The sequence below is a fragment of the Stenella coeruleoalba genome (assembly GCF_951394435.1).
Source record: "Stenella coeruleoalba genome assembly, chromosome: 3".
NCBI classification, from domain to species: domain Eukaryota; kingdom Metazoa; phylum Chordata; class Mammalia; order Artiodactyla; family Delphinidae; genus Stenella; species Stenella coeruleoalba.
In genome coordinates, this window is record NC_137148.1 from 167,215,646 (window position 1) to 167,352,869 (window position 137,224).

The window sequence follows — 137,224 nt, forward strand, 5'->3', positions numbered from 1 at the left end:
AAGGCACTCCCAAGAAGCATTCCAGAGATGTTTTCAGCGAGGAGCAGCCCAGTCGATGGGTCACTGCGGCCGCCTGGTTGGGCCTGCACACCAGATGGCAGTTCTGGCTTTTTTTTTGCATTCATACTGTTTTATTTTTTAAGATTTTTAAAATAAATTTTATTTTTGGCTGCGTTTAGTCTTTGTTGCTGCATGCGGGCTTTCTCTAGTTGCTGCAAGCGGGGGCTACTCTTCGTTGCGGTGCGTGGGCTTCTCGTTGCGGTGGCTTCTCTTGTTGCGGAGCATGGGCTCTAGGTGCATGGGCTTCAGTAGTTGTGGCATGTGGGCTCAGTAGTTGTGGCTCGTGGGCTCTAGAGCGCAGGCTCAGTAGCTGTGGTGCGTGGGCTTTGTTGCTCCGCGGCGTGTGGGATCTTCCCGGACCAGGGCTCAAACCTGTGTCCCCTGCATTGGCTGACAGATTCCTAACCGCTGCACCACCAAGGAAGCCCCGGGCTGAGTTTAAAGAAACTGACCTCGTTACTTTATAGTCTGTATTGTGACAATTAGCAACAACAACAACTTGTGGGGGGCAAATAACACCAGCAGACTCAAGGATCAGGATACCGGTTTGGTGTTTTTAAATGTTTATTCACTCATTTATTGACCACGTTGATACTGACTCTGTGCTTAGGGAAAATCAGTGATGAAAGCTCAGATCTTCACACTGCACCCACTTGGGGAATCAGGTCCACACTTGGACTGAAGGACCATAATAAATGGGACCACAAGCCCCGTCAGGGATGCAAGCGCTCGGTGAGAGTGCTTGGGATTGGGAGGCACCATGAGTGGGTTCCTAGCGATGGCTGGTTCTCTGCGTGCTCCGAGGCTGACTCACCCCAGAAAAGTTGATGGTGGGTCATTTCTATAAACAGTGCCTTGAGGCAGCCGGGTACCCAGCGGTGCCGTGCACCGGGGAAAGAGCCTAACTCGCCAAATGGAATTATTCACAAAACGGCAATGAGCTGTTGTTCTGTTTCTCCTCTTTGATTAAAAAGTAAAATTTCTTACACAAAAGAGACTCGGGGCAGGAGCTGCCCCAAGCTCCTGTCGGCGGCCCCTTCCCGGTAGTGATGCCTGCTTGGCTGCTCTGTGAGTGGCCTCAGCTTCCCACCGGGATGAGGGGTTCTGGCCGCCCTTGCAGGGTGAGCGGGAGGCTCCCAAGCCCACCGGGGGCTCGGCCGGGCTCGGAGCAGGCGCACCGCGTGGACAGCGAGCAGGAAGGAGGCTGGCCGATGGGCCCTGGGGGTGCCGCGTGGGGCTCAGGGGAAATCGCGGTAGGGCAGGCGGAAGGGGTAGAGGGGCGTGTGGCGCGAGTCGTGCCAGAGCAGCTTCTCCTCCAGCAAGGCGACGGTCGGCAGGGTCAGGACCAGGGTCTGGTGCTTGAGCATGCTGTGCACGTTCAGGCCTGGGGGGGCGGGGTGGAGGCACAGTCAGGGCGGGTCCCCCCGGCCCCCAACAGAAACACCAGGGTCTGGTGTAGCGTCCGGAGCCCCGTAGCCTGGGTTCAAACCCTGGCTCAGTCGCTCACCCCCAGCGAGACCCTGGGCAAGAGACTGCCCTTAGCTCGTCAACTTCCAACCGAGAGCATCCTAAGTACCCAACTCTGCCCTGCGCTTGGGCACGGTTCCCACCTCACACCCCAGTGCGGGAGGCTGACGGTAAACAGAGCAGATAAACAAACACAATGTACTGAGGGAGGCCCATGGGGCTGCAGCGAGTGATGAGGGGAAGGAAGGAGAGAGCAGGGCAGGGCATGCAGGGTCTGTGGTCCTCCGGGGAAGACTTGGGCTTTTACTCTGAGTGACGAGGGAGCCCTGGACGGTGGTGGGCAGAGGAGGGACAGGACCTGACTCAGGTGCTCAGGCGCCCTCTGGTGGCCGTAGTGGGAGCGGGGGGGACGGGAGCGCAGGACAGACTGTGGGGAGGAGTCGGTCAGCAGGAGCCTGGGACCAGGGCACAGGCCACTGTGCCCTAACTGTGCCAGTCCAGGAAGATGGTGGGAGCTGGCCCAGGGCGGTGAGAGGCGGTGGGATTCTGGATATGTTTGGAGACAGCGCTGACAGGGTGAGCTAACAGACCGGAGTGGAGGGGGACAGTGTGGTTTGGGGCCGGAGCTGCTGGGAGGAAGGTCTCGTGTGCCAGGATGACTAGCAGAGCCCACGTGCCGCTGTCCAGGAGGCAGCCGGGCACACAGTCAGGAGACCAGGAGAGAGCCCTGGGGATTAGTCACCGCAGCCACTGGTGTGACGTACTCAGGACAGCCCTGATCCTGCGTCTCCGAGTGAGGAGCCGGGTGGGGCCAGCCAGTGGGCCCTCAAACTCACTCCACGCCTGGCACCGTGGCCCAAGCTTGGACAGATGTGACCTCAGAGTGTTTTCTGTTTTTTGGCTGCACCGTGCAGCTTGTGGGATCTTAGTTCCCGGACCAGGGATTGAACCCGGGCCATGGCAGCGAAAGCATGGAGTCCTAACTACTGGACCACCAGGGAATTCCCCTCAGAAGTTTTCTTTAAGAAACACATCATTCTCCCAATATTCCGTCTGGGCAAACTGAGGGTTGGGTGGGGGAGGGTGGTCACTGCCCAAGGCCACTCTGTGACCAAGCTGCAGATACAGGATTTGAACTGGCCCATGCTGTACTCTCTGGGGGTCTGGGAGACAGAGCGGGGCCCTTTGCTCACCAATAGCAGGGACTAGGCTGAAGGTCTTCAACCCAGAGGCAGCTGCCACAATGTTCTGGGGCATGTCCTCGTGTTCTCTGAAACAGAGGCCAAGAGGTGAGCCCCTGCCGAGGACGGACCGCCCCCCCGTCCCCCTACCCCGGCCACCCCTGCTCTGCCCGGCACCCTCACAAGTCCACAAGGAGGACGGAGTCGCCCCAGCGGCGGTAGCGGGCCAGCTCCATCAGGTACTGGGGGTCTGCGGTCGGCAGCTCCAGGGAGTCCACGATGTGCAGGTCGTCCTGGTGGGAGGAAAGGACAGTCTGAGCCCACCCTGCACCCACAGCCCACACCCCAGGACCCCCGTGGCTCCCAGCAGGACTGCTGCTGTACCTGGGCCAGCTTGACCGTCAGCGCCACCTTGAGGCCCTGCACCCGCACTTTCATGGGCAACATGTAGTAGTAGCTTGTGGGGCCCCGGGGGCCATGGGCAACGCCTCCTGTGGGGGCAGAGGTACGTGAATAGGGGAAGGCCCCAGCCGGGCTTGGAGGTCAGAAATCTGCCCCAGGGGCTGGCACAGGGGAGGTAGGAGGGAGGCTGCCCTCGGCCAGGCAGAACCCCAGCAAAGAGGGCAGGGCCTCAGGTAGGGATGGAGAGGGGAGGTTGCATCAGGCATCACCTGGGACAGGTAACTTCACCTCACGGGGGCTTGGTGTCTTCAGCCGTCAAACCTGGGGTGAGGATGGTCTACCCGTGTGTCCTCCCTCTGCTGGGCGCTGGGAGTGCAGCAGGGAACATGCAGGACAGGATCCCTGCCCCCACGCCATTCATATTCAGCCAGACTTGATCCCAGAGGGAACCAGGCAGCACAGGGGGTTGCAGAGGGTGGGGAGACCCAAAGAGGGTCAGGGAGGGCTTCCTAGAGGAGGCATGGCCCAAACACATCGGAAGGATGAGAGGGATTGGCCAGACAAATGGGAGATGACTCTGAGTCAGCTCTGTTTGGTCTTGGAGGGTGTGCAAGGGACAAGGCGGTGCGGTCTGCAGCCACCAGGGCCTGGAAGGCCAAGATGAGGGGCTCAGACTTCACGCAAAGGCCGCAGGAGCTGGGAGGTTTAGGAAGAGCCCTCTGGGTGCTGCGTGAAGTGTGGGCCAGGAGAGGTGAGATGGGAAGTGGGGCAAAAGGGGCTGTGGCCATGGCCTGATGAGAGGCCAAGGCCAGAGCTGCAGGGAAATGGGGCGAAGTGGATGGACTCTCCAACCTCTGACCGCACGTGGGCAGACCTGCTCACCTCCTCGCCAGATTGGGGAGCGGATGCTGCCATGCCTGGCGCGCCCACTGCCTTTCTGTGGCCAGGGCTTCCGGCCACCGCCCCGCACCTCGGCCCTGGTCTTGGTCTTGGCATAGCTCTGTGGGCGCAGAGTGAGGAAAGAGTCAGGTTCCCAAGGGAGGTGCCATTGCAGACGAAAGGTGCCAGGCCCAGGAACACAGCAGTGAACTGGGCGGACTGGCCTGCTGCTGGGGAGCCGGACAGGAGACACAGAGACTGGGGCTCCATCGGGACAAGCACGGAGTGCTCTGGGAGGGAGAGAGGAAGGGAGAGATAAATCAAGAGTTCCCTCCTGCACTCCAGAACGTCAGCCTCAGAGAGGCAGGGGCTCTGCTGCCTGACACACAGTATGTACTTAGTATTTTTTGAATGATTTCCATGTAGCTGTAACTAAAAGGAAGCTGGGGGAATTCCCTGGCTGTCCAGTGGTTAGGACTCTGAGCTTCCACTGCACGGCACAGGGGTTCGATCCCTCGATCCCTGGTCAGCGAACTAAGATCCTGCAAGCCACGTGGCCATAAATAAATAAGTAAAATTAAATAAAAAAATAAAAGGAGGGCTTCCCTGGTGGCACAGTGGTTGAGAGTCTGCCTGCCGATGCGGGGGACACGGGTTCGTGCCCCGGTCCGGGAGGATCCCACGTGCCGCAGAGCGGCTGGGCCCGTGAGCCATGTCCACTGAGCCTGCACGTCCGGAGCCTGTGCTCCGCAACAGGAGAGGCCACAACAGTGAGAGGGAGGACTCGCCAGACTTGAGGTGGGCGGATGGAAGGCGGGGACTCTGATTGATAACAGCATCATCAGCGCTCTTGGCGTAAGATCCAAACACCTCACGTTGCCCCTGTTGACCTCCATGGCCACACTGGGCCCCTTCTGATCCCTGCCACAGAGGCTTTGCCTGTGTTGCTCCGACACCCTCCACCCCAGCCCCACTGCCCGCTTCACCTGGTTAGCGCCTGTCACACACCTGAGGTTAAACGCCCCTTTCTCTGAGACAACTTCCCTAATTATACACTTACAGGCATGACTACTTGATTCATGTTCTCCTCACCAGCTAAGACTGGGAGCTTCAAAAGGACAGGGACCTTGCCTGTCTTGTCCCCCAGCACAATGCCCAGGGTACAGTGGCAGTTCACAAAATGCCTGGCAAATGGCCCATCGGTGAATGGGTCAGGAGAGAGAAGATGGGGCCTGAGCCCCACAGTCCAGAGAAGACACAGCAGGGGCGTCCTCTGCCCCCCCCACCCCCGCCCCACTCAGGGCACTCACAATTCTCTTGAAGTTCTTCTGCCAGATGGCAACCTGGTGCAGGATATCCAGCCTGTGGAGGAAGGAGACACGACAGGCCCACTTCCACTTAAAACCCTCTCCGCCTGACTAGATGAAAACTCCGGGGCTTCCCTGGTGGCACAGTGGTTGGGAGTCCGCCTGCTGATGCAGGGGACACGGGTTCGTGCCCCGGTCCAGGAGGATCCCACATGCCGCGGAGCGGCTGGGCCCGTGAGCCATGGCCGCTGAGCCTGCACATCTGGAGCCTGTGCTCCGCAACGGGAGAGGCCACAACAGTGAGAGGCCCGCCCACATACCGCAAAACAAACAAACAAACAAACAACAAAAAAAAAACTCTGGCTCGTCCCCATCCACTTCCAGGGCCCTGTGTGACCTGCCCCGGTCCCTCTCTGAGCCCATCTTGCACCACCTCCAGCTCCACTCTGTGTCCGTTCTATGGAGTCCAGCCTCCAAGCCTCTGCACTTGCCGTTCCCTCTGCCTGAAATGCTCTTCCCCTGGCTGGTTCCTTTTCTGCCTACCAGTCTTAGCCCAAATGGTATCTCCAGGAGGAGTCCCCTTGCTAAAGAGGACTTTACCTTACTCCTTTCCTACCATTACGACTTCCTTACTGCCACTTCTTTACAGACTGGTTTGCCTCTCTACCCCTGTGCTGCTCCATACAGTACACACTGGCCACATGTGTCTGGCCACCCCTGAAAGGTGGCCAGTGCCACATGGTGAAACAACACGATTTTAGATTTATCAGGCTAAACGAAATATATTATTGAAATCAATCTCATTTGTTTCTCACTATTTGAAAGAAAACTTGGCTACTGGAAGAATTTCAGTTACATGCATGGCTCGCATTGGACAGTGCTGCCAGGCTGGTTTGCCAGGGGTTGGCAAACTATGGCTAGTAAGGCCAAATTTGGCCTGCTGCCTGTTCTTGTAAATATGTTTTACTGGAACACAGCCAGGCTCATTCACTTACACACTGCCTGTGGATGCTTTTGTACTACATCAACAAAGATGAGGAGTTGCCATGGAGACGTTACAGCCTGCAAAGCCCAAAACATTTCCTCTCTGGCTCTTTACAGAAAAAGTTTGCTGATCCCGGCTTAGACTGGGAGCAACATCAGCAACCTCGGTGCTCATTCACTGCTGTATCCCTGACCCCTAGGATGGAATCCAGCACATAGTAAGTGCTTCATAAGTATCTACAGAATAAACAAAATACGTCGTTTTTATCACCCTCTAGCAGACTGGGACTCTGTAAAGACAGAGAGCAAACCATATAAATAAGTAACAGTATAGATTAATAGCACTTATGTGCCAGACACGTACACGTAAGAGACATCACACACCTTGGCAAGCGAAAACTTGGTCCTGGGAGTTGGCCCATATAGGGTTGAGATCTGGCTCTAAAGTTTATAAGCTGTGTGACCTTGGGCAAATTTCTTAACTTGTCTGTGCTCAGTTTCCTTACCTACGAAATAAGAATAATAGAATCCATTCCTGGGGTTGCTATGAGGATCTAGTTAACTAAACTGCAAGTAGGGTGACTTCCCTGGTGGTCCAGTGGCTAAGACTCTCCGATCCCAATGCAGGGGGCCCAGGTTTGATCCCTGGTCAGGGAACTAGATCTCACATGCCACAACTAAAAAGGTTCCGCATGCCGCAACTAAGGATCCTGCATGCTGCAACGAAAATCCCCCACGCAGCAACCAAGATCCTGCGTGCGGCAACTAAGACCTGACGCAGCTAAATAAATATATATTTTTAAAACGTAAATACGCTCCCCCCCCCCAAAAAAAAGGGAATTCCCTGGCAGTCCAGTGGTTAGGACTCTGTGCTTTCACTGCTGAGGGCTGAGGTTCAATCCCTGGTTGGGGAACTAAGATCCTGCAAGCCACGTGGCCAAAAATAAAATAAAATAAAATACAAATAGACTGTCACAGGCACACAGTAAGGACTTAACCACTGTTAGTGCTCATTTTTGCAAAAACCAATAACAGCAACAATAACCAACATTTCTACAGACCATATTATGGGCTAGAATGATCTCATTTAATCGTTTGAGGTTTGACAGAATAGAGACACTGAAGCACAAGGGGGAAGGCAGGATTTGAATCCAGTCACTCGGGTTCCAGAGCTCTGCGTCCCTAACCCTCAGAGGATGTTACCTCTCAGCCCTCACCTTCACACAACTCTGCAGCAAGAAAAACCATCATTCTCTCTTTTTTTTTTTCATCACTCTCTTCTAACAGGTGGAGAAACTGAGGCTCGAGTCCAGGTCATCCTGATTCCTAAATCCCCGCTCCTCGTCCCTCTGCCACCCAGTTTACCATTTCGGCTCCCACTTACCTGGGCGTCGCGGAGAAAACGTCTGGGTGCAGCTCGGTCAGACCCAAGCGCTCCTGCTCGTAGCCCCGCAGGGACTCGACCCAGGCCTGCACGGGACGCCGGTGCGCGAGTACCGGGAGCTCGCACCTGCGCAGCACGGGCACCCGATGACCTGGAGCGATTGGGAGGTCAAGGGTCAGGAGCAAGGGTCAGAGTTTCCGGTTGCCTCCCCTCCTAGGGCAACCCCAGCAACCTCACCCGCGCTCGCCACCGGTTCTGGTTTCTCCGCCGGCTGCACTGCCTCTTCTGCCAGCGCCTTTAGGCCCTGTAAACGGTAAGCAAGACTGAGAGACGATCCCCGGACCCTCCAACCTTTGTCCTCCGACCCCGCCCTCAGTCCCCGGCCTCACCCGGCAGCCCTTGGGCCGAAGCCAGGCCCGCGCCCCTGCCCGGACTAGCTGCAGCATTGTAGGGCAGCTCCCCACGCTGAGGGAGGTCAAGGCTTCCTCTGCTGGACTCTCTCGACGCCTCGCGATGACGTCACGCCCGCGACGACGCCGGCCGGGCTTGTATTCGGCGTTAGAAAGCTGGGCGAGCAAGAGCAAAGACGGCGGGGTCCGCTAACGCCTGTCCCTACCTCCGCCCCAAGACTAACCCCAGACGCTAATTTTCACTGCTGGCCTAAAGAACCCTCTGCAACACCTGGGAGCGCGACCCGACAGCAAGAAACCCCGCCCCCTCTTCGGTCCCGCCCCCAAAGAGCCGGTGCGGTAATCCAGCCAATGAAACCTCCCTGCTCAAAGGGCACGCTCCTCGTTCAGCCAATGAGCTCGTTCAGTCTGGAAAAGTGGCTGGGCGGTGCTAGGGCGGGCACCTAAGGGAATATGGCCAATAACTGTTAGGCTTTTTTTTTTTTTTTTTTTGTCGGCCACGTCCCCAGGGCCCGCCCGCTTTGGGCCTCCAAGACCGTAGCGGTTGGTTTCTCCAGAAACGTGGTTTTGTTTGCTTGTTTAAATGCAGGGCGTTATCTCTCACAGAAAGCCCTCAGGGTCGGGCCTGGCGGATCGTGCTTCTCCTCTTAGATCCCCCCAGGGCACGTCCCCCTCAAATGCGTCAGGTTAGGAGATGTGTCTCCCCCCATCTCCTAGGCCAAGGTCCTGTCGCATCTCAGACTGCCAGGACTCTCCGAGAGCAAACTGGGGAGTCCACAGATCCTGCGTTGCCTCCCCCGTCCACTCTCACCAACGGAAATCCAAACGCTCATTTTGTAGGTTCTTTGCCACGTTCCCCGTCAGGCCTCCAGGCGGCGCCACGAGCCCATAGCAGCCTGCCCTGGCGGGCCAGACCTGAGCACTTGATTACCAGTGAGAAATGGACCGAGTTTAGCCGCCGAGAACGGTGGTCTGGGAGCCAACCTCAGTGTCCTCATCTGGAAAATGGGGAGGTGTGAGATTCGATGAAATGATGGAGGCAAAGCATGCGTAGCTTTATTATTATTATTATTACTATTATTTTGAAGGTGAGTTTTATCATCAAAGCAAGACAAGAGCCAAGGTAGGGGACTTCCCTGGTGGTCCAGTGGTTAGGAATCCACCTTCCAATGCAGGGGACGGGAGTTCGATCCCTGGTGGGGGGAACTAAGATCCCACATGCTGCGGTGCAAGTAAGCCCGGGCGCTGCAACTGGAAAGAAGACTGCATGCTGCAACGAAGAGCCTGCGTGCCACAACTAAGACCCAATGCAGCCAAATAAAAATAAATAATAAAAGGTCAAAAAGGAAAAAAAAAAAAGCCAAGGTAGGGATGGGGGTGGACCGTGGAAGACTTGAAGGCTTTTGTTTTGTGTTTTTGCATCTGATATATAACATATGGATATTTTTGTGAAGTATTAATGAAAACTTATGATGTGTTTCATTGTGCCTTCTATCCTTGCAAGAACTGTGGATATGTGTTTCAAACTCCACACCCTTTGCAATTTTAAAAGGTCTTTTAATTTTGTACAATTTTGTTTATTCATTTTATGTTTGCATAAGTAATTCACACACCTCGTAAAGAAAAGTCCAAAAACTACAAAAAGAAAGCTAGCGTGAAAAGTCTGTCTCCACCCTCTGTTCCCTGCCCTGCCCCCACCCACCTCTTTCCCTTCCCAGAAGCCACCACCACAACCAGCTGTGTGTCTTCTCCCAGAACCAGTTTATTATTTTACAGACAGATTTACATGTCTGTCCTGTGCAAGAGAATTTAGATTTTATGTGGTGAAGGACGGAACAGCACTTAGCTGCTTAATGATTTATTGGGCACCTACTGTGTACTGCTGGGGTAAATCCAGCTGACACCCTTGAGATACTCACAGCCCAGCGCAGAAGGTTGAAAGATCAGAATGGGGGAGGGGAGGTCTGCAGGGTCTGTGGGAGCACAGGGGAAGAACTGCTAATCTGTGGTGGCGGGGGTCTCAGAGGCAACTTTTCTGAAGCTGCAACCGGAGAGCTAAGGCTTGAGGGTCCATCAAGAGTTTGTCCAACGGAAAAAATGTGATCCGGGCTGAGGAAACAGCAGTCGCAAAAGCCAGAAGTGGGGACTGGGGGAAGGGGTGGCTGGACTTTCCTGATGGCCACAAGCTTAGTTCATTGACTCAGTCATTTATGTTGAACCCACCTCAGGGCCTTTAGTACTGTTGTTCCTTCTGCCTGGATCATACTTTTCCCAGAGCTACACATGGCTCGATCCCTCACCTCCAATTCTTTGCTCAAATGTCACCTCCTCCGAGAAGCCTGTCCTGACCACCCTATTTCAAATTGCAATCCCCACCCTTGGCCCTTCTGACTGCCTTATCCTGCCCTATTTTTTTCCCATCAGTACTTATCTTCTAACATCCTATATAATTTCCTGGGTTTTTTTTTAAGGATCTTTATCTTTTTAAAAATATTTGTTTATTTATTTATTTGGATGCATCAGGTCTTGGTTGTGGCGTGTGGGCTTCTCTAGTTGCGGCACTCGGGCTTCTCTCTAGTTGTGGCACGTGGGCTCTAGAGCGTGGGGTCTCAGTAGTTGCGGCATGCGGGCTTAGTTGCCCCGCGGCATTTGGGCTCTTAGTTCCCCGACCAGGGATCTAAGGCAGGCGTTGGAAGGCAGATTCTTAACCACTGGACCACCAGGGAAGTCCCTCCTGGGTTTTTTTTTTAATGCTTTTTGTCTGTCTCCCCTACTAGAGGAGAAATTTTGTCTCCCCCTCTTGGCAGAAATTTTGCTCTGTCTTGTTCCCTGCAGCCAGCATAGTGCCTGTAACACAGTGGGCGCTCAATACATGTTTCTTGAGTGAATTCCTTTGTTCATCATCCTAATGCAGGGGTATTACCAGAAACAGAGCCCCCCTCTCTGTCTCTTGGGTCTCAAGATCTGTAACCCCCTGAGGTCACAGGTACATAAGGTACCCAATGAATGATTATTTACCCAATGGCACTGGAGTCACATAGACAGGTTCAGATCCAGGGGCTGCTGCTAATTGGTTGGGTGTCCCTGGGCCAGTGGTTAGCACTTTCAGAGTTTGGCCCTAATTGGTAGGTGGGACACGCACAAACTCTCCCCTACTGAGCTGTGTGGAGGATGAGTTCTCTTTCCTTCCATCCTCAGTTCCCACAGTGTTTTCCCCCACCCCCACAAAGGGAGCCTGTAAGTACTTGAGTCAGATCCGTCCCTTCTCTGCTCAGAACCCTCCATGCCTCCTACAGCAAAAGCCAAAGTCCTTAGAAAAAAAGCCGAAGTCCTCATTGCAGCCCACAGTGCACTGCAGGACCTGTCCTCACTTCCTCTCACTGTCCCCCTCTATTTCCCTGTGGTTTCCGCCATACTGGTCTTCTCACCAGAACCTGTCAATCTCACACCAGCCTCAGGGCCTTTGCACTGGCTGTCCCTTGTACGTGGACCACTCTCCCCGAAATATCTGCATGGTTCACTCCCTCATCTCCTTCAGGTCTTTACTCAAATGTCACCTTCTCAGGTGACACTGGGTCTAAAAATCAGTCCCTTCCTACCCCACATATCTAATCTGCCTTCCCAGTATCATTGTTTCCAGAACTCACACCACATTCTAACAGATGACATCATGGTCTTATTTATCCTGCTTCTTGTCTGTCTCCTCCACTAGAACATCAGCTCCTGGAGGATAGAGGTCTTTGTTTCTTTCACTGCTGGGCCCCCATGCTAAGAAGGAGAAGGGTGCCAGGCACCCAGAAGGTTCTCAATACATAGTAATTGAACAAATGGAATGTAGAGAAAGCAGTTTGCACACTGTTCCCCCGCTGGCATTATTGATTGTGAGCCTTAATGAAAGGGAGGTAATGACCTGGAGACCTTCACACTGCGAGGCTCAAAGTTTGACCGTTTTGGCCCAAGCCTGGGTGGAGTCAAAGGTCGAGGTGTCCAGCCCATTCCTGTGGATCAAAGGCTCAGTTGTAGGTGACCTCTGTCCCCAATGGGCCAGCATCAGCCTTGCAGCCCGGAGAGGGTCTTTGCTGGCCACGGGCATGATAGCAATTTAGGGAGCATATATTGGAAGCTGGAGGGCCCCCCAACACCTGGCCATACCTAGCCCCCCATCACTGTGCCAGGGTTTTCACAAAGGCCAGAGTCAAGGCTGGAATGTTGGGGGGCAACCTTCAGATAGAAGATGCAGGGTATGAGTGCAGGATTGATAGGGGGGCGGTCTGACCTCTTTGGGGGAGCTGTTTAAAGTACATCGCCATCCGCTGCCAAAACATGTGCTGTTTGTTTGCAGCTCAGTTTGTGGGTGACTGCCAAACGTGTGAGGAGGAGGAGGGATCCCCATTGAGGCGTTCTCCGCCAACCCCTAGGGACGGGCCTGATTTGCGTAGATGTTTCCATTCCCTTCAGTTCAGCGTCAAAGCGGGTGCGTGGAGCAGAAAAAAAGGCGCAGAGACAGCCCCCTGGGTTTCGGCAGAGACTCAGACCCCCTCAGGGCTTGAACCCCTGGGTAGGGCACATGGGCTCTCTGGGCCTCAGTTTCCCCCTCTGTAAAATGGGGGTATAATCACCCCTTCCTCATGTTTTGTGTCAGCCTTGCACCTGTGTACACTCAGGTCACCCATTCCCTGCTCTGTCCCTGCCCCATGGCTAAGGGCTGACCCCTGCACAGGATAGCCCCCTTGTCCCCTGCCATCTGTGCCCAGATTTAGCCAAAGGCAGGCACTGAGGGTAGATTGGAGGGCGAGAAGATGGGAGAAGCCAGGGTAGTTCCCCTCATCTGCTTCTGACAGCATCTCCCACTGGACATGGCCTCCCTATTTGTTAATATGCAAGTTATCTCATCCCCACCATGCTTTGGTTTCCCATCTAGGTCACCAACCCCTGTATTAAAGCCCCTCTGTTTGAGATATGTCTGTTTTCCTAAGTGGACTTTTACTGATGTAAGGCAGTTGTGAGAGGTTTCTGTTTAAGATACAATTAAAAACAAATAAAGTCTCCCCTTTTCAGTGTACAGTTCCACAAGTTTCCACACACATATACAGTCATATAAACGCCACCACAATCAAGATATAGAGTTGTTCCATTACCAAAAAATTCCCCCACGCCTTTTTGTAGTCAACCCCTCCCTCCACCCTCAGGCCCTACGAGTCACTGGTTGCTCACTGTCCCTATAGTTTGCCTTTTCTAGAATGGCATAGAAATGGAATCCTATAGTATATAGTCTTCTGCGTCTGCCTTCTTTCCCTCATCGTGATGCATGTGAGATTCATCCATGTTGTTCTATATCGCTTGTTCCTTTCAGAACTCGAGGTTTCAAATATTATATGCCTGAGTGGTCTTCCACGTGAATATAAACTGCAGTGTGTCTATTCATCCCTCAGTTAAAGGAGCTGTTGTGAGCTTTTGATGCGCTGATATTTGCAAACAGCTTAGGACAGTAACTGGCACATGATATATGGGTCAGCTGTTATTATTATGCTGGTGGGGGGCTGAAGTGGGCCTTTGGGGTTCCCCTCTCCCCTAACTATGTACGTCTCCCTCATCTGGAAGAGACAGCCCACCCTTCCCAGGCTCAATGGGCTAAAACTGCATCTGGTGCAGATGTGGCAGGGACTGGCCTCCACCGGCAGCCTCCCCACCCCATTCCTGAAGCTGAAAGTGGACCTCAAGCCCATGGATGGACGAAACAAGGCCGCTGCAGCTCCGCTGCCTGCCAAGATCAGCATCTGGAAAGCTTCTCTGCAGCTGGGCCCCTCCCCCAGCCCTGGGGTGATGCTGAGAAAGTTGGGACCTGTCTCAGACACTTCTCCTTGTGCAGTTCCTTCTGCCAAAACCTGAGAGCTGGGGGTGGGGGGAGAGTGGAGGCCCAGAGCGGATGGAGGACAGTCCCAGACCTCATCAACTGGGGGGAGTTTACCAAGTTTGGGCTGGGGTGGGATCAGAGGTCAGAGGGTTTCCTTCACCTCTGGACTACAGAGAAGAACATTCTACATGTCACCAGTGACCGACGTGGTCCTCAGTAATAACCACCGCCCTTCTATTCCAAATCAATGGGGGAGGAATGGGGACGGGTGTCACTACGGCAGGACTGGGTCTGGGACTTGGGATGAAAAAGAGGACAGAGAGCTCTAGTTCAAATCCTACCACGGATGTGTGCCTCACTTTCCTCATCTTTAAAATGGGGTGAGGAAAAGGCAAAACTATGGGGACAGAAAAAGATCAATGACTGCCAATGATTAAGGACGGGTCGGGGGGGTAATGGATAGACAGAGCACAGAGGCTTTCTGGGCCAGCGAAACTATTCTGTATGATACTATTGATATAATGGTAGATATGTGTCATTATACATTTGTCCAAACCCACAGACTGTACAACACCAAGAGTGAACCCTCATGTAAACCATGGACTTGGGGTGATAACAATGTGTCCGTGTAGGTTCATCAGTAGTAACAAATGTGGGCTTCCCTGGTGGCGCAGTGGTTAAGAATCCGCCTGCCAATGAAGGGGACACCGGTTCGAGCCCTGGTCCGGGAAGATCCCACATGCCGCGGAGCAACTAAGCCCGTGCGCCACAACCACTGAAGCCTGCGCACCTAGAGCCCGTGCTCCGCAACAAGAGAAGCCACGACAATGAGAAGCCCGCGCACTGCAAAGAAGAGTGGACCCCGCTCACTGCAACTAGAGAAAGCCCGCGTGCAGCAACGAAGACCCAATGCAGCCAATAAATAAATAAATATATTAAAAAAAAAAGAAAGTAACAAATGTGCCACTCTGGTAGGGGCTGTTGACGGTGGGGAGGCTATGTGTGTGTGGGGCAAGGGATATATGCGACATCTCTGTACTTTCTGCTCAATTTTGTTTTTGGGGTTTTTTTGTTTGTTTGTTTGCTTTTCTTTTCTTTTTCATTTTTTTTTTTTGGCCATGCCACGCGGCATGCAGGATCTTAGTTCCCCGACCAGGGATTGAACCTGTGCCCCCTGCAGTGGAAGCATGGGATCCTAACCACTGGACCAGCAGGGAATTAGCTCTGCTCAGTTTTGCTGTGATCCTGAAACTGTTCTAAGAAATAAAGTCTATTTAAAAAAAATGGGATGATGATGATAATCATAATACCCACCTCCTAGGGTTGGAAGATTCATAGAGCCGCACCCAGCACAGTGTGTCCGTGTGAGTGTAAGCCACTATTGTCAGTGGCCCTGTAATTACTGGAGACTGCTCCAAGCCTCTTCCTTTTCTTCTTTTTCCCCTGGTTGGGAGCTCCCCAAGGCAAGGGCCCCGTTTCCTTCCTCTTCTGCTGTTCTCTCACTCAGGGATCCCCCCTAGGAATGGTTCACCTTTCCCCTTTGACACCCTGGACCATCAGGGCGTCTATGCCGGTGTTTCCCAATTCTCTAGCCCGTTCCCTCAGCTGACCCAGTGGAGACCTCATGTTACCCCAGAAGTGGGAGGTGAGGGGGGGGAGGCAGAAGTGGCTTGCTGGTGTATCTGTGTATCCCTGGGGACATCACCTTTGTCTAGGGGCCATGGTCCCCCTAACAGACGGCCGGATATGTCTGCAGCCTTGATAGTACCCCCCCACCCACAGGTCCCTGAGGGGATAGCAAACTGCTGAGCCAGCCAAGGCAAGCTGGGGGGGGGACTTCCTCCCCAGCTCTCAGATCCTCACAGAGGGCTTAGATTTCCGCTCTGATAGCTCTCTGGCGAGGAGAGGACCCAGTTTTTTTAGTACTTTGTCCTTTGTGGGTTGAACACCTGGTTTCTAGAGGTTGTACAGCTGCACTTCATTTGGGCAGAGGATTCGGTAAGGTTGTGCTGAGGTCTGAGTGGACCCCAAGATCTGGCCCGGAGCTAAGTGGACACTGAAATCTGGCTCAGGAAAAGGAGTGAATTCACTCTCTGGCTTTTCTTATCTTCGCATCAAAGCCCTGCTACCCTGTGTTAGAACGGTCTGGTTTCTTCGGTCTCCTCCAACGCACTGTCAGTTTTGGTTGGCAGAAACCAACGAGGTATCACCAGAGCTGGCACAGAGCATTCTATGTTGCATTATATAAATATATATGCTGTATACCTGTATGTAACATTAATATATTGATTAATATTCATTTCCTTATTCATAACTTAAATATGTTTATTCTTTTTTTTTTTTTTTTGCACCGACGGTACGTGGGCCTCTCACTGTTGTGGCCTCTACCGTTGCGGAGCACAGGCTCCGGACGCGCAGGCTCAGCGGCCATGGCTCACGGGCCCAGCCGCTCCGCGGCATGTGGGATCTGCCCGAACCGGGGCATGAACCCGTGTCCCCTGCATCGGCAGGCGGACTCTCAACCACTGCGCCACCAGGGAAGCCCCCAATATGTTTACTCTTAATATAAATTTATTTCATAGCAACACGTTGAATAATAGCGTAGATGTTTATTAGCAATGTTATTGTTTATTTATCTTATTGATACTATTTGTTATTATTATTATTACAGGAACAATTTTACATTAGAAGTCTGGTGATTTGTTACCTTCGATTTGATTTTTCATGTCTTTGTAAATTTTTTGAATTGGTAATATGAGCTAAAAATTTCAAACAGTCCCCCCCCACCCCCAGGGTACACCATGAAAAGTCTGGTCCCCTCTCACCTGTTCCCCTGCCACCCTCCCCGTCCCCCTCCCTGGGGGTAACCGCTGTGACGGTGTCTTGTGCCCTTCTCCTGGAGATGGCCTGTAGGTCCACAGGCAAATGTGTGTGTATTTATACAGCCCTTATAAATATATCCAGAAATGCAGGCAGGCAAACAAGCAACTGGTTTACATTGCGCTTTTTTCATCTTAACATGTTGAACACAGTTTCATATCAAGACTACTCCATTTTACTTTTTAATAGGCATAAACGGATCAACTTTAATTTCCTTCTTCAAAGTTTTGCTGTTCAACACTGCTTATGGAGTGCAGTATGCATACAGAAGAGTGTGCTGAACTTCTCCCTTTTTTTTTAATGGGTTGCATTGTCTGGGATTTAAGCATCCACAATTTTTTGGTAAATTTTCAGCTTTTCTGAGGTATCCCTGGCATGTAACATTGTAAGATATTTAAAGTGTACATCCAGGTGATTGGATATATGTATACATTGTGAAAGGAGTCCCCCCCATCTAGTTAATGAACACATCCTTCACCTCACATATTTATCTTTTTATTGTGGATGTGAGAGCATTTAAGTTCTACTCTCTCGGAAGTTCCAATTGTTTGATACAGTATTACCAACTGTAGTCACCATGCTGTAAATTAGATCCCCAGACCTTATTATAACTGAAAGTTTGCACCCTTTTACTAATCTCTCCCTATTTCCCCACCCACCACAGCCCCAGCAACCACTTTTCCTACTCTCTGTTTCTGTAAGTTTGACTTTTTCTTTTTTAATTCCACATAAAAGTGATACAATGTGGTATTTGTTTTTCTCTGTCTGGCTCTTTTCACTTAGCATAAGGCCCTCAAGTTTCATCCATGTTGTTGAAAATGACAGGACTTCCTTTCTCATGGCTGAATAATATTTCATTGTGTGTGTGTATGTATATATATATATATATATATATATATATATATATATATATATCTCACATCTTCATCCATTCATCTGTTGACAGACATTTAGGTTCCATACCTTGGCTATTGTGAATAATGCTGCAATGAACATGGCAGTGCAGATACACTTTTTTGTCATTTTGCTTTTCAACACTCTTCACTGAAGTATCATATACATATAGGGAATTCCCTGGTGGTCCAGTGGTTAGGACTCCACGCTTTCACTGCTGAGGGCCCAGGTTCAATCCCTGGTTGGGGAACTAAGATCCCACAAGCCACGTGGTGCCGCAAAAAAAAAAAAAATAGAGAGAAGACAGATAATACCCTCTCCCTCCTTTTTCTTGCACTGTCTGGGTATCAAGCAGTCTACCTTTCAATTTAATTTATTGTTGGAATAGGGCACATGTTACAAAAGTCAAAAGGTACAAAAGCATTCACAGAGTGAAAGCTACCTCCCTCCTGTCCCCTGTCCCCTATCTTTCAGTTCCTCGCCCAGGAAATTTATCAGTTTCTTCTTGCAATATTCTGGATATTCTGAGCACACACAATAGAACATCAACTCCATCGGAACAGGGAGTTTTATCTGTTTTGTTTCCTGATCTATCTCCAGCCTTTTAGTACGGTATCTGGCACATAGCAGGTGCTTACTGTATGTGGTAAGTAAACATATAAGTAAGTAAACATATAAGCAGATTACGTATTCATCTTCACAAATAGTACCCTCCTGAACATAAGTTCCACGAAGGCAAGGGCTTTTTTTCCTGTTCTGTTCACCGCTGTGCCCAGTAGGTACACCAAAAACATTTTGTTGAAGGAGTGAGGGGCGTGTTGTCTAGTCACTGATTTCACACACACGCGTCAGTAAATGAAGGTGTGCTTCATCTTTGCAGCCAGGCACCCAGATATGCCCAGGAAAAGCTGAATGAGGAAAAGAGGGAAACTAAAGAACTGGATAGGACTTCCCTGGTGGTCCAGTGGTTAAGACTCCACGCTTCCATTGCAGGGGGCACGGCTTCCATCCCAGTCGGGGAACTAAGATCCCTCGTGCCACGGCAAAAACAGAAGAAGTGGATAGAAGATTGGGCCTCAAAACTTGAAAGGCAGGACTCAGCCTGGGCCTGCTGGTCAACCATAGCGAGAGCAATCGACTGACAGAGGCAGTGGAAGCTTCTGGGTGCTCCCAGTCTTCTAGGGCAGAGGGGCCAGCGCCTTAATTCTGGGGCCTTATCAAGGCAAAAACCAATCCATTCTTTGAGGCAGGGCCTGGCACATAGTAGGAACTTGCTTATTTGTTGGATGAATACACAGTGGGCACTTAATGCCTATTTGTTGTGTTGACACTTAGTAGGTGCTTCGTGGCTCCTCGCTGAGTAAATAAAGGGGATTCCATGTGCTCCTCCAATTCCAGGCTCCCAGGGATGGGCCAAGAGTACATCTGCAATCCAAGACAGTCGTTTCAGGTTGAGGTCACCTGGCCAGGAGCGACTGGACAGCACGGGGCTGCGTGACGTCATGCGCCGACCGCTTCTCACGGGTGGGGGCTGGGAGGGGCAGGGCTGGAGGTGGGGGTGCGGACAAAGGGACCCCGCGCGCCTCCTCCCCGCCCGCCTCCTCCCCGCCCGCCCTCGCGCGCGCCCCGCTGGGCAGGCCACATCTGGAATTCATTGCTGCTGCCGCCGGAAAGGAGGCGGAGATAGGGCGGGGCAAGTGGGGGCCGAGGCGGCGCCTCTCCCGGTCCCCCTACGTCCCCGGTCCCCAGCCCCGGGACGCAGAGGAGCCCGGCGGGCAGTCCCAGCCCTAGCCGCGGCCGTCCCGGGGACGCAGACGCCAAAGCCCCTCCGGCCAGGGCAAGGACCCGGGTCGGCCTAGCCAGGTGAGCGTGCGTGGCGAGGGGGAAGCAGAAAGGGCGGGCCCTGGTCCCCGGAGGTCGCGGGATCGGAGCTAGGGGCGCCGGCCAGGGGTCGGGGGCGTCGCGGGCGCGCACGCGCCGCCCGTGCTCCTGCTGCACCGAGAGAGTGGTCATCGTGCGCCCTCTCCACGACCCCAAGAGGCCCCACTGCCTCAGCCGCGAACCCCCAGACTGAGCTCCCGCCTTCTCCAGCGGCAGGAAGTTGGCCCCGAGGAGAAGGCGGAATCCGAGCGCTTTCGGCCGGAGACTGGGAGGCTGGATGGCGTGCCCCCGGACCGGGGGTTTGGGGAGTGTGTATGGGGGAGGGGAGGACTCCCCTCTTTGCTGACTCCAGCTGGGCGAAGGCGAAAGGTGCCGCGCGCCGCAGTACCTCCAGGCCAAGGGGCGGGGCCCCAGAGGAAGGCAGTTGCCCACCTCCTCCACATCTGGTCCTCTGCCTCAGTTTCCCCGAGTTGTTCGGCTCTTCCAGTCCCCCCGCGGGGTCGTGGCTTTGTTCTGGAAGGAAACTGAACCTGACTGCGTGGCTCCGGCGTCTCTTCTTTCCCCTGGGACCCGGGGATGGGGCGTGGGTGAAGGCACCCGTGGCGCGGACCCCGCGTGGTTCCGGGCCCAGCCAAGCGTGGGAACCTCGCCCACTCCTCTGGCACGAGTTGACTCACCCGGGGATTTCCATCCCCTCTCCCGACTGTGCCCTAATCGGACGCTCCGGGCGCCACGCGCTGAGCCCACGGTCCCCCGCGTGGTGCGACACGCGTGCGGCATTCGCGGTGCAGCTGCTGCTGGGATCTGTCCCCACCTCTCCCCAGTCCTCTGGGAATATCGAGGCTGGGCCCCTGGCTGGACGCAGAGGAGCCCCCCACCCCCACTTGGAGATGTGTGGGTCACCCGCGTGTGGCTGTCGCGGGAGAGAGGAGGCGCGGCCCCAGAGGCAGCGAGTGTGGATACCGTGCATTCCACCGCCAGATAAGGAGGCCGAGACTGCAGCCCGAGGGCGGGGTCGGGTCGTGGCGCCGTCTCCACGGAGACGCCCAGCTGGGCTTCGCCTGGTGGGGGTGGCCTCCCAGCGGACCAGGGGCGTCTCCAGCCTCCCCTGCTGTTGTTTGGGCCTGGGCTGAGTTTAGGAGCCTCCGCCCTCGGGGGCCCACTGGGGCCTCGTTCGTTTGGTCATCCACCCACCCATCCATCCATCCATCCATCCATCCATCCATCCATCCTACATGTTTTCTGAGCGCTTTCTGTATGCCAGGCATCATTCCAGGGAGTGAAAACAGACTTAGTTGCTGTCCTCTGACACACATTCTACCCTGGAAACAGACAGAAAACAAGAAATACAATCATTATTGCTGAAATTGGCAAGTGCTGTGAATATAATAAAAAGATGCTGAGGTAGAAAGGGCCTAGGGAAGGCGGCTAGGATAGCCTGGTGGTTAGAGGAGGCCGCCAAACAGAAACCTGAAAGATGGGCTTTGTGGGAAGGCCATGTCAGGTGGAGAAACAGCAGAGGCAAAAACTCTGAGGTAAGAACGGGGCTGACACGTCAGAGGCCAGTGTGGTTGCAGTGGACTGACCCTGGGGGAGAGTGGGAGGAGGCGAGGTGGGCAGGGGCCAGGCCATTTTAGGTAGTGGGGAGCCATGGAAGAATCTGGAGCTGAGGAGTGACATATTGGAGCTATAAATTTAAAAGCTCCCCCTGCATGGAGACTGGCAGTGTAGAGGGCAACTGAGGGGAAACCAAGCCTAGGGGGCTGCCCTAGGGCATGGGGCATGGGACCACTGAGTGCCCAGGGGAACAGTAACCACAGGGTCTGCCTCCATGGAACTTGGGGGAGGGTCTCCTGGAAGCCACTGAGGCTTCCTCTTGCCTTCTACTCTCCTAATCTCCCCCTGAACAGTCTTGGTCTGTCTCGCTTCCCTTCCCTCCAAACCCTGTCACTTGTCCCCCTTGCTCCATTTCAGGCCTGGCCATTCCCCAGTGCTGAGCCCAGGGACGTCTTCTGGGAGGGAGTCAGGCCCTATGTTAGCCAGGCCTGGGAGCCTGACACAGGGAGGGGAAGCAGGAAAGGCCTGGGGGTGACTGTGCCAGCCCCAACCTCCAGACCCTGTTTCCTCTTTCTGGGAAGCATGAACCTGCCTTAAGCAAGGTCCTAGTGGAGAAGACGGAGGCATCGTGGGCCTCAGATTCCCCTTCTCTAATGAACCACCCCTCCTGAGGCTGCCCAAAGTGAGGATCTTCCCCTCAGGGAAGAAGACAGACATTTTGGTCAGTCCCTGGGGTACGAGGGCTGAAACCATTTCTTTCTTTCTTTTTTTTTAAATAAATTTATTTATTTATTTATTTTTTGGCTGCGTTGGGTCTTTGTTGCTGCGCGCGGGCTTTCTCTAGTTGCGGCGAGCGGGGCTACTCTTCGTTGCGGTGCGCAGGCTTCTCATTGCGGTGGCTTCTCTTGTTGGGGAGCACGGGCTCTAGGCACACGGGCTTCAGTAGTTGTGGCACACGGGCTCAGTAGTTGTGGCTCACGGGTTCTAGAGCGCAGGCTCAGTAGTTGTGGCGCACGGGCTTAGTCGCTCCACGGCGTGTGGGATCTTCCTGGACCAGGGCTCAAACCTGTATCCCCTGCATTGGCAGGCGGATTCTTAACCACTGCGCCACCAGGGAAGTCCTGAAACCATTTCTTATTTCCCTAGGAAGCGGCCATAAATCTTTCTCTTGGCTGCCAGACAAGAGAGGGGTCTGAGCGGCGGCGGAGGGGGCGGCCTTGGGACACACCCTGGGCTTCTAGCCCACCAGCAAGTGTGCTTCCCAGACCTGCGATGGGTCCTTGATTCTCAATTATGATCCCCAGGAGGGGCAGTAGGCCAGGGCCGCCTGGGGGCGTCTGGTCGGGGTGACCCAGCGGTCAGGCCGTGGTTCAAACTCTCCCCGGGGACATCCACACAGTCTTAATAATGTCCTGGAAAGAAGTGAGCTCCAACCGCCTGTAAAGGACCAGATCAGTAGTGCTAGCCATAGAGCGCCCCCAACTGGGCCAATCGAATGTCGAGGATGGAAAGCTCAGGCCAATAGGCGAATTGCTCAATGCCCTGGAATTGAAAATGAGCCAATCAGGGCGCGGGCTGTTTCTGGCCCGACGGCCGGTCTGGTAAGGCCCAGACCTGGGCCAAGCCGGCTGCAATGGGCAGAGGGCATCGGGGCGACCGGGGCTCGTCCGGCAGGGGAACAAGGAGCCTCTGTGTGGCGATCTGGGCGGGGCGACAGTCCCTGGGGATGTGCACAAGCCCTTCTCTGTTCCCAAACTAGGACGGATGTCCCTTCGCCCAGGGGGAGCAGCTGTCTCTATCGGGCCAGGAGCCAGGGCACCCCCTCTGAGGGGGTGTCCGGGACTGAGATGGCTGGACGACCCCGGAAGCCCCTCATCACTCCCAGGCTCACTGGGAACCGGCCTAACCAGCCTTTTCTGGAACGGTGCTCCTGGCACTCCTGGCGTGCACGTGGTCCTTGCTAGGCGTGTTTCCAGGGACCTGGGGAGGTCTCTTCCCACGGCCCCCCCGCATTGAACTAAAGGCTGGTCTGGAGCTTCCTCCTGGCTCCCCTGTGCCCCTCGTGAAAGGCAGTCACTGCACCAGCTCCTCTGAGACCCCGCCCCCCAACTACCAAGCTGGGGGGAGGCCATGAAGTCGGCCTCTCACCCTCTCTGCCCACGAGCATCTTCCCGCCCCTTCCCCCCACGGCTCAGTTTTCCTTGAGAGAGGGGTGACTCAGGCTTTCATGAAAGCGAATACCATTCCCCCCTCCCCCCAGGGCTTCATGCCCCCTCACCACTCACATGGCTTCGCACAGCTGCCCCATCCTCCCAGCCAGGACCTCCCAGACGGGTCTCCTGTGGCTCCCCCATCCCATCACCCCCTCCCAGCCTCCCTGCACCGGATGTGACTGAGGAGCCGGGACTCAACCCTGTTTGTTCCAAGGGCCTCACATCTGGATTTCATCTTGGCTGGGGAGGGGTGTGCCAGCGCCCTGCCCACCACGCTAGGACCCTCTGTCCCAGGGCAGGGCTAGATGGTGCTGATGAGATCAGGCTGTTGGGAATCTTGCCTGGTTGGCTCACTCAACATCCCTTACCAAAAGATTGGGAGGAGAGCACCTAGTCCCTAGCTGTGGGTGTGGCAGGAAGAGGGAAGCTAATAATATTAGCTAATAGTTATTGAGTGCCTGCTGTATGCTAAGGGTGCCTCGTGTATCGTTCAACGGGATTTTCCCATCACCCCTCTGAAGTGGGCTTTCTTCTCCCCACTGCACAGATGAGGCCATTGAGACTTAGAGGTCAAGTGTTGAGTGACTTGGCACAATATCCCACAGCGTGTCAGAGGTGGAGCGGGGTTGAACCTTGGATTGCCTGCAGGGTCTGAGTCCTTGAAAATGACGTGACCTCTGTGGTGCTCAAACCTCAGGTGTCTCCCCAAGACCTTATCTTGGGAACACGTATGGCCTCTAGGCTTAGACCCAGCCTGAAATCCAGGGCAGTGGGTGGATGGTGCTATCAGCGAGAGCATCTCACTGACCCAGGTTGGCAGGCGGCATGAGGCCTGAGGCTCCAGTGTTTTCAAGAAATGAGACAATCCCTCCAGGTCCTGGCGAAGACTCCCTCTCCGGGTAGGTGGGTAAGGCTTCCGGAAGTCCATTTTGTGTCTTTCATGCCCTTTGGGGGAGCTTCTGTTCCTCTGAAGGACACTGTAGCCTAGAGGTTATAGAGGCTTTGAAGTGGGTCTCTGAGGCTCTGGCCACTGACTAACTTTGAGGCTTTGGGAAAGTGAATTGAGCTCTCCGGTTTCCCATTTGTAAAGCAGAGATGATGATAATTCTGACTTCACGTGACAGAGTTGGGACTTGAACCACAGCCGTCCAGAGTCAGCCCAGGCAGCAGCCACGGCACTGACCCGTCTGTCTATCTTTTCTCTCTGCAGCTCTGACAGCCCCATGGCCCCAGCCGGCTACTAAGCCCCACCATGGGCAACGTGTACTCAGAGTACCTAAGCCCCAGCAAGGTCAAGGAACACTATAATTACACCAAGGAGAATCTGGACACGACGGAGACGCCCTCCCGCCAGGTGGCCTCAGCCCTCATCGTCATCCTCTGTTGCGCCATCGTGGTGGAAAACCTGCTGGTGCTTATCGCGGTCGCCCGCAACAGCAAGTTCCACTCGGCCATGTACCTGTTCCTGGGCAACCTGGCTGCCTCAGACCTGCTGGCGGGCGTGGCCTTCATAGCCAACACTTTGCTCTCGGGCTCTGTCACACTGGGGCTGACACCCGTGCAGTGGTTCGCCCGTGAGGGCTCCGCTTTCATCACGCTCTCCGCCTCTGTCTTCAGCCTCCTGGCCATCGCCATCGAGCGGCACGTGGCCATCGCCAAGGTCAAGCTCTACGGCAGCGACAAGAGCTGCCGCATGCTGCTGCTCATCGCGGCCTCGTGGCTCATCTCGCTGGTTCTCGGCGGCCTGCCCATCCTTGGCTGGAACTGCCTGGGCCACCTGGAGGCCTGCTCCACCGTCCTGCCACTCTACGCCAAGCCCTACGTCCTCTGCGTGGTGACCATCTTCTCGGTCATCTTGTCAGCCATCGTAGCCCTGTACATCCGCATCTACTGTGTGGTCCGCTCCAGCCAGGCCGATGTGGCTGGCCCGCAGACACTGGCCCTGCTCAAGACGGTCACCATCGTGCTGGGCGTCTTCATCTTCTGCTGGCTGCCCGCCTTTAGCATCCTCCTCCTGGACTATGCCTGTCCTGTCCGGGCCTGCCCTGTCCTCTACCAGGCCCATTACTTCTTTGCCTTTGCCACCCTCAACTCACTGCTCAACCCTGTCATCTACACATGGCGCAGCCGGGACCTGAGGCGGGAGGTATTACGGCCGCTGCAGTGCTGGCGGCGGGCAGCAGGGGTGCAAGGGGGGCGAGACGGGACCCCGGGCCACCGCCTCCTGCCTCTCCGCAGCTCCAGCTCCCTGGAGAGGGGCACACACATGCCCACATCACCCACGTATCTGGAGGGCAACACGATGGTCTGAGGGGCAAGTGGGCTGACAACCAGGCCACCACAGCAGAGGGCTCCATGGAGAGGCACCGGGTGCCCTGGGACAGAGACATGGGGCTGCCAAGCAAGATGCCCCCATTCCACAGACCTGGGTGATGCTGACGATATTTCACACCTGGGCTGGCTGACTGAGGCACTGACCAGGTGGATGGCACAACTGCAGCCGGGTCCTGGAGGCCAGCGAGGTGGCTGGAGTGACCTCTTCAGAACTGGATCGTGGGGAGGGCCGGGTGGGGGGCAGACCTGGAAAGAGCCCAGGTGACAGCAGGCAGGTGCTCGAGAGGAGCACAGCGCAGGGGCAGTCTGAGCCTCCGCCCTGTGCCTGACTTCCCTCTCTGAATTTAGCCCCCTTGCCACCTTCTCTTGTGGTTCCACTTCCCTAGAACCACTGTCCTGAGGGGCTGGAGACCTCCTCCCTGACCGTTCTGGGCGGCCCTGGCTAACAGTTCCCGGGCTCAAATCCACAGCTTCCCCAAATTTCACCAGCTGCCGCTTTGGCAACTTCTTCCCTTTCTTCTGACTCTCGTGAGTGAGATGCCAGGAAAGCACGTGGCGGTGGGGAACTAACCCCCATTCTCAGACCTCATTGGCCAATTGCACTATTCGGGGCACAGAGGAATCATCCAGGGCTAGAAAAACCGGTCTGGGGGCCTGAAGAGGGCTCTGGGCCTCCCAGTGGGGCAGGGTGGAATTGGAGAAAGTTCTAGGGGAGCTGTTGGTACAGGGCCCCAGACCCCCAAAAAACAACCACCCCCAAACTCTCTCACCTCCAGACCCAGCCGAGGTACCAGATCTCATAAGGCAGGGCAGCCTTGAGCCCGCCGTGCCTCCTTTCAGGTTGCATTGAACGGAGCATGGGGGTAGGGGTGCCGAGGACAACTGTGGGATGCCCTCCTGTTGCCCGCTTCAGAAGGACTTTGTTAAATTCTGTGGACAGATGGAAGGGACATTGCGGTACAAATGTATATTTATGTGTGTCTGTCAGTGTCTGTGTGTGTGTGTGTGTGATGTCTGTGATCCCTTCTGCTCACCCTGTTACCCCAGAATCGATGCTATTTTGTCTCCCCACGTCTGTGTTGAAGCTACCAAAGAGGGATCTGGTCCCCGCACAGACTCCTTTGTAATTCCTTGCTTATGTCCCCACTTGAGAGCTGGGGTGCAGCTCACCTGGGGGAAGGAAACTTCACGCCTCAAAGTGATTTCTCATGACTGCAAAGGCTGGGAGAGGGGAATCTCTGGGGGGGCAAGGAGCCAGTCGGGGGCTTGTCTCCCCTCATACAGCTCCCCGGATGCCCCTCGTGCCTGAGACCCAGGCCCAGGCCAATAAACGGTTCAATGTCTCTTCCTGGTGGTTGTTGTCTTTTTAGGCTTAAGGTGGCAGTTCCCCTATTAGCATCCTGTGGCTGGGGGTGGATGGGACAGGGGAGGGTGGCTACTGCTCAGACAATTCATCCTTTGCCAGCCTTTCCTCGGTGCCCCCAGTCCTGGCCCAGCCAGAGACAGGATTGCAGTGGCTTCTGAGAAAACAGGGTCAACACTGACTTTCTCCCTAGGGTAGTTATCTGGCCCCTCCCAGTGATTAATTAGGCCCAGGACCTCCATGCTATCCTTCAAAGAGAGAGCCTGGCGGGCGGTGGGGGCCCCCTCTTCTTCATCCCCAGTACACATCCCTCCTGGGGAGCTAGAGAGATGGTCTTGGGAGACAAAGGCCCAGATACCGCTCTAAAGCACAGTGTTCCTGAAAGGAATGGCCCACCCTCCTCAAGCACTTTCCAGGCAGGAAGACAGAATCCTCAGGAGGCTGGAGTTACTATAAACTGCTTTTATGGAGATGTGGGTTCAGAGAAGTTAAGTGAGCTGCTCAGGGTCACACAGCCGGTTGGGCCAGTGCCTGTCTGGATTTGAACTCAGGCGGGCTGACTCTAGATCCTGCCAGCTCCATCACTGGGTCAGAGAAAAGATCCTCAAACCCCTCTTTGCCATGGAAGGAGTGAGGAGTGTGGACTGCCAGCCTCCACCGGCAACAGCAGGATCCAGGATATGCCCAGCTGGGATGCAGCTGAAAGGTGGGTCCCTAGCTCGGCTCCAGAGTGACCCTCCCTCCTTTGCCCACAGGCACAGGGCCCAGCGGCTCCTTTGAAGATAGATCTGGAGCTTTGATGGGGAACCCAGGCCCTGAAGCTCCGCCCAGCAACACCAGCGCAAAGCTGGGGCAGCCAGCTGAAGCGAGGAGTGGGGCAGACGGTGGCCAGAAGCTGAGACCCACACCCCCCATCGGAATTCCCCTTCCTCCAGCAATTCAAAGACAACCTCTGGAAACCTGAGCCCTCGCTGGGATTGGGAGGAGGAAGAAGCACAGGCCAGGCCAGAGTCAATACATTTCCCGCAAACACCCACATGCTTCCTTCACCTGCTCCTTCAGGCATCCGCTCAAATGCCATCTCCTCAGAGAAGCCTGCCCTGACCACCTTCTTCCCTCTATCTAGCCCCTCACCTTCTTACCACCTGGCGGTGTAATACACATCGGTCTACTTCTCCCTAATTAAAATATTTACTTTTTTTTTTTGGCTGCACCACACAACACGTGGGATCTTAGTTCCCCGACCAGGGATCGAACCTGCGTCCCCTGCATTGGAAGCACAGAGTCTTAACCACTGGACCGCCAGGGAAGTCCCTTTTTTATTTAATTATTTTCCTAATTAAAATATGAACACCTTGCAGATAGGACTGCATCCTATTCACCACCATCTCTAGCATCTTTCTTAGTACTTGGCACGTTCCCACCAAAGGACCTTAGCACCTGCTGTTCCTTCTGTTGGGAATGATCTTCCTGCAGACATCTTTGTGACTCTTCTCTCCTCCTTCAAGTCTGTATTCAAATATCACACGCTGGGTGAGGTCTCTGGCCATGAACACAATTTTTTTTTTATCCTATATACCTCCCTTGCTACTCGCTCATACGCAACACATTTCGCTTCTTTATCTTGTTCATTTTATTATTATTATATTTTTGGCCATGCTGCGCGGCATGTGGGACCTTAGTTCCCCAACCAGGGATCAAACCCATGCCCCCCGCATTGGAAGCGCAGAGTCTTAACCACTGGACCGCCAGGGAAGTACCTGTCTTGTTCATTTTCTATTTCCCCTTTAGAATGCCAGTCCCATTCTAAATGCCAGACAGCAGGAGTTTTTGTCTGTCTTGCTCTCTGAATGGCCTCAGTGCTCAGAGCAGTAGCCAGCTCACAGTAGGTGCTCAATAAATGTTGAATGAATGAAAGCCAAAGCAAATGGGTGAATGTTAAGTGCTGTGAAGAAAATAAAATAGGAGAAGCAACAGTTTTAGGGTACTGTATTCTGAAGGGAAGGCATTATTATAGGCACTCTGACAGAGAAAGAAACTGAGGCACAGAGAGGTCAAGTAATGTGCCCAAGGTCACGGAGCATGTGAGTGGAGGGGTCTGGATTTGAACCCAGGCAGTCCTTTTATTGGGCTGCACCACTCAGCTTGTGGATCTTAGTTCCCCAACCAGGGATCGAACCTGGGCCCCCTGCAGTGGTAGCATGGAGTCCTAGCCACTGGACCGCCAGGGAATTCCCTTTTTTTTCTTTCCTTTTTCTTTTTTTCAGGCAGTCCTTGATTGAAGACCAAATCACATCTCATTCTCCTCAGTATGGCCGTCTGAAGAACTGATTTGCTAATATCTCTCAAATCTCAGAGCCTAGAATGGAATGGACCAACCTGTAGGGATGCAAGATGACTTTCACCTCCTTTTTCCCTACAGAGGCTGTTGGCTATTAGGGAGCATCAGAATCGCCTGGAAGAACCTGTTAACATGCAGATTCTTACGCTCCCCAGTCAGAGATTCTGATTAAATAGGTCTGGAGTGACCCTAGCGATGCATGTTTTTCATCAAGCCCTGCCAGTGATTAGAAAAAGCATCATCTTGGGACTTCCCTGGTGGTCCAGTGGGTAAGACTCCGAGCTCCCAATGCAGGGAGCCCAAGTTCGATCCCTGCTTGGGGAACTGGATCCCACATGCATGCCGCAACCAAAAGATCCTGCGTGCCACAGTGAAGATCCCATGTGCTGCAACTAAGACCCGGCACAGCAAAAATGAATAATAAATAAATATTTTTTTTAAAAAAAGAAAAAGCATCATCTTGGGACCATATTCTGAGAACCATTCTAGACTCCTTAATCTAGAGCAGTGCTGTCTAGTAGAACTTTCTGTGGCCATTTAGCATGTGAAATGTGGCCAGTGTGAAGCTGAATTTTAACTTTAATTAATTTCAGTGTAACTGGCCACATGTGGCCATTGGCTACAGTGCTGACTGCACAATTCTAGATTCCATATCTGTAGTTTCTGCAGCATCTGAGCAGCTGAACTCACTTGGCGTGATGTTGCCATTTCAACAAAAATTCCCGTCTTCCGCTATTATCATTGTGAATGACATTGTAGCTTCCGTACATCACTTCATGATTTTTGGACTATTTCTTTTAATAATGATATCAATGATATTCTGCTGTTAATGACAGAAAACACGAAATATTTGTACCTTAAATAAGAGAAATTAATTTCTCTCTCATATATAAGTGTTTCAGAGAAAATTGATCCTGGGTAAGAAGGACGATGCCCACTTACCCGCAGTCCAGGCTCCTGTCTTTCTGTCTGTTTATGTATCTATCTATTCACACATACATCTACCTAAATACTTCACTGTGTTTCCTAAGGACAAGACATTCTCTTATATAACCTCAGTAAAATTATCATAATCAGCAAATCTACAAACCTTAATCAGATTTCACCAATTGTCCCATTACCAACCTTTATAGCAGAAGAAACTCCCAGCTCACTTTTTGCATTCAGTTGTCTTTTTAGTTTCCTTCAATCAGAGCAGTTTCTGAACCTTTCTTTGTCTTTCATGACCTTGACATTTTGGAAAAATATAGGTCAGTAATTTGGTAGAATGTCCTTCAACATGGGTTTGTCTGATGTTTCCTCATGATTAAATTCAGGTTATGCAATTTTGGCAGAAATACCAAGGAAGTGATGCGTCTTTCTCAATTAGTTCCATCACTAGCAATGCTAACTGATCCCTTGGAAGTACCTGCCAAGTTTCTCCACTTTATTTTTTTTAATTAATTAATTTTTGGCTGCATTGGGTCTTCGTTGCTGTGCGCAGGCTTTACTCTAGTTGTGGTGAGCGGGGGCTCCTCTTCGTTGCGGTGCGCGGGCTTCTCATTGAGGTGGCTTCTCTTGTTGTGGAGCACAGGCTCTAGTCACACGGGCTTCAGTAATTGCGGCACACGGGCTTCAGTAGTTGTGGCTCGCGGGCTCTAGACCACAGGCTCAGTAGTTGTGGCTCATGGGCTTAGCTGCTCCTCAGCATGTGGGATCTTCCCGGACCAGGGCTCGAACCTGTGTCCCCTGCATTGGCAGGTGGATTCTTAACCCCTGCGCCACCAGGGCAGCCCACATTTGTTACTGCTGATGAACCTGCACGGACACACTGCGGTTTCCCATAATTTGGTACTGGCTGATGGCATCCCCTTATGTCATTTAACAGGTTCCTTTGTCCCCAAATTCAAGAATTGAAAGATATTCAATTCTTTCTAGGTGGTGCTGGAAACTCACCAGGAGGATATGATGTCTGGCTGTCTCTCTCTTTTACTGAGGACTAAGACTGATCAAGGGGTTCACGTGCCATCAGCCTGATCCTGTGTTTGTAAATTCCCCATCCGACTGTCCCCTAATGGTTTGATCACCCGTGGACTGTCGCTTGGACCTATCATTTCATTAGTCATCTTCAAAGGGATTCTAATCCATCTCCCCATCCTCGCATTCTGGCCATCTTTCTCATTTGTCTACAAAACAAATGTACTTCCCCAAAGTCAGACATCCGACATCCACCACCTTTCCCTAAATGTCTTGTCTGAGAATAGTTAAATCTGTCACGAAAGGGAAGTGAATTTGGGTAGGTGTGACTCATTGTCGGCGGCATTTGTGGGGTTAGTTTCAAGAGTGCATACTCTAAAGTTAAAACAAAAACCGAAAGGGCTTCCCTGGTGGCACAGTGGTTAAGAATCTGCCTGCCAATGCAGGGGACATGGGTTCGAGCTGTGGTCTGGGAAGATCCCAGATGCCGCGGAGCAACTAAGCCCACGAGCCACAACTACTGAAGCCCGCACACCTAGAGCTCATGCTCCGCAACAAGAGAAGCCATTGCAATGAGAAGCCTGCACACCGCAACGAAGAGTAGCCCCCGCTTGCTGCAGCTAGAGAAAGCCTGCGTGCAGCAACGAAGACCCAATGCAGCCGAAAATTAAAAAAAATAAGTAAATAAATTTATATTAAAAAAAAAAAACCCAAAACAAGAAACAGATTTGAATCTCAAATCCAACACTTGACAACCCAAGTAGACTTTTGGCAAATCATCTGACAAGTCTAATCTGGTTTCATCATCTGTAAAATGGTATGTTCATAATCCCAACCTCAAATGCAAAATGGTACTGCCACTTTGGAAAACAGTTTGGTAGTCTCTTAGAAAGCCAAACATAAACTTACCATGAAACTCAAAATAATTACGCTAAGTGAAAGAAGTCAGACACAAAATATCATAAATTGTATGGTCCATTATATGAAATATCCATAAGAAGCAAGTCTATAGAGACAGAAAGTAGATTGGTGGTTGCCTGGGGTTGAAGGTAGGAATGGGGATTAACTGGAAACAGGCATGAGGATTCTTATTGGAGTGACAGAAATATTCTATAACTGGATTGTGATGATAATTGCACAATTTGGCAAATTTACTAAGAAAACATTGATTTCTACTTTTTTTTTTCTTTTGCAGTACGCGGGCCTCTCACTGCTGTGGCCTCTCCCGTTGCGGAACACAGACTCCGGACGCGCAGACTCAGCGGCCATGGCTCACGGGCCCAGCCGCTCCGTGGCATGTGGGATCTTCCCGGACCGGGGCATGAACCTGTGTCCCCTGCATCGGCAGGCGGACTCTCAACCATTGCGCCACCAGGGAAGCCCTCTACATTTTAAAATGGGTCGAAATTTTGTGGTATATACATTTTACTTCAATAAGCTTATTAAAAAGTAATTCCAACCTCTCAAAATACTTATTGAACACTCTATTTTATTCCTACCCTCAGAGATCTTACATTCTAGTGGGGGAGACAGGCCATAAAAGTAAATATATAATACAATGTTAGGAAGTTTCCATTATGGAAAACAGTATGGAGGTTCCTCAAAGGAGTAAAAATAAAACTATCATATGATCCATCAATCCCACTTCTGGGTGTATATCCAAAGGAAATGAAATCAGTATCCTAAAGAATATCTGCACTCCCATGTTCATTGCATCATTACTCACGGTAGGCAAGATATGGAAACAACCTAAGTGTTTGTCAATGGATGAATGAATAAAGAAAACATCATACGCACATAAACATACACACACAGGGAATATTATTCGGCCATAAAAAAGGAAATCCTGCCACTTGCAACAATATGGATGAGCCTGGAGGACATCATGCTAATTGAAGTAAGCCAGAAACAGAAAGACAAATACTGTATGATTTCATTTACATGTAAAATCTAAAAAAATCAAACTCACAGAAGCACAGAGTAGGATGGTGGTTCCCTGGGGCTGGGGGATGAGGGAAAGGAGGATATGTTGCTCAAAAGATTCAAGCTTTCAATTATAAGATGTATAAGTTTTGAGAATCTAAAGTACAGCATAGTGATTATAGTTAATAAAATTGTATTGTATTTTTGAAATTTGCTAAGACAGTAATGTTCTCACTACACACAAGAAATGGTAACTAACTGAGGTGATAGATGTGTTAATTAGCTTGATTGTAGCAATCATTTCACAATGTATACATAAGTCAAATCATTGCATTGTACACCTTAAACATATGCAATTTTTATTTGTCAATTATACCTTACTAAAGCTGGGGGGAAATGCTTCTTAAACTTCCTAAGTGGGGAGGGTGTGAAAAAAAATACAGCTACCTGGGCCCTACCAGGGCCTGGAGAATCTGACTCCAGGGCCCAGGACTCTGCATTTTATACTGTACCCCTCCTGATGTGAACCATCCTTGACTTACAGTTTTCAAAATGCTGATTTGGGGCTGGTTTTAGGCTGTAAGATATTGCCCGGAGGAAATATGGCTGGAATGAGGCCACTGCTTTGTCACTTCTATGGGTCTAAATCAGTCCTTCTCATCCAGGGTGATTCCACGTACCCACGGGATCTTTGGCGATGTCTGGAGACATTTTTGATTGTCCCGCCTGGGGGTAGGGGCGCTACTGGCGTCTAGTGGGTAGAGGTCAGGGATGTCACTAATCACCCTGCAATGCACAAGACGGTCTCCCATGACAAAGGCTCATTGGCTCCAAGTATCCTAAAGTGGTGTCCAGGCAGTGGTGCCTGCCCTTCCGGGTCCTTCCGGCTGGTCAGCTGGTTCACCTGGGAGAGTGGAGATGCCCTGACTGGAGTCTCTCTTTGTCAGGTAGTTGTAATAACTTGGTGATTGCTTTGGAGAGGCAGTTTTGGCTAACTAGCGGTCATTTCTGGGAAGGAGGGGTTTCATGTGAAGTTCTTCGATTCAGTGGCTAGAGCGGGCCCCATTCTCACCCCTGCTCCGCGTGGTGAGGACGATTTTCTTTGCAGCTCAGGAGTGGACACGGTGTGTTTTGACTTCGTGTGCCAGGAGGTGAGTGATGCCTGGAGGGCTGACCACTGTTTTTCTCTAGGGACTGGTGGCTGCAAATGGGCGGTGGCCATGGGACCCAGGCCAGTTGAAGATGGCTGGGGTGGGCTGAGGGAGGCAAGGTGGGACCTATGTGTCTTAGAAGGAAGAAAGGAATGAGGCCCAAGCTTGAAGTGGGTGACAGAACTGAGGAGAAGTACCCTGGACCAAAGCACTCATTCCAGGGGTGGAATTACTGGGTCAGAGGGCAGGAGTACATTTAGCCTTAGTAGATATTGCCAAATCATTTTCCAAAATGGCTGTACCATTTGGGGCTCTTCCAGCAACACAGGAGAGTTCTGGTCTTACTAAAACTTGTGAGCATTTGTTTTTTCATTTTAGTCATCCTGGCATGGATGGGTGTATGTGGGAGCTGTTAACCACATTGAGGTTTCATTTTGCATTTCCCTGATGACTGATGAAACTGAGTAGCTTCCCATTTGAGTCTTGGCCATTTAGATATCCCCTTTTATGAAGTGCCTGTTCAACTCTTTTGTCTACTTAATGTAAAAGAGATTGCCTGTTTTTTTCTTATTGAACTCTCTGTGTATTGTAGATACAAGTCCTTGGTTGGCAGACATGTGTCTGTGGCTTGTCTTTTAGTGGTATCTTTTGAGGAACAAATTCATTTTAATACAGCCTGGCATATTTTCCTTTATGATTAAAGTGCTTTGTGTCCTGTTGAAGAAACACTCACCTACTCCAAAGTCACGAAGAAGCTCTATGTCTTATTTGAAAAGCTTTCTTGACTTTGCTTTCGCATTTAGATCTGCAAGATCTGGAATTGAGTTTTGTATGTGGTGTGAGGTAGGGATCAGAGTTCACTTCCTTCCATAGGGCCATCCGGTGGGGCCAGCACCATTTACCAAAAAGACCATCCATTCACCAATGCTTTGCCAGTTGTTGTTTTTTTTTTTTTTTTTTGTGGTACACAGGCCTCTCACTGTTGTGGCCTCTCCCGTTGCGGAGCACAGGCTCCGGACGCGCAGGCTCAGTGGCCATGGCTCACGGGCCCAGCCGCTCCGCGGCATGTGGGATCTTCCCGGACCGGGGCACGAACCCGTGTCCCCTGCATCGGAAGGCGGACTCTCAACCACTGCGCCACCGGGGAAGCCCTTGCCGCTTGTTTTTGTTTCACATAAATAATATAGCCACATGGTCCAGCATTCCAAAAGGGCAAAAAGATTCAGAAAAATTCCTTTGCCAATAGATTTAACCCTGCTAATTAACATTCCTTATCTCCAGGAATTTATCCATGTCTTGTCTCTTTCCCAAGATTTTATGTGTAAATAAGTAAGTATACATAATTCCTTCCATCCCCCCCTTTTTTACATAAACAGTAGCACACTGTGCATTCCGTCCTATGTCTTTTTTTACACCCACTTACAGATAGGAAACAACCTCTAGGATATTATATAGAAAAATATTCTTTTATTTTTTGTTGTTGTGGAGTCTGTCACCGTATGAATGGTAAACAATTCCTTTATCTAATCCCCACTGATGGGGAACTAGGTTCTTCCCAGTATTTTGCTACAGACAAGGCTCAATGAATGGCTGTGTCCACTTCTCTCTCTCTCTCTTTTTTTTTTTTTTTTTGGCCACACGGCCCGGCTTGTGGGATCTTAGTCCCCCGACCAGGGATTAAACCCCAGGCCTTGGCAGTGAAAGGGCCGAGTCCTAACCACTGGGCCACCATGTGCAGTCCTAACCACTGCACGTGTTTGTGAGTACATCTTAGGAGCAATTCCCAGAAGTAGAATAGCTGAATAAAAGGGTGTGCATTTGTTGTTTTGATGGATGTTTGCAGACTGAGCAGTTAATGTGGGGGAAGAGGCATCACACGCTCACTCATGCAGGGCTACCTGAGCCTTTGCTGTGTGCCAACTACATCGTAGGTACTTTGCTAGGTGCTGGCATAAAGTTATCACCCCAAAATGTGCGATCACCAGCTGAGGCAAAGGCTCTAAAAGAAAGATCTGTGGTTTTAAGAGCCTATCGAGACACCCTGATAGTGTTGGGGGAGGTCAGAAAAGGCTCCTTGAAGGAGGTGATGGGTGAGCTAAAATAGGAAGAACGACTAGCGATTCTCCAAGTAGGAGAAGTAGGCATATGGAGCAACAGGGCTTTCCAGTTTAAAGGAACAGCAAGTGCTAAAACCTTGCAATAATTATTTATGGCCGAATAACAAAAAGCCCCACAGTCTAGTGGCTTAGAACACTACCACCCATGTATTCTGCAAGATGCTATGGAAAAACCCAAATGAACTTTTTGGCCAACCCCACATTATCATTCAGCGGTTTCTATAGGTTGGGAAATGGGGAGCAGCAAAGTGAGCAGTTCCAGCTGGAGGGGTCTCATGAGGTTACAGTCAGATATAGGCTGGGGCTACAGTCGTCTGAAGGCTTGACTGGAGCTGGAGGAACCACTTCCAAAGCAGCTCACTCACATGGCTGACAAAATGGTTCCTCTTCCCATGGGCATCCCCGTGGGGCTCCTTGAGCATCCTCACAACATGGTGGCTGGCTTCCCCCATGAGAACAAGGTGGTGCTGTGATGGCTTTTATGGCCTAGCCTCAGAAGTCCTGCACCTTCACTTCCAGGGAGTGGCCCTGATTCACTGTTGGAGAGGACTCCACAAAGGCATGAATACTGAGGCAAGGAATGTTGGAGGCCCTCTAGTAGGCTGGCTTCCACAGCCCTGAGGCAGGAAGGGGTAGGGAGTGTCCAGGATGTAGCTCAGCTGGGGTGAGTCAAGGGATGAGTGGCAAAAGCTGATGTGGGCAGAGCTAGGGGTTGGCTGTAGGGGTAGGGCTGTAGGGCTTTACCCTAAGAGCACTGAGAAGCCATTCAGGTACCTTCAGTGGGGCAGGGAGGAGGTGATACGATCAGATCTAGATTCTAAGAAGATCCTTCCCAGTTCCTTGCAGAGAATAGGTGGTGAGAGGGCTTAGTGGCAGCCCAGGAAGGAGGCCGGGCAGGCATCCGGGACAGAGGGGAGGATGAACTGAGCTGGGGTGGTAGCCCTGGAGGGGCAGATCAGCTAATGGACTCAAGGGCTGTTTGAAGGAAAACCCCTCCAGGCTTGGCAGTAAGCCTCCTTTGGTCCCAAACAGAAAGCCCTTCGCCCGCTCAAGGGCCCTGCAAAGGAGCAGGCTGGTTTGCCCAGCATACCCCAGAGTTAGTTTCCCCAGATCCGATTTCCGGTCACTTGAGCCTGGAGAGAGAGCGTGCGAGGGCTGCCCTTGCGGTCTTCCTGCCTGGCCGCCTGCCTGGAGTGAGAGTGGCGAAGTGTTCCTGTTGAACCCTCGAGTGCCGCTGTCACCGCCCGGGGCCTCTGCTGGGCTGGCACCAAGTGAGAGCTCAGACTAATTCCCCAGCATGTGGCGTGACTCAGCTTCGGCCTTCTGCCTGACTGTGGCTCCGGACACGTGACCATCCCTCCACCAGCCCTGTGCTCTGGGCTGCCTGGACCTTGGTTGTGCTGACCCCTGGTCTCTCCTGGCCTCTTGAGTATGGCCCTCTAGCTAGAGGCAGGAACGTGGCCTGGGAAGCAGGGAGCTGGGGCAGATCTTCTGAGGGGTTTGTGAACGCTACCGAGAGGTGGGGTCAGAGTGAATGCCCACAGGAGCTGAATCTAACTTTCTGGAAGTTCCGGTTGCTTCTCTCAAGGGATGAGCCCATTTCTAGGTGGGGAAGGAGTCTCTGGTGGTCCAGCCAGTCACTCTGGAGCCTCCTGGAAGCTATCAATATCCCTTCCCCATGACCTTGACTGATATATTACTGGTCAGGTGAGTCGAGTGAGGCAGGTGATTCAGGGATTAAAGACAGAACCTCGGGCTTCCCTGGTGGCACAGTGGTTGAGAGTCCTGCAGGCGACACGGGTTCGTGCCCCGGTCCGGGAAGATCCCACATGCCGCGGAGCAGCTGGGCCCGTGAGCCATGGCTGCTGAGCCTGCGCGTCCGGAGCCTGTGCTCCGCAATGGGAGAGGCCACAACAGTGAGAGGCCCGCGTACCGCAAAAAAAAAAAAAAGACAGAAACTGGGTTTGCAAGTGATCTGATTCGGGCCTCAGTCTCCCTGTTTGTGAACTGGAAATCACTGTGTTGTGGGGCAGAAAACAGCTCTATACCTACCAACATTTGCATCAGGCACCTCCCAGGTGCGATCTCCCATGTCCTATATATTTATTTAACCGATATTTGGATTCCTACTGAGTGAGCCCTTGGAGGTCAGCTGTGAACGAGGCAGATCACCAAGTCCTTGCCCTCTGGAGCTCAGTCTTTGCAGGGGTCGGCACACTAAGGCCCATGGTCTAAATCTAGCCAGCCAAGTTTGTTTTTTTTTTTGTCTGTGCCACACCGTTTGCAGGATCTTAGTTCCCCCACCAGGGATTGAACCTGGGCCCACGGTAGTGAAAGCACCAAGTCCTAATCACTGGACAACCAGGGAATTCCTTGGCCTGTCAAGTTTTTATAAATAAAGTCTTATTGGAATACAGCCATACCTATTCATTTGTGTATTGTCCATGGCTGTTTTTACAAGGGCAGCACTGAGTAGTTAAAACCGAACATGTGGCCCACAAAACCTAAAATATTTACTATCTGATCCTGTATAGAAAAACTGCTGACCTCTGCTCTGCTCTAGTGGAACAGAAAGGCTACAACAGACGGAAATGAGTCTGTGACAGTGGTAAATGCTATGAAGCAACAGGATAATAGGAGAGAGAGACTGGGGGTGAGGGGTTGCTTCCAGGTGGGCAGGGGGAAGCCTCTGGGTAGTAGCAATCTTTGAGCTGTGAATCTCCCAGAAAAGTGGCCTGGGCAGAATTGACAGCAAAGGCAAAGCCCTGTGGCACTTAAGAGCTTGAAAGACTGAAAGTGGGTCAACGAAGCTGGAGCTCAATGAGGGGGAAATGAGCTGCATCCAGGCAGGACCCTGTAAATGGAGTTAAATGCTTACATTTTATTTCAAGGGCAATGAGAAGTTCTGGAAAGTTCTAGTGGGAAAGAAAAGGGCATTAACATTTTTTTAAATTAATTAAAATTTATTCTTGGCTGCATTGGGTTTTCGTTGCTGCGCGCGGGCTTTCTCTAGTTGCAGCGAGAGGGGGCTACTCTTCGTTGCAGTGCGCAGGCTTTTCATTGTGGTGGCTTCTCTTGTTGCAGAGCACGGGCTCTAGGCACGCGGGTTTCAGTAGTTGTGGCGCACGGGCTTGGTTGCTCCACGGCACGTGGGATCTTCCTGGACCAGGACTTGAACCAATGTCCCCTGCATTGGCAGGCAGATTCTTAACCACTGTGCCACCAGGGAAGTCCCACATTTTTTTTTTTTTTAATGCCCTCTGGATGCAGTGGTCTGGGAGACTGGGGAAGAAAGAGGCTGTTACAATAGCCCCGGTGAGAGATGATGGCAGTCTGGGTTGGAGCGGCAGCCCAGTCAAAAAGCAGAAAGACCTGGGTGTATTTCATCAGAGGAAGAACAAACAAAGATTGCTCATCTCCTGCATGTGAGGGAAGAAGAGGAATTAGAGGTGGTGCCTGGCTTTTTGTCTCTGAGCAACTTGAGAGCAGAGCAGCTGGGCTGGAAGCCCAGCTTTGGCACCAACTTGCTGGGGGCCCTTAGGCAAATCTTTGTCCCTGAGCCCTTGCCCCATCTGTAAAATGGGTCAAATCATCCCTTGGCAAAGGGATTAAAAAGAGAACCTACCTGAGAGGGAGGCTCCAATAAGTGCAGCTGCTCTCCTGTGAGCTGAGGCCCCTGAAGAGGGCAGGTCAGCTCATCTATCTCCTCTTCCTTCCCTGTCCTGTGAGCGCCCCCTTTCCTAAGGTGAGTTAGGAACCCACATGCTGGCTTCTGACAGGTCTACAGGGCTTGACAGCTGGGTCACTGTTTTACATTCAGGCTTTGGAACTAAAGACACCTGGATTCATTGTCCCTGCTGCTTACTGAGCCTGTGATCTTGGGTATAAGCAGCTTCCTTTGTGACAAATATCCTAGACCATGGGAAATGGGGGTCCTGATATCTCCCTTTATGGCGGCTAAGGATTAAATTAAATAACTCCTAAAGATTCTGGTACAGTAAGAACAGAAGTGCTGATTAAATATGAAATTAATAGCTATTAGTTCTATTCCTAATATTTCAGCCCTCCTGGATCCTGCCCTGTGTGGGTAATGCATGGCAACCAGAGGGTCTGAGGTCCACTTCTAGAAGCTCTCCACCAGCTGTCGGAGGAACCTAGTTTGTGTGTGTTTACCAACATGTTCACTTGTAAATCTTAATACAAAAATGTAAATATATGCCATAACTTCTAACTCCATTCTGATGCTTTTTTTGTTGTTGTGGCAGATAAGTACTTTTTTTTTTCAACTCAACCCTATCCTATGAATGGTTTATTTCTTCTTTATTGCGGTAAAAAACACATAGCATTTACATCTTAACCTTTAAGTGTATAGTACAGTAGTGTTAACTACATGCACATTATTTTGCAGCAGATCTCTGAAACTTTCATCTTGTAAAACTGAAACTCCATTCCCATTGAATGAATCCCCTCCCCCCCCACCCCCCCAGCCCCTGGTAACTACCATTGTTCTTTCCCTTTCTACAAGGCGACTAAATTAGATACCTCAAATAAGTGGAATCATGCAGTGTGTCTTTTGGTGACTGGCTTATTGCACTTAGCATAATGACCTCGAGGTTAATCCAGGTTGTTGCAAAAGGGCAGGATTTGCTGAATAATCCACTATATGTATATGCCACATTTTCTTTATCCATTCATCTATCCAAAGACATTTAGGTTGCTTCCACCTCTTGGCTATTGTGAATAGTGCTGCTATGAAGGTGGGTGTGCAAGTATCTCTTTGAGATCCTGTTTTCTATTCTTTTGAATATATATCCAGAAGTGGGATTGCTGTATCATATGATAATTCTATTTTTAATTTTTTGAGGAACCTCCACGCTTTTTTCTTTCTTTTTTTTAACTTTTGGCCGTGCTGAGTGGCATGCGGGGTCTTAGCTCCCTGACCAGGGATCACACTCGTGCCACCTGAAGTGGAAGCACGGAGTCTTAGCCACTGGACAGCCAGGGAAGTCCCCACACTTTTCTATAGCAGCTGCACTATTCTAAATCCCTACCAACAGTGTACATGGGTCCTAATCTCCGTGTTCTCCCCAATACTTTTTGTTCTGATGGTGGCCATCCTAATGCCTGTGAAGTGATCTCATTGTGCGTGTTTTTTATTTAATTAATTAATTGGCTGCGTTGGGTCTTTGTTGCTGCAAGTGGGCTCTCTCTAGTTGCAGCGAGCAGGGGCTACTCTACGTTGTGGTGCACGGGCTTCTCGTTGCGGTAGTTTTTCTTGTTGCGGAGCGCAAGCTCTAGAGTGCAGCCTCAGTAGTTGTGGTGCACGGGCTTAGTTGCTCCACGGCATGTGGGATCTTCCTGGACCAGGGATCGAACCCGTATCCCCTGCATTGGCAGGCGGATTCTCAACCACTGTGCTACCAGGGAAGTCCCCTCATTGTGGTTTTGATTTGCATTTCCCCGATTGGTCATGTTGAACTTCTTTTCATATGCTTGTTGTCCATCTGTACCTACTTTATGGAACCGTCTATTCAAATCCCCTGCCTGTTTTTTAATTGAGTTGTCTTTGCATTGTAGGAATTCCTTATACATTCTGGATATTAAGTCTTTATCAGATACACGATTTGCAAACATTTTTCTCCCATTCTATTGGTTGCCTTTTCACTTTGATTCCTTTGCTGTGCATGAGTTGGGGTTAGGATTATTTTAATGTAGTCCCATTTGTCTATTCTAGCTTCTGTGACCTGTGCTTTTGGTGTCATATTCAAGAAATCATTGCCAAGTCCAATGTCGCGAAGCTTCCCCCCCCGCCCCCCCCCCACATTTTCTTCTAGGAGTGCCATAGTTTTAGGTTTAGGTTTAGGTCTTTAATCCATTTTGAGTTAACTTGTATATACGGTGTAAGGTAAGGGTCCAGTTTCATTCTTTTGCATGTAGATAGCCGGTTTTCTCAGCACCATGTGTTGAAGAGATTATCCTTGCTCAAGTTCTGGTGTTTTTTAAAGCACACAGACTGTGGAAGTGGCCCAGGTCTCCCTACCAGTGAGATCTTTGGTGCTACTCGCGTATTTTGTGCATCCTCAACATTTTCTGGAGTAAGTGCTATTAGACCCTTTTCACAGATGAGGAAACTAAAGCTGGGTCCAAATGACCTGCCCAAGATCGTCATAGTAAGCAAATAGGTGTAGGTGGGATTGGAACTGAGGACATGAACTCTAGTGCCCACATCCTGGAACACCCTGAGGATGTTCCTCATTTTTTCCCTAGCAGGCGGGGAAAGAACGAATGAATGAAGGTCTCAGGCAAAGCTCCCAGCAAACGGAGGAGCTTGGACAAGCCCACTGCTCCACGCGGGGGTGCGCTCCCGTCCCGCGCATGCGCGGCCCCTACGCAGGGCCAGCCACACTGCATCTACCCACACATGGTACGGCCTCCCTCCATGTGGTACGGCCCGCTTTCCCCCACGCCCAGGCCGGGATGGTACGTGCTGCCTCCGCTCGCCGCCCCTCCCCATCGGTTTCCGCGCGAAAAGCCAGGGCTGCCTGTGCTGCCGCCGCCTCTGCTGCACCTTCCAAGATGCCTGCCCGTACCGCCCCAGCCCGGGTGCCCGCGCTGGCCTCCAGGGCCTTCTCACTGCCCGACGATGTCCGCAGGCGGTAGGTGCTGCGGGGGACTGCGAACCTGGGGTGGGTTGCACGGTGTTGGGGGTGGGGGTGGGGGCCGTTTCCCCTCCGGGTAGCCCGTGGCCGCCGCTGACAGGCGGGCGCGCATGCGTGGGATGGCGCGGCGCGCGGCGGCAGTTGGCGCGGGCAGGGTGGCACTTCCGGTCGCGCGCGCCCCTGGCCGTTTGGCGCCAAAATGGGCCGAGGCCCTCTCACAGCTCCCTGGTGACTGGAAACTTGGGGGTCTCTTCTGACCTCAAAGTAGAGCAAGCCTTGGGTTCGCCTTGGGGATCCCCTTCCTGGAGCAGCCTCAGGCCCAGCCCCTGCCGCCAGCCTGGTCGCGCAGGAAGTGGGCAGCCCGCGGCCTCAGAATACCCCTCGGCCCGGGCACTAAGGCCTCCACTTCCGGTGCCCGGTCCTCTCGAGGGGGTCGGGCCGGCCTGGTCCCCGGGGGTATTTTGGGGGTCCCCTCGGTGCCCCCACGCCACGCATCCCGATGGCAGCCTCCAGAGACAGATGTCGCCGGTCGGGGGACGGGCGCGGCCGGCTCAGGTTTGCGAGCCCCGTCTTCCTCTGGGGGCTCCCTCCATCACCTCATACGGCTAGGGTAGGCGCATTCTGCAAGGAACTCTTCACATACCGTGAGGGCTAGGGCTCGGACGCCGTGAAAGCTGAGTGGTTTCTTCTAGTAAATCGGTGCCTGTGAGCCGTGGGCATCAAGGAAGCCTTGCTAGGGAGAACTGGCTGCAGTTTCCTCCGTGTGTGTGTGTGTGTGTGTGTGTGTGTGTGTGTGTAGGGGGAGTGAGGGGCCAGCACCTAACATCGGGGACTTAGCCAGTCTTAGCTAATCTGTGCACAGGGGTCAGCGGCAAGACCGTCGGGCCCAGGTTTCTTGTTCCTGAAGGGCATCAGTTTCACTCCTGGAAGCTTGCACACCTCACTTGGAGCACTAGTCACGGGAGCCTCGACCAGCCCTGAACACTTCCAGCCAGATTTGTGAACCTGATCTTGCCATTTCTCTATTTCCCTGTGCTTGTTTCCTAAAGTTGTGCCAGTCCAGTCCTGATTTGGGCTTTTGGGCGTGGAGAGTAGGTGTTGCAGGCATTTGGGTCTCCCTCCCAGGCGTCAGACCACTTCTTAACCACAGTTAGAGGGTGCTCTGCCTTGCTGAAGAATCCCTATAACTTAAAAATGGAAACATAACTTAAAAATGGAAATGGCGTTAAGGAAGTATCTGGCTTCACTTTAGACCCAGGACAGAGATGTTTGGGCCCAGCCTTCCTTAACTTGATGGTGGGAATGCCACCTCCACTGGCTCATCTAACCTTGGGCAAGTTTCATAAACAAGTTACATCTGTGGACTAGGACAGTTAACATGGGCTTTAAACTGCTATTGGATTAAATGAGAATATGCCTGGCACATAAAGGCCCCCCCCTCCCCCGTGTTAGCATTATTGACTAATCTAGCTTGCTTTTTTTTCCATTCTGCTAATTGTATAAAACACTTTACATTGTCTCATTTAATCCTCAAGTGTTCTCAAGAGTGGTTGCCACAGGAGTTAACAGCAAGGAAGCAAAGATTCCTGCGGAAGTCTGCTTCTTGCCAAAACCTTTCCCTTCAGCTAGGGCTTTTATTGGGCCAGAGCAAGTGTTTTGTTTGGTTGAATTTGAATGTTCTTAGGTGAGTGTTACAATCCGCCATTCACCCTAGGTTCCATATTACTTTGAATGAGAATTGCTTACTGTGGCTTAGAGTCTTGGGTTTCTGCCTCAGACCATTGACATTGTCAGCTTATGTGACCCTCTCAACAGCTTTTCTTAAATTTTGAATTTCAGCCTATAAAATACACACATAAGCATGGCATTCAGTACTCCTTTTACAATACTCCCTTATACCTCCTTGGAAACGGAGGTAGAACTTTTTTGATTCATGGAAATTAGGGACCTCATATTATGGATTATACTGCTAAGTTCAGTAGAATGCTCTAGGAACAAAATGTAGGCCTAGACCTCACTCAGGCATTTCTGTCACTTGTGCTAACTTGTGTTTATATAGCAGCTTCTTTTAAAACTCATACAGTTACATTAACTATGTAACGATACTAGAAAGCATTCTTAACATTTGGGTTTTTAAGTTTAACTTTTTTTTGAAGTATTTTATGTCCTAAGTCTTCTAAAAATAACGCCTTTCAGGACAAGCCACATTTTTCCACTTGAATTTTCTTACTCTGTCCAAGCCACCATCTTTTGTATAGAAAAGCAATAGTCTTCCTACTCGTCTTTCTGTTGCCACTCAGGTCTGCTTTCTATAAGTGGAAACTGTGGTCCTCTTTCGATACAAGTTGGAGACAGAGGTTTTCCTGCCCCTTACACTGCCTAATGCACTTGGCTTCAAGTCCGGGATCCCCGTCCACTTGCCTGACTCATCTTGTGCTCTTTTCCTCACAAACCACACAGGTTACCTTTTAGGTTCTCAGGACCTGGGACCGTGCAGAGCAACCAGTGTGAGGCTGGGTTCCACCTACCCCTTCACCATGCTGGGTATTGTCTGTTCATCCGTAAGACTGCTCAGAAAGACACTCCCCTTTCCCTGCGATGAGGCGTTGAATTCTGTCAGCGCATCCCGCATGCTGCCTTTGCAGCTTGGGAGTTGATGATGACTTGTTGTCTGAGCATGTTTGCCCCATTCATTGTACTTGCAGCTCGGTGTCCACTAGACTCGAATGCTTACATGCCAGACGTTCCCCTTCACCGAGGCCTGGATTTACATATTGATTCTAACAACCTCATTGCACAACTCATTTAGCCTTTGTAATTATGACAGCTTTCTTATCTGCTAGCCACTCTGATTAGATTAGAGTGAAGTTCTTAACTAGTTCCATGGCTCCTGAGTAGGTATGGAGGGCAAAACTGAGTTACCTTTTCTAGTTCTCCCCTGCACTAGGATTCTAGAGGTGCAGACTACTGGAGTTCAGATCCCACCCCACCCCTTGCCAGCTGTATGACCGAGTCATCTAACCTCCTGATGCTTTATCTGTAAAATGGGATGGAGGTGCCTGCTCCACTGGGGCATTGTGAAGGCTGAGCTGATAGGTGTAAACGTGGTAGAACAGCACCTGCACAGAAACCTCCTTCACTGCTTATCACGTGGCAGCTGTATGTTTCACTCCTGTTATTGGGGTGGGGGGCGGTGCATAACTTAAAGTACCAACACGCAGACCTGATACTAAGGCAGATACTAATATAGCAGTGTATGTCTGCTTATCATTCCAACCTTCCTGTTTGCCTGGTTTCTTGTATTATCGTCTCAACTTGCTCTTTTTAATTTTATTTATTTTTGGCTGCGTTGGGTCTTCGTTGCTGCGTTAGGGTTTTTTCTAGTTGCGGTGAGCGGGGGCTACTCTTTGTGGCAGTGCGCAGACTTCTCATTGCGGTGGTATGGAGCACAGGCTCTAGGTGCGTGGGCTTCAGTAGTTGTGGCACGCGGGCTTCAGTAGTTGTGGCTCACAGGCCCTAGAGCGCAGGCTCAGTAGTTGTGGCGCATGGGCTTAGTTGCTCCGCGGCTTGTGGGATCTTCCCGGACCAGGGCTCAAACCCTGTCCCCTGCATTGGCAGGCGGATTCTTAACCACTGCACCACCAGGGAAGTCCCTGGTCTTGCTCTTTCTCCTGCCACCTTAGCTTAGCTTTTGTGCCGGGTGTCCAGTCTATTCTTCAGTTAAGGTGGTTTTCTACCCTTAATTCTTTGTATCCTTGGCTTTTGTGATGCTGTTTGCCACCAGGGGACCTCTTCCCTGATTTCTGCCATATTCCTTTTCAATTCCTGGACCCTTATTTTCTTCCAGTCTTAGATTTCTGCTTTCAGCAGTTGGGGGTACAGCTGGAGAGGCCTCTTTGGAGAGCCCGTTCTAATTTCTGGCTGCCGAATAGCCATCTAGATAGCTATTCACTGAAATGTCACTCCTAAAATTCATGGTCTGCTTACTTTCTCCCACCGAAAAGTTCAGAATTTCTGGTACTGTATTAATTTTTAATTGCTGCCGTAACAAACTACTTCAGTCTTAGTAGCTTAAATAAAACAAATTTGCTATCTTCTGATTCTGTAGGTCAGAAATGTGGTGTGGGTCTCACTGGATTAAAATTAAAGTGTCAGCAGGCTACATTCCTTTCTGGAGGCGCTAGGGGAGGACCTGTTTCTTACTCTTTCAGGTTGTTGGCAGAATTCGGTCCCTTGTGGTTATAAGACTGAGGTCCCTCTTCTCTTACTGGCTCTAAGGTGAGAGCCATTCCCAGCTACTAGAGGTGATGACATCTGTTGGCTTGTGGCCCCCTTCCTCCGTCTTTAAAGCCAGCAAAGCCAGTTCTCACATCACATCTTTTTGACCCTTCTGTAGTCACATCGCTTGAAATACTGTAGCTGGGAAGTTTCTCTGCTCCTAGGATTTAAGTGACTCGATTGGGCCTACCCGGATAAGCCAAGAAAACCTCCCCATCTCAAGGGCTGTAACCTTAATCACATCTGCAAAGCCCCTTTTGCCCTGTAAGGTAACATATTCACAGGTTCTGGGGAATTAGGGCATGGATATCTTTGCGGGGGGTGGTCCGTTTTCCTTCGTACCACAAATATTATCTCTGGTAGCCCTATACCAACCGCCATGCAGCCCATTACAAAAGGCAGAGTAGACGGAGCTTTGTAACTTCTCTAGCATGTTCTCAGCTCCTGCTGCTAAACCATATTACAGACCAGCATTTCTAGTTTAGGATGTTAGAGTGATTTAACATCTTATCTCTTCCTGTCTGATATATTGTTTATTTCTGCCAGATTGACTTTATTTTTTCCTACTAAAAGATGCCTGATACCTTGGGTTCTACCACCCCCATGACTCTTCCGATGGTTTGTTAACTATGGAGCAAAGTCAATGATTTTGAGCCTGACATTGCTGACCTCCCTCAGACTGGCACCCACCTCCTCTCTCTGGACTTGCCTTTCTTCCCCTGTGTCAGCCCGACTTGTGTGGGTTCCTTGGGTGAACTCTGAGCCAGCGCCCCTGCTGTGCTGCTCCTGTTTCGGACAGCTCCCTCTGCCCGGTTCCCGCTGAGCTCTCAATGTCTCTGGATCCCTCCTTCCTGATGCTGATTATACCCTTTTGCTTCAGAAGCCTCAGATTTGAACTCTGTTTGTCCACACAGTGGTTTATGTATATCTTTTTCTCCTTTAAAGAACTGCTCTGAGGGAAGCAACTAGGAATGAATTGTGGGATCTTAGACTGGAAGGGAGCTACGGTTTTCTTTTATAAGGTGGTTGCTGTTCTCTGTGACTCCTCTACCTGGTCCTTCATGTCTGCTTCTAATCCTCCTGGCTATGAATGTCAAGCAGATGTGAGGTAGTGTCACCAGTTTTACTGGGAAGGGGATGGGTGCTCCAGTGAAAGCCTGGGTGTCAGGAGCGGCGCACTGGCCAGCCTTCTTCCTGCCACACCTCTGGCTCCTCGGTGCCTGCCCTGGGCTCCAACCTTCCACTCTGGGGCCAAGCAGGTCAAATCCAATCTTCACAGGGCAAGACACTTCAGATAGTCTGAAGATTTGTTTCTCCCTGCCAGGCTAAATATCCCACTTCACAGGAAAGCTTCAAAGAATTCAGACCCACAGATCTGTCTCCTGGCCAGATGTAGGAGTTGTCAGCATTGTGGAAAGGGCCCTTTGATGGGCTTCAGTCTAAGTGTTATCCTTGACACCTGAGGTAACCTGGTCGAGGTAGGAGCTGTGTCCTGCCAGGGTTTTGTGAGGAGAATGACTGAAGACAGGTAGGTGTGATGCTCCTGCAGCAGCATGTGAGTACCGAGTTATGCAGTTGTCCTCATCCAAGGCTCTCCCAGGACCTGAGTTGCTTTGAGGGTAAAATGACTTTTGCCTGGAAGGGGCTTCACATGCTTCTGGAAAGCTTGACTCGGAATCTTGAGTCCAAGTTACACAACATATGTGAAATATAGTATATTACCGCTGTATCTGGAGGCTGCTAAGTCTTTCTTTTTTTTTTTTTTTTGGCCGTACCTTGTGGCATATGGGATCTTCGTTCCCCGACCAGGGATCGAACCGGCGCCCCCTGCCTTGGAAGCACGGAGTCTTAACCACTGGACTGCCAGGGAAGTCCCTGCTAAGTCTTTTCTATAGAAAGGCCTTTCCTGACCATCCAGCAAGTCATGAGGTCCCTGCCTGGTAGTGCCTACATCCCATCACTCAGCTTGTTGCCTGGAACAGGGCCTGGCGTAGAGTAGGCACCCACAGATGGCAGTGGTGGTTGAAGCTAGAAGCAGGATCCACGTGCACTCGGAGTAGCCACTGTATGTCATTAGTCCAGCAAAGCCTGTCACTCAATTCCTGGCTGTGCTGCTTACACTTGCCCTCTGGGAAGGCCAGCCTGGCAGAGCTCTGTTCCTGTCCTCTGGGCTGCTGGTAACTGAGTACCTAGCCTGGGTGCTGGAGGGGAGGAGCCATAGATGGTGGAGGCCCAGTTCCCGCCCAGGGTGCTGCCCCTCTGCTGACGGACGCTTGCCCAGCTGGTTAGACCTGTTCTCACCCAACTGCCCACAGTCAGCACCCAGGCTAGGAACAGCAGCCTCCCCATTTCCTCGGTGTCTTCTAGTTTTGTTCCTTTATTCTTTTTGCTCCCTTCCTCCCCAAAGAGGCAAGATACTAATCTTCAATAATCAAATCAGACCATGATTTTCCAGCTAAACTCATGACAGTTCTGTACTTGTGAATGACTAGGTACAAACATTTACAAGGATGAGCTCTTGGGTGAGGCGCCAGCCAACTTTTCTAGCTTCATCTGTCTTCCTTGTGTGTGGGCACCCCCTGCTGCCTCAGATGCCTTGACTCCTCCATTTTCCTATATTCCTCATCAGGAATATGCTGCCACCACCCCATCCTGGCCTTTGGGAATGTTAGCTGGCTGTTCCCCACAGCATCCTGTCACCCTGGTCCACTCTTTCTAACCTCTGTATGCCCTCCTATGAAATCTTGTCAGGTCCAACTGGAGGAAGACTACCTGTAGGTCAGTTAACTTGGGAAGGACCCCAACTGTGTGACCTGCTTCCCCTTTCCCAGTGTCTTTAAAAGAATGTTAAAAAAAAAAAGAAATAATGTTGTTCTAGAGCTCCTATATCATCTCTTACCACCATCAGAAAACCACCCCCCAAAAGGGGGGCCTCATTCATATTGAAAATAACTTTTTAAAAAATTAATTAATTAATTTTAGTTTTGGCTGTGTTGGGTCTTTGTTTCTGTGCGAGGGCTTTCTCTAGTTGCAGCGAGCGGGGACCACTTTTCATCGCGGTGCGCGGGCCTCTCACTGTCACGACCTCTCTTGTTGTGGAGCACAGGCTCCAGACACGCAGGCTCAGTAGTTGTGGCTCACGGGCCCAGCTGCTCCGTGGCATGTGGGATCTTCCCAGACCAGGGCTCGAAGCCGTGTCCCCTGCATTGGCAGGCAGATTCTCAACCGCTGCGCCACCAGGGAAGCCCGAAAATAACTTCTTAACGTGTAGGCATTACAGTAGGGCATTCTAGACACTGGGGGAGGGAAAAACCATTGTATTTTTTTCTAACATTCATGTTAAACTTATTTCCAAAGTTCTTTAAACTGTGGTATTCTTACAGGTAGACAATGTTGCTTAACAAGTGTTTGTTTCTTCCCTTTTTCTTCCCCCAGGCTCAAAGATTTGGAAAGAGATAGTTTAACAGAAAAGGTAAGGTAATCTCTACCTTAACAAAATTTATGATCAAATGTGACCAATTGACAGATACTGTGTAGTTCATAAAAACAAATTGAAGTGGAATTGGCTCTCTTTTCCCTAAAGTTGAGGATACGTTGGATGTTTTTGTCTAATGTGCTGTACTAATAGGATATTATTGGTTAGCTTTTGGTAGCTCATCGAGTTTCCCCGTCTGGGTTCTGTGGCCTCAAGTCTGGATTATAACGTGTCCCGGTCACACTGTTTTTCAAAATCAGTTTTGTTCTAGTACACTATTATGTATCTGTTTCACCTCTAATCTTTCCATTTTTCACCACTCTGGAGATGGTGTGATATGATCTTAGTGGAAACATCACGAACATGTCTTGTGAATATTTAGTTTTCTTTTTAGCTGACTCAGCATTGCCTGCCATTCAGTCATTGTTAGGTGACCAGGCAGCGTAACTATTTGTGTATTGGTCCATTAGTTCATAGCTTGGGAGTGCAGAGACTTCTAAACCTATATCCTTCCCTTAGGAATGCGTGAAGGAGAAATTGAATCTCTTGCATGAATTTCTGCAGACAGAAATAAAGAATCAATTATGTGACTTGGAAACCAAATTACATAAAGAAGAATTATCAGAGGTAAGTCCTCAGCATCCCAGTGGCTAGAAAATGTTTCCTCCCATGTAACTTGTCTGTGACCAGGGAGGCAGAATAATCCCACCTCTCCCTGTTACCTGATAGTTACACAGGAAGCGCATGTGTTTCCTTATTCTCTCATTGCCACTTGTTTACATTCACTGCTACTTAAATTATCCTTTCCTGCTGTAGGAGGGCTACCTGGCTAAAGTCAAATCCCTTTTAAATAAAGATTTGTCCTTGGAGAACGGAGCTCATGCTTTCAGTCGGGAAGTGAATGGATGTCTAGAAAACGGGAGCCAGACAAGTGGTGAGGAGCACAGAGTGGAAATAGCAGAGAAAAAGAAGTCCCCCAAACCTGTTTCCAAACTTTGCATGCCCAGGAGAAGCAAGTCCGATGCAGAAACAAAATGTAAGAGTGCTTGACTCGTTTGACCTCGTTGGAGTCTGGTACCACCTAAGGGGAGGACAGACTTGGCGCCATAGGGTCTGTCTGTTCCCCCCCCACACAACCCCTCCACCGGCAGTACTTGTTTTTTGTGTATCTTTTGGGGTTTTTTTGTTTTTTGGGGGCGGGGGTGGGGGGTGGCTGTGTGGCTCGGCTTGTACGATCTTAGTTCTCCAACCGGGGATCGAACTCGGGCCCTCAGCAGTGAGAGTGCCGAGTCTTAACCACTGGACCACCATGGAATTCCCTCTTGTGTATACTTCTAACTAGCTTAGATATATACCTGCAATTTTTGTCTTCAACCAAGTTATAGAGCATTAGATCCCCAAATGTGGTTGAATTTATGAGGTATAAGATAACAGGAGCTACTGATGTTTATTACGTCTAAGTTACATGCCTGCTTAAGCTGAACATTTATTCTTAGACTCCTTCCCCGCTTGTAGTCAGAGTAACTCTTCTGGAATTTTTAAAAATAAGAGCATGGGACTTGAGCTCAGGTCAGGTGCTTGGCCACTTCATCTTTTGACGAAATAAGCGGAGGTTCTGTTTCCTTTTCCGTCTCAGGGTTGGGCCCCTCATACAAGAGCTTGTGTTGAAATGGCCCAGCAAACTGGCAGGTGCTAATTTGATGACTTTATCAAGATGGTGGTTGCTTAGAATAAGAAGAGAAGGATACTTAATCCTCAGAACCTGGTCTCTGCACCAGCTTGGTAATGCTGAAGAACTGTACCTTCGCTGTGAACTCTTTATTCATAGTGGCTTTTTTGTTTCTTTTTCTTTAAGCAGCTGAAGTCTCATCTAGCCCCAGGATTACAAGGCAAACTACCAGGCAGACCACCATCACATCTCATTTCACAAGGGGGTCAGTATATAATGAATGGACAGCCCCCATTTTAGGGGCCAACTGTTTTTGGTAAAACACGTATAGAATTAGTAGGATGTAACTTAGTAATTCTGACTTCCACATTGTTAGGTTTTCCTTTTGATATTCTGTAATTAGACATCCATGAACAGCATTTCTGAAGACCTCATCCATTTTTACTCTTAACATAGGAAACTTCAAATGTACATACACAAAATTACCAAGGATAGTAAAATGAACCCCTGTGTACCTATCACCCAGTGTCAACAACAGTTAACAGCTCCTGTCTGTTGTTTCATCTATACCCCCATATGCTCCAAGTGAATTATTCCAAATGGATTACAACTCCATACACAGCCATGTCCCCCCAGTTGGATTACTTTGAAACAAATCGGACATGTCATCTTATCCACAAATATGATATTTCTAGATGACAAGGTCTCTTTCTTTGACAAGTTTTTTATTCATATTTTGCTATAATTGCTAACATCTAGCAAACCGTCTTTTGAAGAAGACAAAACATGCCTTATAAAGTGTAACAGTTCCTTACTAACAAATACATAGCAGTGTTCATTCTTCCCCTTGTGTAACAGAGTTTGGTTGATTTGCTCCTTAAGCCTTTCAAGTGATAGATTCCTTAGTTTCTTGCCATTTATTTAAAGAAAATAGGTCTTTTGTCTACTAGCTTCTAGGTCTGGCTGACTGCATCGTTTTGGTGGTTAATGTGTTCCCTTGTCTCCAGTTCTCTGTACACTGGTAGTTAGGTCTAGAGTCTTGATCAGATTCCAGCCTTATTTTGTGAGACTTCATTGACGGCATGGGGCTGTCCATCAGAGGCATGTAATGTCTGTTCGGTGATTCTAGCAGCCGTTGATCAAAGTCTAGATCCATTACTTCTTAAGGTTTGCAAAATGGTGGTATTCTAAACCTGTCATCCAAAGAAACATTAAGCTCGAAGCTTCTTTTAATGTCCTGGCAGAAAGGGCTTCTCCTTGGAGGGAAGAGGGTGTCCATGCCCTGAATCTTTCCAAACAGAGGGTACTCTTGGTAGGGAGGAATATAAGTTGTTTCGTGCCCACTGGAGGACTAGGGTCTGGCTGAGCTAACAGTTGGCTTTACTGTGTGTGACAGCCCTGCCAAACGGAAACCTGAGGAAGACGCTGAAAAAGCAAAATCAGATGATTCTGTCGATGAAGAAGAAAAAGACCAGGTAGGGCTCGTGTTTAAGTTTCTTAACTCTGCCTTATTTTGGTACACTTGCTGGTAGTTGTGAATGTATACTTGGTCTATCTATGGCCCAGAAGTGACTGAGAGGATGTTAGAACATATCCCTGGACCCTGGGCAGTACGAAGTGTGTTAGGGTTAGACCTGAGGGCTCAGAAGGCCCGTAACTTTGGTCTGTTCCCTCCTGTCTACTTTCCTACCTCTCCAGTTGTCAAGATTTGACAGTCAAACCAGCAGATGTGATGTGTTTAAAGCATTTCCTTCTGATGTCAGATAAGCCCCTTTCCCACATCTAATTTCTCTAGAAAAGCAGAATTGTCATGTTATGTGTATTGTAATAATGCCGCTTAGACTTTTTAGGTTAGAAAACTGGCGGCTTGCCAAAGGCCTCCAATATCGAAAATGTCAGTCTCTAGCACTGTCCCATGTGACTTGAGGGGCAAACCTAGATAATACCAGATGGTCACACACTATCTATTTCAGTCCTGCCACAGGATTAGCTGTGTAAGTCGGGAAGTCTGTAGGTTACAGGTGGGTAGTAAATGCCCCGTTACCTGCTAAAGATGAGTATCCGTGGTTTGCTCTAAGGCAGGGTTTCTCAACGAAGGCATTGACTTTTGGGGCCAGGTAAACCTTTGCTGTGGGGGTGAGTCCTGTGCATCATAGAATGTTTAGCAAGGTCCCGACCTCTACTCCCTAGATGCCCGTAACATTCCCTCTCTCCTCCCAGTTGTGACAACCAAAATCACCTTCAGACTTTCCCAGGTGTCCCCTGGGGGGCACAGTTGCACTGAGCGAGAAGCACTGGACTCAAGGCTACCAATATCACTGAGGTGGACTTGACGTCCTGTTGTAAAAGACATACTCATTCTCCTGTTTAGTCAGACTACCCACTCACAGGTGGGACACTGAGACAGAGGGAAACAGCTTGTCCAAGTCACGTGGCCACATCCCTTGCCTCCTAAGAAAACGTGTCACAGGTGAAAGCAAGCTGGCTCTTGTAATATTGGCAAGTCTTTTTTTTTTTAACAAGTGTGCCAGTTTTAGAGTTGTTCTTTGCCCTCTAACCTTTTGGAGGGCTTACGTAGCCTTTTAGCTTCTAAAGAAACGAACTGGGGCACTCTTTCCCAAGCAGGAAGCAGTTTCACTGGCAGTGTGTGTGAGACCTTGGGGACTTGGAGGATGAACACTTGTCGAAACAGGGTTTATCCCGATATGCTAGAGTAAGGCTCAGTGCACCACACCAGTGTTATCAGGTGGTGGTGGTCAAATAAGTAGTACTACAGAGAGAATCTTACTTTAGTCAATTTAAAGTTTTGAGATCTCACTGTGTTTTTTAAAACAGGTATTAAATACATGCATTTGGTAAAACAGTACAAAAGGCTGTTTGGTACATAGGGGTGGTACTCCCCCCTCTCCATCCTGTCCTTCCTTTGAGAGGCGAGCATTCATCAGTTTCTTCTGTATTGTTTCAGATGATATGTATGTATGTATAACTGTAGTATAAAATCTATCTTAGGGTTCTCCAGAGAAACAGACCCAGTGATGTCTGTATGTATGAGATTAATTTAAGCAACTGAGTCACACGATTTCAGGCTGGCAAGTCTGAAATGTGCAGGACAGGCCAACAGGCTGCAGACCCAGGGAAGAGTTGATGTTGTAGCTCGAGTCTAAAGGCAGTCTGGAGGCAGAATTTTATATATACACATACAGATTAATTCCGTATAATATAGTACAGGGGTTCTGTGTAGTTTACCCAACTTTCTCCAATGGTAACATCTCACGTAACTGTAATAGCAAAACCAGAACATGGACATCGGCGTAATCTACAGACTTTATTCACTGTGCATGTATGGTCACATGTACGCATGCATGCATTCTTGTAACCTCCACCTCAAACAAGACATAGATCGGTTTCATCACCACAATATATTTTTTTTTTCACCACAATATTTTTATCCCTCTTAAATACATAAATACAGATATCCTGGAGATGGCAAGCGTTGTGAACTTAGGGAAGTAGTGTACTAAGGTATTCATCAGAGAAGGGCTGGTGTCCAGTTTAGGTTGTCATCATCACTTCCTGATGTGAATCCCAAATTACTACTTTGGTTTTTTTCTAGTATTAACAAATTCCTGACATGAGGCGGATCTTTGACTTTACGTAGCGTCACTAGATGACCTCTAGTGCCCAGATGTGTGCCGGGCCAGCTCCTGGGCCTCTCTTTGTTTTGAGGGTGGTGGGACATCAACACCAGGCTGAAGGTTGCCCAGATCTCCCCCAAACCCAGATTACCCCTCAACCCCTGTTTTTAACCACATCAAATGTATTTATTTAATACTTTGACTCATGCTTTTGGTTTTGATCTTCTTTTGAAATATTGTTTTTCTCTTTTTCCCTTCTCTCCACATAGGAGGAAAAGAGACGTAGAGTTACATCCAGAGAACGGTAAGAATAATAATCTTTTCTGTGCAATATGTAATCTTGATGACTGAAATTACTTTTCTGAAATCTTCTAAAAAGAAGAACTTTATAGTGAGTTGCCGGGGTGACCATAGATAGCTTAAGGATGCCGAGTTTGCAGTCAGATTATTAACCTTGTGATTCAGGTAGAATTGTCTTGCAAAGAGTGAATTGGGGGCAACTGGCCGTTATCAGAACTAGATCTAAAGGTTGTATTAAATATTAAATGTTGAGGTAATATGTGCCTTTCAGGGCTTCTGAGATGAAGATTGATTTTTTGGGGCGGTGGGTAGGAAGGAAGACCTTTTGAAAATTGCTTCCACGGGAGGAGTCTGTGAAAGTCAACATTAGGGTGTGTGATTTTGCTTGACAGAGTTGCTGGACTGCTCCCTGCAGAAGAACCGGGAAGAGTAAGACCAGGAACACACGTGGAAGAAGAAGAAAGAGATGATAAAGTAAAGCCTGGTCACCTCCAGGTTTGTCACTTCCACCTTAATCTCAGAACCCATTTGGTTCTAGGAAGGGGGGTGAGGGTGTGGGGAGCGTGTAGGAACAGAGTGACTTTCACTAACGATCAAAGTGACCTTGAATTTAGCTAAAATGCTCTTCAAACTCATTTTTCTGCTGGTTCTCTATGTGGAGGGTGTGTTACGTGGCTGTGGTGATAGTAAATCAGCGGTAGGCCTGGAACTCAGCTGAACCTCTGCTACTTGATCAGTCAGTCACAGAGCTTCAGTCTGTCCGCTCTCCTGCCTGCCTCTCCTGCCCATGAGGTCCTTGTGAAGGTCTCATTTTCAAACACATGAGGTGCTAAAGTGCTCTAGTATCGTCCAGGTATAGAGTTGCATTCTTAACTGAGATCAGATGAGTTCTTTCCCCAGACCTCCAGCTCCTTTGTAAAATCGGAGTTTAAGCTTCTGTGAAATACAGATGTACCCACTGAACCCCCATGGGAGGGGGTCGGAGAAGGAATAGGGGGTCTGATACTGGAAGCTTTACCATTAGACAGCACTGCCCCATATGACAAAGGGCTGACATTGGTCAGTCACAGGTGGTAGAACAATATCAGGTCCCTTTTGGGTTTTTTGTTGTTGTTGTTTTTTGTGGTACGCGGGCCTCTCACTGTTGTGGCCTCTCCCGTTGCGGAGCACAGGCTCCGGACGCGCAGGCCCAGCGGCCATGGCTCACGGGCCCAGCCGCTCCGCGGCATGTGGGATCTTCCCGGACCGGGGCACGAACCCGTGTCCCCTGCATCGGCAGGCGGACTCTCAACCACTGTGCCACCAGGGAAGCCCTAGGTCCCTTTTGGTTTTATTAAGACATTGATTAGAGGTTTCTTAGAAACTCAAATGGGTGGGTGGTGTGTGCCCTTATTGAGAGCCTGTTAAAGGATGGGTGTCTGTTATTTTGTCCTAATGGGGAATCAACTAAAGATGTATAATTCTTGAATTATTTGGTACTTGAAACTAGTCTTTAACTGATCACTTCCCTACCCTGATCCTAGTTAAAGTTAGCAGCAGTTACAGTTGGGACACATGTTGAATTGTTTGAGAAGAAGCGGTTCTAGTGGACTAGCGTGACCACCACCCTCCAAAGAAGGATTTGAGGGCAAGATTGAAATCCCTTGTCTGTGACCAGACTCCCAGGATCTCTTCTTCCAGGAGGAAGGTCTGCAATGTGTTCCTTCTGTTAACATCACCAACCTTTGTGATCTCCTTACAAAGTGTGGGGTTCCTGAGGCTGAATTCTGCTCTCTGGAGAGGCGTGTTTAGCTCTCTAAATTCAGGCTCAAAACAATTTGTTGTCCATGTTTGAGACGGAGCTCTTTTCCAGATTGGGTCATTCTACTTCATTTCTTTATTAGATTCCTAGTTTTGATAAAGTTTTCTATGAGACTGTCAACACTTAATAATGACAAGTAGATAGTATTTTGCCCCCAAATCCCTCTTAAACATCAGGATCTGTCTAAGAGTTCTTTAACTTCCTGCCTACCTACCCCACCAAAAAAAGTGCCTTTTTTTTTTTTTAATTTATTTCGGCATTCGGGATCTTTAGTTGTGGCATGCGAACTCTTAGTTATGGCATGTGGATCCAGTTCCCCGACCAGGGATCGAACCTGGGCCCCCAGCATTAGGAACACAGAGTCTTAGCCACTGGACCACCAGGAAAGTCGCAAAAATGTGCTGTCTTGAAAGAAGAGAATCTTTATTCCAACTAGACTGCAGGATCAGTTTAAGTATTTTATTTCCGTAAAACTCTTTAGTAGAAAGATTCAAATCAAATGCAAAAATTAACTAATCTGGGCTTCCCTGGTGGCGCAGTGGTTGAGAGTCCGCCTGCCGATGCAGGGGACACGGGTTCGTGCCCCGGTCCGGGAAGATCCCACATGCCGCGGAGCGGCTGGGCCCGTGAGCCATGGCCGCGGAGCCTGCGCATCCGGAGCCTGTGCTCTGCAACAGGAGAGGCCACAACAGTGAGAGGCCCGCGTACCACAGAAAACAAAAAAAAAATTAACTAGTCTTTTTTTTTTTTTTTGGTCTCCCCCTCCCCTCCACTTAGGAAGAAAAGAGACTCAGAAGTCAAACCAAAGAACTGTAAGTACAGTTAACATGCCTTTGTACTTTGTGAAGCTTACTTGCTAAAATAAGCGTTCTGGTAAAAATAATGGATTGGACAGTGTTAAGTGCACTGATCATACATATGCTGTGTGGATGACTTCTGCTCGTGTAAGGTCGGACCACCACACTGAAGGCTGAGGTCAGGTGAGATTTAGCTGACCTTGACCCCAGGCCTCTTCTTGGTGGTGCTCATGCAGCAAGCAGCTAGTCAGGTGGTGGTTAAAGGGCATTGAGCAGCTCTGTCCCTTCCCCACAGCTGTGAAGGCGCTGTATGACAAACTGCCCCGAAGCTCAGTGGCTTACGAGAGTAACCATGTTTTGAGCGTACATGTTCGCGGCTCAGTGGCCACTGGCTGATCTTGGTCAGGTGGACCCGCTTCAGCCCCAAGACTTGGCCAGCCTGGGTGTGCTCCCGTGGCAGTGGCAGCACCTGAGGGCAGAAGTGGAAAGCAGCCTCTGACAGACAGTGGGCTGAAGCAAATGTTGAGCCTGGGCCTGAGTCTGGGGTGGGCAGAACACCTGAACTGAGTGGCCGGGCCCTGGCGGACGGAGAGGTGAGGACTTTCTGGACGGCACCTCAGGCCAGCTAGCAAACCTGCACAGGAATCCACCACAGGCAGGATTCCCATCAGGTTACCAGAGATCAGTGGATCCCTGTTGTCTCTTTTGTTTGTAAACTACTGCGTGTCTCAGCAACAGGGAAGTGTAGAGGGCGCTTCCGAGATCATACTTTCTGAAGTAATAAATGCCTTCTGGGTTTCTTGCTCTGAAAACTTGCCCTTCAGATAAGAAATACAATCCATGCTCTAACTTAGGGGAGGAGACCGTGTAAACCCCTCACTGGGGCTGCTTGAAAGGGCAGCGGGCGCCCTGAGCTGACTGTGTGTTTCGTTCTGCGGCAGAACACCTAAACAGAAATCTAAGGAGGAGCCAGACAGAGATGCAAGGCCCGGAGGAGCTCAGGCTGAAATGAATGAAGGAGAAGACAAAGTAAAGACTGACTCTGTCACTTATCTCTACCTGATCCTTACGTTCCCAGTTGGTGGGGAGAAATGGCGTGGGGTAGGGCTCTGTGTTCAGCTCCAGCCCTACCTGCCCGTGGGGTGGCGCTGGGCAGGTCAGCTGCTACCCTTCGTGGGGGTGGGTGGCTGTCACTTCATGTCAGCGCCTGATACATAGTGAGTGTTCAGTTGTCTGTGCATCGTAACGGTGGGGAGGGCCTCTGTGTGCTGGACTAAGGCGTGTGTGGAGCCAGCTTCTCTTCAGAGCCTCTGCCCTGAGAAGGCTTGACGTGTCACCCCAGCTACATGGTGTCATCACACTTGTGCTGCTTTACCAACCAGTCAGTCTCCTGAGTTCTGAGCCTAGCTCTTCCCTTCCCTGCCAGCTTCCCCAGTTCAGCTAAGTGAGCACATTTAAACCCTAAAACACTACATTGATCCGGGGTGGGCCTGTGTAAACGTCCTGGGCAGCAAGGTTATCCACAGGGCTGTGAACTCCAGGGGAGGGGGACACAGCTGCTGGGGGCCGCAGCACAGGACTCTTAAGCTCCTTAGCAGTTTGGTCCCTGTCTAAGAGAAGCCAAACGAGGGTGGTCCCAGGATTGTCTCTGGTTTTCTGTCTGAGATCTAGAGAGCAGAGCCAGAGGTCAGACTTGCTGGGTCGTGAGCATTCTCGCTTCCAGCGGGCACCCCTTCTTGTTCTATGGCAGATGATCCTTTCGGTGTTTCCTCCAGCTTGTTCTATCTAACATCTTATTGTCTCTCATCTTTTCTGTCTGGATATTCATTACCTTACTGTCAGCACTCGCCTGGCATCCCTTCAGATCTAGAGAGATCTTAGCGGTGCTGTCAAACCACCCATTTTCCTCAGACGGCAACTGGTAGGAGCTTTAGACCACACAGCCAGCACTTTTGCCTCTCGGCAGAAAAGGACAAAAGGATCAAACATTTGACTTTGTCTAATGAGTTGGTGACCAAGTCGGGAATTCCTACTTCTACTTCTGTCCCATACTAGATTCCGAAGTTTAGTGTTGTCACCCCCTACCCCACTCCTACTGTCCCAATGCCTGTCTGTATGACATCTTCACCCCTGACCAAACGACAGATGGAGCTATGGGCATTTTGGCCGACATAAGCAAAATGGCTATAATATTCCCTTTTACTTTGAGCTATCCTAGGACAGGGGTTGGTAAACTGTGATCCACAGGTCAAATCTGGCCCTCTGCCTGTTTTCATAAAGTTTTATTGGAACACAGTCATACCATTTCACTTATGTATTGTTTCTGGCTGCTTTTGTGCTACAGTGGCAGAGTTGAGTAGCTGTGACACAGGTCTGTGGCTTGTACATCTGAAAATGTGTATTTTTTTGCCCTTTACAGGAAGTTTGCCAACTACCGGTCAACTCTTGTTTGTAGGTGTTAGGAAACTGAGTTAACATTTTTGAAGCCTCATCTCTACCCTGTAGACCTGCCCAGATTTTCCTGTTCTCTCATTCCACAGTGCTGCAATCCTTAACTGATACTTTGGGGTTTTGTCTCGCTCTTACTCAGAAATTAATTTTCCCCCCTTTATTTCTCCACCCACACTTTCCCCTCTCAGGATGAAAAGAGGCACAGAAGTCAACCCAAAGATCTGTAAGTGGTTAAAATGCTTGTGCTTTTGTGCTGTGCTTTGTGTAATTTAAATTAGCGAAATAACTGTTGGAGATCTGTGATGTAGAGGTTTACAGGGAATTGCTGGTGCTATTGGAAGGTTGGATCAGTTTGGGCGGGGCTGGATAAGAAATCAAACTCTGGGCCCCATCTTACCTGATACCCTCTGCCACGTGGGTAGTGCTCCTGTCACTGCACTGTCACGTGTCTCTTAGTTTCCGGCACCTCTCATCAGGCCCCACGTCTGAGGGTCACATGGGGCTTCTGAAGGCTTCCTTTCAGGATCACGAGTTAGTGACACACCTTTGGAGCTACTGTGACAAGGGGACTTTCTTTTTTGGATGGGAAGAAAGTATCTGTTCACCAGATCTATTGGGAATAGTTTGCTTTTCTGTAGGAAGGCATTAGTTTGTCATTTTTATGTGAATTGGCAATATAGTTTTTTTTTTTTTTTTAAGCTAACATCTGACTTATTTGTTTATCCAATAGAGCTAGCAAACGGAGACCAGAAGAAAAAGAACCTGAAGGAGTAAAACCACAAGTTTCTGATGAGAAAGATGAGGATGAAAAGGTAAGGCCTAGTTTTTTCAATTCTACTGTGTTTCATAATATCCCATTGGCTGGAATATATTAAAGTGTTTTTTAAACAATTTTTCTTATGGAAACATTCAAACATACCCCAAGGTAGGCACAAAAGGGTAGCAAACCCTCACATTGTCATCAGCCTTCAACAGTTATCAACCCATGATTAGGCATGTTTTACCCAAGCCTTACTCGTTCTCCTTACCCTCCCTCGCTCTGAAGATAAACAGATCCCAGATGTATTGCTGAAATATCTACAGAAGTGCTTCTAAAAGGAGAGGAGTCTCTTCTTAAACATTACCACTGGGCTTCCCTGGTGGCACAGTGGTTAAGAATCCCCCTGCCAATGCAGGGGACACGGGTTCGAGCCCTGGTCCGAGAAGAACCCACAGGCCGCGGAGCAGCTAAGCCCGTGTGCCACAACTACTGAGCCTGCGCTCTAGAGCCCGTGAGCCACAACTACTGAGCCCGCGTGCCACAACTAATGAAGCCTGCACGCGTAGAGCCCGTGCTCTGCAACAAGAGAAGCCACTGCAATGAGAAGCCTGTGCACCACAACGAAGAGCAGCCCCGACTCTGTGCAGCTAGAGAAAAGCCCGTGCGCAGTAACAAAGACCCAACTTAGCCAAAAATTTAAAAAATAAATAAATTTATTTAAAGAAAATCACCGCTATACCATTATCATAGCACAATAATATAAAAACCTAATCTCCGTTCAGATTTCCCTGATGGTCTCCCTTGTGTGTTTTACAGTTGGATTCAGGACCCCAACACAGCCTATATAATACACTTGGTTCCTGTTTGTCCTCAGTGTGTCATCTGCAGTTTCACCCTGTCCTCTTTCTTGCACTTGGTGGAACTAGCCAGCTTACCTGTAGCGTCTGTGGGTTCTCAGGCTTGACATATCCCTCCAGCCCTGTCCGCCTGCAGACCGGTAGTTAGGTCCAGAGGCTTGACCAGAGGCAGGTCTCTTGTTTCCCAGAGTACTTCTGAGGTGATGCTGTGTACTTCCTGTTACATCATACCATAAGGCATGGTTATCTTTTGAAGGTGTTAGGATTGATCACTGAGCTCAGGTGCCATCTGCCTGATCCATCCATTATAAAGTTCCCCTCAGCTTTTCACCTAATGTTTTTAACAGTCATTGCTTAAATCCATTATTTCACTGGGAGTTACAGATTGTGATAGTTGTGTTCTACCATTCCTTCATTTACCCAAAATAATTCTAGAAATAAATTTTCTCTTATATTAGTTAGCAGGGGCCGTCATAACAAAATATGACAGTCTGGGTGACTTAACCAATAGACATTTATTTTCTTACAGTTCTGGAGACTGGAACTAAAAGTTCAAAGTGCCAGCAGGGTTAATTTCTGGAGAAGTCTTTCTTCCTGCCTTGTGGACGGCTGTCTTCTTGCTGGTTCCTTACATGGCCTCTCCCTGTGCAAGCACGTAGGGAGAAAGAGAGCTCTGGTGTCCCTTCCTCTTAATGAGGTCCCCAGTCCTATTGGATTAGGTCCACACCCTTGTGACCTCATTTAACCATAGTCACTTCCTTAAAAGCCTCATCTCCAAATACAAGTCACATTTGGTGTTAGGACTTCAATGTAGGAATTGGGTGGGGGGCCAGGGATACAACTCAGTCCATAGTACCCCTCTTCAATTATATACTTACTCTGAGGTACCACTTATACAGTAAAGCTGGGTTTTTTTGTTTGTTTTTTTAAAGTGATCTTATGAGTCTTTTAAGGAAGTCTGGTTATAAGAATTTTGTTTAGGGGCTTCCCTGGTAGCGCAGTGGTTAAGAATCTGCCTGTAAATGCAGGGGACACAGGTTCGAGCCCTGGTCCGGGAAGATCCCACATGCCATGGAGCAATTAAGCCTATGCGCCACAACTACTGACCCTGCGCTCTAGAGCCCACAAGCCACAACTACTGAGCCCACATGCCACAACTACTGTGTGCCTAGAGCCCGTGCTCCGCAACGAGAGAAGCCACCGCAACGAGAAGCCCACGCACCGCAACGAAGAGTGGCTCCCGCTCGCTGCAACTAGAGAAAAACCCGCACGCAGCAACAAAGACCCAACACAGCCAAAAATAAATAAAAGAAAATCAATAAATTTATTTTTTTAAAAAAAGGAATTTTGTGTATAAGACTAGACACTGGAGATGGCTTGGGTCTCAGTGGTTCTCTGACTGCCTTCCTGCCTCTGACTTTTGTGATAACCATGTACGTTTTGTGATAACCTTGTACATTAAATTCTTAACTGAAGCATTATCCAGATGGAAAATACTTTTTTACCCACCACTCTTTTGTTTTCTCCGTTTAGGAGGAGAAGAGACGCAGAACTACATGCAAAGAACCGTAAGAACGTATTTTTGTCTTTATACAAAGCAGATCATAATATTAAAATGGTTGTCCTAGAAAGCAAGTAAAGGGGCTTTTAGTGAATTCTGGAGTAGCCTTAGCTTTGTACGTGATGGAGTGTGAGCACAGGACCGAGACGTTCCAATCCTGCCGTGTGAGGCAGCTCCCCTCCGCGTGGTAAAGATGCTTACGGCCTCGCACCTTGCCCCTTATGCGGCGTCTGGTGCTCATCTGTGTCTGGTGGATCAGGTGTAACTTTGATGGCAGATTCTGATATGTTGTGAAATGACTAAAAAAACCTTCTGCTTGGTACACAGAACTGAGAAGAAAATGGCTCGAACCAAAATGGCAGTAGTGTCCTCCAAGGTAAACGTATATCTGGGAGTAAAACCAGTTGTGCACCACTAATGCGATTGCTTGGGGCTGGCTCTCTGAGCGCTGTTTGTGTTCGTGCCTCCACAGACCGATCCTCTGAAGTGCATTGAGTGCGGACAGTACCTGGATGACCCCGAGCTAAGATATGAACAGCATCTCCCTGATGCAGTAAGTTCCAGCTGTGTTTTCAGCCTTATATTGATAGTTTCCTGTCTCTTGTGTCTAGTTAATGGTCAATGTCTCTCAGGTGGAAGAGATACAGTTGTTGACAAATGAGAGACTGTCCATCTTTGATGCCAATGAATCTGGCTTTGAGAGTTACGAGGATTTTCCCCAACACAAACTGACCTGCTTCAGGTAACTGATACGCCTCTGCTTTATCGTAACGGGGCATTTTCCTAAAGACACCTAAGTTCTTAATATCCTAGTGAAGTTTTTAATACCTAACCTGCAACATTTCTTAAGCTGCTGACATGAGATAAGGGCCAGCAAGCTGGTAGACGTCTGGTGGACGTTTGCTGGTGGTGGTGGGGTGGGTGGGCGGGTGGTTACAGCTCTACCTGTTAGGTCTTGAGCAGGTGAGCATCCTGGAGCTCATTCAGGTGAGGGCCAGCTATGTGCTAGGTCCTGAACGAGGTCTTACAGATGCAGCACCTCAGCTCCCTGGTCTCGTGGAGGCAGAACAAAAGTTAGGCCTGTCAGGTAGTGACACTGTGACAGATGTGAAAAGCATGGGGAGCAGAGAGTGGGTGGGGGAAAGTTGTTTAGAATGGAGAGGAAGGGACTGGAGCAAAGACTCGGTGGCTTAAGAACAAGCCGAGGGGCTAGTGAGGGAAAGACATCCAGGAGAAGGGAACAGCACGTGGAGGCTGGGAGGTGGGCACATCGGCTGGGGAAGGCTAGGCGAGAGGCTGTGTGGGGGGAGTAGAGGGACTGGGGGTGAGTGGTAGGGGAACAGGGGCCCGGGAGGGGCCTGGATCCTGCAGGGCTTTGCAGGCCGTGTCAGTGATGCCGGGCTCTTCGGCGTAGAGGTCCGTGACGTCTGGACTGTACCTTTGGAAGGGCTCAAGCAAGCCTGTGAGTGAGCAGAGTCCCCGTGCTCTCCAGCCCCCTTGGTTCCGTTCTGTCCCCCTCACTGGAGGTGCTTCACTTTGCTTCTTGTGGGAAATGGCTTGGCTCCAGGACCAGCCCATGTCTCCTTTCAGGCCTTGGCACGTGCTTTTCCGCTCCCTGGACCAGAGAATAGTAGGGGTGGGCGGGCCGCCTGTTGTAGCCTCAGGTGGAATCATTTCTGGGCAGCCTTTCCGACACTCCTGCCCCACAGTGGGTTGGGGGGCTCTGGGCCCAGGGAAACCCCAGTATGTTTCTCCTGCAGTACTCCGTACACTCGCTGTGGTTGGTGGTGTCTCCCACGCTCCACGATCAGGATCCTGATCTGTAGTGGGGTGCTGCCCATCTACCAGCGATCCCCTGGCTCAACCTCTGCCTGACAGCACAGCTGAAACGTGCTGTTGGCATTGCTGACATTCATGGCCTCCTGCTTCCCTGTGGCATTCCTGGGTCAGAGGTTCAGGAGAACCAGGGGCCGGGGCTGCTGTAGTCGGGAGTGTCAGGGCTTGGGGTCTCCTGGCCACTCCTCAAGAATAGCAGGTTGGGAAGGGGGCAGTAAAAACACACTTCGTAGGAATGACATGCCTTTGTAGCATCAGGCCATTGGAGCCAGACCACCTGGGTAATTAGGAACTCTGTTTACCTCTGGTACTTGGGCTGAAAGTGGCAGGTGGAAACAAGCCCTTCCTGTGAACCAGTGGGTCCTGCCCCTGCCTGGGACTTGGCACTTCTCCCTGATGTCCCCTCTACTGAGGGAGCATGTGGACAGCCCGTCAGGCTGGGCGCTGGATCCTCCTCTTCTGTGCGTCCGCCGTGTCCTGCCCTCCCTTGGTCCATCTTTCCCACATCTTCAGGTCCTGATGGCAAGGCTGTGACCCGTGTCTACCTACCGTGCTTGGTAGGGGAACTCCACTCAAAGTGGTCATGTTTTAATTTTTTTTAATTGTGTGAGAGTCCAAGATGCGGAATTTTGGCTTCCAAGGGCCTAGGTGGTGGGAGCGTGGTGGTGCTCTCAGACCTGCACGGATTCCACGGGACCCGCTTGGACTCTGAGGGGTAGCACGGCACCTCTGGCCTCGAGGCCAGCGTGAGCAGGTTCATAAGCAGAACCCACCCCAACCCCATGATTTTCTCAAGTTTGGCATCCTGCTTAATGATGCACATCCTCTCAAATGTCAAGGAGCATCTCTAGGCAGTGGATGCCCTTAAACTGGAGGCTGAACCCCCAGAGGGAGGTGGGAGTCCCTCCTTCCGATGTCCTTGATGCACCTCACCTTTTATGCTGTTGTATAATGTGCCTCATTTTAATTTTTTTTAATGAGGCGAAAGTCACATAGCACAAAATTAACCATATATGAAATGCTATGAAGCAGTAAATCCACAGGAACAAAGCAGGTTAGTAGTTGCCAGGGGTGGGGAGGGGATAGGGAGTGACAGCTCAGTGGGTGTGAGGTTTCATTTTCAGCAACAAGAACATTTTGGAGCTAGAGGGGATGGTTGTACAGCTCTGGGTAGGATGTGTTTGAGAAGCCATTGTTTCTCCACTAGCAACTCACCGAGGGAGGGTGTAGCAGGTGGTGCCCTTGTGAGGTTTCCCGCCATCCCACTATCAGTCTCGCTGATCTCTCCACGTTGCCTCTTCAGACACTTATACTCTTGATACCCAGGTGGGCGAATCGGGTAGAAGCTGTCTGGGTGAAAGAACACTGTACCGAGCCAGTGTTCTGGCAGCCAAGGAGACAGCTGAGCCTAGGGACTGCACGTAGTCCACCTCGTGTCTGAGCTTGACTCTGTACTTCAGCCTGCCTTTGGTTAGCTGGTAAATCCACTCTGTCGCCTGTCTAGCGTGTACTGTAAACGAGGTCACCTGTGCCCGATCGACACCGGCCTCATTGAGAAGGATGTCGAGCTCCTCTTTTCTGGTTCAGCAAAGCCAATATATGAGGATGACCCGTCTCCCGAAGGTACGTGGCACGTTCCAGGTTGTTTGGGACAGTTTACAAACAAAACTTTGAGATGAGAGCAATATTCAACTGGAACTATTGCCTCTTAAAGTTAGGGCTTGAGACTGGGCTGTGAGCAGCTACGAGCAGACTCTCTGATGGCTCCAGTAAGGACTGCCCGGCTTGGCTGATAAGAGGTGTCGGCTCAGGTGGGCACTCAGTGCCACTTAACCCTCCTCAGTTTTTGAGAGGCATATTCCTAGTCTACTTTGCTTTCAGGAAACTTTTTCCCCCCTTTTAGGTGGTGTTAATGGCAAAAATCTTGGTCCAATAAATGAATGGTGGATTGCTGGCTTTGATGGAGGTGAAAAGGCTCTCCTTGGCTTTAGCACCTGTAAGTATGTGACCAATCGTGGACCTTTCTGGGAGCTGAAAGGGGCCTTCGCTCCTGTCTTTCATAGGGTTTGGTTGGGCTCTGGGAAGTGTCAGGCTCTGGGAAGTGTCAGGCTCATGTGACCATGTGGAAAGCATGTCAGGTTTGAATGGAATGGGCTCTTTTTTTTTTTTTTTAAGATTTATCATTTACTTATTTTATTTATTTTTGGCTGCATCGGGTCTTTGCTGAGGCATGCGGGCTCTTCGTTGTGATGCGCGGGTTTCTATCTAGCTGTGGTGTGCGGGTTTTTTCTTCTTCAGTTGTGGCATGCGGGCTCCAGGGCACGTGGGCACTGTAGTTGTGGCGTGGGTTCCAGAGCGCGTGGACTCTGTAGTTTGCGGCATGTGGGCTCTAGTTGAGGCGCGTGAGCTCAGTAGTTGTGGCATGTGGGCTTAGTTGCTCTGTGCCGTGTGGGATCTTCGTTCCCTGACCAGGGATGGAACCCGCATCCCCTCCATTGTAAGGCGGATTCTTAACCACTGCACCACCAGGGAAGTCCCTGGAATGGCCTCTTATATTAGCTACAACTGGCCCTGGAACTGACCCTCTGGTGTAAAAGCAGGTCATGTTCTTGCAGCTGAAACCCAAACTGAATTCCAAAAACCAGAATCGAGCCAAAGGAAAGCCACTTGGCCAGTCTCTGTCCTCTGGCTGGCTCAGACAGGCCCCTTCCGAATGAGCTAACTCTGGACTGTACTTCATGTTTTTTGACATTTGGGTACAGAATGACTCTTAGCCTGTTCTGTAAGCCTCATAGCCTCGTCCCTGCCCTTTGGCCACTGTAGCTGCCATCAGGTTCAAACTGCTCTCTTAAACATCCATTCACTGCAGCATTTGCCGAATACATTTTGATGGATCCCAGCCCAGAGTATGCACCTCTGTTCAGTGTGATGCAAGAGAAGATCTACATAAGTAAGATAGTAGTTGAGTTCCTGCAGAACAACCCTGACTCAACATACGAAGACCTGATCAATAAGATCGAGGTAAGAGGTTTAGGTTATTCACAATATGGGATTCACACCTATTTATATGAGATGTGCTAGAAAACATGTTCAGAGTCAGCAGAAATTGTTTGTTTGATTTAGATTAGTTTCGCTTAAGCCTAAGGGAAACCTCTGATTTTTTTTTTTTTTTTTTCCCTAAAAGACCACTGTTCCTCCTTCTATGCTCAACCTGAATCGATTCACAGAGGATTCTCTCCTTCGACACGCCCAGTTTGTGGTGGAACAAGTAGAGAGTTATGATCGGGCTGGGGACAGTGACGAGCAGCCCATCTTCCTGACCCCCTGCATGAGAGACCTGATCAAGTTGGCCGGGGTCACCTTGGGAAAAAGGTAAGGATGCAGCAGGAATGAGACTGAAGACGTGAGACAGAAGGCAGAGCATCCTGTGCGCTCTTCCCAGCCCGCTAACACCATGGAAACTCTCTCCCAGGCGAGCTGAAAGGCGGCAGACCATCCGGCATCCTGCCAAGGAGAAGGACAGAGGCCCCACCAAAGCCACCACTACGAAGCTGGTCTACCAGATCTTTGACACTTTCTTTGCGGAGCAAATTGAAAAGGATGACAAAGAAGACAAGGAGAACGCCTTTAAACGCCGGCGGTGTGGCGTCTGTGAGGTAACCTTGCCTGCTCCCCTTGTAATCTCTGAGGAACTCACTTCTTTCTCTTTCTGGCTTGAGATGCTCACTCCTCAAATGTGACCCCTAAAACAGAAGCTAGAAGAAAGAGTTAGTGATCTGGGGGGACTTGCATGTCTTCTGGGACAGCTGTCAAAAGAGGCATGCTCGGGCACTTTGCTGTCAGCGCCACTGTTGTTGCAGAGGAGCCTGGCCTTCTGGGTGCCTTTGCTCTGGCTGTGTCCCATTGTGTCCTCAGGCCCTGGTGTAAGGGCAGAGGGAGTGACTACCCCACAGAGGCGCTGCTTCCTCCAAGTAGGGACATCCACCCAGGAGCCTGCCTTGTCTCATGGCATCAGTTCCCTGGGAAAGTGGGGACTTTGTCCAGCTTAGCTTTGAGGCCTGAAAAGACCTCTCTTACTGAATTTTTTAATATATATTTACTTCACTCTAGAGGAATTAATCCCCCTAATTCTCTGACCCAGGGATCGGGTCTGTTGGGTAGGCCATAAAGTTCATTTGGGTTTTTCTATCCAATCTTTCGGAAAAACCCGAACGAACTTTTTGGCCAACCCAGTATTTTGGTATCTGACTTAATTTGGATGAAAACTTAAACACAAAAATACAGCAGCTGCCTTCAGAACTGCCCTGCATTCACACTGGCCACTGACTTCAGAGTGTCTCCTTTGTCTTCAGGGGCTGCCCTTAAATAGGGATTTGCATGTCCTCGCCGTTCTTGTTGTGGTTTTACTTTATTTCATCTAGTGCATATGTATCCAAGCTTTAAAAAAAATTTTAAGGAAAGTATACGTAAACTGGAATCTTTCACAGCTGTTATGTGTGTTTGTTTCTTTTTCAAATTGTATTCATGCATATTTTTAGTTGAATTCTCACAGTACCCCGGTAGGTGAGTCAGATATCTCCCAGAGACAGCGTTAACATGACATATTCAAAGACGTCCAGAAGCCAGGAGTAGAAGTGAGCTGGAACACTCCTTACCGTGGTGCCCCCAATTCCGTGACTAATCTGTGTCTGACACGTGACCTTCAGTATGTCCGCGGGAGCTGTTTGGAGGTCACACTAGTTAACACTTTAACTTTTCCATAATATTTCATTGTGACTCTTCCAGCTTATCCCTCAGGGATGGACAACTTGATATTCTAACGAGGCTTCCTGTGACTCTTCTCTACTTAGAAGCAGAATTGCTGGGGTGTAGGTCATGTAGTTAACTTTGATCTAGAACAGTGTTCTCCAGAGTGGGGTTACCAAATTATCCTTTGAGCAGTGCGTGTTCTCGTTTCCCCACACCTGTCCCAGCACCATGTGTCAGGCTTAACCTATGCAAACCTCGTATCTTGTTCCTAACTCTTACTTCCCTTCTAATGAGGTTAAATTTACAGTTTTTAAATTCACCAAAAACTGGTTACCAGCTATTAATAATGACTGTTTGATTACTTTTTCAATGTGTTTTAGATTTGTCAACAGCCTGAGTGTGGAAAGTGTAAAGCCTGTAAGGATATGGTTAAATTTGGTGGCAGCGGAAGGAGCAAACAGGCTTGCCAAAAGAGGAGGTAGGTTTGGCCAACGCTTGTTCTTGAAATGGAGGAAAATGCCAGCTGATGGCAAATAGGCTTTGTGTGGGACAGCTGGGTTGACAGGTACAGGGCAGGCAGGGTCCCTTTGTCTAGCACTGTCACCAGGCCTGTCCCCGATTTCTAAGTAAAACACCTTCAGTTGGTTTTACTTTTTTTTCTTTTTTTATTGCCTGCACCGAGAGGCTTGTGGGATCTTAGTTCCCCGACCAGGGATTGAACCCGGGCCCCAGCAGTGAGAGCACAGAGTCCTAACCAGTGGTTTTACTTTTAAAGAGGACCTTGCTTATAATAACTGACTTTGTAGGTGTCCCAACATGGCCATGAAGGAGGCAGATGATGATGAAGAAGTGGATGACAATATTCCAGAGATGCCATCACCCAAAAAGATGCATCAGGGGAAGAAAAAGAAGCAGAACAAGGATCGGATCTTTTGGGTTGGAGAAGCTGTCAAGGTAATCCAGGAGCAGGCTCTCAGTCATTTTAGCGCTGCCCTTCTGAGAAGCCGGTTGTCTCGTATCTCGCTGCCAGACGTCTTAAGCAGCCTGAGCCCTGCAGCTGAGAAACCTGCCCGTTTGTCCCTGCCCATTTGTCCTGTTAGCGGAGCAGAGCTGACTGAGAGGCCGAGGCCTGTGGTCAAGCACCTGAAATGCATTTTTTTGCTTGTACACCCAAGGACTCAGTTTTCCTCACACTCCAAAATGGGCTTTTTAAAACTATATATATTTATTTATTTAATTTATTTATTTTTGGCTGCGTTGGGTCTTCATTTCTGTGCGTGGGCTTTGTCTAGTTGCGGCGAGGGGGGGCTACTCTTCGTTGTGGTACACAGGCTTCTCATTGTGGTGGCTTCTCTTTGTTGCGGAGCACGGGCTATAGGCGCATGGGCTCCAGTAGTTGTGGCACGCAGGCTCAGTAGTCGTGGCTCTCGGGCTCTAGAGCACAGACTCAGTAGTCGTGGTGCACGGGCCTAGTTGCTCCACGGCATGTGGGATCTTCCTGGACCAGCGCTCGAACCCATGTCCCTTGCGTTGGCAGGAGGATTCTTAACCACCACGCCACCAGGGAAGTCCCCAAAATGGGCATTTGATACAGTTCTTGGGGTGTCAGGCTGGTTCCCCTTCCAAGCTTGTTTTGAAGAGAGCCTTCACAGTCCTCTCTGGCCTAGGAGTAGGTGTTTGGGGGCACTAGCAGACCGTCTCCCGGGGGTTCTGTGGTTACCTGCCTGTCTAAGGGTCAAATCCTTTACCAAAGCTGGAGAGTGAATGTCATCTCAGTGTTGTTCTCTCGATGTCCATAAGGCAAAGATGGTCAGTTTCCTCAACAAGCGTGAGGCCTACCCTGCTGGATGCTGCTCTAGGCCTAGGCATAACTAAGCCCCTGCCTGTGACACATGTACTGTCAGGAGGGCAGGGGGCAGGAAGGGTGCTGGGGCCACGGAGGCTTCTTGGTGGGGCAACATCTGAGCTGAAACCAAAAGGTTGGAGAGTAGCCAGCGCATGAAGGTCTGGGGAGGAACCAGAGCACAGGCCCTGAGGTGGGACCAGCTTTCCTTGTGGGAGAGAAAGAAGGAGGTCCGTGTGGCTAAGGGAGGTGTGAGGAGTGGGGTACGGTGCTATTACAATTGAATGCTAGAATCCCATTTGCTGCTGACACAAGAGGGCAGAGGTGGTGATAGAGGGATGTGAGCGGCCTTTGCTGCAGGCTTCCAGCCAAAGAAGTTGGGTGTTCTCTATAGTAGCCAGGCTGGTAGAGCTCACGGCTTCTTGGAGAAATTGTTATGAGTGATAATTTCCTATAAAGTAACAGGAACTCGCAGGTCAAGCCTAGCACGGACCTTCAAACCCATCCTCACCTGAAATTAAGCTCTTGTTTTCAGACCGATGGGAAGAAGAGTTACTATAAGAAGGTATGCATCGACTCGGAAACCCTGGAAGTGGGGGACTGTGTTTCTGTTATTCCAGATGATTCTTCAAAACCACTGTATTTAGCAAGGTTTGTGTCCTTCCCTCTGCTTGACTTCAGCCCACACTTTCTGTTGAGTAAGTAGGAGGTTCCTATTTTGTAAGAATAGCAGCAGCTCTTTGCCCTATACTAAAACCAAAAAATACATGTCCCCCAAGGAGACTCGGTCCAGATCTGCCGGTCAAGTTAGAACTTCCTTCCCGCCCCCTCTTCCGGCTCCAGGGTCACGGCGCTGTGGGAGGACAGCAGCAACGGGCAGATGTTTCATGCCCACTGGTTCTGTGCTGGGACGGACACAGTCCTCGGGGCCACGTCGGACCCCCTGGAGCTGTTCCTGGTAGACGAATGTGAGGACATGCAGCTTTCATACATTCACAGCAAAGTGCAGGTCGTCTATAAAGCCCCGTCGGAAAACTGGGCCTTGGAGGTGAGTGCCTGGCGCCCCTCGTGTGCCCCTCCTCAATGCGTGGGGTCATCATGGCTGACGGCAGTCTTGTCCCTAGGGAGGCGTGGACCCTGAGGCCCTGATGTCGGAGGGTGACGGAAAGACCTATTTCTACCAGCTTTGGTATGACCAAGACTATGCAAGATTTGAGTCCCCTCCAAAAACTCAGCCAGTGGAGGACAACAAGTACAAGTGAGTGCCGCGACTGCGCTCCTGGGCCGCTCTGGTGGTGCTCGTGGACGCCATGCGTCTGCATGAAGCCCTCGAGCTTTTCCCGTGCTTCTCTCTGCTGGGTTTGCTTTCCCCACGTCTTCTGATCGTCTTCCTCACCAACCAAAGAGCAGCCTGACTGGGTTGCAGTGGCTGTAAGTGTGTGGACAGCCTGGTGGGGAGAAGCTGTCCCATCCAGGGACAGGATGTGTCTTTCTGGGTTCCTCAGTGTCTGTACCACAGATCTTGTGTCTTTTCTCGTAAGTGAGATCTTTGATTCCATTTTATTGGAACTGGTGGGGGAATGCTTTTAGGGAAGCTTTTGCTTCTTATAAAGTGTTCAGTGCCCCACGTCTTCCTTTCTAACCTTGGTACCTCACTTGTTTTAACTAAAAGTGGCAGCCGGCACCTCCAGAGCGAGTGGTGTGTGACAGTAAGGCTGACAGGGCTGAGGCTAGGAGGGCTCGCTGCGATGCCTCTGGTGTTTCTCCAGTCAACCTGGAGCTGCCTTTTGGCTTGATCTGTTTTTAAGGCAATCTCTAATTCTCCTTTTAAGGGTTTATTAATCAGAAATAATGTTGCATTTTACCAAATACCTCTTCAGCCTTTAGAGGTAATAGCGTGAACCTCCTCTGACGTTTTGAGTTCCTGTCTTTACCACTGTCTGCATTATCGCTCGTGGTGGATTCTTGACCATATTCTAGACTGTTTGTTAATGTCTTAGGATCGACTACTCAAAAGTGGGGTTGGCTTGTCATTTTCCTATTGTGTGTATCTCTGGGCTTTGGTCCCAAATAAGTGCTTTCAAAGTGTGAACATAAAAGTGCAGGAAAGCCAGTTCCTCCTAACATCTGTAAATCCTTCCTCTTGGTCACCAGAGTCTGGATTAAGCCAGTGGCAGCTGCTTGTAGTCACTACCAGTCACTTAAGGGCCTTTGGTTTCTGTCCTTCACTCCTTCAGGTTCTGTGCAAGCTGTGCACGTCTGGCTGAAATGAGGCAGAAGGAAATTCCCAGGGTCATGGAGCAGCTCGAGGACCTGGATGGCCGGGTCCTCTACAGCTTAGCCACCAAGAACGGCATCCAGTATCGAGTGGGCGATGGCGTGTACCTCCCCCCCGAGGCCTTCACCTTCAAGTGAGTGCCCCTGGCTGCAGTCAGGGCCAGGAGCTCTGGGTCAGTACAGAGCTGGCTCCACAATGTCCCCCACCCCGCAGCCCAGTACCTGCTGCTGCCGAGCTGTCACAGTGTCATCTGCGGTGAGCAGACGTTATCCAGCCTTCCAGTGCAGAGCGACTATAATTCTGTGAAAGAAGTCAGACAGAGAGCCCGCTGGCTAAGGGAGAGCTTTAGGGTCAGTGGTGGGTTCCTGCCCAGCTGGTCATGGCAGAGAGCCCCTCCCAGTTCCCATCTATCAAGTGGGGAGAGGAGTGCCTTGCCTGCCAGGCCCCTAAGGAATAAGTGAGTTAAAAGAAAGTTGCTTATTAGCACAGCGCCTGGCCTAAAGTAAAGGCTGACTGTGAGTTGCTTGTTGGTAAATGGGAATTGCACCAAAAGACTTGCGGGACTTCCCTGGTGGCGCACTGATTAAGAATCCACCTGCCAATATAGGGGACACGGGTTTGATCCCTGGTCCGGGAAGATCCCACATGCCGCGGAGCAACCAAGCCCGCACGCCACAACTACTGAGCCTGTGCTCCGCAACAAGAGAAGCCACCACAATGAGAAGCCCGCGCACCGCAGCGAAGAGTAGCCCCCGCTCGCCACAACTAGAGAAAGCCCACACAGCAACGAAGACCCAACACAGCCAAAAATAAATAAAATTTAAAAAAAAGACTTCCACATCAGAGGATTGACGCTCTTCAGGGAAAAATCAAAGCCACAGATATTGTCCACACTTGATCCATTCCTTGTTCGTTCTAAGAACTAGTGCGTGGTTGGATTTACAACCACCATTTTCTGAGCTTAGTCAGCTCAGTTTCCCGACTTGCAATTCCATTTTCCTCGAGTCCTAATTGGAGCCCAGTCCCCAACCTCCATTCAGTCACCGTACATTACAAAACATCGGTCCTTCCAGGCCCGCACAGTGAGTGTGCATCACGCCCTTTAGCTCCAGTTTTTGGCCTCGAAGGGGAGGACTCCCTGTAGTGCTGTCTACCAGATGCTCCTGGCACAGCTGAAGTGAGAGCACAGGTGTTCAGAGACACCTCTGGAGCCCGTCAGACTTCAGGGGGTCTGATGGGAAAGCACAGCAGCTGCCTCCCTGAGCTGCAGTCTTCAGAGTTTGCAGCCCTGCGGTCTTGGCAGCCTGGCATCTCATTTGCTGGCCTGAGTTAGCCAGTACGCGGTCAGGCCAAATTCGGCTTGCCCAGACCACGAGTCTTCTCCCCATGCCTCTCCCGCATTGCCTCTGGGTCGATGCCTCAGTCAGAGTGTAGGCTATGCCGTGGTAACAACTCTAAAATCACAGAAGTTTACTTCTTGCCTGTACTGTGTGGCCATTGTGGTTCAGGGGACTCGGACTGTTGTGTCACTCAGGGCCCTGGGCTGACGGAGCCCTGCCTTCTCAGGAGTCGGCAGTCAGAGGCGAGGGGAAGCACGCTGGAGGCTCTCCTGGCGCTCAGAGCTCCCGCTCCAAGTGCTTGTGCGTCCCTGCTGCGCACACCTGTAGAGCTGAACGAGCCACACGCCTGCCCTGAGGCTGGGAGCGGGGAGAACCTGAACAGCCTTAGCAACTATCCCCAGAGCACAGATGGAGAGTACCCATTTTAAAGTGTGGGTGAGATTTAGTCTCTAAATCTGGTCTAAGGGTACGTAGCTGCATTAGTTTAAAGTGTTTGAATTTAAGTGGTTATCGTCACTGATCAGTCATGCTGAGACTGCTTTTTAAGGCTTCATGTTCAGTCACTCATAACAGTTGCCTCTCTGCAGCATTAAGCTGTCCAGTCCTGTGAAACGCCCACGGAAGGAGCCTGTGGATGAAGCTCTGTATCCAGAACACTACCGGAAATACTCTGACTACATCAAAGGCAGCAACCTAGATGCCCCTGAGCCGTACCGTATTGGCCGCATCAAAGAGATCTTCTGCAGCAAGAAGAGCAACGGCAGGCCCAACGAGACGGATATCAAGATCAGAGTCAACAAGTTTTACAGGTCGGTGAAGCCTTTGCCCTTCGGGGGGCTCTGCCTGAGGCGGGGTGGTAACCGCACACACACAGTGGTGGTCTAAGAGTTGGGTGGAGGTATCTGTTCTTCCAAGTGTTTCTGATTACCTGGAGGGTACCGAGGATGACTACAGCTACATATCACAGCCCTCGCTTTCTCTCTTAAAGCTGCACAGCTTTGTCCAAAGAAATCTGTGAGCAGAAGTCCAGAGTGTGACAAAGATAGGCGTGGAATGTCCTGGGCTTTGCCTGAGGCGCCCTCAGAACCCTGAGTTCTGTCCGCGTGTCCTGTCTCTGAACACTGTCCGTGTTCCGCCCCCCTCCCCATTCCCCATCCCCCTGTTCTTCTCTTCCCTGCTCTGGGGTTTCTCTCTGTCCAATGTCTTGGCTTCACTCAGTCTTTTTCTGGGATCCTAATAATGGTTAGGAGATAACCTGAAACTAATCCATACAGATAGGTCTAAAGTTGCTCCATGTCTTAGCTAATGTACGTGGAAGAGTTTTTGAGGTCTTTGCAATAATCAGTTGAGTAATGAGAAAGAACAAGGAATCTGGCTGTTATAGGCGAATGAAGGCAGCTCTAGACATGCTTTCTAACAGGAGACCAGCAACTGGTCTTAACACAGGACAAGTTTTTTTGGGCTACACTGGGGGCATAAAGAGCAAGCAAACCATTAGTTGAGTTCATGGCAAGGAACCCCACTTAGTCTGTGGTTAGTGCCAACTAAGGGGGTCAGTAATCAAGGTGACTTGCTGGGGATGGGGAATGGTCTTTACCCACCGATCATCTGAGCATTGTCAGGAATGTGCCGTTTAATTGCCTGTCAGCTCGAGGCAAAAGAACTAACAAAGACCCTGGCACTCGCAGGCCGGAGAACACGCACAAGTCCACCCCGGCGAGTTACCACGCAGACATCAACCTGCTTTATTGGAGCGACGAGGAGGCTGTGGTGGACTTCAAGGCCGTGCAGGGCCGCTGCACCGTGGAGTACGGGGAGGACCTGCCTGAGTGCCTCCAGGACTTCTCCGCTGGTGGCCCCGACCGCTTCTACTTCCTTGAGGTGGGGCCCTGGGCTTACTGGAGGGAGGGCCTTGGGGTCAGACACAGCCCCCGAGAAAGCAGTTTATCCAGAGTACAAATCTGTGACATTCAAGTTGTTCTGGAATTTGACACTTTGGGCTTAAAACAAAACAGAATGTCACATTTGAGTGTCCTAAGGCAATAGCAATTTTTGAAGACTGTTAAGTGGCCTCTGCTGGCCTGGCCAGTGCCTGTGAGTTAGGGGAAAGTTCCTCTAGCCCTGGGAGATGCAGCCCTGCCCCCAGTGCCTTCAGCCAGGGTTCCGTGTCCAGGCCGGGGCCATACAGCCGAGCCTGTGCCTGGTTATTGAGAGTAGAGCCAGCAGTTTGTTGATTAAGCTAATCACTCTTAAATTGTTTGAGCATGGCTTTTCTGTGATAGGCATGTATCGTTCTAAGATAACCCATGTTTCCCCCAGGTTCCAGTGTGTACAGTCTAACTGTAACACTTGCCTGTTTTTAGAATGAGTAGTCCAGGTACTTGAAATAGCAAGAATTTCGGCCATATAAAATGTGTGTGTTAGTAGAATTTTCCTCTCATCTCTAATGTAATAAAACTCAAAGCACTTTTTGCTTATGGCCATGTTTAGGGAGAAATTAAGTAGATCTTATCAAATTAACTTAAATCGTATTTGTTAGAGAGGGGACTGGTGTTTCTCTTCCAGACTGTTGTGGTTCTTTCCTTCTCAGGCCTATAATGCCAAGAGCAAAAGCTTTGAAGATCCTCCAAACCATGCCCGTAGCCCTGGAAATAAAGGGAAAGGGAAGGGAAAAGGTATGTCGTTACTCCACGGGCTTCTTTTCAAGTCCGTCTCCCATAACTCGATTCTCGTGAATCAGTCAGTATAAAAGAGCAGCCTCTGACGTTACCTCGCTCTGCTGCCGTCAACTCAAAACGAGGCCGTCTCTGAATCACCAGGGTGTTTGAAGAGAGCACGCTAGGGCCCTGATCTGACTTGGGGCCTGTCTCCCGCAGGGAAAAGCAGGACAAAGTCGCAAAGCTCTGAGCCGAGCGAGCAGGAGACGGAAATCAAGCTGCCGAAGCTGCGGACCCTGGATGTGTTTTCTGGCTGTGGGGGTTTGTCGGAAGGGTTCCACCAAGCAGGTAGGCTCTGGGTTTCTCTCCGCACAGCTGCAAAAACCGGACCGGGCGTGTTCTGCCTGGAAGACCTTCCTGGCTCTGGTCACAGTTCTGACTAAAGAGTCTCATATGCTACAGGGTTCGCAGCTCATCTTTGTCCTTGTGTCCCCCAGGCATCTCGGAAACGCTGTGGGCCATCGAGATGTGGGACCCCGCGGCCCAGGCGTTCCGGCTGAACAATTCCGGGTCCACGGTGTTCACAGAGGACTGCAACGTCCTGCTGAAGCTGGTCATGGCCGGGGAGGTGACCAACTCCCGCGGCCAGAAGCTGCCGCAGAAGGGAGACGTGGAGATGCTGTGTGGCGGGCCTCCTTGCCAAGGCTTTAGCGGCATGAACCGCTTCAACTCTCGAACGTACTCTAAGTTCAAGAACTCCCTGGTGGTCTCCTTCCTCAGGTAAACAGGCTAGAATTCCCTCTGCGTTCGGTGCTGCCCCAGGGTGACTAGACGGCTGGTCCCGGGGCTGCGCCGCAGGTGTGCCAGGGCCGAGCAGTAACTGCTTTAGCCTTCGCACCTGCTGAAGGCGGAGTGCTGAGTGAGACGCCGGTCTTTGCCTTCAGGAAGTTCACGGCTGCCCCTCCGCTAGGGAGAGACCTTGAGAGTTGGCAGGTGCGTCTTGACAAACGTCAAGCATTTGGGAGTGGCTTCTGGCAGAGTAGGTCTCCTCCTCTCTCGTCTCTCCCGCCTCCACAGCTACTGCGACTACTACCGGCCCAGGTACTTCCTCCTGGAGAATGTCAGAAACTTCGTCTCCTTCAAGCGCTCCATGGTCCTGAAGCTCACGCTCCGCTGCCTGGTCCGCATGGGCTACCAGTGCACCTTCGGCGTGTTGCAGGTGGGCCCCCCGGGCAGGGGCAGAGCGGGCAGACGTGTGTGGCCGGAGAAAGGGCTGAGCAGTCCCTGGACAGCGGCAAGCTGTCTCAAAGGGAAAGTAGATCTGAGAGGGGCCACAGTGTGGTGACGTGCAGCGCGGGCGAGGGCTGGGGAGGCGGCTGCCGGGCCCCTCCCATCCAGCTTCCGTAGTGTCTCGGCCTCACTGACCAACCTTGTTGGCAGCCGTGTTCTTTCCCTTGTGACCGTGGGCTGCCAGGCAGGTGGCATGGCTCCTGGTGTCTCCTCTGGCCGCTCTTCTCCCCAAGTGCTCCTTCATGTGCTGTTTAAAGAGCTGGCTGGGATCGCCAGCAGGGTTCACTCCCATCTTCTCCAGGGGCTACCGACCACCTCCTGGGATCTTTCGTCCTCTTCTCCGGTCCCACCTCCTGTTAGGCATGAGCCCGTGGGTTAACTAGGGGCTCTCTGGGTGAGCTCCACACCAGCCAGACGCCCCAGAAAGTCAGGTGCTGCGGACCCCAGCCCTTCGCCCAGCTGCTCAGAGGTGCCCACTGACCATGTGTGTGTCTGGCCCTCTCCCGCGCAGGCTGGTCAGTACGGCGTGGCCCAGACGCGGAGGCGGGCCATCATCCTGGCCGCGGCCCCCGGAGAGCAGCTCCCTCTGTTCCCGGAGCCGCTGCACGTGTTTGCGCCCCGGGCCTGCCAGCTGAGTGTCGTAGTCGACGACAAGAAGTTTGTCAGCAACATCACCAGGTAGGAGCACCCCCGGCCAGCCCGCTGTCCTGGCGCTTGTGAGCCTTCCCCGGCGAGGCCTGGTGCGGGTGGACCTCTGTGAAGAGGCCCGAGCCGAGGAGACAGTGTTAGCGAGGGCAGACAGCGCCGCGTCCGGCCTGCCCTGCGAGCGCTCTGCCACCTCTGCTCTCGTTCTGACCCCGAGCGCCCTGTGTCCGGGGCAGTGGCCAGAAGCCTGGCCGCAGTCACGGGCAGAGCCCACGCTATAGCCTGTCCCCTTTTCCGATGGGGTCTGAGAAGAATGCTGCCCCTGTGACCTCGGGCGGCCCTTTGACCCCGAGCGGTCCTTTGACCCCGAGCCGGGTTGCCTTCTCTGGAGAAGACGGTGCCAGCAGTCGGGGGATGGCAATTGTGACTCACACACATGATAGCTGTGTCTGTCCCCAGAGGTGCCACAGTCTGTGCTCTGTTGCAGGTTGAGCTCGGGTCCGTTCCGAACCATCACCGTGCGGGACACGATGTCCGACCTTCCCGAGATTCGGAACGGAGCTTCGGCGCAGGAGATCTCGTACAACGGGGAGCCTCAGTCCTGGTTCCAGAGGCAGCTCCGGGGCTCGCAGTACCAGCCCATCCTCAGGGACCACATCTGTAAGGTAACGTCACCTCCATAGAGCAGGGCCTCCTCCCAGCGGCCTCCCAGGAACAGCTCTGTGGTTGGAGCCCAGCCAGGGCTTGTGGGGGAAGCGGGGTCTGGTCTCGGCCCCCTTCCAGCTCCTTCTGCTCTTGGCCCCTAACCCAAAATCCGCTACCTCAGCCGGCCCCCAGCCTCACATCTCACTGCCTCCTGCTTCTCCTTGCACCCCACCCCCGCCCCAGTACATGGTCCTGGAAAGTGTCAATCAGAGCTTATACTCTGCCTAGAATCGGGCTAGAATGGTGTGTCTGGCCATCGTCTCCTATGACTGGTCTTGTCTCTCAGCACCGCTGTTCTCTGGGTATCTCCCAAACGCACCAAACCCCAGCTCTCCCCGCCGCCGGCTCCTCCTGTCCTGCAGGGCTCAGCTCCGACGTCACCTCCTCAGTAGCCCCGCGCTTGCCCGAAGCCGTCCCTTCACCCGTTCCCCCGTCGTTCACATCCCTGCTCTGGTGTCTTCATGGCACGTGTGTAACCCCCAGGTTGTCGATTGGGGTCACTGCTTGTCTCCCACAGTGGGATACAAGCCCCTTGGGGTCCTGGTCACCGTGGTATGCCCAGTGCCCAGTACTGTGGCGCCCAGCCCACTGCATGTGGTCAGGTGCTCCCTGAGCTCAGCGACAGCTGGGCCTGCTCTGCTCTTCCAGGACATGAGCGCGTTGGTGGCTGCTCGCATGCGGCACATCCCTCTAGCCCCGGGCTCAGACTGGCGTGACCTGCCGAACATCGAGGTGCGGCTCTCTGATGGCACCTTGGCCAGGAAGCTGCGGTACAACTACCATGACAAGAAGAACGGCTGCAGCAGCGCCGGGGCTCTCCGCGGGGTCTGCTCCTGCGTGGAAGGTTTGTGCCCTGGCCTCCAGGTGTGGCTTCCTCAAGTTTGGTGTGAAGCCCCAGCCCCCTTAGGCTCTGCAGCGGGGCGGTGGGCTCAGGGTTTCTCAGCAGGAGATGCCGGGGCTGCCGCGCAGGAACCCAGCAGCCCTGGGTGGGGTGCAGACTCGCCAAGCCTGGGTGTCCCTGCTGCGCACGGCTGCTGAGGACAGGGTCCGTGATGAAGCTCTGCCTGGCAAACGGGGACTGTCGGCTGCTGTATCATCCCGTTCCGTCAGCACAGCCCCATCGCAGCCCTCTCTTCCAACAGGCAAAGCCTGTGACCCTGCGGCCAGACAGTTCAACACCCTCATTCCCTGGTGCCTGCCCCACACCGGGAACAGGCACAACCACTGGGCCGGCCTCTACGGACGGCTCGAGTGGGACGGCTTCTTCAGCACGACCGTCACCAACCCCGAGCCCATGGGCAAGCAGGTAGGTCTGAGGGCCACTTGGGCCTGGGCGGGGACGGAGGCACGGGCTTCGCGGCTGGGCCGGCCCTCCTCGCCGCCTCCTGCCTCTGCGCCCCGGCCCCGGGTGGGCTTCCCGTGGCCCCGTCTCCTTCCCACCCACATCGCACCTCTTGCCCCCAGGGCCGCGTGCTCCACCCAGAGCAGCACCGCGTCGTGAGTGTGCGGGAGTGCGCCCGCTCTCAGGGCTTCCCCGACACCTACCGGCTGTTCGGCAACATCCTGGACAAGCACCGGCAGGTCAGTGGAGCGGAGTCGGCCCGGGTCTCCTCCCCGCTGAGGAGGGGCGAGCGGCACCGCGCACGAAGCAGCCCTGGCCGGAGGGAGACCAGGGGGTCGGGGGTCGGTGGGGAGCTTGACTCGCAGTCACTTTCTAGGGGACGCTGAGCCCCCAGAGCTGGGGGCTGACTGGCCTCAGCACTCCCACGAGGGGGTGGTCAGGAAGGAGGGACCCTGTCCCCGGGACCCAGGGCGCTCCCGGGTCAGGCGGAGTCGCCAAGTGTGTCGGGTGCCGTGGACAGCTGAGGCACATTTCGCCCAAAGGAAAGTTCCAGCGCATTGCAGAGAGCAGACGAAATACCCGGTGGTGAAAACTCCCTGTTGCTAAGGGTTGAAACGAACCAATAATTCCTCCTGTTTCTCAGAGTGTTCGGTTTGGCTGTTAATGAAATGTATTTCCAAGGAGCGCAGGCATGTGGCTGAAAAGGCCAGCAGTGCCTGGGGGTTACAGCGAGACCCTCCCATTTCACCCCTCTCACCCCTCTCGGCCATCCTGTGCTCTGGGAGCAGAGCTCTCAGCTAGTAGTGAAACATAGTAGCTTCCATGTCCAGATTCTAAGATTTTCTAAAGCCCTTTAAAGGCCCCCTTCTCCGAGTGGTGCTTGACCTGCTGGTGTTTGGGGCGGGAGGGTGGGCTGGGTGGAGGGTCTGAGTGCCATCCTGAGGGAAGGGCTTTGGAGGCCTGTGTGAGCCTGAGACGGGGGGCCCAGTGCCCGTGTCCGAGTGGAGGCTAGCGCTGACTCCAGCCATGCCGAACCACATGTCGCCCTCCTTCCCTCCTGCAGGTGGGTAACGCTGTGCCACCGCCACTGGCCAAAGCCATCGGCTTGGAGATCAAGCGCTGTATGATGGTCAGAGCGCGAGAGAGCACCTCAGGTATGGTAGGGAGCGGTGGGGACAGCAGGGGTTTGGCTTTAGGCTCTGAGACTGGGGCGAGTCACCCACCCTCCCTGGTGGCCTTGCGTCTCAGGGTTGCTCTGAGATGAGTGAGCGTGTGGGTAAGCACGGAGCACCGGGGCCCGGCACGCAGTGGACGAGTGGTCAGATTTCGGGGTGCTTGGCTCTGTCCTGCTAAGTGAGTCTGGGTCGGCTGCGCCCGCCTCAGACACTAGCCCATAACCCAGGTGGTCTGGAAACCTTTAGGGAGCACCTGAGCAGTGTTCAGTCTCTGAATGCTGGTGCAGAGCTGCTGCAGGTTCTTATGAGGTGGTCCTTTTAGTGTCAACGCCTGGGCATTAACGTAGTTCCTGGTCCACGTACCTGATGTGCTTGCCTATTGCTTCGTGTAACATTACATTACATACTCTCCCTTTTATATCTCTTCAGTTAAAATCAAGGAGGAGACTGCTAAGGACTAGTTCTGCCCTCCAATCGCCTTTGTTTCTGGCACCGGAGATCCCCAACGTGCACTGATATTGTTGTATTTTTAACATGTCAATCTGTCAGTTCAGATGTGTTGTACACGGTGTTTGTGGCCTTGGCTGACATGAAGCTCTTTTGTGAGATTTGCTTATCGACTAATTTGACTTAGTGATGAAACTGTGCAGTACTTTGTCCGTTCTGGATTTTAAAAGTTTTTTATTATGCGTTATATCAAAGTTACCACTGTATGAGTGGAAATTAAGACTTTATGTAGTTTTTATATGTTGTAATATTTCTTCAAATAAATCTCTCCTATAAATCACCCTGGGTGATGACTCCTGATTTGCCAGGGACTTCTGGCCGCCTCTCAGCTGAGGCTGGATGAGAGTGGGCTCCTCAGTGTCGCAGGTGACCCCGCGGAGGCCTCGTCCGAAGTTAGACGTCCCACGCCTGTTTGGGGTGGGGGTGGTGGCTCAGTTCTGGCCAATACGATGCAAGTGGAACTTGCTGGTGCGGTTTCCCAGAACGCCCTTTAAAGGAAGAATCTTGGACTCCCCGTGGCCTTGTAGCCCTGGGCTGTGATGCCTGGCAAGGCAGCAACTGTCCTGTGACCGTGAGGCCAGAAGCCCCATGCAATGGATGGTGGAGCAAAAAGAGTCACTCGTAGCCCTGGCCTGCCACCCCCAGGCAGAGCCCTTATTTGTTTAAGCATCTGGGAGGTGGGCTTTCCATACTTTCACCCTGACTCAGTCCTACTGAATTCTGAGATGAACGACCCTTTTCTTTGATTTGTCTTTGGGAAAAGACCTGCTATAAAATGACGACAAAGCAGAAGCAGACAAAGACATGTGAGTCACCAGCACACACAACCCAAAGGGCCGCTGTTAGAATGTCAAGTAACACCTGCCCCACCACCTCTACGTGTGCTTTTAGGAAAGCACTTGGTGGCATCTCAACTGTAACTGTCCATGTAAGTCACGGGTGCCTTAATCATAAGACTAAGGGACTAGGACTTCCCTGGTGGCGCAGTGGTTAAGAATCCACCTGCCAGTGCAGGGGACACGGGTTTGATCCCTGGTCTGGGAAGATCCCACATAACGCAGAGCAACTAAGCCCGTGCGCCACAACTACTGAGCCTGCGCTCTAGAGCCCGAAAGCCACAACTACTGAGCCCTCGTGCCACAACTACTGAAGCCCATGCACCTAGAGCCTATGCTCCGCAACAACAGAAGCCACCGCAATGAGAAGCCTGCGCTCGCCGCAACTAGAGAAAGCCACGTGCAGCAACAAAGACCCAACGCAGCCAAATCAATCAATCTATCAATCTGAAAAAAAAAGACCAAGGGACTAGAGATAATTCAAATGTAAAATTTAAGCTCCTTCATGGTAATTAAGATGTTCCCTCTTCTCTTGTAAACGACACTGCACTGAACATCCTTGTATGGACTCTTCCATTGTATCCTTTAAGGAAATATGTAGAGAGCTTCCTGGATCACTGAGTATAAATGTTTTCATATTTCCCTTTCAGGTCATGTGGCTGACCTACCCCCCTGGAGAGGTTTTAATGCTTCTCCCACCAACAGTGCCACCTGGACTTTACCCTACCCTGGCTTTTGCCTCTTCGATCCTTGTCAATGGAATAGTGAGTCTTGTTAGCAATTTTTTCTTTTTTTTTGGCCACATGCATGGCTTGCAGAATTAGTTCCCCAGTCAGGGACTGAACCCTGGCCCTCGGCAGTGAAAGCACTTGAACCCTGGCCCTCGGCAGTGAAAGCGCGTGGGGTCCTAACCACTGGAACACCAGGGAGTTCCCTTGTTAGCATCTTTTAGGAGTGATTCAACACTCCCAAGTGTCTGGTGGCCACTGGAATTTGTTCCTTATCTCCGTGGTGACACATGCTGTAACCTTCGTCCTTGCTAGGGGCTGTCCCCTGCTTGTGTTACTTTCATCTTGAGTCATCCTATCTTTGCTGTAAAGAGACTTTATTTTTAGGGATTAAATTTATATTTGTCTGCTCTTCTATTTTTTTAGAGCCTACTCAGAAAGGCCTTCCCTACCCCTAAATCAAACTAGTGTTTTCTTGCATTATTTCTATGACGTCTTAACATATGAATCATTTTTATGTGGCGGGAAATTGACATCTCAACTTATTTTTTCAACAGGTAACGAACGCACATGGTAAACACAACAGCTCGACATGGTAAAGTTCCCCTGTCAGATTTTATTTTTTAGCTATATGTTCTGTTTTGGTTTTTTTTTTAAGCTAAAAACACATGAAAAAGTATATCGTGAGTACAGTGAAAAGTATGCTAAGTCTTCATTCCCAGGCCCCCTGACCAAGACACCAAATCCTTGGCTTTCCAAAGTCCTTCTGTGCCCGAGTGCAGGTGTGTGTGTCTATCTTTGCTACAAATAAATGGTGGCATCGATTATAAGCGCTTTGCACTTTGAAGGTTGTTCTACCTAGGAGTGTCTCACTGGATTCCCATTGTAAACTGAGGTCTAATATGAAATGCACAAGTCCTGGGTGTGCAGCAGTTTATTCCGGTAAATGAATCAGTCTGAGGACCGACATCCTTATCAGACTATAGAATGTTTCCATCACCCCAGAAGTCCCCTGTGTCCCTTCCCAGTTCAGTATCCCCCTTTGCCACCGCCACCAGGCAACTTCTGGTCCACGTCCATCTTCATGGATGACTTTCTCCTGTTGGTGCAGTGTGGGCTTCTCTGGCTGCTTTCACTCAGCCTAATGGTTTTGAGATTCACCCATGTTGCTAATGTATAATCGGTAGTTGGTCCCTCCTTCTCACTATGCAGAAGGAATGCCCTTATTTTAAACCTCATCAGTCTGTGTTTTAAAGTCTTCATACAGATATTACAAGTTTCTTAACTCAATTCCTAGGTATTTAATCCTTTTATTACTAATGTATGCAGGATGTTATTTTCCAAACAGTGGTCCTTTGCCTACAGAAAGATTATTGACTTTGTATTTTCTATTTATATATATATATATATATATATATATATATATATATATATATATATATATATATATATATATATTTTGTGTGTGTGTGTGTTACGCGGGCGTCTCACTGTTGTGGCCTCTCCCGTTGCGGAGCACAGGCTCCGGACGCGCAGGCTCAGCGGCCATGGCTCACGGGCCCAGCCGCTCCGCGGCACGTGGGATCCTCCCGGACCGGGGCACGAACCCGCATCCCCTGCATCGGCAGGCGGACTCTCAACCACTGCACCACCAGAGAAGCCCTATATATATATTTTTTAACTTAGCCAACTTACTGAATTCCATCATTTTTGTGATACTTTTCCAGTTGAGGTCATCGTTTCAGGTATTCAGTATGCTACCAGGAAAAATATGAGGAGCACGTTAGCATAAAGAGTGGAAACAGTGTTCTGTGGCTCAGCCCTTGGGTCTCAGCTGGGTGGTGGGCTGTCCCTCAGGGGTGCAGTTCCAGGGGTGGCCCAGGGTATACCTGCCTGTGAGGTATACCCACCTCCATGCACCCCGAGCTCGCTGGCCTGAGCCAGGCTTGTGGACCTAGGGGGTGCTGCTGTGCTTGGGTGGGCCAGAGTGAGGGGACACTGCTGCCAGCAGGTAGCTCCTGCCACCCTGGCCGACTGGCAGGGAAACTGTTCCTTCCATCAGGGTGGAAGTTGAGCCTTTTCTGGGGAGAATAGTGATGGTAGTAGATTGGCGTACATGTACTCTATTTTTGTAAATTGAAGTATAGCTGATTTACAATGTTGTGTTAATTACTGCTGTACAGCAAAGTGACTCAGTTATACATTTATATACATTCTTTTTTTATATATATTCTTTTCCCTTATGGCTTATCAAAGGATATTGAATATAGTTCTCTGTGCTATACAGTAGGACCTTGTTGTTCATCCAATCTATATATAAAAGCTTCCATCTGCTAACCCCAGCTACCCACTCCATCCCTCCCCCAACCCCCTCCTCTTGTAGACCACAAGTCTGTTCTCTATGTCATGTCTGTGAGTCTGTTTCTGTTTCGTTGATAGGTTCATTTGTGTCATATTTTAGCTTCCACATGTAAGTGATATCATATGGTATTTGTCTTTCTCTTTCTGATTTATTTCACTTAGCATGATAATCTCTAGTTGCATCCATGTTGCTGCAAATGGCATTATTTTGTTCTTACTTACTACTACTGAGTAGTAGTCCATTGTATATATGTACCACATCTTCTTTATCCATTCATCTGTTGATGGACATTTAGGTGAATAGTGACATTTATTGTGAATAGTGCTGCAATGAACATAGGGGTGGATGTATCTTTTTGAATTAGAGTTTTGTCCAGATATATGCCCAGAATTGCTGGATCATATAATTTTTTTTAAAGATTTTTTTGATGTGGACCATTTTTAAAGTCTTTACTGAATTTGTTACAATATTGTTTTTGTTTTATGTTTTATTTTTTTGGCCACAAGGCATGTGGGATCTTAGTTCCCTGACCAGGGAACGAACCCACACCCCCTGCATTGGAAGGTGAAGTCTTAACTACTGGACCTCCAGGGAAGTCCCAAATTGTAAGTAACCCCCTAGGTAATTCTATGTTTAGTTTTCTGAGGAACCTCCGTACTGTTTTTCACAGCGGCTGCAGATTGGCATACATTTAATCAATGGAAATCCACTGGTGCTCAAAACCTCATTACCGGACTTCCCTGGTGGTGCAGCGGTTAAGAATCCACCTGCCAGTGCAGGGCACACGTGTTCGACCCTGGTCTGGGAAGATCCCACATGCCATGGGGCAACTAAGCCCGTGCACCACAACTACTGAGCCTGCGCTCTAGAGCCCGCAAGCCACAACTAGTGAGCCCACGTTCCACAACTACTGAAACCCGCGCACCTAGAACCTGTGCTCCACAACAAGAGAAGCCACGCAATGAGAAGCATGTGCACCGCAACGAAGAGTAGCCCCCGCTCACCTCAACTAGAGAAAGCCCGTGCGCAGCAATGAAGACCCAGCACAGCCAAAAATAAATAAATAAAATTAACAAACAAACACACACAAAAAAACCTCATTACCATTTGAGGTGACTATTCACAAATGCCCCCTTTTTTTTTTCGGCCACACAGCACGGCTTGTGGGATCTTAGTTCCCTGACCAGGGATCGAACCCGGGCCCCAGCAGTGAAAGCACTGAGTCCTAATCACTGGACTGCCAGGGAATTCTCAGAAGTTCCTTCCTTTTTTTTTTTTTTAAATAGTTTTTAAAATTATTTTTTAAATAAATTTATTTGTTTATTTTTGGCTGCGTTGGGTCTTCATTGCTGTGCGTGGGCTTTCTCTAGTTGCGGTGAGTGGGGGCTGCTCTTCATTGAGGTGAATGGGCTTCTCACTGCAGTGGCTTCTCTTGCTGCGGAGCACAGGCTCTAGGCGCGCGGGATTCAGTAGTTGTGGCTTGTGGGCTCTAGAGTGCAGGCTCAGCAGTTGTGGTGCATGGGCTTAGTTGCTCTGTGGCATGTGGGATCTTCCAGGACCAGAGCTCAAACCTGTGTCTCCTGAACTGGCAGCTGGATTCTTCACCACTGCATCACCAGGGAAGTCCCTCGTTTTTACAACTGAATAGTATTCCATTGGATGGATGGACCACATTTTGTTCATTCATCCGTTGATGGACTCTGTGGTTGCTTCCACCTTTTGGCTAGTGTAAATCATGCTGCTATGAATGTGGATGTACAAATATCTGTTTGAGACCCCCCCCCTTCTTTTTTTTTAATCTTTTGGCCATGCCGCATGGCATGTGGGATCTTAGTTCCCCGACCAGGGATCGAACCCGTGCCACCCGCAATGGAAGCGTGGAGTCTTAACCACTGGACTGCCAGGGAAGTTCTGAGACCACACTTGCAATTCCCAGTAGAATTGCTGGGTCGTATTTCTATTCTACAGTAATTCTATTTCTAATTTTTTGTGGACCTGTCATACTGTTTTCCACAACAGAAGGGGTTTTTTTTTGGTCTTTTTTTAAATGAAATAAATATTCAAGGCACAGCGGAAGCCCATTTGTGTAACTCTCGGATCCCCGTCTGCTACTTCCCCAGACACAACCACTATGAAAGTGTTGGTCTGTCTCCTTCCTGTCTATGTTTCCCACAGTTATCATGTCCCTAAACTCAGTTATTCTCTGTGTGTTCAGAAACATTAGGTTAATCTATTCTACCACACATATCTATCTGCAACCTGCTTTTCTCCCTCAAGCATGTTGGCAGTTTTTAAAAAGCAAGCTATAGAAAAAGAGACACTGAATCCTACGACTGCCAAAACGAATGGTCAGCACTTGTTTCCTCTTTTTGTGTCATGAGGAAGCCTTTCTAACACCCCATCATCACCACAGTGACCATGATCACACACATGTGTAATGTGCCTGTGAGCTTTGTCCACACTGACATGCAATCGTTTGCAACTACTAATCAAAAACTTACACAGACATCGTCACACAGCCACTGATCTACCGCTGACTATTCCAGTCCTGGTTCCGGGGCTGGGCATGCACGTAGCAATAAGACAGACCAATGCCGCCCCTGTCTGTCTCAAGAACAAGACAGGCAGGCAAACTCCACAACGAACAAGGGGATTTGAAAGAGTGAGAACTGCTACAATCAAAATAAATCAGAGAATTGGGATGGAGTGACTCTGATCTTTGCTTTGTTCCTCTCCAGATTTTATTATTAAAATGCACAGATCTTACATGTGCACCTGGATCTTTTTAAAGGATCTGACCCTTTTATTTTTAAGGGTAGCTGGAGTTTTTATGTGTGTATTTGTCTGTGTCATCAACCGCCCAGATCAAGATGGAGAAAAGTCCCATCACCTGCCTGGAACCCCTCGCAAGTGGGTCCCATCCCCATTAAGAGATGGTCACAGTTCTGATTTCTGTTACTATGCATTAGTTTCGCCTGTCTGAGAATTTCACACCAATGGAATCATATGGTATCTATTCTTTTGTGTCTGTGACATGCATCCATGTCACCGTGCATCAATGTCATTTGCCCCTCTTTATTGCTACGTGGTACTCCATTGTAGAGATGGAACACAGTTTTTTGTCCATCCATTCGTTGATGGACGTTGGAGTTGTGTTATGACCTGAACTGTGTCCCCCCGAAATTCATACGTTGAAGCCCTAACCCCCAGTACCTCCGAATGTGAGTGTATTTGGAGATAGAGTCTTTAAAGAAGTGATTGAATTAAAATGAGGTCATTAGGATTTGCAGCAGCATGGATGGACCTAGAGATTATCATACTAAGTGAAGAAAGAGAAGTACCATAAGGTATCAGTTACATGTGGGATCCAAACTGTGATACAAATGAACTTACGAAACAAAAACAGATTCACGGATATAGAACACAAATTTATGGTTACCAAAGGGGAAAGGGGGTAGGGGAGGGATAAATTAGGAGTTTGGGATTAGCAGATACAAAGTACTATATATAAAATAGATACAACAGGGAATTATATTCAATATCCTATAATAAACCATATTATAGGATATAATAAAACCTCCCTGCCTCCCTGTCTCTCCCTCTCCGGGAGGGAGGGAGGGAGAGGGAGAGACAGAGGGAGGCAGGAGAGGGAGAGAGGGAGAGGGAGGGGCAGAGAGGGAGGGAGGAGAGGAAGCAGGGAGAAATCAGAGAAAGAACACACCATCTACATTTCTGTCAAATGACACCGGGGATCCTTACACAACCAGGAGAAAATAACACAGCGAGGCTCTTTCTCAGCTGGAACTGGAACTGCAGACGGGGCCAGACACCACCAGGCTGGCCACACATGTCCAGCCGCCGCCCCAGCCCCGTGAGACCGGTCACCGGGGCTCTGAATGTCTGTTCCAGGGAGCTGAGGTTCACCCTCTCGCCTGGGAGGCCGGGTGAAGACAGCAGGGCCCCGGACTGGACACACAGGGGGAAAAGCAGCCCCACAGCACAGCTTGTGCGAGCAGATTCAGCCGCCAGATTCCAGAGGCCCGGGATCCCCCTGTGGCCCGTGAAACCCAGGAGCCACGTGGGTCTTGCTGCCCGGGACAGCGGCTTGGGGAACAGAAGTTAGGGCAGCAGAAGTTGGCGTGATGGACCCGAAGCATCTGCCTGGGTCCGCGTGCATCCGTGGCTGTCCCCGAAATCTAGCCGCCCAGAGGCAAACGAGGTGTCACATCTTATGCAGCAGCCTGTTACACAGAAGCGGTGAGGATGCTCAGCCCCATCTGAACCCCGGGCAGAGCTCACAGGCCGATGCCCACCTGGCCTGGAGTTTGCAAAACTGTCCACGGGGGCGAGATGGAAGCAAGTTTGTAAAAGGCTGAGGAACCGATCAACTGGGAAGGAGCCTGTAGAGACAGGAACTAAACGCAGTGCCTGAGGCCTGGCTCGAGCCAGATGGGGCCAGGAACATAAAGACTGCCATGGCGGGGGTGGGGTGGGGGGACTTCCCTGGTGGCGCAGTGGTTAAGAATCTGCCTGCCAGGCCATTTCATGGACGACGGGTGTGAGAGAGCATCTGCGGGTGCCAGGCGGGAGGGGACAGGGAAGACCCCGCCAGGGGTGTGTGGATTTGAGCCTCTGCATTTCTAACCCGAGATCTCAAAATGCACCGTGATTCCTGTCCATTGGAGTGTAAAGTTTATGTAGGGAATCTTGGAAACGATGGTAACAAGACTGAATTAGAACGAACTGTAGGCTATTAGGGACCACTCCGAAGTGTGTGGGTAGCTAGATACCCTACCGACTTCACTTTAGTTGAATTTGAAGATCCCCCAGATGCAGCCGATGCTGTCCGAGAACAAGATGGGAGAACATTACGTGGCTGCCTATTAAGAGTGGACCTGTCGAATGGGGAAAAGAGAAGTCGAAATCGTGGCCGCCTCCTTCTTGGGGTCGTCGCCCTCGATATGATTATCAGAGGATTCCTCCATCTCGCCACAGATCTCCAAGACGGAGAAGCTTCTCCCGCAGCCGGAGCACGTCCCCTTCTAGAGATAGGAGAAGAGAGAGATCACTGTCCTGGGAGAGAAATCACAAGCTGTCCCGATCTTTCTCTAGGTCTCCTAGCCGATCCAGGTCAAATGAAAGGAAATAGAAGACCACTTTGCAAGAGGAGTGGTGCACAGGAAATAACTTCATTTGACAGGAGTATGTACAGAAAATTCAAGTTTTGTTTGAGACTTCCGAAGCTTGGTGCATTTTTAAAATGTTTTAGCTGTTCACATTTGTTTGTCTCTTGGAATAGTGACACATAAAGGTGTCATTCTCTATGGTTTGAAATGGATCATATGAGGCATGTAATATGAAGAATTGTTACTTTACAATGTTCCCTTTAGCAAAATTGAACTTGCTTTGAAGTTTTGGTCTTACCTAGACTGATAATAAAACTCTAACTCCTGCCCACCTAAAGTGTGATGTTTATTATTGTGGAAACAACACTGGCAAACATTGAAAAGACTTTCTGTAGCTGGGATATGGTATGCAGCTGTAGTTAAGCAAGCAGTCTTTAAAAGGTGCTGTGAACACAAGCCAGCAGGTAGAAGTGAAAGCCGCACCCTTACCCTAGATTAGAGGTTTAAAAATTCCACCAGTCTTCACACCGGACGAGAGGTTGTCCGGTGGGTTTAGAATCTAAGGAGTTTCAAGAAAGTTAGTTTACCTTTGCTTTAGGTCATAAGTTCCTTCTGTGATTGCTGTATATGAATACATAACTCTTTGTCATATTATTTGGAAATTTGAGACTATTCAAGATACCAATGTCCTGCCCGTTTAAGGGTCCATTGTAGAGCTGAACTTTTGAGTTACTGTGCAAGATTTTTTTTTTTCATGCTGTCATTGGTAACATGTTGTGTGAGAATCCTTGGGGATTAATGTTTTGGTTACAAAAAACAAACAAAAAGAAGAATCCTCCTGCCAATGCAGGGGACAGGGGCTCGAGCCCTGGTCCGGGAAGATCCCACGTGCTGCAGAGCAACTAAGCCCGTGCACCACAGCTACTGAGACTGTGCTCTAGATCCTGGAATTCACAACTACTGAGCCCACCTGCCAAAACTACTGAAGCCCGGACACCTAGAGCCCGTGCTCCGAAACAAAAGAAGCCACCGCAATGAGAAGCACGTGCCCACAACGAAGAGCAGCCCCCGCTCGCTGCAACGAGAGAAAGCCCGCGTGCAGCAACAAAGACCCAACACAGACAAAAATACATAAATTAATTAATTTTTTTAAAAGACCGCCATCGGGACGGCTGGGGGACAGCTTCCCGCTTCCCGAGGGGGGCCTGCACCCGGGGACTCAGGAGGCGCCCTTGCTCCTGGCGATGTGTCCGGAGGCCCCGGCGCAGGAACAGCACACATGGCATACACGTAGGGAGGCCGGGCCCGAGGAGCACACGGGGTCTCCCTGGTACTATTCTTGCCACTTTCCTACAGGTGTGCAGTTTTCAAAATAAAGCATTCGGGGAAGAGGACAGAAGCTGAAAAAGCCACCCAGGCCCCAGCCTTTCAAGACCCCACGCCGGGTCAGGTGGGGGAGGACCCTGTGAGATTAAAGAAACATCACAGAGAGCGGGGGGGGGGGGGGGGGGGGGGGGGGGGGGGGGCGGAGTCTCGAGGGACAACTCCCTTTCGGGGCAGAATCTCGGTAGACAGACCGCCACATTCCCCTAGGAAGGATCCAGAACCTTGGGACCCAAACAGTCTGAGCACCTCAGGGGAAGAAGGCCCTCCCGGGGGTCAGGGGCACACGGACGCCTCTCCACCCCCGCGCGGGGCCCGCACGCACCCAGCTCCTCGCGAGTGAAGGGCAGGAAGGTGGTGTCCTCGTTCAGGTTCTTGTTGAAGTCGATGCACAGGAGACTCAGCTGCTTCTTGATGCTCTTGATTTTCTGAAGGAAGAAGACGGCCGTGAGATCGGGGGTGGGGGGGTGGTGGGGGGGTGCGGGGGCACGGAGGGGGGTTAAGGGAGAAGAGGCGGATGAGAGGAGGGAGATGGGAGAGAAAGGGCCTCGGGTCCTAACTGTTAGGACCCTCCTCAGGAGTTACCCCAAGGTGACAGCCTAAGCTTCAGCCATTTCAACGGAGCTAAGTTTCTGCCCCTTCAGGGTCTATCTGGTTTGCAGAAACAGGTAGAAATGGACCTGCCTGGGGAAGGGAGCGACGTGGGGTGCAGGGGAAGGTGCCGGTTCCCCGGGGCCCCTGCCGGGCCAGCAGCAGGCGGGGCGCCTCGAGGACCTGCCCAGGCTGAGCGCCCTGCCCAGCCCAGGACTCAGCGCGCCCGCCCCGCACCCGGGCTGAGCAGACGTGCCTGTCGGAGGACAGGAGGGGCGCTGGGGGACCGTGCCCGCTGGCTCTGCCAGGAGGAGGGGCTCGTCGGGCACGCTTGGCTCAGAAGCAGCCCGAGGGACACCGGGCCTCTGTGGGCAGCAGGCGCCGTGCCGGGTACTGGCCTCCCTGCAGCCTCACGGCCCCACCGGCCACTGCTGGGCGGGAGCACAGGGCGCCCCGGGAGGGCGGGGCGGCACTCAGGACCCCGCCCCGCGCCAGCAGGCCGCCTCTCCTGGGCGCCCCCCTCCACGGGCGTCCCCGTGGTCCCTCCGGCCAGTGGTTCTCAGGTGCCAAGGCAGTCTGCGCAGCCCCACGGTCCACACCCCCGCCTCCCCCAGCCTCGAAGCTCCATGCGCCTGCCGCTCCGGAGGACTTCGGGGCCCCCGTGCCCAGAACCCACCCTGGATGCCAGAGTTCCACAGTCCTCTGAGTCCCGTTTCCTCCACCACAAGGCACAGCACCGGCCAAAGCAGGACAGCATTTGTGTTGAGTAACAAGAACTGTGGCTGAACCCTGGGTTGAACCTGGTACCCGCGTTAAGCGTTAACCGTGTCTTTCACTTTTGACGCAAACCAGCCAGCGCAGGGCTGCACCCCAGCCCCTTCTGTACGGGGCTCCCACACTCGGGGCCACCGTCCCCCTGCACTCATCATGCCCGGTAGGCCCGGAGCCCCGGGTCATTCTAGCCGATCCTGAGCTGCTCTTACCGGGGACCCACACCTCAGGGTCCAGTCCCCAGCCACCCCTCCCCTCCTTGCTGCTGAACCCTCGTGCTCCCGGGAGGCCCTAGGGGACGAGGCGGGCCCCTGCCCAGGACCGCGAGTGACAAGCTCTTTCCTCATCTGCTGGCCTTACTGTTCTCTGTCCTCCACACAAACCGACTCGGTCAGCGCTCACGACCACCTGTGAGGGGGTCCTCGGGTCACGCACGTTGCAGAGGGTGAACAGGGACAACGGGGTCCAGTGACCGGCCTCCGGGGACCCAGCCGGTTGGTGGCAGAGCTGGGTCTGATCCCGGCCATCAAGACGCGTGCAGCCACGGCGCCACACGTCCCCCACCGAGGTGACGCGCTCGACCGTGGGTGGCTCACCATGCCCGCCCCCCTCCTCACCCTACGGGGCTGCCACCCGGGAGGGGCCGGGCTGCCCATCACCCGCCTGTCCAGGGCGCCGCAGGGACCCTGTCCGGCTGGACCAGGGGTGGGAAGAGCTGAGGGCTCTGGGGTCCACGCTGGGGGCAGAGGGGTATCAGGCAGCTGGGAGGACCTGAAGGGACGGGCCCTGGGGGACTGGGCCCACTGGGACCCCACGGGGCCGCAGGGCTCAGCCCAGAGAGGAGGGAGGGGGTGAAGGCAGACGCCACACTCGTCAGCCTCCCATCGCCATGCAGGAGGAAGGAGACGGGGCCAGGGGCTGGCTCTGCATCCAAGCCACGCTTTCCAGCCGGGCGGTCCGGGAGCCCCCTTCCCTTCCCTTCCCTCGGCCTGGCCGCACCTGGGTTGGCCTGCTGGACTTGGTGAGCTTGTCCAGAAGCTCCTGGGGGACGGCGCTGCCCGTGCAGTGGTGCTGGGACATCCTGAGCAGCGGCTCCACCTCCCACACCCCGTTCTCCAGCGTCTGCGAAGGTGCCTCCACGAAGTCCCGCTCCCTGTGGCGAACTCGGCCTGCAAAGCGGCCTGTGGAGCTGCAGGAGGGCCCTACCCTGGACCACAGATCTGCCCGGGACACAGTGAGGCAGAGAGCCAGCCGTCCTGCGGGTCACCGTGCCCCCTCCCCACCCACGGAGCCAACAGTCTCCAGCCAAAGCCCCGCGCCCAGGAGGCAAAGGCGCAGACACAGAGGATCCGGATGGCGGCCGTTGGCAGGTGGTCGTTGTTCCTCTTGCGTCTGAAATTCTTCCTGAAGACACGGCACCTGATGCAGTGTGGCTGGAACCCAGGCCCGGCAGGTGTGGGTCCACACGAGCCCAGTGACCCCGGCATGTCCTTCCCAGGCCCCAGGGAGCAGGACAGAGGCTGCCTCCTCACTCCTGGGTCACTCGACCCCCAACTTCTGGTTCCAGCCCCAACTGCAAACAAGCGTCCTTCTCTCGGTCTGCTGAATGCCCCGATGTGTGCATTTTTGTGTTTTCGGGGTGATTTCTCTGCTCAACACGGCTCCGAGCATAGAGCTGAAGTGTTGGCCGGTGTCCCAAGTGCAGGAGGGCGGTGACGTGCTCACGGGGACAGTGCGTGTGTTAGATGAACTTCCTTTAGGCGAGGGTTACAGCCCCGCCGTGAGTGAATCAACAACTGCTATCAGACCAGGTGTCTCTAAACAGAAACGCATATCACATGTGACCGCGTGGGGATCGGTGGCGACAACGTGGTGACAGAGGGTGACCCCCAGCCTCACACCACAGAAAACACTCCACCACAGTGGACAACAACAAAATGAAAAGCTTGACTACAAAACTTCTAGGCAGAAAATTTAGAAGAAACTCTTAGTGCCTCGGGTTAGAGAAGGATTTCTTCCATAGGATACAAAAGGTGCAAGAAAACAGTTTAATAGACTGAACTTCAAAGTCAAAACCTTCTGCTCATAAACATACTAGTAATAAGATGTCCCTCCACACACGGGGACGTCCCTCAGCCACGCAGAGGGGTGAAGCCCTGACACTCGCTGCCACGTGGATGGACCTTGAGAACACGATGCTCAGCGAGAGAAGCCAGACACAGAAGGACACACAGGGTGTGACCCCACTGAGGAGAAACGTCCAGAACAGGCAGATCCACAGAGTCAGAGAGTGGGTTCCTGGTTGTCAGGGGCTGGCGAGGGGACGGAGTGATAGCTAAGGGCGTGAGGGAACATATTTGGGGTGATGGAAATGGTCCAAAACATGGCAGTAGTGACGGCTGCACAGCTCAGTAAACTGTCCCCACATGCTCCGGTGCAGCCTGTGACAGCATCGCTCTCGGGACGGAGGGCTGACCGCAGGAAGACTGAGCGAGCAGTGGGTCCTGGGCCCGGCCGCTCAGCTGGGGGTCCCACGTGGGGAAGTCACTGGGACTTGCTGAGCCTCCACCGAGACTGGCAGCAGCCCCAGGGCCTCACTGGGCGCGGCGTTCCCGGCCCCAGAGCCTTCCCTCTGGTTCTCATCACCGGCTGTCACCAGACTTGCAGGCAACAGTTCCTTTCTTTTGTCTTTTTTAAAGGCAACTCTTGAGTACATGTATTTAACATGTAGGGAACTAGCCCTGACACCTTGATCTGGGTCTTCCTGCCTCCAGAACCTCGAGGACATCCATTTCCATTGTTTACGCACCGAGTACGTGGGGTTTGATGATGGAAGCTGACCCACGTGCGGGGTGACATCAGTGGAAGAATCCCGTGGCGAGGGCCTGCCTGAGGACCACGGGCGCCCGGGCCCTCCCCGCCCCCTGCCTGCAGCTCTGCGCCCGCACCGACCTGGGAGCAGAGCAGGTGCATCGCCTGCCGGAACTCGTGGAAGTAGGTCTCCAGCTCATCGTGCTGCAGTAGGGAGGGCGGGTCGGGCGTGGGCCTGGTGAAGTTGGCCACCGTGGCCGCGATGGCGATCTGGCGGCTCCCATCCTGCTGCAGGCAGCCCGGCTGCAGGCTGAAGCAGGCTGTCTGCTGAGACACAAGAGGAGTTTGTGGATGATTTTCAAGTTGGGGAGCGAGTTTGGGTGAATGGGAATAAGCCTGGATTTATCGAGTTCCTGGGAGAAACCCAGTTCGCACCAGGCCAATGGGCCGGGATCGTTTTAGATGAACCCACAGGCAAGAGCGATGGTTCAGTGGCAGGAATTCGGTATTTCCAGTGTGAGCCTTTAAGGGGCATATTCACGGGACCTTCAAAGTTGACGAGGAAGGTACAGGCAGAAGACGAAGCGGACGGCCTGCAGACAACTCATGCTTCCAGAGCGACTTCGCCTCTGTCCACTTTGACAGCCAGCATGGTGTCCTCTTCCCCAGCCACCCCCTCAAATATTCCCCATAAATCGCCCCAGCCAACCGCAAAGGAACCTTCAGCTACGCCTCAGACCAGCAACCTTACAAAAACCACCAGTGAATCTATTTCCAATCTTTCGGAGGCCGGCTCAATCAAGAAAGGAGAAACAGAGCTCAAAACTGGAGACCGAGTAGTGGAGACGCGGGTTTGATCCCTGATCTGGGAACTGAGATCCCACGTGCCGAGGGGCAACCAAGTCCGGGCGCTCTGGAGCCCGTGTGCCACAACTAGAGAGAAGACTGTGCGCCGCAACTAAGACCCGATGCAGCCAAATAAATAAATATTAAAAAAAAAATACAAACAATACAAACTTGGACTTCCCTTCCCTGGGGAGGGACGCGGGGTGAGGCCCAGCTTCTGCAGAGGAGCCCCAGCCCATGGCCGGCAGGTTCCCCCACGCACGCACCGACGTAGAGGTCCAGGTAGAACTTGTCGATGGAGGACCTTGCCCGAGGCCGCATCCCGGACCATGTAGAGCCTCACGCCTTCGTGCCACACGTTGGCGCCCTCCTCCAGGTCGAAGGTCAGCCCCAGCAGCTCCTGGGAGATGCCCAGCAGCCCGCGTGTGAGCGCCTGCATGGGGAAGTACTCCTTGAGCAGGTTTGGTCCACGCGGTAGCGCGTCTCCTCCCCCTGGTTCATGTAGCAGCGCAGGTCCCAGGCGTTGATGCGCCCGTCAAAGTGCAGGCCCCGCCTCTGGCACTCGGCCTTCTTTAGCTCCAGGATCACGGCCGCTCCTGGCTCCCCGAGGAGCTTCAGCTCCTGGGCCAGCTCATCTGCGGGCGGAGGGGAGAGGCTCGGCTACATCCCTGGGGCGGCCCCCCAGCCGCCCCCCACCCCGCGCCCCTCGAGGCAGAATGAAGGGTCCGGGAAGGCGACCCCCAAGGGCTGACACTGTGGGTCTCAGGCAGCACCACGTCCGGTCAAGGTCCGCCTGACCCCGTCCCCACTGGGACTCAGGGAGAGGCGGGGTTACCTAGGACAGTGGCCACCACCTGGCTGGTCTTGGCCATGTTCACCTCCAGCACGGAGTCGGCATGCGTGTGGAACCCCAGCAGGTGGGACTTCAGGGCCTGCAGCCTCACCAGCTCCCCGAGGATCGCATCGCGCAGTTCTCCTGGAGTCGGGCCAGGTCTCTGCGGGTGGGCAGGGCTCTCAGGCCGCTGGCGGGCACAGCCAATCCCCCTCCCTCCTCCTCCTGGCCCGGATTTCTAGACACTTTGGTGCTGTCCTAACACGTGGTCTTTATAAACACAGGTCCTTTTGGAACAAGAAAGGGCATGAACCGTGATGGGTTCTAAGGCCAAGGGCAGGAAGAAATGCGGCCAGGCTCTCCAGGAGTCACCAAGGGGCCTCCCCGGGCTCAACAATACAAACTCGGCTGCCATGCAGACAGCAGCTCATCCCCACGGCGCCCGAACACCCAGCGCCTGGACGGTGAGACACCTGTTGCTGCAGGTGGCCCGTGGCTCGCTGGTGAGGCCCGGCCCCAGGCGTACGTCCCCTTCTCCGGGGCCACCTCTTCGGTTCTGTGGTGGGGTTCTCCTGGGAGCCCCCAGTCACCACAGGACCAACGTAGCCTGTGTGCAGCCCAAGAAGGCGGGGACACAGGACTGTCCCCGGTGCCCCCCGCATCCCCCGCAAGGCCGAGCGAGCACCAGTGGTGTCTGCGGGGAGGATGAAGGGCTCACGCACAGCCCCCATCTACTGAAGATGCGAAACGGGAGAAGCACAGACTGCAGCCACACGCGGTATGGACCAAACACAAGTGTCCATGCAGGACCTGATGTCTGAATGTCAAGGCTGTGCCCGGGCCACAGCGAGAAGGCCCAGCCGCCACGCAAGGCACAGAGAGGGGATGGGGAGGCCACCTGTGCATCTGAGCTCATCGGGCATCACCCCAGAGGGAGAGGGAGAGGGAGAGAGGGAGAGACGTCTCTCCCTTCCCTGGGGGTTCTCTAGTGCAGCCAAGGCTGAAAACCACTGCATTTCGGGAGGTGGGTCCTCGTGGAAAAGTTACATAGTAGCTCGAGGCATTATCGACACATATTAAAAAGGCTCAAATTCTTGGGGAGTCAGGGAGGGTAGCTGGCAGCGGCCTCGTAAGCAAGGAGAGATTGAGCATCAGAGGAGGTGCCTGTGCAGCCCGCCGCCCAGGGCCCCGCAAACCTCAACTCCCAGCGGTGGTCCCGGGCTGGAGGTTAGCGGGGAGGTCAGGCCGTCCAAGCATCAACGTTGACTTCAGGGCTGATCTAAAAGGCGCCTGGTGGTTGTTGAAGCAGAAAGAAGAGAAAGCAGTGGGGAGAGGATGGGAGGGGGAGGGAGTCCCCCTCCTCTGCCCCTCTCCCTCTCTCCCTCCCTCTCTCCCTCTCTCTTTGCTGTACACCTGAAATTAACACAATACTGTAAATCAACTATACTTAACTATATTTTAAAAAATAGATAAGTAGGGCTTCCCTGGTGGCGCAGTGGTTGAGAGTCCACCTGCCGATGCAGGGGACGCGGGTTCGTGTCCCGGTCCGGGAAGATCCCACATGCCGCAGAGTGTCTGGGCCCGTGGGCCATGGCCCCTGAGCCTGTGCGTCCGGAGCCTGTGCTCCGCGATGGGAGGAGCCACGGCAGTGACAGGCCCGCAAAAAAAAAAAAAAAAAAAAGATAAGTAAAATGAGGTCATTAGGGCGGGCCCAAACCAATATGACTGGTGTCCTTATAAGGAGGATGGGAAGGCACAGGGAGAAAACAGCCATCCACAAGCCAGGGAGAGAGGCCACAGAACGACATTTTGATCTCAGATCCCCAGCCTCCAGAACTGTGAGAAAATAAAATGTTGTTGTTTATAAGCCATTCAATCTGTGGTATTTTGTTATGGCAGAAACGAATTCAAATTGTTCCCAGTTTTGGCCATTGTGACTAAATCTGCTATGTACACACTCTAATGCGTGGTCTTTTGTGGACGTGTATTTGTGGCTCTTCTGAAGAATACTGAGAAGTGGAATTCCACGTGGACATCCAGTGAATCCCCGAAGCTGCTGCTGAATTTCCAAGGGATGGCACACCCCGCATGTCCACGCTCTCCTCCTCATGCCTTTTGCAGGGGTTGCTTCTGCCCTTGTCTTGGCTGCTGTCCTGTGGAGATTCTGGATGTGGAAAGAATGTTTGTGCCATGAAAAGGACCAAAAGAAGGGCTCGGGGACGTTTTTCCTTTCAGTCTTGGACTCAGGCTTCTCCCCACTGCCCTATGCTTCCCTGGGCATATTATTCCTTGGAAAATTCCTGATTTTTAGAAAAAAATAATACACACTTGATGTTTAAGAAAAAGTGTTCCAGGGACTTCCCTGGTGGTCCAGTGGTTAAGACTCCACGCTTCCACTGCAGGGGGCACGGGTTCGATCCTCGGTCGGGGAACTAAGATCCCGCATGCCGCACAGTGCAGCCAAAAAAAAAAAAGAAAGAAAGAAAGAGAAAAGAAAAAGTATTCCATACAGAAAGAATACTGAAAAGGAAGTACATGCATACCTCAGAGATATTGCAGATTTGGTCGTGAACCACTGCAGTAAAGCAAATATCAAAATCAATCAATGGGGGCTTCCCTGGTGGAGCAGTGGTTGAGAGTACGCCTGCCGATGCAGGGGACACGGGTTCGTGCCCTGGTCCGGGAAGATCCCACATGCCGCGGAGCAGCTGGGCCCGTGAGCCATGGCCACTGAGCCTGCGCATCCGGAGCCTGTGCTCCGCAACGGGAGAGGCCACAACAGTGAGAGGCCCGCGTACCGCAAAAAAAAAAAAAAAAAAATCAATCAATGGATCAATCAATAAAGAGAATATCATGAGTCACCGTTTTTTCTTTGGTTTTCCAGTACATATAAAAGTCACATTTACACTGTACTGTAGTCTATTAAGTGCACGATAGCATTATGTCTAAAAAAAAAAATAAATCTTAGGGACTTCCTTGGTGGTCTAGTGGTTAGAAATCTGCCTTCCAATACAAGGCATGCAAGTTCGATCCCTGGTTGGGGAACTAATATCCCACATGCTATGGGACAATTAAGCCCTGGCGCCACAACTACTGAGCCCATGTGCTCTAGAGCCCTTGTGCCACAACTAGAGAGAAGCCCGCGCACCGCAGCGAGGAAGATCCCGTGTGCCGCAACTAAGACCTGATGCAGCCAAATAAATAAATATTTTTAAAAACCCTTAATTTAAAAATATTGCTAAAAATGCTAACCATTATCTGACAACACACGGTTCCCACAAACGTTCAACTGGTAAAAAAAAATCTGCAAAGCGCAATGAAACGAAGTATGCCTGTAAAGATGAGGCCAAACTGAAACACCCAGAAGCATCAGTGTTTAGTGGTTAACGTCCTTCTGGGCAGCCAGAAATGGGCACAGTTTTCCCTCAAGGGGTGGTGCTCATATGAGTGGGGCGACATTTAGCTAATCCCTTAATCATGATGGTTGTGCAGCTTTCAATTTTCCAATCCTTTAAGCCACACTGTGCTGGACACTTTCTTACAGATAATTTAGTGCACTTGGATGTGTATTTCCTTGGGCCAGTCCTGGAAGAAGAAGTGCAAGTTCCTGGATATGAAAAACATATTAAAATACATTTATATGTTACATCTCGCATGTATTACATGAATGTGTGCGATATATTAATATACAAAGTATAATTTTATAGTTATGTATGTGTTTGTATTTAAACCAAAAAACATCACATGATAAAAATTTTAAATACAACAGAAAAATCCGAAAATAAGCTTTTCCTTCCTAATGGCTTCCTCTCAAAGCATCCCTTAGCAACAGTTTGATATTTCTTTTCCAAAAATAGTTTGCATATATTTACATATATATGTGCTATTAAAGATTTACAAAATTGTTTCCTATAGCATTTGCCATTTTATATCTTGCTTTCTCTCCTTATCATATATATATATATATATATATATATATATATTTTTTTTTTTTTTTGGCCGCACCGTGCTGGAATGTGGGATCCTAATTCCCTGACCAGGGATCGAACGTGTGTGCCCCGCATTGGAAGCGTGGAGTCTTAACCGTCTGACCACCAGGGAAGTCCCTCAGATATATTTTTTAACATGACCACAAAGGGATCTACTTCCTTAAAGACTGCATAGCAGTTAATAGATTACAGCATAGCATGTCTTAATCTATTTAAACAGCCCCATGAACGGACAGATAGGCGTTGCTAGTTTTTGTTGTCATAAACAATACTGCCCGGATAGCTTATTCTCACATCTTTGCATACATTTACAAGTTTTTGTCACAGGTTGAGTTATTAGCTAGTTCAAAGGAAAATACATATGTGCATTTAAGTTTTAGCAGATGTTGTCAATATTCCATCCAAAGAATTTGCATAATTTCACGGAATAACAAAGTGTCGGAGTGTCTTTTTCTCTACATCTTTGCTACCATTGGGTAAGATACATCTTTTACAGTTTTGCCCATCTGCTACATTGTTTGGATTTTGCATTCCTTGGAGTAAACTTGAGTGAGTTTGCACAAATGTTTATAGGTTCTCTGTACAAACTTTATAATAGTTTCTTCTGTGTGGACACTCTCTTTCTGTCTGTCTGGTTTTTTTTTTTTTTTTTTTTTTTGTGGTGCTGCATGGCTTGCAGGATCTTAGTTCTCTAACTAGGGATCGAACCTGTGACCTCTGCAATGGAAGCTTGAAGTCCTAACTACTGCATGCCAGGGAATTCCCAACCATCCTCTTTATTTACTTACTTTCCCAGCCTCCTTCCTGGACTCCTGCTAATTTATTCCTTTCCACTCTATCCTCTACAGGCTTCCAGAATAACCTTTCTCACAAGAAAATCTGGTCACATTGGGTCACCACTCAAAACATGTCAGAGACCTCACCCACACCCCGCAGCCTGCAGGATAAAGAGCCTATGCTCTTTAGTCTAGTTTAAAAAGTCCTTTATAATATGGTTCCTCCCCCATCCCAAATGCCCATTAATTGAGCACTAAGTTCAGATACCCTGTGGGTGCTGGGGACCCAGAGATGAATGAAACAGGCAGATGTCTGCTTTCTGCAGCAGTCTACAGCAGTTTTTACTATTTTTTTCATTATTGCCTCTCTATAGGAGAAAAATAGAATTATCTTTAATTTAAATCAGTTTTAATCTAATTACATTTAATTTCTCCCTAACAACAGAAATTAAATGTTTAGGAATAAGATTTCGTCAGGGAGGGTTGGCTTTGGAGGGCCACAAGCCATTGTCATGTCTAAGGTTTTTTTGTTCTGTTTTGTTTTGTTTTCGCCACCCAAGAATTAGTTTTGGCCCTCTTGGGAGCCATATCACTCCCATTGAGAATGCATGCTCTAGAGGGAGAGCTGGACAGTAAACAAGTAAATGGAAAAGATCATTCCAGGGAGCCAAGAATGTTACTGTGAATTCCCTGGTGGTCCAGTGGTTAGGACTCTGCGCTTCCACTTCAGGGGACCCGGGTTTGATCCCTGATTGGGGAACTAAGATCCTGTAAGCCCCGTGGCGCAGCTGAAAAAAAAAAAAGTTACTAAAGGAGGAAGAATGGTTGAGGGAGCCACGACATCTTGATCATTTGCATCAGAAAATCTCTTTCCAGACAAGGAAGACGAGCCTTGGTTTCTTCAGCTGCAAAATGGAAATAATAATTTCTCCCCACAGTTCCTGCAAACAGTGAAAGCTCAATAACTGAGCTTTGTTGTTATTATTAATTTTTAATTTTTTAAAAAACGTAAATGAGATACGCTTCTATTTAGCTACCTAGCAGGGTACCAGCTCCCAACCTCTCACACAGCCGGCGCCTCTACCTCCGTCCGTACGGTGGCGCTGTGGGGCACAGCGGTTGGGCTGCTCTAGGCAGCGGAATCGGAAGTCTCGTGCTCCTCCCACTTCCGGTCTTTGGCCCAGGCTTGGGCTGCGTGGAGAAGGTGTCCCAATGCCGACCGGAGACTTTGAGTGAGTCTGGGGTCATGGAGGGAGGCTTGGGAGGCGGACTGGGCGTTCTAGGGGGTATTATAGAATCTGGATGCGCCGAGGCCGCGGGAGCCGGGCCGCGCCTCATCCAGCCCTCCTCCTGGCCAACTTGTCCCCGCAGTTCGAAGCCCAGTTGGGCCGATCAGGTGGAAGAGGAGGGAGAGGACGGTGAGTCTGCCCTGTCGCCCCCGATCACCACAGCCAGCCCTCCAGGCCGTCACTGCTGCCTGTTCCAATCCCCCACCCTGGCACCGCCGTCTGACCCTGCATCTCCCCTCACGGCCAGCCCCTGCCCCGCGCCATCCTTATCCGGGCCAGCCTATCTCCAATTCCGGACGTTCACCTCTTCCTCCCATGCCACCGCCCAAATCCTTGATCCCAGCACAGCTGCTCCCCTTCTCCGGGGAGGAAGTTGTAACAGCCTCCCTCCTGCCTTTGTACTAGCGCCCGGGTGCCAGGGATCCCCTATGCTTGCCATTGCTGGAAGTTGCTACAGCCAGCTTCGTGTCCCCAGACGGCTATCCCAGGACACTTCCTGGCCAGTCGTCTGCCCTCGGTCCCGCCTTTCTCAACTCTTGGTGCGGACATCATCCCAAAGTTCCCTCCATTTCGGTTTGGGAGCTCTTGCCTCTCTATCTAATCCCTGTTCCCTACACTCCCTTTCACAGACAAATGTGTCACCAGTGAGCTCCTCAAGGGGATCCCTCTGGCCACCGGGGATACCAGCCCAGAGCCTGAACTATTGCCGGGAGGTGAGTGACAGACTCCTCTCCGTCCCTGGGCTGCCCCTTCTCCCCAGCCGCCTTCCTGCCTGGTCCCCGTTCCCCAGGGCTCAGTTCCTCTTGTGTCTTCCCCTCTCCCAGCTCCACTGCCGTCTCCCAAGGAGGTCATCAATGGAAACATCAAGACACTGACTGAGTACAAGATAGATGAGGATGGCAAGAAGTTCAAGGTGAGGCTGGGGAAGAGGTGGGTGCCCTTTGCTTGGGGGCACTTGGACAAGGAGAGAATGATGTGTGTTGGGTGCATTGATGAGGAAGATCCCCTGGCCCCAGGAACCTTGAGGAGCTGGAAGCCCACACGTCTCCCCTTCTGTCTGCAGATTGTTCGCACCTTCAGAATTGAGACCCGGAAGGCTTCAAAGGCTGTGGCAAGAAGGAAGGTAAGGACTTCCCTGGCAGTCCAGTGGTTAGGGCTCTGCGCGTCCACTGCAGGACACATGGCTTCAATCCCCGGTCGGGGAACTAAGAGCCCACATGCCGCGTAGTGTGGCCAAAAATAGAAAAGAATAAAAAAAAAAAAGAAGGGGGAGGAAGGTAAGACCCTTCTTCCCCTGTCTTGGGGGCGCCTCCAGGGCTGACTCAGAGAAAAATAGGAATCCTTTTCCCCGGTACCTTTATTTTTAGAAGTGGGGTTTAACTGTTTGCACTTGTTTTACTGGAGCAGAACTGAGGCCTGTTTGTAGTCTGTGGGGGGCCCTGAAAAGTCCAGCAGGTGCAGCAGTGGGTGGGCTTGATTCTTACTCCTCTTGGGTTGTCTACCAGGAGGAACAGAGCCAAGCCTTCCCCTCAGGTGGCTGTCACAGCAGAGGAAGTGGTAGCAATAAATACATGTGGCACAATTCCCGGCGTGCTTTCTCTGTGTTAGACCCAGGTGCTTTGCAGGAAGTATTTTCTCATTCAGTCCCCGTAGCATTCCTGGGAGGTGTGGGGAGCATTGTGGTCCCTTTTTTTATAGGGGAGGAAGTTGAGGTTCAGGTTGTTTAATTAGCTCAAGGCCCCTGGAAGTCTGGGTGACCCTGCACACCCCTGCGCATCACCCCATGGTGGGGGCTGGTCCGCTACCTGCACGGCCCCCACCAGGAGCTGTTGGCTGTGGAGCTGTTTCCCCCCTGAGCCTCAGTTCTCTCATCTGGAACATGGGGCTGAGAGCTGCCCTTGCCTCCTGGAACTGGTGTGAAGCTAGGGCCTGGCAGGCACTCAGGGAACAGGAACTGTCATCACCACTGCTTTGAGGAGCATTTGGGGAGGGTGTTGAGTGGGGTTCAAGGCCCAGACACCCTGGAGGTGGCGCTTGTAAGTCTAGGGTGCCAGTGGAGGGGGTCGCATTTGTCCTTGCCTTAACCTGTCCCCTATCCCGCCCTGAGCTCAGAACTGGAAGAAGTTTGGGAACTCAGAGTTTGACCCACCAGGGCCCAATGTGGCCACCACCACTGTCAGTGATGATGTATCCATGACATTCATCACCAGCAAAGAGGTAAGTGGGCCAAGAGGCTGGTGGCCAGGGTGGTGGTGGTGTCGGGGTTGTGCCAGCCCAGTCTGAGCTGCTCTGACCTGCCCCACCAGGATCTGAACTGCCAGGAAGAGGAGGACCCGATGAACAAGCTCAAGGGCCAGAAGATTGTGTCCTGCCGCATCTGCAAGGGCGACCACTGGACCACCCGCTGCCCCTACAAGGACACACTGGGGCCCATGCAGAAGGAGCTGGCCGAGCAGCTGGGCCTGTCCACTGGCGAGAAGGAGAAGCTGCCCGGAGGTGCCAGGGCCCGGGGATGCGGCTGGCAGGCTGTGGGGTGGAGGACAGGGATTGTGTGCGCCTCTGGGAGAGTCGTGGGTCGTCACCTGGTGTCTGAACGGGACCGCCACTGCTGGGGCTGTCGTCTCCCACACAACAGTGTCCGCACTGCAAGGCTGTGACCACAGGCCACGTTCGTCTGTGTGAGAGAGACTGGCAGGTGGGTGCTCTGACTGCTGGTGATGTCACCTGACTCTCCTCACTGGGGGCCGTGAGAGCCGCTCGTGGGCACGGCCGCGTGTGTGACTACATACACCGTGAGTGGTGGGGAGACGGTTGTTCCCCGGATGTGTCTGTGAGTTTCCTGACTTGAGTGCACTGTGTTTGCACGCCCACACCAAGGAGGAGACTCACCCAGGTGAGCAGCCACTTGTCACCTGCCCAGGGGCAGGCACCTGGGGGCTGTCCTTAACCCTGTGTACCTGTCTTCCCATGTGTTGTGAGGCTGGACATTGCTGTCAACCCCTGTGGGTTCTCTTGCTCTTCCTGTGCCGCTGGCAGGGCGTTGAGGTGGTGTCAGCTTCCTGCATATGACCTTTAAGTCGTGACCACGAGGCTTTGAAGGAATCAACCGATCACCTGTGGTTTGACAGATGGTGCTTGGGCGGGGCCGTGGCTGGAGCCGCCAGCATCCTGGGGCAGGTCTGTGCCGGGGAGGCCTGACTGGGCCTTGCTTTTGGTCTCCAGAGCTGGAGCCTGTGCCGGCCACTCAGAACAAGACAGGGAAGTATGTGCCTCCGAGCCTGCGGGATGGAGCCAGCCGCCGCGGGGAATCCATGCAGCCCAACCGCAGAGGTGAGGTGGCGAGCACCCTGGCACTGGGCCGGCGGGCGGGCACCTCCCTGCACCCTGTGATTATCCCGCGGGTGGGGCCGGCCCCTTACAGATGCCTCTCCTTGCCTGCCCAGCCGACGACAATGCCACCATCCGCGTCACCAACCTGTCCGAGGACACTCGTGAGACCGACCTGCAGGAGCTCTTCCGGCCCTTCGGCTCCATCTCCCGCATCTACCTGGCAAAGGACAAGACCACCGGCCAGTCCAAGGTGGGCTGGCGGCCAGGGGGCGGGGAGGGGTCCTCCATAGGTCCCAGTTGTGCCTTGAGCGTCCCTGACCCCACCCCCTCCCCCAGGGCTTTGCCTTCATCAGCTTCCACCGCCGCGAGGACGCCGCTCGCGCCATTGCCGGGGTGTCCGGCTTCGGCTACGACCACCTCATCCTCAACGTCGAGTGGGCCAAGTGAGACCCCTGCCTTCCCCCGCCCCCCCCACGGTGTCACGGCCCACAGACGCTCAGGCTGACTGCAGGCCCCAGGCCAGGTTAACAGCCACAAAGGCTGTCCTGGGGCGCAGGTCATTTACTGTCCTTCTCCTCTTACGGAGGGGCGCACGGCCCATGCGCGGCGGGGCCTTCCCGCCGGTCTGGCTCGTCGTGTGCTCTGCGCTGCCACCCGGTCTCGTCCTGCCCTGTCCCCCTCATCCCCGTTGAGTTCCCTGTGGTGTGGGTGTAGGGTGTGCTCTTGGAATTCCCTTAGGGGTCGGAAGCCCCCATACTTCCCATCCTCAGCCACTTCGTGTTTCTCTCTCTAGGCCGTCAACCAACTAAGCCGGCTGCTGCTGCTCGGCCCCCAGCCCCCGGGACCCTTCAGTGGCAGAGGGCAGCCTCCGGAAGCAGGGGGGCTCCGAGGGCAATAAAAGATCTCCACCACCCTGTGCTGTTCCATTTATTCGCAGATGTCACTCACACTGTGGTGGGCGGGGCCAGGCCTCCTCCCCGCCTTCCCCCTCTGTTGTGGGTTTGCTCCCTGGCCCTGCCCGGGGTTACTGCTGTGGGTGGCGATTCCTGCTGCTCTGGCTTGGGCGCTCCCTGGTCCCACTGCAGGCCTTTCCTTGGGGAGGAAGTTTTGACTCAGGGCCTCTTGGGGGATCAGAGCCAGGGGCCTGCTGTGCTCTCAGCCTCCATTCTGCTGCTGGGTCCCGGTGTCTCGTGATGAGGAGGGGGCTGAAGATGGGCCAGGTCAGGGACTCAACTCAGGGGACTGGGGCCCCGAGGTTTTGGGGGTGGCTGTGACATTGAGAGGCAGGGCTTGGCCGGAGCACTCCATGTTCTCTGGGGCCTGCCCCTGCCCGCAGCCAGGGCAGCGTCGGCAGCAGCAGTCCAGGCTGGGCACCACAGCCATGTAGAGCAGCGGGTGTACGCAGATGGCCAGGGGAACGAGGCCCCGTGTTACCTGATGGGCCACGTACGTCCTCCAGCTCAGTGCCGCCTTAGCCTGGGCCGCACTTGCAAAGCCTGGGCAGAGGGCTCTCCAGCGCTGCCGGGCATACACGTTGAGCACCCCTGTGACGTAGTAGGGCACATAGGAACTAGCGTAGAGGGCAATGCCACCGGCCACCAGCATCATCACGTGCAGCTTGTTGGCCGCTGTCATGCCGTGGCTCTGCAGCACGGCCTGCCCGAGGGCGCCGTAGGCCACCAGGCTGAGCAGCAGCGGCAGGCCGCAGCCCAGAGCCACGAGCGCCAGGCTGTAGACCCTGTAGGCCTCAAGCTGCTTGTCATCTGCTGTCCCCAGGCACTTGATGCAGGCAAGGGGCCTGTCCACAGTGCACTTGCCTTCCTGCTGTGGCCCACTCAGGTGGGAGAAGCTGAGCATGGGTGCGGCCAGCAGGGCTGCCAGTGCCCAGCCAGCAGCACTGATAGCCCAGGCGTGCTTGGGCCGCAGTTGGCTGTGGGTGAAGAAGGGGTGGACAATGCCCAGGTAGCGGTTGAGGCTGATGCAGGTGATGAAGATGACGCTGCCCAGCAGGTTGCAGGTGAAGAGGAAGCGCTCCAGGCGGCAGGCAGTCTCCCCGTAGCTCCAGTGTTTGGGTGGGTAGAAGTAGGCGGCCAGCGGGGGCAGCGTCAGGGCATAGAGCAGGTCGCTGACTGCCAGCTGGGCTGAGAAGATCACGGCTGGGTGCCAAGGGCGATGGTCCTGGGTGCAGAAGCGGTACAGGGCCAGGCTGTTGCCAGCCAAGGCCACCAGAAACACAGCCACCAGCATGGGCCACAGAAAGTCTTCCTGGAAACCGTTGAGGATGTGGTCAGCAGCCGCTGAGAAGTTGGCTGGGCAGTGTGTGGGACCTGGGGCAGAGAGCGTTGCTGCATCAGCCTGTCTCTGACCATGGCTCCCGCCGCCTTCAGAGTCGGAAACACTGTGACACCCATACCGGCTGTGCGCCAGGAGCCCTTTGCGGGGCATACTCCGCTGAGTACTTTTCCACACCCAGGATCGGGGGGCCAACCACAGCTCCTTCGTACAGAGGGAATCTGTACGAAGAGGCCCAGAGGCCCAGAGCGGTTAGAAGCACAGAGTCCTTCATTCAGCCTCTCTCTGTCCCGCACCATCAAGAACCAGTTGGAGCAAGAAGCAGGGACGCAGGCTTCCCCGGTGGCGCAGTGGTTAAGAATCCACCTGCCGGGGCTTCCCTGGTGGCGCAGCGGTTGGGAGTCCGCCTGCCGATGCAGGGGACGTGGGTTCGTGCCCCGGTCCGGGAGGATCCCACATGCCGCGGAGCGGCTGGGTCCGTGAGCCGTGGCTGCTGAGCCTGCGCGTCCGGAGCCTGTGCTCCGCAACGGGAGAGGCCACAGCAGTGAGAGGCCCGCGTACCGCAAATAAATAAATAAATAAATAAATAAAAGAATCCACCTGCCAATGCAGGGGACACAGGTTCGAGCCCTGGTCCGGGGAGATCCCACATGCCACTGAGCAACTAAGCCTGTGCACCACAACTACTGAGCCTGCGCTCTAGAGCCCGCAAGCCACAGCTACTGAAGCCTGTGCGCCTAGAGCTGGTGCTCTGCAACAAGAGAAGCCACCACAATGAGAAGCCCGCCCACCACAACGAAGAGTGGCCCCCACTCGCCGCAACTAGAGAAAGCCCGCGCGCAGCAATGAAGACCCAATGCAGCCAAATAAATAAATAATAATAAAAGTAAAGGAAAAGAACCAGGGACGCATGTAACCCGGCAGTGACCACCCAGAGCCATCGGGGCCTGGGGTGGAGGAGAGGGAGCCCAGGTGAGTATCCCACCCCACTACACAACTCCCAGTCCGATCTGACAGTCGTCACCCCCTTAGTGTCACCCAAGTCCAGCCCCCACCATCTACCTGTTGGCTGCACTCGGGTCTCCCTGCTCTGGCCCTCACCCATCTGTTCTCTCACATCCTCCAAAGGGCACCTGAGACAGGTCACATCCCTATCCTCCCAGCCCTCCCCGGCTTCCTCCTCACATGGAAGAAAAGCCAGCGCTCACCTTTTCGCACAAGGCCCTGCAGGAGCTATCCCTCCCACCCCACCAGGGCTCTCATTTCCCACTCCCAGCTCCCTGGGACCGCAGTGTCCTGGCTGTTCCTTAAGTCACAGCCTGCCTCAGGGCCTTTGCACCGGCTGAGTCACAGGCAACAGGCATCCTTAAGGCTGTCCCACTCACCTCCTCCTGGTCTGGTCCTGAGAGAGGACCTGAGATCACTCTAACGTTGTGACTGCACCCTTGGTCCCCTACCCTGCTTATATTTTTGCCACAGCTTGTCACTCCATCTGATCACTGTAAGAAAAATCCCCAGAATGTTCCCTCCTGAGGGTGAGGCAGTGCCCTGCTACTGGCTTCCCAGTGCCCAGAACAGCACCTGGGACTGAGCAGTGCGGGGGGAAGCTGAGCTCTGCAGTTGACCCTTTACACACCCCACTCAGCCTCAACTTTCCAACCTGAGAATTGGCCTGTTCCCAGTTGGTCCAGCAGGCTGGCCAGGAGCTCTGTGCGAGGTGCATGTACCCCTTCCCTGACCCGGTCGGCTACCCCACTCTCACTTCTGCCTTCCTATCCCATCCCTCTGCCCTGGGAGGAAGTCGGTCCAGACGTGATTCTAAACCCCTTCTCCCCTCTGCCCTCCAGGAGCCGGCCACCTCCACCCCCATGGCCCTGGATGTGTGCCTGGCTCACAGCAGGGCTGGCTCCTCACCTGAGGTGGTGGTGGCCGTGGCCCGCATGGCCTGCCTCTGGGTCTGCAGCCCAGTGTGCTGTGCTGCACACGGTCCTTTGCTGAGCTACTAGCAGCGCTGCTGGCCCTTCCCCTTCCCAGCAGCACCTTCTTCAGCCTGCAGAGCTGGTCTGGGCACACGCCTCACTTCCACCCCCGGTTTCCTTCCTCATGACACCCAATCCTCCAGAGCTGGCCCATCTGCTTGTGGGGGCCTTTGCTAGGCTGGGGGAGGGGCCAGGATGCCAAGGCACCAAAGCAGGGTCAAATCTGCCCGTCACCCTTGCCTGTGAAACAAGGCCCTGCACCTCCACTGCCCAGGGTCGGGGAAATGGGCCCAGGCTTCGGGCAGAAACCAGGCCCCCCATTTCAAGCACAGACTAAGACTCATGAGAAATCAGTTTATTAGAGGGGGAGGTTAGGAAAACAGTTCTCCTTTATGAAAGGAAACCGAGGGCTGCACCTGGAGGCCCAGGAGATGGGGAGCCCAGGGCAGCATGTCTCAGGCCCCAATCTGGGGCATTCCACCTGCCACCCAGGCTTGGCCTCAGGCTACTCTCTTAGGTGGCCACGGTCGGCCTCGCCTGTGGTCCCGGGCAGCCCCTCTGGGTCCCACCTTGGCCTGGGCCCCCGGGTGTCTGCCCTTGGCCTTTGGAGGCCTCCGGTCACTGCCTCGGTCAGGCTTCCGTTCCTTTACCCGTCGCTTCTTGCCTGGGGGCCCGGCAGGCCGCCTCCACTTGGCTGCCTTTGGGAACATGTCTGTGGGAAGAGACTGTGTCAGGGCCACCAGTGCACAGGGACAGACAAGCCCATGGTGCCCAGCTACACTGACCCCTGCTTGCCACACACCCTCATCAGGCTCCTCGCCCACAGCCTGGCGGAAATACTCGGCCTCATCCTCCTCTTCCTCTTGCTGGCTGACCCCCTCTGCCTCTGCAGGGGCCCCGGGGTCCTCTGCATCGCTGTCCCCATCAGCCTCTGCCTGTGCCCGCTTCATGCCCGCCAGGCTCTTCTTCCTGGAGGAGGAACACTGGTCAACGTGGCAGCCTGCGCCCAGGACCCCGCCTCATCCGCCTGGCGACCACACACCTGTGGGCCTCTCGCTGCTCTCGCTTGCGCTGAACGTTCTGGGCCTGCTGGTCCTGCCTCTGGGCCTTGAGCCGTAGCTTCTCCTCCTTGGCTGCCAGGGTGGCCTGCAGTTCCTCCTCTGTTTTGTGCACTAAATGGGAAGAGACAGCCACTGAGGCCTTCACCAAGATCCAGGTGAGCCCCCCAGTACCTTGAGACCCACCTTCGATCAGGCCTCAGACCCCGGTGCCCCTCCAGCCCCGTCCTCACCAAAACTGTGGAACAGCACGTTCCCTTCTCCTACACCCTCCTGGATCTTGATGAGCTGCAGTGTCATCCGAGGCCCGATCTGGAGGAACGGGGGAGGGGGTTGGGGGAGTGTGTGTCAGTCCCTCCTTGAGACTGGGGGAAGCCACCAGGCCTGCCTGGGCGGGGCCTCACCTCGGTGAGCCGCACTGCGCTCTGCTGGGCTGGCATGTTGCCGCGCCCTGCCACGGCCTGGGGCAGCACCGTGATGTTGTGCTCGCCGTCCGGCTCCGCTTCACTCTCGGACAGCCCTGCGCCCCTGTGTGGGGCACACACGGGGCTCAGCAGGGGATCCCGGGCTCCTGGGACAGCTCTGGGGCCCGCTGGCGTGCGGTGGCCCCCTGCCCCCACCCTGAGCCCTCCTCACGTGGCCAGCAGCTCACTGACGTCCTGCAAGCGACTCATGTTGGGGAACTTCTCCTGAAGCAGTTTCTTCATCCCACGACTTGCACCCACAGGGACAACTCTGATGCTACTGCAGGGGTCAGAGCGAGGGAGAACGAGGGTCAGGAGCCATGGGGTCGCGGGGCAGCTCCACCCCCCACACACCCTTTCCATGGTCCATCGGAGCGTATACTTTGAAACTACGCAATCACAGAGGCTCAGCAGCCGTGCTGTCATCAGCTGCAGAGCGGGGCCACACCCGCCACCCCACCCCACCCCAGACTCACTAATGGCGGAAATCCAGCTCCTGGGAGTCAGGGTTGTAGTTGATGAGAAGGCAGCGCTTGATGGTGTTCAGGTTCACCTGGAAGGGAGAGAAGAGAAGGCATGGCGCCACGTGAGCTGCACCCAGGCCCCACTGTGTGCTGGAGCCCGTGCCAAGCCCCGGCTATGGCTGCACTCCTGAAACCTCACAGTAAAAGGGCACAGAGTGCTGAGAGCACTGCAGGGATGGATGGGGCTGCAGTTGGTGTCCATGGGCTACCTGGACGTTGGCTAGAAATCCTGGGTCCGAGGCCCACTGAGGCCGTCGACACCGGACTTCCTGGTGACTGGCATCTAACAAGGCTAATTTGAAATCCACTGGTGCCACGGATTAGAAGCAGGGGCTCTGCTGCCAGACAAATTTAAAAATCTGGTCCTGCCTTCTTCTCCCTCGTATCTGACCTGAGACTACTGACTTCACCTCTGTCAGCCTCAGTTTCCCCCTCTGTAAAATGGAGCCACAATACACGCTACTCTACTTAGACCAGCACTCAACGTGCATTTAGGAAATAAAGCACTATGGGCATAGTTTTCCACCTGCCAGATGGGACGGCAGCTCATGGAGGAAGCCTCTCGCGCAGTGTCACAGAACGCTATGAGTGGGATTCGACCTCAGAACCCGGAGTTCTCACCCTCAATGCTAGGAGGTGAAGACTGAGCAATCAACCCAAGGGCCCGTGCGTGGTAACTGTTGCCTGGCCCAGCCCACCTTGTGCACGTTGATGGAGGGGAACAGGTTCTGGAACATGGTGGCCATGAGCTTCACGTGCATGCCGTGGGGGCCAAAGCTGTTGAGCACCAGGAGAGGAGGGTGGGCAAACTGCTGCTCGTGCATGCGGTGACGTCGCAGCGAAGAAACCACATCACGCACCAAGGTGTACTGCAGGACAGGGTGACGAGTGGATAACTGCCAAGCACACGTGGCTGGGGCAATCCCCAAACCCAGCTCCTACCCCTCGGAGGCCTCATACCACCTCTAGTCCTTACCTTGTTGATCCGGAAGGTTAAGGTAGGGCCTCCCGGGAGGCGTATCAGCTTCTACAGAAAAAAAGGATCAGTGAGGGTCAAGGTGTCCAACTAGGGAGCAGGGGGAATGGGAACCTCTGCCCATCTCTTCAGAGCGTTTACTTTGAAGCCAGAATCACGGCAGCTCAGAGGCACAAGGGGTCATCATGAGAGCTGGGGGAGGAGGAGGGGGTGGGGGAGTGAGGGGTGAGAGCATCCACTCACGAAGTAGACACTGGTTTCCGTTTTGCTCAAGATCAGGAAGTGTGTGACCCCAAGGGGCCCAGCCACTGCCACACAATCTTTCAGAGAGTTTTTCTTTCGAATCTGGAAACGATAAAAAGAAAAAGGGATGATCACTGATATCCCCTTATTGAACAAAGCCTATACGCTTAAGCTGTTATGCCCTTTCTTGCATTTAACCCTCGGAAGAAGAGGGGAGGAGAGAAGAGTGCAATGCTCTTGACCTCTAGAGCCAGTCAGACTTGAATCTGAGCACCGCCTCTGTCCCTCGACAGCCAGCTGAGGCCCAGACAGGTTAAGTAACTTGACCGAGGCTTTTGAGAGAAGCCAGCCTTGCTGATTCCTGAGTCCCCTCTTAACCACCAGTCCTAGGCACCCAGCCAAGCTGCGCGCGGTTCATCTGCTCGCCCTCGCTGCTGCCACTCAAAGCCCTGAGAGGCAGCCACGATGGTCCCCATTAAGGGCTCCTTTCTCCAGCTAGGGAGACTGAGGCCTCGCGCGGTTTCGAGGATGGAGCCATCCCCACAGAGGACGGGGCCCACAGCGGGTGGAGATGGGCTGGGCGATGCAGACCTGCAGGCGGGTGGCGGTGAGCGGCTCCATGACCCGCCGCAAGTCCAGGCTGAGCTGTCGGACGCTGCGACCCGCGCGGCCCCGAGAGAACACGAAAGAGTGCGGCTGTGCGGCATAGGCCTCGAGGTTGCGGAGGTGCGCCTGGGCGCGCGCCCGCTTCTGGTGCCGGGACTGCGGGGGCGAGAGGCAAGAGGTGAGCACTGCAGCCACCGCCGGGACCCCACCCGCGCTGCCCGCTTTCCCGGCCGCCGCGCCTCACCCGCCCCGACTGCCCCATGCCACCGTCTCTTCCTCGAGGCCTCTTCTGCTGGCTGTTTCCGGCGCCGCACAGCTCACTTCCGGCGCCGGCGAGGCGACTACGTGAGGCGCCGCTGCGTGATGACGTCACCACATGGGCTTGCGCACCAGGTCGCGGGAAACCTCGGAGGGGTTGCTATGGAGACACCTGGTGCCTGTTTCTGTGGAAACCGGGGGGGGGGGGGCGGCACGGTTCGAAATGAGCCATGGGTTCGAATCCCGCCTCCGCCATTTCCACCAGCTGTGCGATTTTGAGGCACACGTTCTCCACTCCAAGGCTCCTAAAGTATCCCAAAGTGAGGATGATCATCATTTCCTCTCTGACCCGCGAATTAAGAGAGATGATGTATGCACAGTACTTGGCGCACTGGCGCCAGGCACTTGGGGACCCGAAAAGGGGATAGCACCTTGGCAGTTACTCATTTAGGCCCCAGGTCCTGAGGACCAGCTGTCCCCCGCGGGGGCCCTGTCTGCGGACGGGCTGAGGGATGGAAATTCCACATCACCTTCTGGAAATTCAGAGCAAGGCGGTAGCTTCGTGAATAATTCACCCCCTCCCAGTTTCCGCTCAAAGCCCCAGCCTTGGCCTCAGGCCTCTGGCTTCTTCCCCAGAACCTTCGGGTGGGGGGAAGAGATCCCCCAACATCTCTCTCCCTGTTCCATCTGTCTCTGTCTCCCTCTCCCCAGCTTTGAACTTGCCAAAAATTGTCTCCTTCGTCATCTGTAAGTTTCCATCTTTCTCCTCTCTCTGTCTGTCCCTATCCCCATTTCTCTCTTCTCATCTCTATCCCCATCTCCCATCTCTCTCCCGATCTCCCAGACGTTTCTTCTTCTCTGTCTCTCTGACTCTCTCTCCCTCCTGTCATCCCCTCTCCTTGACTTAGGAGGTTTCTTCTCTCTCTGCTGCCAGTGGGGGAAGCTGGAGGGGGCCCAGCGTGGTGGTGGTGGGGGGGGCGCCAGCCCAGGCCGGGAGCCCAGCCTGGCAGCCTCTCTCAGATCTGGGACGACCATTTCCTCCTTCAGCCCGGGAGGCCACTCGGGTTACGAGTTCAGGACTGTAGGAAATGGGAGGAGACTTCTAGTCGGGGAGGCCTTCTTACAAGTCGGAGACCCTAGCCTGGTGGGGGCTCTACGTGAGTTACTTTGTTCTGTCTGTTTTCGGCCCTGCAGGACCTGACCTGTGTGAGGATGTGAGAGTGTGTGTGGGAGATAAATGGAAACTTGCGCTGGGCTGTGGGCGGGTATCAGGGGCTCGCCGTGTGCCTGGTTTGTGTCTCTGCGCTTGCCAGTGTGTGACCATGTGTACCTGGGTGTGTACATGCCTGATGCAGATTTACAGACACGCTCAGCCCACGGGGTATTTTCCTTTAAGTCGTGGTGTGTGCGTGTGTGACCGCATTTTGTTTTTAGTTTTTGTTGTTTTTTTAATTAATTAATTTATTTTTGGCTGCGTTGGGTCTTCGTTGCTGCGTGTGGGCTTTCTCTAGTTGCGGTGAGCGGGGGCTACTCTTTGTTGCGTTTCGCGGGCTTCTCATGGTGGTGGCTTCTCGTTGTTGCGGAGCACGGGCTCTAGGTGCACGGGCTGTAGTAGTTGTGGCACGTGGGCTCAGTAGCTGTGGCTTGCGGGCTCTAGAGCGCAGGCTCAGTAGTTGTGGCGCACGGGCTTAGTTGCTCCGTGGCATGTGGGATCTTCCTGGACCAGGGCTCGAACCCGAGTCCCATGCATTGGCAGGTAGATTATTATTATCATTAATTAATTAATTAATTTTTGGCTGCGTTGGGTCTTCGTTGCTGCACGCAGGCTTTCTCTAGTTGCAGCGAGTGGGAGCTACACTTTGTTGCGGTGAACGGGCTTCTCATTGTGATGGCTTCTCTTGTTGTGGAGCACAGGCTCTAGGCGCGCGGGCTTCAGTAGTTGTGGCACGTGGGATCAGTAACTGTGGCTCGAGGGCTCTAGAGCACAGGTTCACTTGTTGTGGCACATGGGCTTAGTTGCTCCGTGGCATGTGGGATCTTCCTGGACCAGGGCTCGAACCTATGTCCCCCGCATTGGCAGGCGGATTCTTAACCACTGCACCACCAGGGAAGTCCTGTGACCACATTTTGAACACATAGTTGCTTCCTAAATCTGTGCTATTTCCAGTTGTGTCTTTATTTATTTATTTATTTTGACTGTACCACGCGGCTTGTGGGATCTTAGTTCCCAGACTAGGGATCGAACCTGGGCCCCAGCAGTGAAAGCGCTGAGTCCTAACCACTGGACCCCCAGGGAATTCCCTCCAGTTATGTTGTTGTAATTGTCTGTGCCGGGAAAATCCACGGACACACACACATACACATACACACACACAGATTCCATCTGTCTATCTTTGCTGCTTTGTGCAGTGGTTTCCATGTCTCATTGGGTATCCGTGTGTGTCTTTGTGCTCTACTGTTATGTGCACACACAGAGGTGTGTGTGTGACTGTTGTGGTATATGTGTGTGAGTTCTGGAGCCATGTTACCTGGGCCGAATACCATTGCCGATCCTTTCTTTGGCTGTGTGACCACAGGCAAGTTGCTCACCCTCTCTGAGGCTCCGTTCTCTGCTGTAAAATGTGGCTACATACAGAAACCAGCTCTGGTTGCTAGGATTAAATGAGATACAAAATGTAGAGTTTAGAGTCATGCCTGACAGGCTGCAGGTGCCGCTGATATTCGCTACTGTTGTTGTCTGTGGGGTGTGTGTGTGTGTGTGTGTGTGTGTGTGTGTGTGTGTGTGTCTGCCTGTCTATGTCTGAGGCTGGGATCCATGCAGCCTCCCTGGGCCTGCAGCCTCCCACGCTCTGTGCTGTGCTGTGGGGGGAACGTCCAGGGCGCTGAACTGTGTTATCAGGCTCTGGTGGCCTGGGCAGGAGGGTCTGGCAATTCTGCCTCAGTTCTCACATGGGAAATGCTAAATATTTACAGTTTGGAGCTCCTGGGCTCAGCATCACCACTCTAGTCCCAGGCTCTGGGTAGTTACCAAGCCTCCTCCCTCCTGCTCTCCCACCAGCCTCTCCCCTTCTCCAGTTCAGAGGCCCTGCTGGACTCTCAGCTCCTCCTCGGACTTCTTGTGTCTGCTGCGGGCCTTGCTGAACTCAGGGTCTTGGTCGTGAGAGGTGAGAGCGCAGGAGGGTGGGAGGGCAGGTGGAGGCTGAATCTGTCTGTTGGGAAACCTGGGTCTTGGCTTGGCTGGGGGACTCCCCAGACCTCCTCTTTGCTCCAGGCTGAGATCCTGGAAGGCAGCGGATGTTACACACACACTAGTTCAAACGGGTTTGGTCCATCCCTGTTGGGGAGGGCCTGATGTCTTTGGGCGGGGGGCGGCAATGAGAGGTCCCTGCTCTGCCCTTGGTAGCTAGTGCTTGGGGTGTGAGTACAGTAGTGAATATGCCTTTCTCCAGCACAGAGCCCTCCAAGATTCCCACATGACTCAGAGTAAAACCCCAAATCCTCCTCAAGGTTCACAAGGCCCTGCACACTTTGCCCCCATCACTTCCTCCTGCTCTCCGCCTCACTAATTCTGTTGCAGCCTTACAGGCTTCCCTGCTATTTCTTGGGAATATCAAGTAAGGTTCAACCTCAGGGCCTTTGCACTCGCTGTTCCCTCTGCCTGAATGCTCTTCCCTTTCTCTCTCTTCCTTCAGGTCTTCACTCAAGTGTCATCTTCTCAGTAATGTCTGACTCCTCTATTTAAAATGCACCCCCAGCCCAGGTCTCCCACCCCCTTCCCTGTTTTTCTACGAAGCACTTACCTCTGGCCTACCCACCATCTGTTTTCCCAACCTGCTCCACAAGGGCAGGGGTTTTGTCTGTGTTGGTCACAGCTGTGTCCCCATCTCCTGGAACAGCTCCTGACACACAACAGGTGCTCAAGGAATGCTTGTAGAGTGTGTGAACAAGGCAATGTGTGTGACAATGAAGCCTGCAGGACATGCGCCTGTGTGGCCACCAGGATGTGTGGGTTTGGAATATGGTGGATCGTGGCGCGGACAGGGCCAGCATGTGGACATGTGGAACATTTTCTTAATGTTGGCATGTGCACATGGGAGGGATGTGATTCCCCATCAGACAGCCTGCAAGTGTGTGAACCCCAGGAATGAAGACAATGGAGGCCAGCGTGTGGATCCTGCAGGGCCGCGGGTTGGTGGCCACAAGTATACAGCTCACCTGTGGGAGCCAGGGAACACCTGGCGGGGGCGGGGCATGTGGGCAGATCCGGGGCGTGTGGGTGTTGCGGGGTGTGTGTGATGCCTGGCACTGTTTTAGGCGCTGCGGACAGAGCAGTGAACAAAAGCCAGGCTCAGCCTCTGGGAGCTTATGTTTTGGTGGAGGAATTCAGATCATAAACAATGGCAAACAAACAAGGCAATTGCAGAGTGATAAATGCTAAAATGAAATGGACGGACTGTGCTAGGGCGTGCCCAAGCAGGGGCGACTCTAAACGGGGTAGTCAAAGAGGGCTTCTTTTTTTTTAAATTTATTTTTGGCTGTTGGGTCGTCTTTGCTGCATGTGGGCTTTATCTAGTTGCGGCGAGCGGGGGCTACTCTTCGTTGCGGTGCGCGGGTTTCTCATTGCGGTGGCTTCTTTTGTTGCAGAGCACGGGCTCCAGGCGCATGGGCTTCAGTAGTTGTGGCACACGGGCTCGGTAGTTGTGGCTCACGGGCTCTAGAGCGCAGGCTCAGTAGCTGTGGCACACGGGCTTCGTTGCTCTGAGGCATGTGGGATCTTCCCGGACCAGAGATTGAACCCGTGTCCGCTGCATTGGCAGGCGGATTCTTAACCACTGTGCCACCAGGGAAGTCCCTCAAAGAGGGCTTCTGAGGAGGAGACAGCTGAGCTGAGACCTGAATAAGGAGAGACAGGGAGCTGTGATAAATTCAGGGAAGAATATTCCAGGCTGCGGAAACAGCAAGTGCAAAGGCTCTGAGGCTCGAGGGTCCCTTGTGTGTTTGAGGAACAGCCAGGCCAGGGTGCCTGAAGCAGAGTGAGCGCGGTGGGTGGGAGGATGAATGGGTGGAGGGGAGGTCAGGGAGGGGCCTGGGCAGAGCATGCAGGGCCTTGTGGGCTGCAGGGAGGACTTGGGCTTTTCCTCAGAGTGAGGAGGAAGCCACAGAGGTCCTGAGCAGAGGAGGAGGGACGTGACCTGTCTTGGGTGTTCACGGGTATCCTCTGGCCACTGTGGGAGAAACAGAGCAGAGATTGAGGATGGAAGCCTGGAGACCTGGCAGGCAGCTGCTCTAAGGAAATCCAGATGGTGTCTTGAGCTGGGATCATGGGAGGGAGTGAGACTAGGGGGGAATGTGGAGGAAGTCAGGGTCTAAACACAAGAGCTGATAGGCCTGGCTGATGGTTTCCATCTGCCATGAAGAGACATGAATGACTCTGGAGTTTTGGTCTGAGAACATGGGAAATAGGGTGTCCGCTACTAGACTGAGTTAGTGAGACTTTCTCTTCATCTCCCCTCACCCGCCCCCCCCCCCCCGCCACCTGTTTCCCCATGGCTTCTGCTCCAGTTTCCTCCAGGTTCCTTTAATACATCAGGCATGGTCCAACCTCAGGGCCTTTGCACTTTCTATTCCCCCTGCCAGGGACGTCTTTTCTCCCAGATACCCCCATGGTTTCCTCCCTCACCTCTTTCAGGTCTTTGTTCAAACTGTCACCTCTTCCAGGTCTTCCCTCCTCTCAAATTGCCCCTGCACATATCCCCATATCTCTGTCTTTTACTGTTTTTTTTTTTTTTTGGTAGTTGTTTGTTTCTTTGGCCGCGCCGTGCAGGTTGTGGGATCTTAGTTCCCAGACTAGGGATCGAACCCCGGCCCCTTGCAATGGAAGCCGGGAGTCTTAACCACTGGACACCCAGGGAATTCCCCTCTGTCTTTTACTAAAAGTACCTTTTATCTTTAGTACCTAGGGCTGTCTAATACACTCAATTAATTCTAAGTTTATTTGGTCCTTGCTCACCAGGGCAGGGATTTTTGTGTTTTGTTCCCAACTGTATTCCCAGCGCGTAGAACTCAGGCCAGCACACAGTTAGCACTCAGAGAATGCTTGCTGAATGAATGGACGAGACACACTGACCCGCAGGGAGCCTGGAACTCAGTGGGGAGGCCAGAGCTGGATTCTATTGGCGTATCTCCAGCCTCGGGACAGGGAAAGGGATGGAGGCGGGCGTGTGTGGACCCTGATCTACGCAGGTGTACACCTGTGCATTCCCGCGTGGGACCACATAGGTATGGCCCAGCTTGAGAGTCGGGGGTCGAGCCTGCGTTCCGGGGCCCCCTCCTTCCCGTTCATCCTCTGCCTGCAGGTCCGCCATGTCGGCACCCCGGCTGCTCACGATGCAGCTGCTGCTCTTGCTGGACGCTTGGTGGGCGCGCGCAGCCGCTCCGCGCTGCACCTACACCTTCGTGCTGCCCCCGCAGAAGTTCACAGGCGCCGTGTGCTGGAGCGGGCCGGCGGCTCCGCGCCCAACTCCAGAGGCCGTGAACGCCAGCGACGTGGCGGCACTGCGCGTGCGAGTGGGCCGCCACGAGGAGCTGCTGCGCGAACTTCAGCGGCTGGCGACGGCCGACGGCGCTGTAGCCGGCGAGGTGCGTGCGCTGCGCAAGGAGAGCCGTGGCCTGAGCTCGCGCCTGGGCCAGCTGCGCGCGCAGCTGCAGCACGAGGCGGGACCGGGGGCGGGGCTAGGCCTGGGGGCGGAGCCTGCCGCCGCGCTGGCGCTGCTTGGGGAGCGTGTGCTGAACGCCTCGGCCGAGGCGCAGCGCGCCGCCGCCCGCTTCCACCAGCTGGACGTCAAGTTCCGCGAGCTGGCACAGCTGGTCAGCCAGCAGAGTGGCCTCATCTCCCGCCTGGAACGCCTGTGCCCGGGGAGTGCGGGCGGGCAGCAGCAGGTAACTCTGAAACTATCTCCCTCCCCAAATAGCAGCCACTTCTTGTGAGCATCTTCAGTAGATGGGCCCCCTGAAACCCCATGCCCTTTTTTTTTTTTTTTTTGGCCGCGCTGCGGAGCATGCGGGATTTTCGTTCCCCGACCAGGGATCGAACCCGTGCCCCCTGCAGTGGAAGCACCGAATCTTAACCACTGGACCGCCAGGGAAGTCCCAACCCCATGATTCTCAGTTCCGAAATACAAAAAGCTCCAAAAACGGACCCCTACCTCTTCCCCAGTAACTCATTTGGGTCAAAACGCAACTGGTAGCTACTTGAAGTCTTTACTTATCTACCTAATATGAATACTCATAGGATCCTATAATCAAGCATATTATTAATATGTGATAAAGACCAAAGACCTCGTTGGGGGTGTTAGGTAATATAGAGGTAGACCCTGCATTACTGTTTCTAACTCCTGCTATATTATTCTAAATTCTGGATTATGTCTCACCTTAGGTTTTGAATAAGCAATTGTTGCTTTGTGACAGTACCTAACTTACAGGGTGGTTGGGAGGATTCAGTAAGTTAGTAATATTGGATGTACTCATATTATCCCTACTTCACAGAAAAGTTTGGAGGCACAGATCGGTTAAGCTATTAACACCAGAGCAGGAGTTTAAGCCCAGCTCTGTCTCTTCTTGACTACTAGAGTTAGGCTTGGGAAGATCAATACACGCCCCTGCTTGATCTTCCCATCTGGGTGCTAGGAGATTTACGAGCCCAGAGCGTCCTGGGCTAAGGGTTAGTGCAATCACATCTAACTCTCTTGGTTACCCCAGGTCCTGCCACCGCCCCTGGTGCCTGTGGTTCCAGTCAGTCTGGTAGGTGGCACCAATGACACCAGCAGGAGGATGAACTCAGCCCCAGAATCCCAGAGAGACCAGACCCTGAGACAGCAGGGGCCCTTGGCCTCTCCTGTGCCCTCAGGGCACCCTGCTGTCCCTACCAAGCCAGCAGGTAAGACAAGGGCAGGGCTGTTGAGGGTGTGAGGAGCCAGGAGATTCCCAGTGCAGCATGAATAGAGGGAAATATGAGTCAGGACTTTAATGCCAGATTCCTCTCATGCTGGGGGGCCTGGAGGAAATGCTGCTTTTATCCTGATAATGGAACAGGGAGATATGGCTCTTACTTTGATAAACACCAAAATTCTTACTATGGTGTGAAAATAAGAGAGGTACTCTTACTTTGACAAGAGGGCAGGGGATTCAGGACTGCTACTTTGGTGAGAATTTGAGGGAATTCAGAGGGCCATGTTCAAGACCTCTATTCTGATGAGGAGACCATAGAAGGAGAATTTAAGAATCCCAGGCTCCACATTTGCTTTAGTGAGAGAAGAATGACTTAGAGTCTTATTTAGGTAAGAAAAGGGGTATTGGGGCTCTTATTCTGGAGAGGGAATAGGAGAGGCAATTCGACTGTTCTGGTAAGGGGACCAGTGAGAATCAGGACTCTTACTCCAGTAAAGGGTTGACTGGTCCAGGTTGTGCCTGTCCCATATCCCTGTGCCCGCAGGCCCATGGCGGGATTGTGCAGAGGCCCGCCAGGCAGGCCATGGACAGAGCGGAGTGTATGAGCTACGAGTGGGCCGGCATGTGTTGTCAGCATGGTGTGAGCAACAGCTGGAAGGTGGAGGCTGGACTGTGATCCAGAGGCGGCAAGATGGCTCCGTCAACTTCTTCACTACCTGGCAGCACTACAAGGTGGGCACAGGTGGGTGGGGCAAGGCTGGGCAGGGGAAGGAGACCTGCTGCTGACTCCCTGACTTTCCTGCCCTGCCAGGTGGGCTTTGGGCAGCCTGATGGGGAATACTGGCTGGGCCTTGAACCTGTGCATCAGCTGACCAGCCATGGGGACCATGAGCTACTGGTGCTCCTCGAGGACTGGGGAGGCCGCGGGGCACGTGCCCACTATGATGGTTTTTCCCTGGAGCCTGAGAGTGACCACTACCGCCTACGGCTTGGCCATTACCACGGAGATGCTGGAGACTCTCTATCCTGGCACAATGACAAGCCTTTCAGCACCGTGGATAGGGACCGAGACTCCTATTCTGGTAAAGAGCTCTCATTCTGGTGGTGGTGGTGGGGAGGGAGTAGGAGACTGTTAGTGAGGAAATGAAAGGGGGTGGGGTAAGACTTTCCTCTGGTAAGGGTCAGGATAAACAGGAGAGTGGAGGACAGGACTCTTATTCTGGTGAGGGGGTGCAGAGTCCAGATTCCTTCTCTGATTAGGCAGTAAGAGTCAGGATTCCTGCCTTTGTGAAAGGTGGTGGGGGGGTGGGGGGAATAGGGGGAGGTATGAGAGCTAGGACTCTTATTCTAGAAAGGAAGTAGAGAAGGTTGTTTTCCCTGATAAAGGAATGAGAGGTAAAGCTCCTAGTTTGCAGAAAGGGTGGAGAAAATGTGACTTGTACTTTGGTAAGGGGATAAGGAAGGAATTAAGGCTATTACTCTGAAGAAGGTATGGGGACAGAGGATGCCTGGCAAAAGCCTTGTACTAATGAGGTGCTGGTAGAGGCTTTTATTCTGGTGAGAAGACATGGATTCTCTCTTCCCTCAGGTAACTGCGCCCTGTACCAGCGGGGAGGCTGGTGGTACCATGCCTGTGCCCACTCCAACCTCAATGGTGTGTGGCATCGTGGTGGCCACTACCGTAGCCGTTACCAGGACGGCGTTTACTGGGCCGAGTTTCGTGGTGGGGCTTACTCTCTCAAGAAGGTTGCCATGCTGATCAGGCCCCTGAGGCTGTGACCATCTGTTCATCTGTCCCCCAGGTCACAGGGGATGTGTGTCCGCAGGAGCCCAAGTTGTCCTGGCCACACCTCCTTTGTGACTCAGTGTGGGCCGCGTCCCACAGACCTCTTCTCGTTGTGGATCTGCTCCCCAGGACCCTGAAAACAGCACCCAGGAATCCCCCTGCCAGCATCTTGGACCCAGACGGCTCCCCAAGGGCATTTAGATCTCCATTTGAGCTCGTATTTTATAACAACACAAAATATGCACAGACCGTGTCTGGTTTGCATCTGCACCTGGCAGGGGTCACTCCCCGTGCCCGCCCTCGTCCTCCTCCTTCAGGTCCTCCAGAATGAGGTTGTCCAGGTCTTCCAGGAGGCCCCCCTGGCTCAGGCAGGTGGCCACAGTGGAGCCACTGCTGATGTGGAGGTTGCTGGGGTGCAGGACTTTGGGCAGGTGGTTCTGCTTCCGACTCTTGGGGTGTGCGCAGGACGTCCCAGGCACGTGGGGCTCTGGGGAGGGAGAGGTTCTGAGGTCGTGGGGCTTGAGGCCATGGGGAGCTCTGGGAAGGGGAGGGGCTGAGGCTACAGGCTCTGGGGCCAGAGCTACAGGAAATTGAGAGGTGAAAGTCACAGGTGTTGAAGCCACAGGAGACCCAGGGACATGGGCGTCACCTGAGACTACAGAGGACACAACAGGAGCCAAGAACACAGAGACCACAGGGACAGAGTCCACAGGACACTGGGGTGTGGGCCACCAGAGTGAAACCACAGAACTTTATGTGAGGAGACATGGAAGGTGGATGACGCCATGGGAGGTGGGTGTTAGGAGGGGCAGGGGTCCTGAGTGACCTGGAGGTAAGAAGGCTGGAGGCCCGTGGAAGATGTGGAAGGAGGGGCCATTGCAGTGGGAGATGAAAAGGTCTCCAGGACGGAGGCCTTAGGAGGTATGCGGAAGAAGCAGGTAGAGACCTTGGTTCTTAAAGGCTCAGAGGTGTATGCCCGGAATGGGGGGGTAGGCCATGGGGACGCGCCAGGCCCTCACCTCGCCGATTGTAGCAGTCCTCAGCCGAGCAGGAGTGGGTGTGGGTGCTGCGGCGATCTGTGTCCCGGTCCCAGCGTGGAGGGAGGATCCGTGTCAGATCCACGGGGAAGCCGCACCCGTAGCAGGGGGACCGGGACCCCATCTGTGCCCAGCCCCTGGGGGCGGGCAGGGCCGTGAGGGTCCAAGGGCCAGCTGGGCCAGGGTGGGGCCAGGGCAGGGAGGGGCAGGGCTGGGGTGGGGCAGGGCCGAGGATGGGAGGTGGGGGTGGGGTCAGCGCCCTCACCGGAAGTTGTGCCCTCACCGGAAGTTGTGCCGACATCTCGGGCAGTGGAACTCAGCCACACCCCACATCTTATCACTGGGCACCGGCTCGTAGCGCTTCCGGCATTTCCTGCATCTGGACACCTGGGGGTGCGGAGAGAGGGGCAGGCTTGCTGTCTGAGGTGAGCAGTGATAGCCTGATGTTAGCCAGATCGAGATTTACACTATGGAAATTGGCAAACACTGTAAATCTGGGGGTGCCTCCGCCCCACGAGAGCCGGTTATTAGGCATTTACCAGAAGCATACCACTGGTCAGGGGGTTCAGAAGCCAGATTTGGGGTTGTGGTTTGGGGGTCAGGTTTGATTTCTGTGGTAGCTGTCAAACTGTGTAGTCAGAGGTCAGGCTCTGGGATAAGAGTTGAGCTTCTCAAGTTGAATGTCAAGTTGAAAAGTCCAGCTCAGTGGGTTGGGGTTAGGGTCTGAGATTGGGGTTGATCTCTGAGGTTGCAGGTCCGGGGTTGGGCTCTCAGAGGCTGATGTTCTTGGGTCAGAGGTTTGGACACTGAGAGTGGGGCTTTGGAGTGGAGCCGGGACAGAACCAAGGTCAGAGGTTGGGTTATCACCTCCTTCCGCTGGGGCACGCGGCGCCACCAGACATGGTCACAGGAGGAGCAGGCGAACTGCCGGTCCACGGCAGGGATGAGATCTTCCTGGGCACGTTGGAACATGCGTAGGTTGGCTTCTGTTAGTGGCAGGAGCGAGGTCGCCACCGCCTGCAGAATGGAGACGGTGGTCAGCCCTCTTCTCCCCTTCCTGCCCCTACAATGTCCCTCCTCCTCACCTATGAACACCCCCATGGATGTCCTCCCTGCTTACCTCCCTGTCCCACACCCTGGACTCACCTGGATGTCCCGGTCCTGCTTCATGTCCTCTGGGGGGTCCTGGGTGGAAACACCAGGGGCAGAAACTGGAGATGCGGTTCACGCCTCTTTTCTGGGGGCGGGGCTTCTGCACGGGGAGGCAGGGTTCTGGCCCCATATAAGAGTAGAGTGTCCCTAACTCAGGAGGACTTGATTGAGCAGCATACACTTCCTGAGGGCAGGATGTGTGACCTCAGTTGTCCTTATAGCAACCCTGGGAGGTGGGCACACCTGTCATCCCCATTGCTCAGACGGGGATACTGAGGCCCAGAGCCGGGAGAGGGCTTGCCTGAGATTACCCTGAGTGAGCATGGCGGAACAGGCTGGACCCCATGCTCCCTTCCTGCCAATGAATGCCACACACTTGCTGGCATTGTGACAGGTCACCTCTTTGAGGCCATGCTGCTTTAGGTTAAGTGCTTGAGCTCTGGATTCAGATAGATGCAGGTTGAAACCCTGGCTTCATCACTTCCAGCTGTGGGGGTGTGGCCAAGCCACTCCTCCTAATGAGGGACATCTAAGAGCCCAGGTTCTGACTCTTGGTGGCCTGGGTTCAAATCCCAGCTGCCACCTGCATTCAGCATGAACCTGGTGAGTGACGTCATCACCCTGTGTCTCAATTTTCTCATCTGTAAAATGAACGTGATAAGTAATAGGACCTGTCTCACAGGACCTGTGGCAATGAAATAAGTCAACAGGTAATATTCCTGGAGTCCTGCCGCAGGGGAAGTGCTCAATCAATGATACTCTTGGCTATTTTTATCATACTCATTATATGTATAACTGTAAATATATAAATGTTAAGGGTATAATACGTACTTTATTATACTCTTTAACAACTCTGTGCTGGGTCTTTCAGGCAGGCCAACCGGTACGCCAGCCACCAAAGCCATCTAAGGGGCAAAGTGGCCATGCAAAGCCTTTCATTCATTCATTCATTCATTCACATGGGTTCCCCTGCCCCTCTCTCCTCTCTGATCTCCTGCTCATCCCAGCCTGTCTGTATGTTCCTTTTGTCATGCCACCCCTCTTCCAGGAAGACCCTCTCCAACCCCTCCCCTTCCCAGAGGTCACTCCTCCTTAGTCTTGAAGAACTTGGTACCACCTCCTCCAGGAAGCTTTCCCTGATCTCTTTGGCTCCTCTATAATGACAATCGTGATTCGTTTCACTACTTAGTTTCTTGTCTCTGTCTTCCATTTAATACAGTCAGCATGTAATGAGCATCTACTGTTTGCAGGCTCCCTGGCCAGATACACGACTGAGAGGTGCATAAGTGAATGAGGCTAGACCATGAGTTGTGGACTGACAAGGCACAGAGGGGGCTCACCGTGGATGAGCCTGACCCTTCTGTTCTCCCTCCCCTTACCACATCCTTTGAGGGGAGGGCGCCGTTTACCTGGGCATCCAGGTCATTACTCAGTTCCTGTCCATCTTTCTGCTTTACCCCTGGTGGGGAGAGTAAGTGTAAGTGAAAGGCCTTTGAAAGATCTTGTGGGAGTTTCTGGGCCCCGAACCCGATACCGACCACCCCCCAAAGAGATGATCTCATCGCCTCTTCTTACCCTCAGCAGAGACCACACCCCCTCCCCGCTCCCCAGCGGAACCCCCTGCAGGCAGGACCCCCGCCTGCTCACCGTACACGATGGAGCGCCCCACTCCGGTATGGTCGCTGCCAAACTTCCTCATCAGAGTCCCCGCCTTCTTGGAGGATACCTTCCCATGAAACTTCTCCCGGAGGCGCCGGACGCTCTTCTCCAGCTGGGGTGGGGAGACAGGGGCTCAGATGGAGGAAGGAGAGGCGCGATTGCCCCTCCCCCATCCCTAGGCATCCTCTTTTCACGGCCTGAACTTGACCCTTGGTTTTAGCCTCCGCACCCCACCCCCCCAATCCCTCTACTGCATTTCCTGGAAAAAGCCAAAGTCCCCACAGGGCACTGGGGGAGGGAGCGGACTAAGGCGAACGTCCCACGCTAAGGGAGGAGGCCGGCCAGGTAACCCCTGGCCTCTGACCCTTGACCCAGCAGCCCCCGCTTTTCCTCGAGGAGGCCGCATTTCGCTCTGGGGCATGTGGCGGTCACTCTCCTTTCTGAGGGAGACGAGTGCCAGCCTGGGGGAAGGTCTAGGTTTCGGATGGAGTCCCCAGGAACTGCGAAGCCCCCTCCGCGTCCCCCGGCTCCTCCCCAGCATCTCTCGCGGGCCCCCGGCCCAGTTGTAGCCTTCTCCTACCTCCACACCTTCCTGAGACATGGTGGCGGCGCAGGTCTCCGCGAGGGTCCGCACTGGGCGCTCAGCGTCCCCCTACCTGGGTGCGCCCGTCTGTCCAGCTGCCTCTCAGGGCAGGGGGCGGGGCCTCCAGACCGGCTCCGCCCTTCCTTTCCAGCCCTCCGTTTCGCTTTCGATTGGAAAGAGGGGGGACGGGGCGCGCTGGCTCCGCCCTGGCTCCACCTCTGCTCTTGCGCCCCAAACCCAGGCGGGCGCCCCCGATCTGCACCCTGCGGCGGAGCGCGCAGACCTCGGGCGGGGGAGGCGGCGCGGCCTCTGCAGTCGGTCACATGTCCCCACGCTGCGCGGGGTCCGCGTCTTCACGTCCCTCGTGGGGGCGGGGCCGCATCTGAAGGCCGCGGTGTGTCTCCCGGTCCCCGCTAGCTCGTGCTCCCCCAGTCCATCGCTCTGTCCCCTCCCCTCCCGTCCCCTCCTCTCCCCCAGGAATCAGGCGCTAATTAGGACCTGGACCCCTTTCTCACTTTGAGCCTCTTACCTCGCCACGTCCCCTCTCTGAACCTCAGTTTACTCCTCTGTAAGATGGGGATGATGATAGTGGCTACATCCTGGAGTGTGTGTGTGTGTGTGTGTGTGTGTGTGTGTGCCCGCGCGCGTGCGTGTGCCAGGATTCGAGTCCCCGGGTAGAGCACTTAGTAGCTCCTGGCATGCTGTAGACATTCAGCTAGTCCCTGGGCCACCTACTATGTGCAAAATATGAAGGGGCAGGCAGTTGGCGGGAAGGAGGAGGTGCTTGCTAAAAATACTGATTCCTGGTCCCTAGCCGTTCTGCAGAATCGGGCTGTCTAGGGGTTCCAGGGGATCTGCACTGTAAAACGTAAGGTTGAGAACCCCGGGGGGCCAGGACAATTTTAACCCAGCAAGCGGGGGAGGGGCTCTGTCCCAGCCTTGCCGCATCAGAAATGTCTTCTTGGAGGAGTCCTGGAAGTGTGACGGCTCAGCAGGTGAAGAATGGAGTGGGGGAAGGAAGCAGCTAGCCGTGCAAACCCCCAGAATCAAGAGTCTAGCGCGTTAGGCCAGGGCTTCTCAACCTCAGCAACATCGGCATTTGGGGCTGGATGGTTCTCTGTGGTGGGGGCCTGCTGTGTGCATCGTAGAATGTTTAGCAGCATCCCTGGCCTCAACCCGCTAGATGCCAGCGGCACCCCTGCCCCAGTCATGACAGCTGAAAATGTCTCCAGACGTTGCCAGATGTCCTCTGGGGGTGGCAAAATTGCATTAGGATAAATGACTCCTAAAACTTTTTCAACATGCACCTCTATCAGTAAAAATGTTGAAGCTCAACCCCCAGAGGGATATTTGTTTATAAATTATATACAAATACAGTTATACTGAGAGATTCTGTAGATCACTTTATAATAATGTATTTATTACATGATGATATTCCTTAGCAAACTTAACAAAAAAGATTAAAAAAATGTTCTAATGTTTTCTACTTGAACCCCAAAGTTTTGTTTGTGGGGTCTATGCAGCCCTCCCTGGGGTGCATGTAAACAGTTCATGGTTCTTTGTGCTGAGTGGTGGGATTTCGGGCAGGGAAGGGGGGGTGGTATAGGCAGCACAGAGGACCTGGGATTTTATCCTGAGGGAAGTGGGGAGACATGGAGGGGCTCTCCCAGTATAGTTGCCAATTACTACTTACCCAGTGGAGGGGGAGGTCACAGCTATGTCCCACCCCTTGGTCAGGGTGGGCACAGAGCAGGCAGGAAACAGGTGGGAGTCTGATCCAGCCCCCACACAACTCAGGTCTGCTAGATTCTCATCCTAATGGCCACCACAGTGAGAGCTTACTCTGTGCCAGGCACTGTTCCACTGTGGACGCAGCATCAAAGAAAACAAAGATCCCTGCCCACATAAAGCTAGCATTCTAGTGGGGGAGACAGACAAGAAACAAATATGTAATAGGATAGGAGAGAATACATGCCAGGATGAAAAATGAACTGGGGCAGGGGGATGGGTAAAGGGAGTTTAGGGAAGCCTGCAGGAAGTAACATCTGAGTGGAGACCTGAAGGATGTGGGAGAAGAGAGTTCCAGGTAGAGGTGGGAGCCTGGGACTCTTGTTACCAGGTGTTGTAGTTCTCTGTTGCTGCATAACAAATAATCCCCAAATGTTATGGCTTAAAACAATAAACACGTATCAGTTCCTACGGTTTTTGTGGGTCAGGAATCCAGCAATGGCTTTACTGAGCTTTCTGGCTCAGGGTTTCCATAAGGTCGTAGTCAAGATGTTGACTGGGGCTGCAGCCATCTGAAAGTTTGACTGGGGCTGGAGGATCTTGCTTCCGTGGTGGCTCACGCACATGACTGGCAGGTGGGTGCTGATTGTTGGAGGGATGCCTCAATTCCTCCCTACTTGGGCTGTTTGTGCTTGATACTCCCAACCTGGCAGCTGGCCTCCACAGAGCAAGCAACCCAAGAGAAGGAAAGCCAGGTGGAAATTATATATTTCCAAGACCTCACCTTGAAAGTCACGTAGCATCACTTCTGCCGCCACATCCTGTGCGTTAAAATTGAGTCACTAGATCCAGACCATGTTTAGGGAGAGGGGAATAAAGACCCTGCCCTCTCTCCCCTCCTCCCCTCCCATCTCCTGCTGGAGCCTCTCACTGGCTGCACCAGCAGGCAAGGAAGGTAAGGGAGCCAGTCGTGCAGTTAGCCTGTCAGGGCACAGGGCAGGGGGAGAAGGGTGAGAGTCAATTCAGAAGGACAAATAAAGATACAACCTGAGTATTCAATTTTGGCATTTGTAGACGATCAGAAAAACAGATTCCCAGGGAACACATGGGGGCGCTACCTACCCACCAACAGTTCTGTTTGAGCTTTGTGGCCATCTTGGTCCGTCGGGCCAGATGTAGCTTGGTTGTAGTGAGTGGTGTGAACATTTCTGCATTTTATCCTTTGTCTTTATAAAAAGGTGTGGAAAGGGAGAAAATGGATGTGCTGATAACAGTGATAAGAAATGTAGCCTCTGACACTTTAGTATAATTGAGTCAAAGATGGAGCCCATTTGATCCATCCATTCATTAATTTGACAGACATGCATCAGGTGCCTCCCATCTGGCAGGCATGGTGTCTGGCACCATTTCTGCCCTTCTGGAGTCATGGTCTTAATGGGAAAGAGAAACATGAAGCACATGATATCACAAGTAGTTATTTAATTATATTTATGATATGTACCAAAAAAGAGAAATTGAGAGATCCATGAGAAAGGACAACACATGGGACCCTGAACTGGGTAGGGTGGTCAGGGAGGGCTTCATGGAGGAGGTGCCTCTTGAACTGAATTTTTTTTTTTGACCGCTCCACGTGGCTTGCAGGATCTTAGTTCCCTGACCAGAGATTGAACTGTGGGTCACGGCAGGAAAGCTCTGAGTCCTAACCACTGGACCTCCAGAGAAGTCCCAATGAACTGAAATCTTAACACTTTCTGAAACACTGTGTCAAGTGTTTTGAACTATGTATCTCATTTGATCCTCATAGCAATCCTATAAGGGGGATAATATTATTACAAAAGGGAAGACAGGTTCAAGAACCTGCTCAAGGGGGGCCCTCCAAAGGATGAGTAGGAACTAACTAGGTGAAGAGGTGCAGGGCAGAAAGAGCAGCAAGTGCAAAGGCCCTGAGGTGGGATGGGGCAGGGTCTATTGCAGAAATCTATAGGCCACCATGGCTCTGGCTTAGTGAGCAGGGGGGAGAGTGGAGGGAGGGGAAGCTCATGCCCAAAGCAGCAAATCTTGATCTTTAGTTGAACCTTTTGAGGCATATGCTGGGTGACCATAGGTTTAATTGT

At 52.4% G+C, this 137,224-nt stretch overlaps 8 protein-coding genes, 1 long non-coding RNA gene and 1 pseudogene across 16 annotated transcripts; 5 read left to right on the top strand and 5 right to left on the bottom strand.

Moving 5' to 3' along the window:
• Positions 1-614: 614 nt before the first annotated feature.
• MRPL4 (mitochondrial ribosomal protein L4) lies at positions 615-9,221 on the bottom strand. 2 transcript variants are annotated; one of them, XM_079915625.1, is made up of 9 exons: positions 8,054-9,221; positions 7,902-7,959; positions 7,665-7,815; positions 5,300-5,351; positions 3,993-4,110; positions 3,093-3,199; positions 2,892-3,001; positions 2,721-2,797; positions 615-1,444 (listed from the first exon to the last, which is right to left on the bottom strand). In XM_079915625.1, exons 1-9 carry the CDS (start codon positions 8,108-8,110, stop codon positions 1,299-1,301), a joined length of 876 nt encoding a protein of 291 aa, XP_079771751.1. In that variant the 5' UTR covers positions 8,111-9,221; the 3' UTR covers positions 615-1,298. The 2 variants fall into 2 exon arrangements, with proteins under 2 accessions (XP_079771751.1, XP_079771750.1); XM_079915624.1 differs by having other exon boundaries at positions 7,902-7,968; positions 8,054-9,219.
• Positions 9,222-19,354: 10,133 nt separating this feature from the next.
• On the top strand, positions 19,355-27,051 carry S1PR2 (sphingosine-1-phosphate receptor 2). The gene is made up of 2 exons (XM_079915604.1): positions 19,355-19,565; positions 24,564-27,051. Exon 2 carries the CDS (start codon positions 24,606-24,608, stop codon positions 25,662-25,664), a length of 1,059 nt encoding a protein of 352 aa, XP_079771730.1. The 5' UTR covers positions 19,355-19,565; positions 24,564-24,605; the 3' UTR covers positions 25,665-27,051.
• Positions 27,052-43,053: 16,002 nt separating this feature from the next.
• On the top strand, positions 43,054-85,415 carry DNMT1 (DNA methyltransferase 1). 5 transcript variants are annotated; one of them, XM_079915496.1, is made up of 40 exons: positions 43,054-43,194; positions 50,911-50,947; positions 51,470-51,577; positions 51,767-51,986; positions 52,809-52,884; positions 54,016-54,094; positions 56,524-56,558; positions 56,947-57,049; positions 59,133-59,167; positions 60,094-60,181; positions 61,792-61,826; positions 62,334-62,415; positions 64,754-64,788; positions 65,109-65,157; positions 65,254-65,334; positions 65,414-65,523; positions 68,122-68,240; positions 68,521-68,613; positions 69,487-69,638; positions 69,802-69,989; positions 70,090-70,273; positions 71,747-71,844; positions 72,173-72,320; positions 73,745-73,860; positions 74,053-74,257; positions 74,334-74,467; positions 75,447-75,620; positions 77,415-77,636; positions 78,516-78,708; positions 79,418-79,502; positions 79,704-79,832; positions 79,982-80,264; positions 80,562-80,703; positions 81,286-81,452; positions 81,907-82,084; positions 82,773-82,968; positions 83,267-83,430; positions 83,589-83,705; positions 84,530-84,625; positions 85,071-85,415. In XM_079915496.1, the coding sequence occupies exons 1-40, from the start codon at positions 43,115-43,117 to the stop codon at positions 85,155-85,157; spliced, it is 4,923 nt and encodes a 1,640-aa protein (XP_079771622.1). In that variant the 5' UTR covers positions 43,054-43,114; the 3' UTR covers positions 85,158-85,415. The 5 variants fall into 5 exon arrangements, with proteins under 5 accessions (XP_079771622.1, XP_079771621.1, XP_079771623.1 ...); XM_079915495.1 differs by having other exon boundaries at positions 84,530-84,620; XM_079915497.1 differs by having other exon boundaries at positions 43,070-43,194; positions 52,806-52,884.
• An 8,317-nt stretch (positions 85,416-93,732) lies between these two features.
• LOC307183309 (serine/arginine-rich splicing factor 3-like) lies at positions 93,733-94,408 on the top strand (annotated as a pseudogene). Its single transcript has one exon. The product of its transcript is annotated as a serine/arginine-rich splicing factor 3-like (transcript).
• Positions 94,409-101,182: 6,774 nt separating this feature from the next.
• Positions 101,183-103,218, bottom strand: LOC307183314. Its single transcript, XR_013827441.1, has 3 exons — positions 102,631-103,218; positions 101,438-101,597; positions 101,183-101,237 (listed from the first exon to the last, which is right to left on the bottom strand). It is a non-coding gene; the product is annotated as an uncharacterized lncRNA (long non-coding RNA).
• Positions 103,219-107,334: 4,116 nt separating this feature from the next.
• EIF3G (eukaryotic translation initiation factor 3 subunit G) lies at positions 107,335-111,729 on the top strand (the record flags this gene model as incomplete). Of its 2 annotated transcripts, XM_079915614.1 has the most annotated exons (11): positions 107,335-107,431; positions 107,571-107,617; positions 108,118-108,201; positions 108,313-108,401; positions 108,552-108,611; positions 109,601-109,705; positions 109,795-109,984; positions 110,711-110,818; positions 110,932-111,068; positions 111,155-111,261; positions 111,612-111,729. In XM_079915614.1, exons 1-11 carry the CDS (start codon positions 107,412-107,414, stop codon positions 111,625-111,627), a joined length of 963 nt encoding a protein of 320 aa, XP_079771740.1. In that variant the 5' UTR covers positions 107,335-107,411. The 2 variants fall into 2 exon arrangements, with proteins under 2 accessions (XP_079771740.1, XP_079771741.1); XM_079915615.1 differs by lacking the exon at positions 111,612-111,729 and having other exon boundaries at positions 111,155-111,265.
• A 107-nt stretch (positions 111,730-111,836) lies between these two features.
• Positions 111,837-115,052, bottom strand: P2RY11 (purinergic receptor P2Y11; the record flags this gene model as incomplete). Its single annotated transcript, XM_079915602.1, has 2 exons — positions 111,837-113,145; positions 115,025-115,052. 2 exons carry the CDS (start codon positions 115,050-115,052, stop codon positions 112,040-112,042), a joined length of 1,134 nt encoding a protein of 377 aa, XP_079771728.1. The 3' UTR covers positions 111,837-112,039.
• A 386-nt stretch (positions 115,053-115,438) lies between these two features.
• On the bottom strand, positions 115,439-119,281 carry PPAN (peter pan homolog). Its single transcript, XM_079915588.1, has 12 exons — positions 119,205-119,281; positions 118,946-119,116; positions 118,355-118,456; positions 118,112-118,162; positions 117,834-118,004; positions 117,088-117,164; positions 116,784-116,891; positions 116,552-116,675; positions 116,381-116,459; positions 116,132-116,261; positions 115,892-116,058; positions 115,439-115,801 (listed from the first exon to the last, which is right to left on the bottom strand). The coding sequence occupies exons 1-12, from the start codon at positions 119,220-119,222 to the stop codon at positions 115,590-115,592; spliced, it is 1,410 nt and encodes a 469-aa protein (XP_079771714.1). The 5' UTR covers positions 119,223-119,281; the 3' UTR covers positions 115,439-115,589.
• Positions 119,282-125,551: 6,270 nt separating this feature from the next.
• ANGPTL6 (angiopoietin like 6) lies at positions 125,552-128,960 on the top strand. Its single transcript, XM_079915589.1, has 5 exons — positions 125,552-126,157; positions 126,977-127,154; positions 127,710-127,897; positions 127,977-128,247; positions 128,754-128,960. The coding sequence occupies exons 1-5, from the start codon at positions 125,582-125,584 to the stop codon at positions 128,942-128,944; spliced, it is 1,404 nt and encodes a 467-aa protein (XP_079771715.1). The 5' UTR covers positions 125,552-125,581; the 3' UTR covers positions 128,945-128,960.
• A 56-nt stretch (positions 128,961-129,016) lies between these two features.
• SHFL (shiftless antiviral inhibitor of ribosomal frameshifting) lies at positions 129,017-133,540 on the bottom strand. Its single transcript, XM_079915627.1, has 8 exons — positions 133,380-133,540; positions 132,788-132,911; positions 132,550-132,599; positions 131,135-131,173; positions 130,856-131,005; positions 130,272-130,375; positions 129,971-130,125; positions 129,017-129,438 (listed from the first exon to the last, which is right to left on the bottom strand). The coding sequence occupies exons 1-8, from the start codon at positions 133,398-133,400 to the stop codon at positions 129,233-129,235; spliced, it is 849 nt and encodes a 282-aa protein (XP_079771753.1). The 5' UTR covers positions 133,401-133,540; the 3' UTR covers positions 129,017-129,232.
• Between the last annotated feature and the right edge of the window lie 3,684 nt (positions 133,541-137,224).

Coding starts and splice junctions, on each gene's coding strand:
- S1PR2 (XM_079915604.1), top strand. CDS start 24,606: ATGGGCAACGTGTACTCAGAGTACCTAAGCCCCAGCAAGGTCAAGGAA.
- MRPL4 (XM_079915624.1), bottom strand. CDS start 8,110: ATGCTGCAGCTAGTCCGGGCAGGGGCGCGGGCCTGGCTTCGGCCCAAG. Junction 7,969..8,053: donor TTCGGCCCAAGGGCTGCCGG/GTGAGGCCGGGG, acceptor TACCGTTTACAG/GGCCTAAAGGCGCTGGCAGA. Junction 5,352..7,664: donor GTTTTCTCCGCGACGCCCAG/GTAAGTGGGAGC, acceptor CTTCCTCCACAG/GCTGGATATCCTGCACCAGG.
- PPAN (XM_079915588.1), bottom strand. Junction 118,457..118,945: donor TCACCGCCACCCGCCTGCAG/GTCTGCATCGCC, acceptor TATCGTTTCCAG/ATTCGAAAGAAAAACTCTCT. Junction 118,005..118,111: donor TAACCTTCCGGATCAACAAG/GTAAGGACTAGA, acceptor CCTGTCCTGCAG/TACACCTTGGTGCGTGATGT.
- ANGPTL6 (XM_079915589.1), top strand. CDS start 125,582: ATGTCGGCACCCCGGCTGCTCACGATGCAGCTGCTGCTCTTGCTGGAC. Junction 126,158..126,976: donor GTGCGGGCGGGCAGCAGCAG/GTAACTCTGAAA, acceptor TGGTTACCCCAG/GTCCTGCCACCGCCCCTGGT. Junction 128,248..128,753: donor GGACCGAGACTCCTATTCTG/GTAAAGAGCTCT, acceptor CTCTTCCCTCAG/GTAACTGCGCCCTGTACCAG.
- DNMT1 (XM_079915497.1), top strand. CDS start 43,115: ATGCCTGCCCGTACCGCCCCAGCCCGGGTGCCCGCGCTGGCCTCCAGG. Junction 51,987..52,805: donor GTCCGATGCAGAAACAAAAT/GTAAGAGTGCTT, acceptor TTTTTCTTTAAG/CAGCTGAAGTCTCATCTAGC. Junction 68,241..68,520: donor GGATGACCCGTCTCCCGAAG/GTACGTGGCACG, acceptor CCCCCCTTTTAG/GTGGTGTTAATGGCAAAAAT.
- SHFL (XM_079915627.1), bottom strand. CDS start 133,400: ATGTCTCAGGAAGGTGTGGAG. Junction 130,126..130,271: donor AGATGTCGGCACAACTTCCG/GTGAGGGCACAA, acceptor GCCCGCCCCCAG/GGGCTGGGCACAGATGGGGT. Junction 129,439..129,970: donor GGACTGCTACAATCGGCGAG/GTGAGGGCCTGG, acceptor CTCCCTCCCCAG/AGCCCCACGTGCCTGGGACG.